At 43.0% G+C, this 112917-nt stretch overlaps 2 protein-coding genes across 7 annotated transcripts; one reads left to right on the top strand and one right to left on the bottom strand.

Moving 5' to 3' along the window:
• Positions 1-15309: 15309 nt before the first annotated feature.
• Positions 15310-76776, bottom strand: OXNAD1 (oxidoreductase NAD binding domain containing 1). Of its 5 annotated transcripts, none has more exons than XM_081235574.1 (9): positions 76746-76776; positions 61004-61160; positions 59064-59181; positions 58689-58752; positions 43969-44075; positions 31827-31968; positions 17895-18137; positions 17041-17149; positions 15310-16380 (listed from the first exon to the last, which is right to left on the bottom strand). In XM_081235574.1, the coding sequence occupies exons 3-9, from the start codon at positions 59171-59173 to the stop codon at positions 16226-16228; spliced, it is 930 nt and encodes a 309-aa protein (XP_081091700.1). In that variant the 5' UTR covers positions 59174-59181; positions 61004-61160; positions 76746-76776; the 3' UTR covers positions 15310-16225. The 5 variants fall into 5 exon arrangements, with proteins under 5 accessions (XP_081091700.1, XP_081091699.1, XP_081091701.1 ...); XM_081235573.1 differs by having other exon boundaries at positions 76413-76766; XM_081235575.1 differs by lacking the exon at positions 76746-76776 and adding an exon at positions 68928-69333.
• A 102-nt stretch (positions 76777-76878) lies between these two features.
• On the top strand, positions 76879-80876 carry DPH3 (diphthamide biosynthesis 3). Of its 2 annotated transcripts, XM_081235578.1 has the most exons (3): positions 76881-77220; positions 77736-77810; positions 79557-80876. In XM_081235578.1, the coding sequence occupies exons 1-3, from the start codon at positions 77113-77115 to the stop codon at positions 79620-79622; spliced, it is 249 nt and encodes an 82-aa protein (XP_081091704.1). In that variant the 5' UTR covers positions 76881-77112; the 3' UTR covers positions 79623-80876. The 2 variants fall into 2 exon arrangements, with proteins under 2 accessions (XP_081091705.1, XP_081091704.1); XM_081235579.1 differs by lacking the exon at positions 77736-77810 and having other exon boundaries at positions 76879-77220.
• The last annotated feature ends 32041 nt before the right edge of the window (positions 80877-112917 follow it).

Raw genomic sequence — 112917 nt, 5'->3', positions numbered from 1 at the left:
TTACTTTCAGTCTGTATGTGTCTCTAGGTCTGAAGTGGGTCTCTTGTAGACAGCATATATATGGGTCTTGTTTTTGTATCCATTCAGCCAATCTGTGTCTTTTGGTGGGAGCATTTAGTCCATTTACATTTAAGATAATTATTGATATGTATGTTCCTATTCCCATTTTCTTAATTGTTTTGGGTTTGTTATTGTAGGTCTTTTCCTTCTGTTGTGTTTCTTGCCTAGAGAAGTTCCTTTAGGATTTGTTGTAAAGCTGGTTTGTTGGTGCTGAACTCTCAGCTTTTGCTTGTCTGTGAACGTTTTAATTTCTCCATCAAATCTGAATGAGATCCTTGCTGGGTAGAGTAATCTTGGTTGCAGGTTTTTCTCCTTCATCACTTTAAATATGTCCTGCCAGTCCCTTCTGGCTTGCAGAGTTTCTGCTGAAAGATCAGCTGTTAACCTTATGGGGATTCCCTTGTGTGTTATTTGTTGCTTTTCCCTTGCTGCTTTTAATATGTTTTCTTTGTATTTAATTTTTGAGTTTGATTAATATGTGTCTTGGCGTATTTCTCCTTGGGTTTATCCTGTATGGGACTCTCTGTGCCTCCTGGAGCTGATTAACTATTTCCTTTCCCATATTAGGGAAGTTTTCAACTATAATCTCTTCAAATATTTTCTCTGTCCCTTTCTTTTTCTCTTCTTCTTCTGGAACCCCTATAATTCGAATGTTGGTGCGTTTAATGTTGTCCTCGAGGTCTCTGAGACTGTCCTCATTTCTTCTCATTCTTTTTTTCTTCTGCTCTGCAGTAGTTATTTTCACTATTTTATCTTCCATGTCACTTATCCGTTCTTCTGCCTCGGTTATTCCCTATTGATCCCATCTAGAGTATTTTTAATTTCATTTATTGTGTTTCTAATCATTGCTTGATTCATCTTTAGTTTCTCTAGGTCCTTGTTAACTGTGTCTTGCATTTTGTCTATTCTATTTCCAAGATTTTGGATCATCTTTAGTATCATTATTCTGAATTCGTTTTCAGGTAGACTATTTCCTCTTCATTTGTTAGGTCTGGTGGGTTTTTATCTTGCTCCTTCTCCTGCTGTGTGTTTTTCTGTCTTCTCATTTTGCTTATCTTACTACGTTTGTGGTCTCCTTTTTGCAGGCTGCAGGTTCATAGTTCCCGTTGTTTTTGGTGTCTGTCCCCAGTGGCTAAGGTTGTTTCAGTGGGTTGTGTAGGCTTCCTGGTGGAGGGGACTAGTGCCTGTGTTCTGGTGGGTGAGGCTGGATCTTGTCTTTCTGGTGGGCAGGTCCATGTCTGGTGGTGTGTTTTAGGGTGTCTGTGGACTTTTGATTTTAGGCAGCCTGTGTGCTAATGGGTGGGGTTGTGTTCCTGTCTTGCTAGTTGTTTGGCGTAGGGTGTCCAGCACGGTAGCTTGCTGGTCTTTGAGTGAAGCTGAGTGCTGGTGTTGAGATGGAGATCTCTGGAAGATTATCGCCGTTTGATATTATGTGGAGCTGGGAGGTCTCTTGTGGACCAGTGTCCTGAAGTTGGCTCTCCCACCTCAGAGGCACAGCATTGATTCTTGGCTGCAGCACCAAGAATCTTTCATCCACACGGCTCCTCAATTTGGGATGATTCGTTGTCTATTCATGTATTCCACAGATGCAGGGTACATCAAGTTGATTGTGGAGCTTTAATCCGCTGCTTCTGAGGCTGCTGGGAGAGATTTCCCTTTTTCTTCTTTGTTCTCACAGCTCCCGGTCTCAGCTTTGGATTTGGCCCCGCCTCTGCATGTAGGTCACCGGAGGGTGTCTGTTCTTCGCTCAGACAGGACAGGGTTAAAGGAGCAGCCGCTTCGGGGACTCTGGCTCAGTCAGGCCGCGGGGGAGGGAGGGGCACAGAGTGCGGGGCAAGCCTGCGGCGGCAGAGGCCAGCGTGACGTTGCACCAGCTCGAGGTGCGCCGTGCGCTCTCCCAGAGAAGCCATCCCTGGATCCCAGGACCCTGGCAGTGACGGGCTGCACAGGCTCCCTGGAAGGGGGGCGTGGACAGTGACCTGCGCTCACACACAGGCCTCTTGACGGCGGCGGCAGCAGCCCCAGCGTCCCACACCCATCTCTGGGGTCTGCGCTTTCAGCCGCGGCTCGCACCCATCTCTGGAGCTCCTTTAAGCAGCGCTCTTAATCCCCTCTCCTCACGCACCAGGAAACAAACGTGGAAGAAAAAGTCTCTTGCCTCTTCAGCAGGTCCAGACTTTTTCCTGGACTCCCTACCGGCTAGCTGTGGCGCATTAGCCCCTTCAGGCTGTGTTCATGCCGCCAGCCCCAGTCCTCTCCCAGCGCTCTGAGTGAAGCCTGAGCCTCAGCTCCCAGCCCTGCCCGCCCTGGTGGGCGAGCAGACAAGCCTCTCGGGCTGATGAGTGCCTGTCGGCACCGATCCTCTGTGCGGAAATCTCTCCGCTTTGCCCTCTGCACCCGTTGCTGTGCTGTCCTCCGCGACTCGGAAGCTTCCCCCTCTGCCACCCGCAGTCTCCGCCCACGAAGGGGCTTCCTAGTGTGTGGAAACCTTTCCTCCTTCACGGCTCCCTCCCACTGGTGCAGGTCCCATCCCTATCCTTTTGTCTCTGTTTATTCTTTTTTCTTTTGCCCTACCCAGGTACGTGGGGAGTTTCTTGCCTTTTGGGGGGTCTGAGGTCTTCTGCCAGCATTCAGTAGGTGTTCTGTAGGAGTTGTTCCACGTGTAGATGTATTTCTGGTGTATCTGTGGGAAGGTGATATCCGCGTCTTACTCTTCCGCCATCTTCCCCAGAAGTCCCCAAGAAGATGGTTTTTTAAAAGTTATTTTTAAATGACATTTTCCACAATTATACTCAGAAACATCTATATAGTATTTTAATACAAATATTACCTCTTTGCCCATATCTTAAAGGATCATGACTCTTGAAAAACAGGCTCCATAGCAGCAGGCTGGGACAAAAACCACTCCCATCTCTCAACTCTGAAAAGCATAGAACCCCAGCTGCATCCTTCAGGTGGATGCTTTGCATCACCCAGAGTTGGATATGTTTTTCAATAAGCAGAGACTGTGGGTGGTTGCCCTGGGGAGTGGGCTGGGCCTTGGGATTTGTAAAAACCCCCAGAATTCTACGGTGCAGCCAAGGGTGAGACCCACGGCCGCAGGACAGCCATGAGTCGAATCACAGCTTGTTCCGTGTGAAATCAGATGCTTGTTACAAAAAATAAATAAGCCCCTATATCCCAGTCCCTACATCCTGCGTGTCCCTTTTAAGTGTGGGGATTCCTGAAGGAAATTTTACTTTGTTGTGGTTGCTGACAGGGAAAAAGGCTATCGTTGGCACTGACAAGGCCCCGGTGACCAATGCGAAGACTTGCAGGGTCTGGCGTGAGGCTTGTGCATGTGGTCATTAGTCTCTCGGGCTGCAGCTGTCACAGTGGGTCTGGAAGGAATGGGGTGTTTTCAGGGGTGATCAGGTTACGGAGGTGGGGACCCAAGTAGCTGCCATAGGCACTGTGGCCACCACTGTGCAGCCTGATGGGCTGTTACAAAGCATAGCAGACCCCAACCTAACAGAAACATTGTAATAACGTTTAGAGTCTTAAAGTTAGTGGCCTATAAGTAACAAAACACTAACCATCAGTCCAATCCTTGTCTGAATTTTTTCAGACTTCTAACTGGATCATACTTTAGAGTTATGCTTGATGGGACTGGTTTCAAGGAAACATTAGAAGGAGACATTCTAATTCATTTCTTATGAAGCATGTTTTATCTGTAATCTAAACGTATTAATCACAGCCTGTTCTAAACCACAAATCATCATAGTTCAGGACGAGTTCTCAAAGTAATCAGTGGACTATTAGTAGTAGTAGGAATACGCTGACGCAAAGCTCACCACCCACACCCAGTGCAGGGCCGTGCTCGCCCTGGGGATGTCCTGCTGGGCTCCCCTGAGCAGGCCGAGAGCAGCAGATGGGATTAAAGATGACGTGAGAGGGCTGGTGAGGGGACGGGCTGGAAGCAGCTGGGCATGACCCCTGCTTCCTGCAGCCCTGCCGGAGGTGCTGGCACCACGTGGGCAGCACAGGATGGCCTCCCAGGGGAGTCCGGGTTTCCCATACCTGCCCCAGAGTGACGACATCCCGTCAGATCCAAGGTCAGGACCCAACGAACCTTTGCCTGCGTTTCTGAGGTAGCTGTCCCCAGAAGAGTAAGTAAGGTGGTGTTCCCCACAGGTTCCTGTTGCCAGGCGTCGCTTCTGCGGCCAGACCAAAGCTCACGGGCCATAGGCCGCTGGCCCCTGCACCTGGCAGGTGCTGGCTTCCCCAGCCCGTGCGTTCACGTGGGCACGAGGGGCCAGATCTCTCACTCCCCAGACCTGCGGCTTTAGCTCCTATCCACTGTGCCGGGTGCTGGGGAGACAGAGCCAATCGCGGCTCCCTTGGAGCTCACAGCAGACACCCAGCAGTTGCGTAGGAGTGGTAACTGCACTAACATGGGCCATGGAGAAGCTCAGGGGGCCGTGAAGGTGGACGTGGGACAGAGGGTGCAGCCGGCTGGGGAGGCTTTGCAGAGGAGGTCAGCATTGAGGCTGAGACTTGAAGGCCAAGGTCGGGGGAGCTGTCCCCGGGGAGGCAGCATGCCTGGTAGCTAAGGGCATGGATGCTGGGGCCACGCTGCTGGCTAGAAGCCTGACCCCAGTCCCAGGCATGAGGCCTCGGGCAAGTTACTTACCCCTGTGTAATATGGGGATGATAGCTGTGAGAATCAAATGAATGCATGCAAAGTGCTTGGAGACTGGTTGGCACACAGTAGGTGCTACATAAATGTTAGGAGGAGGAGTCTGAGGGTAGGCTCTGAAGACTCTGCAGTGGACTGGAGAATGAAGAGGGGCTGAAACTACCAGTCACGCGGGAACCAAGCAAGCATTGTCCTTGTCAAAGGCATTTCCTCAGAATAATGAACACTCCAGGGCTTCCCTGGTGGCGCAGTGGTTGAGAGTCCGCCTGCCGATGCAGGGGACATGGGTTCGAGCCCTGGTCTGGGAAGATCCCACATGCCGCGGAGCAACTAAGCTCATGTGCCACAACTACTGAGCCTGCGCATCTGGAGCCTGTGCTCCGCAACAAGAGAGGCCGTGACAGTGAGAGGCCCACACATCGCGATGAAGAGTGGTCCCTGCTCCCCGCAACTAGAGAAAGCCCTTGCACAGAAACGAAGACCCAACACAGCCAAAATAAATAAATTAATAAACTCCTACCCCCAACATCTTTAAAAAAAAAGGAATAATGAACACTCTGGGGATCCTGCCCTGTCCTGTTTAGGACCTTCCAAGAACCTCTCATGGATTCGTTTTCAGGGTTTGAACCACTAATTTTAACATTATTCTACAAAGTCATTGAAATGTAAATCTTCATCCTTTCCTTAAGATCCAGAGAACATATCTTTAATTTGGGGAGAGAGGAGTTGTTGGGGGCCAGAAGCAGCTGGCTGGGGAGACATCACAGGTGAGGGGTATGGTTGCATAACAGGAACTCTTTATCCTGGGTCTGTGGGCAGAGCCTAAGTTCTGCCCCGAAACGATTCTAATGGTGATGCTGGCAATTACAGCCATGGCTGGCAACTGTGTCTTAGAAATGGGGTAAAGGGATTCATTCAATCCAAAGATGGTTTAAAAACACAGACCCCATGTTGGCTGATCAAAGAAGAAAAGTATTCTACCCCCTAAATAATGCAGTAAAATCTACACTTCCATAGTTAAATGTGTTGCTCACTAGTCATCAAACCCAATATGGCTTTGGATTTTTTTTGCTGCCTCTAAATAACATAAAGGCTCAATGATGGTAAGAAATAGACTTTACTTTTCAGAGTGAGTATTAAAATGCTTCTTGTAATGGACCTCTGTGTCCGTGAACCTTCAGTGTTAGGTACCATCTCTCTTGTTGATTTTTCAACGAAAATAACAAGAAATTCATCTTGGAAGGAAGGACAACCAGCAAGCTTGCCAGTTTTGGGATCCACAAAATGCCTAAGTTGCTAACTGTCTAAAACTTCCCATTCTTGAAGCTAGGGAACTATCAATTCACCCCGTCTCAGTCCAGCCCCCCTGGAGCCCCAATAGGCAAATGTCAGTTTTCTTTCTTATTAATGGTGATTCCACCATTTCTCTTGAGCCCCAACTCCAGAATTTAATCACCGGTAGAGTGCAAAAGCCCGCTACATCAAACCAAACTTTCCCCTTGCTTCAGTCCAAGGCAATTTCTTCTTCTGTCAACACTGGAGATGCAAACAATAGTCACTGCGACAATTAATCAAATCTCTGAAGACAGTTAAGGCACTCCTTACTCATCGCTCATCAGAATGGCCAACCTCAACCACCCCTTGATCCCTAAGGCCTGTTTTTCCATCATGAAACTGTAGGATGGTAAAGCTGAAAGGGACTTAAGCTGCACATTCCTACCTACTTGACAGAAGAGAGCAGGTTACGGAGAAAGGTGGGGTGAGTCACGCAGGAAGCAAGGTCTCTGGATGCCGGGCACCATGTTCTTTCCATCAGACCACACAGCCAACCACACTCTCATTCCATGTTTCTTCTCTCTAGGCGCCTTACAACAGAGAGGCTTAGCGGGATTTAAAAATCTCACCAACTGGGGGGCTTCCCTGGTGGCACAGTGGTTGAGAGTCCACCTGCCAATGCAGGGGACACGGGTTCGTGCCCCGGTCCAGGAGGATCCCACGTGCCACGGAGCATCTGTGAACCATGGCCGCTGAACCTGCGCGTCCGGAGCCTGTGCTCCGCAGCGGGAGAGGCCACAGCAGTGAGAGGCCTGTGTACTGCAAAAAAAAAAAAAAAAAAAATCTCACCAACTGGAATGCTCTGGTAATGGGGTGTTCTGGTTAATTGAGTCTCTCTCAAAAGATGGAGGAGAGCCCACCCTTTAGCGGCAGGGAGGATTTGGGAACAAGCCCAAGATGGAGTCTGTGGAGAGGAAAGTCCTCCAAAAGGAGAGGAAGGAGGCTGAGTCCCATCTCTCTGGCTTTGTCACTCCCAGCCAGGTGTACATGGGCAAGCCATCTAACCACTCTCCCTCACTTCCCCTGTAGGTAAATGGGACAGCATTGTTCACACTGCCTACTTCACAGAAATGTTGTAATTTAGTGAGACAAAACAAACTACTTGTCAAATGCCAAGTACTTCTGTAGTGTTCAGTTGATACTGGAGCACCCACCAAAATCCAGACCACCATAGAATTCAGGTTAACCCCAGAGTTTCTATTCCCTGTCACTCCCCCTTTATAACTTTACCTGTGAAACTGAAGTTATATCACTATGGATAAGACCTATTTGTGTTTAAATAACCTGAAGATGAGAAAGATGTGGTAAAGAAATGATAGAATATACTAAAAAGCTTGAGTAATGAAAACAGTGTGATTTTAGAGCAGGAATAAATAAGTAGACTTAGGAAACAGTAGTGAGGGGACTCAGTATGTGATAAAGGAGGCATTTCAAATTATGGGGAAAAGTGTGATAAATGGTGCTGAGCAACTGGAGAGCCATATGGAAAAAGTCGGACCCCTATCCCTCATCCAGCACAAAATTAATTCCCAGTGGATTAAAGACCTGCAAAAGTATCAGAAGAAAGTATATCCATAAAATCCAAGGGAAAAGACTGACATATTTGATTATATATAAATTTAAAATTCTGGTATACATTATAAAAAACAGAATTCAGGGACAAGTAATAGACTGGGAAAAATATCTGCAATACATGTAACAAAGGATTAACATTCATTCTATAAGGAGTTACAAATCAGATATCAAGATGGACAGAAAACGTGAACACACCATTCTCCAAAGAAGAAAGAGAAGTAGCTAAAACACTCAAGGAAAAAAAAATGCTAGAGAGCAATCAGAAAATAAGTTAAAAAAAGCAACTTTGACCCAACTGACTAGGAAAAACAGTTTAAAGACTTATTCTATCTAGTATTAGCCAGAAGGAAGGGGAATGGGTACTTTCATACTCCATTAGACTATAAATTGATTAGTCATTTTATAAAGCAGTTTAACAATACCAGTCAATTTTTGATCCAGAAATGACAATTCTAGCAATGTACAGGATTATGTGCATAAAAACCAAATGAACAAGTTTGTTCACTGCAAATTGTAACAGCCCCAAACTGGGAACAATCTAGATGTCATTCATAGAGATACGGTAAAGTACGTTCTGATATATATCCATAATTTGGAGTGTGTTAAAAGAATGAAATCCACAAGCACACATATTTCATATGTATTCCATGTTAATGCACTGTAAACTGTCTAAAAGAATACCCAGCAAGATTTTTACACAGAAGTTCGTTCTAGGTGAGGGAGTGGCACGGGGCGGTGGTGGTGGGGACTTCAACTTTTTATTTTACATGCTTTTGTATTATTTGATTTTTCACAATCATATTGATTAAAAAGAAATGGACAGAATCTTGGTACACTCGAGCACAGCAAAATGGGACATGGGGATGAGATGGAAGAGACCAGCTTAGGCTAACGGGGCCCTGCAGGGTTTGTAAGAGCTCAGATTGGATCAAGATAGCTGCTCAACATCCAGGACAGTCTGGGTTCCTAAGCACAAAGCATTTTAAAATGCACACCTTGATTTGATGGTAGGTTAGGAGGTATCTTTAAATGTCATCTCCATGCTTGCTGCATATGTGCATATTAGGAAGGAGTAATATTAAAGACAAGACATCTCACTAGTTCTCTAAGATGAGAGCAGTATACTTCTTTGAGTTTCATTTAAAATAAAATGAAATAACAGCTCTCAGGTTGAATTATCAGGATATGATCGTCTACAATATGCAGGAATGAAGGAAATGCTGGTTTCCATTCAGAAAGTTAAAAAAAATCTCAGGCGGAGGCACATGATACTGGATGCTGTTTGACAATCAGTGCATGTGTCCACACACTGGTACCTGCACACGCGCATGTACCCACTTGCAGCTCTGCATCCCGTAGTAAAAATTCTCCCGAGCACTGTCGCCAGACCGGGTACAACCTTCCGCACTGCCCCTTCCCACCTCCTCATCACTCCAATGATTCATCCAGTCAGCCACATTCTACACCTCTCTTTCAAGCAGAGTTGCAAAAAAACATTTTTCCCCAAAGCGTTTCCACTTTCAATCATAAAAAAAGTTTTCCAAAGTATTAAACTTGCTCCTCAAAAGAAACTTTGTCTTATACTTTCTTATCTTGAATTTCTAGACAGTGACTGCACATAGTAGGTGCTTAGAAAATAAGTTAACTAATTTAGCATCCTCTAGAAAAAGCCACCTGGACTCCCACTAAATGATTCTTTCAGAGTTTGGTTTAGTTAATAGTACTGTACCAATTTAACTGTGCTGTTGATTCCTTGGTTTTGATAAACATACCATGTATATGTAAGATGCTGCCACTCGGGGAAGCTGGGAAAAGGTTGTATGGGAACTCTGTACTATCTTTGTAACTCTTCTATAAATCTAAACTTATTTAAAAATAAAGTTTAAAAACAAACATTAAAAAATGAGTAAATGTTCTTGGATTAGAAGAATTAATATTGTTAAAATGTCCATACTACCCAAAGCAATCTACAGGTTTAATGCGATCCCTATCAAATTACCCACGACATTTTTCACAAAACTAGGACAAATAATTCTAAAATTTATATGGAACCATTAAAGACCAAAATTGACAAAGCAATCCTGAAGATAAAGAACAAATAAGGAGGCACAACCTGATTTCAGACAACACTATAAAGCTACAGTATTCAAAACGGCATGGTATTGGCACAAAAACAGACGTATGGATCAATGGAAAAGAATAGACAGCCCAGAAATAAACTCACACACCTACAGTTAATTAATCTTCGACAAAGGAGGCAAGAATATACAATGGGAAAAAGACAGTCCCTTTAGCAAGTGGTGTTGGGAAAGTAGGACAGCTGCATGTAAATCAATGAAGTCAGAACACACCTTCACACCATACACAAAAACTCAAAATGGCTTAAATATAAGACATAACACCATAAAGCTCCTAGAAGGAGAACATAAGCAAAACATTCTCTGACATAAATCGTACCAATGTTTTCTTAGGTCAGTCTCCCAAGGCAACAGAAATAAAAGCAAAAATAAACAAATGGGACCTAATTAAACTTAAAAGCTTTTGCACAGCAAAGGAAACTATAAACAAAACGAAAAGACAACCTATGGACTGGGAGAAAAGATTTGCAAACGATGCTACCAACAAGGGATTAATTTCCAAAATACACAAACAGCTCATACAATTCAATATTAAAAAAAAACAATCCAATTGAAAAATGGGCAGAAGACATAGACATTTATCCAAAGACATACAGATAGCAAATAGACACATGAAAAGACACTTGTCATTGCTAATCAAAACTACAATGAGGTACCATGTCACATTGGTCAGAATGGCCATCATTAAAAAGTCTACAAATAATAAATGCTGGAGAGGGTGTGGAGAAAAGGGAACCCTCTTATTCTGTTGGTGGGAATGTAAATTGATGCAGCCACTATGAAGAACAGTATGGAGGTTCCTCAAAAAACTAAAAACAGTTACCATATGATCAAGCAATCCCACTCCTGGGAATATATCTGGAGAAAGCCATAATTCAAAAAGATACATGCACCCCTATATTCATAGCAGCACTATTCACAATATCCAAGACATGGAAACAACCTAAGTGTCCATCGACAGAGGAATGGATAAAGAAGATGTGGTACATATACACAATGGAATACTACTCAGCCATAAAAAAGAATGTTGTGTGCAGCAACATGGATGGGTCTAGAGATTATTATACTAAGTGAAGTTGACAGGAAAAGACAAATACCGTATGATATCATTTATAGGTGGAATCTAAAATACTACACAAATGAACATATCTACGAAACAGAAACACTCACAGACATAGAGAACAGACCTGTGGTTGCCAAGGGGGGGTGTGGGGGAGGGATGGATTGGGAGTTTGGGGTTAGCAGGTGCAAACTATTATATACAGGATGGATCCACAATGAGATTCTACTGTACTGCACAGGGAACTATATTCAATATCCTGTGATAAGCCATAATGGAAAAGAATGTGAAAAAGAATACATATATGTATAACTGAATCACTGCTGTACAGCAGAAATTAATATAACATTGTAAATCTACTTCAATAATTTTTTTAAATGAGTTCTAACAAATGGAGTTCTCTTGACCCCATTTCCCTTTCCAGTTACCATCCCATCTTTTTCCTTCCCTTTACAGTAACATTCTTTGAAACAATTTGTACTCATTACAATTTCTTTCCTCCCAGTTGTTCCCACACCCACTCCAATGTTTCACTTTTAACATCCCTCTTATCAAGATCACCGGTGACCTTCCAGTTGCTACATCAATGGCTGCTCATGGGAACTTCTCTCCTATTGCATCAAGAATGACCCAGCTGACCAGTCCGTCCTGCTTGAAACACTTTCTTCATGTGGGTTTCTGACAGCACACTCATCTCCTTTTTCTCTTTTCTGTTTATTCAAGCACTTTTTGCAACTCTAATAGCCCCAAACCTCACCAATACCCCACGACTTAGTGGGGGCCCCTAACACAGCCAGGGCATCCCCAAACAAGCCAACCATCGAAAATTTGAACACAATGGATGCAAACAATCAAATGTACAAAAAGCCAAAGAGTTCATAATGACACTTAAAAAAAATAATCTCACTGGTCATCTTCGATCTTCAGAGGTTGCTCAGACACCAACTCTTAATAGGCTAATTGATGAATAAAGGGAATCAAGCACTGATTCTGTCTTTCCAAGTCAGACTCATTTTAGGGCAAAGTCAATGAGGGAAAGTTCTTTTTAGAAGAGTCACAGGTAATAAATGCAGGAAAAATGATAGAGATGGGCGATTAATCCTTAATGAAATAGTAGGTATAGACAATGATCAACAGCTACTAAGATAATTAGGCGAAAGGCTGATAGAGAACTTTTTATTGGGGGGATCAGGCTGACAAAAGCTGAACCCACTGGTCAATCTTAAAAACACTAGAAGTGGGACAGACATTAGGTGCCTCCTTCGGATGCAACAGAAATACATATAACACCGGGCTTCCCTGGTGGCTCAGTGGTTGAGAATCTGCCTGCTGATGCAGGGGACACGGGTTCGAGCCCTGGTCTGGGAGGATCCCACGTGCCGTGGAGCAACTAGTCCCGTGAGCCACAACTACTGAGCCTGCGCGCCTGAAGCCTGTGCTCCGCAACAAGAGAGGCCGCAATAGTGAGAGGCCCGCGCACCATGATGAAGAGTGGCCCCCGCTTGCCACAACTAGAGAAAGCCCTCGCACAGAAACGAAGACCCAACACAGCAAAAATAAACTACCTTCAACATCTTCTTTAAAAAAAAAAAATACATAACACCACTTACGATGTAGTCCTGCAAAAGAAAAAAAAATCTTGAATCTGAATCTAAATGAGCTCTAGATCTACTTACCAGTTTATGTGACATACAGAGGATACAGGGTGATGTTCAATGACACCTTGAGGATACAGTAGGCTGGGTTTACAATGTGGGAAAGTCTATAGGACCAACGCCCCAGTTTCTTCAATGAAGTGTCTATGGATATGTGTGTGGGGTAGGGAGAGGGGACCGTGGATTGAAAGAAGCTCAAAGGACATATCAACCGAATTGCAACACGTGGACTTTGAGGCAGTGGGGGAAAGAACTCAGGAAGGTTGTTTTGATGATGATATTAAGGAATCATTGTTACTTGTGCTGAGTATGATGGCATGGTGGTCACACTGAGGTGATATGGCTGTTACACACTGAAGAATTTACAGGTGACATGATATGATTTCTAGGATTTACTTCAAAATACTCCTGAAACATCAAAACACAATGAAGTTAAGGGCAGACAAAAATAAACAGCAGAATATTGGTAATCAGTGAGGCTGGGTGATGGATGTATAATTCTACTGTCTTCTCTACTTTGGTGTATCTTTGAACATTTTCATAATAAGACTTTTTTTTTTTTCTTTCAGAGTAGGGGCTACTGACCAGAAACAGGTTCCCAGGGAACATCCTTATCTCAGAGCTCCACATCCACCTACAGACACCCCGTGGATGAGGAAGTGCCCCATGCTCCAGAGAAAGCCCTTTTAATGGCAGACTATTTGGGAAAGGCCAAGGTATTTGATCCATTTTTCTGGTGAGCATTAGCATTCATTCTAACACAAAATTTGAGAAAGTCTCACACATCAGCTTAACCTATCTTCTGAGTAGACTCTGAAAGGGCCTCATGTCCCAAGAGGAAACATCCTTTCACAAACTCATAAGGCCAGAAGGATCCTTAAGAATGCCTTTAAAACAGCCCATCAGCTCTGGGCAGGTCCTCTCACCCATGTAAGGAGTATCTACTAAGTACTTACCATGTACGAAAGTGAGCGCTGAACAACAGAGCCCTACCGTGTGCAGGTTACAGGCAGGTGGACTAAACCGGCGCCATCCAGCCTCTTACACCCTTCCTGAATAGGATGAGGAAAAGCAAAGTAATAACACACTCACACTCATGCACTGCTCTACCGAGCACTTCATATGTTTCATCACCTTTAATCCCCGTAACAGCCTTACGAGGGAGGGGGTATTATTACCTGTTTCACACGCAGGGGCACATATGTGCCCACGTGTGTAATTACAAACTGAGGCATCACGCAGGTCAGTGACATGCTCCAGGTCATCTACCCAGTACATGGCAGAGCTGAGGTCTGAACCCAAGCAGCCGGGCTCACAGGCTCTCTCCAGTTGACATTCTCAGCCACCACGCTATAAATTCCAAGTCACCCTGGCTGGACTTAATTTGAGGACCAAAGAGATTCTCACTGGCCCAGCAAGCAAGGGCAAAAGGACATCCTTGGCCAGGGGACCAGAAATACTGTTCAGCGCTCAGCACCAGAAAGAACAGAGCTGGAAGGAGCTACAGTCTAGGCAAAGGTCATGACCTGGCCCCTCAGTGATTTACAGATGGCGACAGTGTCTGGCAGGGTGGCGGGCAGAGCTGGGATCTCGACAGGTGGCCCTTGCTCTGTGACACAACAGCGGGCACACAGGCCCCCGTCCCATATGCAGTAGCACTGAAGCTACTCCCTGGCACCTCCACTCCCAACACAGAAAGGCCTGGGGTGGACTCCCTCTCGGTAGCTGGGTGTCCCCTCCCTACCAGCTGCCCTGGCCAGTGGGTGGAAGGGCCCTGCCGTGCTCCCACACCCTTGAACCTCAGCATGCTCTGTGCCTGTGAGTGCTCCGCCCTCAAGGCCAGCTCTCGGCCTGGACACTTTGGGGCCAACGGGTGACTCAGGCTCCTTAGGGAGGTCAGAGCTCCTCACGTTCCCCTCACCTCTGAAATGGTGACGATCATTACCCTGAACGGACTCTGATATTCCTGTCGGGTCAAGGGTCCCCCTCTCCTCCTACGGAATTCAAATCTGGGATTGAAACAGTTGACAAATGATCCCTGCTTAAAACAAAATTCAAAACAGGGCAGAGGCTAGAATGGTGATGCTAGCCATCGCCAGACCCCATAAATCAGTGATGTGTTTAAGCCCTGGAGTCCCCGTGAGACCTGCAACCCCAGAGAGGAGAAAGGGTCTCCTGCCCTCTCTCATCAGCTGGAGAACAGAATCCTCTCCACGGACCCCTGCACTCCGGCTCTGGTCTGCCCTTCTTCCCGGACCCCCCTTACCTCATGGGGCTCTCCAGGAAAGTGGCCATGGTCCAAGACTGCCTGTCACAGAAAGGAGGGCCTGGCCTGAGCCTGGGGACTTATTTCACATTTTTTAAACTCTAAACAGAGATAAGAAGTAAAGTCTGCTTTCTATCAGTTCCACCAGAGCAGCCTTAGGACGATGCTCTCCACTCTCTCCATGCATCCTGGGGACCACCTCCCAACCCCAGGCTTAGCAAGGGGTTAAACGGTAGTTGCTTGCTTTTAGTCACTCAACAGGTATATGAGAAGCTGCTGTGCCAGGAACAACCCTGGCAAAAGAATGAAATAAAAGGCAGAGGAACAGGGTTTGGAATTGGCTCTGTACCCCCTAATCAATCCTAAGCACATATTTATAGCCAGCCAGCCGAGCCACTAAGGGCAGATTCAACAGGGAACATGGCAGTCATCCTTACCTTTGTCCCAAACATGAAGCCGCCTCCCACATGTAGCACTGAGGCAGGTGGCCAAGACACAGACCCCAGGAAGGGTTTCATCTGAGAAGAAACTAACAATGAGGATACATACTGAGGTTGTTTATTAACATGAAACAAATATGCTGGATGTTCAATTCCATAAAGCAGTTTTTCTAATAATTTTCTACTTCCAAACTCAACTTCTGAAGAAGCAAGGCTGCAGGCCACAATAAGGTAAACTAAAACATTAAATTTTATTTATTTATTTATTTTTGGCTGCGTTGGGTCTTTGTTGCTGCATGCGGGCTTTCTCTAGTTGAAGCAAGCAGGGGCTACTCTTCGTGGCGGTGCACAGGCTTCTCACTGCAGTGGCTTCCCTTGTTGCAGAGCATGGGCTCTAGGCACACATGCTTCAGCAGATGTGGCACGCAGGCTCAGGAGTTGTGGCACGTGGGCTTAGTTGCTCCATGGCATGTGGGATCTTCCCAGACCAGGGCTTGAACCCGTGTCCCCTGCATTGACAGGCGGATTCTTAACCACTGTGCCACCAAGGAAGTCCCTAAGACATTAAATATAATAAAGCATTTCAAATGAAATTACGTTTAAATTTATTCATCATAAGATATATAGGTTGTTATCAAATAATTTAAAGATAGCCTACATTTCACACACAAAACCATATTTTCATATGACTGAATAAAAGTCTATGTCTTTTTTTCCCTTAAGGGCAAAGAAAATCCCTATCAACCAATTCGAGGTACATCATGAGATAATCAAGCAGTTATTCATAAAAGAAAGTCAACGTAGTGAAAACCAGTTTAATCAATGAAGTTTTTGCAACAAGTTTATCATCTAAGTCTGTCAGCTGGTTTTTCTTGTTTCTCCAACCGGTCACTGAGTTCACAGCCTTAAAAACGAAGGCTGGGCAGAGGTGAATTCATCCCCCACGAATCACAGAGTGTACTGTCTGTCCCTGTCCTCGTGGCCCTCCATCCCACCCTTCTGCCCCTGCGCCTACCCCCTACCACCACTTCTCAAAGTAGATGTGCTCTTTGGGAACGTGGCTGCTCTCCAGGTCCTTGGAGAAGAAGTCTGTCATGGGAGGTGGGCCACAAATGTAGAACAAGGTCTCTTTCGAAATATGATATCTTATCTCCTTCTCCGTTATTCTTCCTTCTACCAAAAAACAGAATAAACACCAATTTAAGCCAGACGTGTCTGTACTGAAAAGAAGAAGGACTAACCACAACTCGGCAACAGTGTTTATTTTCAGTAATAAGCTCAGTGGGTCGCGTCCTGAGTCATCAGCATGCCGGCTCCTGCTGGTGTCCGGGCCGGACCCAAGCAGAGAGCGCGTCTCCAGGTTTCCTGAATCCACAGCAAGCAATGAGGACAGCTGATCATAATGCACTCTCCAGACAGGGCCAGGGAGCATACTGATCTTTGGGAGAGATTCAAAACTGCCTTCAGCAAAGTAAATAAACTGCTTTGTGAGAACTCCTTCCAGGGAGGGGAAACCACGAGAAATTTAAATTACTATTAATGGCAAATGGAATTGATTCAGTCAAAGCCGGAGTATAATTCTTTGTATGCATACTACCGCGATGATGCAAAGGTCCCCTAAAAAATGCAGAAAATAAATTTTTAATATGGGCAGCAGGAGATCTGTATATAATAAGTAAATCCAACTAACCTCTCCGTATTTTTCCATGATGAATCATCTCTCAATTCCCCAGGTAGTGACAACTCCCAACAATAAAGCATCTACACTCAACCAACTGGCACATGCACAAAATAATGGTATGGATACAGTCAAAACATCTTTAGGGGACTCACCCGTGATGTATGGCTTGAGGTCTGCACTGATTTGTGTAGTCTGTTTTGTAACATGCAAACTGCATGCAATCTTCTCAGGAAATTCATTTACTAAATCAAGGATATTTTTCTGGAATGTCAAACATATTTGGTCACACTACAATTTAAAAAAATCAAAACAGATGTGCACCCCCAGGGACGCTGAACCTCCACTGCCATTCTGCACACGTCTGCCCCTCTGCTCTCTACTTAGAGAGAGATTGTTTGCAGCCAAGCAGGCCAGAGCATTCAGAGTACAGAGGGCTATTTGGCTTTAATTGAAATCTGAATATGCTAACAAGCATATTACTAACTCTCCGGGAGTTTTTTCTTTTTCCTTTTTCTCCGGCGTGGGCAATTAAGCAGCAGTTTCACTGACCACAGTTGTGTCTTTTAACTGTTTCTCTTCTTTTGTTATCCTTGCAGCTGCAAAGCAATCCAGAGTGAACCTCTTCTCCTGTCAAATGGACTTAGCTTCCACAGATGCAGCCGCTGGGGGTTCCACACACCCAGCTGGGTCTCACCTACTCCTGTGCCATCTGAGCCCACCCGCAGTCCCCGTGACTCTCTGGGGAACCCCAGCGCCACGCTGAATTTCCTGCTCGTCCACCTCCTGATTCAAGCCCCCAGCCCTGCCCTCTCCTGTCACTGCACTGGGAGCCTCCTCAGCACTAGCTTGTTAAATTGTCCTGGGCCTCATGTGAACATGATTCAGCCTTTCCAGCCTCTGAACTGTTGCAGAGAAGACGCAATGGAGGCAAGAAAGGTCCGTGGACACTAGTACCACGATGCGAGTCTGCTCACAGCAAGCTATGTGACACACACTCCTCCCTTACCTTGAACAGGAGCTCGCTGGTGTTTTTTGCGCTGTAGAACAGTCTGATTGTTCCAATCTCATACCCACGTCCCTTGTTCGCCCGTTCTCTGTGGAGGTCTGCTGCGTGGCGCAGGATGGAAAGCAGAGGGTTAATTCCAACTCCTCCCGCAATCAACACAAGGTTTCTAGAGGCGTCTGCAGGCTGAGGGTCAAAGAAGAACTCTCCACCCACTCTCAAGGCCACTTCCGAGTCCAGTGTACACTGAGGGGGGAGAGAAACGAGCCTTTAATGCTGTGTAGCAGAGGTCTTAAACCATGTTCTTCCTTCGGAAAGCAGAGCACATCCACCTCATATATTTTGGTCAGTTTCTAGGGCCATTTTTACAGCTTGCTCTCAGTTCTCGCAGGGCCGTGAACTGATCCGACCTGTGCCTCCTACAGGCCATGTGCTCCTCCACCTTCAGGATGCAAGCTGCACAGCCACTCTGGTGTGGAGAGACGGAGGCTCGCTTCAGGAACCCTGCCATTTGCTAACTTCTCAGGTGTTGAACTAACTGGGCTGTGCAAAGAGGCATTGGGCCCAGGGGACAGCCCTGAAGTATGAGTGTCCTTTTCTGAGCTGTGCTCCTGTGTTCTGATTAAAGCCTTGGAGCCGAGAGGCGGGATGGGGCTACCCTGGGCTCATCAGGGCTGAGAAGTGGGGGTCCCCCTCCTAGCCGCCAGAAGGGAACAGCCAGGCTGCTCCACAGGCTGAGGCCAGCACTGCGGTCCTGCTCAGTGCTGTCAGCTTCTCCCTGGAGCAGAACAGGCAGCCAGAGGTTCCAGCCTAGGGGTTAAGTACCACTCACACCCACCCAGGTAAAGCAGCTACAATTGGGTGAGGTCACTTACACCAGAGATACAATCGGAGCTGAATGCACTGGTTCTCCATGGGGGCGATACTGCCCCTGAGGGAGGTGTTTTGGAAATCTGTGGTGACACTTTTTTCAGGTCATGATGACTTACGGAATCCAACTGGCATTTAGAGGGCAGGGCCAGCGACACCAGATGTCCTGTGAAGTTAGTGGTGTCCCGAAACTGGCTCCTACTAAGCAGATGGTTAAATCTGCAGGAATTCTGTGGGCCAGTTTCTACTGGTAGTTTGATGCCAGCCACTGTGGGAGTATTTACAGCACAGAAATCAGCAAATGAGGCAAACGAGGGCTTTTAAGTCAGAGAGCAGGTCTGGTGACACACCAGTCTCTGTGATGCACAGGGCTGCCCTGCACAGACTTCTAAAAGACCCATGGGACATACATGCAGGTGAAAACTGGTTTGGAATGACCTGAGACTAGACCCTAAATCATTTTACAAAAAGACTCGACCGGAGGGCAGACAGCAGAAGCAAGAAGAACGACAATCCTGCAGCCTGTGGAACAAAACCCACATTGACAGAAAGACAGACATGATGAAAAGGCAGAGGGCTATGTACCAGATGAAGGAACAAGATAAAACCCCAGAAAAACAACTAAATGAAGTGGAGATAGGCAACATTCCAGAAAAAGAATTCAGAATAATGATAGTGAAGATGAGCCAGGACCTCTGAAAAAAAATGGAGGCAAAGATCGAGAAGATGCAAGAAATGTTTAACAAAGACCTAGAAGAATTAAAGAACAAACAAACAGAGATGAACAATACAATAACTGAAATGAAAACTACACTAGAAGGAATCAATAGCAGAATAACTGCGGCAGAAGAACGGATAAGTGACCTGGAAGACAGAATGGCGGAACTCACTGCTGTGGAACAGAATAAAGAAAAAAGAATGAAAAGAAATGAAGACAGACTAAGAGACCTCTGGGACAACATTAAATGCAACAACATTCGCATTACAGAGTCCCAGAAGGAGAAGACAGAAAGAAAGGACCCAAGAAAATATTTGCAGAGATTATAGTCGAAAACTTCCCTAACATGGGAAAGGAAATAGCCACCCAAGTCCAGGAAGTGCAGAGAGTCCCATACAGAATAAACCAAAGGAGAAACCCGCAGAGACGCACAGTAATCAAACTGGCAAAAATTAAAGACAAAGAAAAATTAGTGAAAGCAGCAAGGGAAAAATGACAAATAACATACAAGGGAACTCCCATAAGGTTAATAGCTGATTTCTCAGCAGAATCTCTACAAGCCAGAAGGGAGTGGCACGATATATTTAAAGTGATGAAAGGGAAGAACCTACAACCAAGATTACTCAACCCAGCAAAGATCTCATTCAGATTCGATGGAGAAATCAAAAGCTTTACAGACATGCTAAGAGAATTCAGCACCACCAAACCAGCTCTACAACAAATGCTAAAGGAACTTCTCTAAGGGGGAAACACAAGAGAAGAAAAGGACCTACAAAACAAACCCAAGGGCTTCCCTGGTGGCGCAGTGGTTAAGAGTCCGCCTGCCGATGCAGGGGACACGGGTTCGTGCCCCAGTCCGGAAAGATCCCACATGCCGTGGAGCGGCTAGGCCCGTGAGCCATGGCCGCTGAGCCTGTGCACCTGGAGCCTGTGCTCCACAACGGGAGAGGCCACAACAGTGAGAGGCCCGTGTACCGCAAAATAAATAAATAAATAAAACCCAAAACAATTAAGAAAATGGTCATAGGAACATGTGCATTGATAATTACCTTAAATGTGAATGGATTAAATGCTCCAACCAAAAGACACAGACTCGCTGAATGGATACAAAAACAAGATGCATATATATATGCTGTCTACAAGAGACCCAGTTCAGACCTAGGGACACATACAGACTGAAAGTGAGGGGATGGAAAAAGATATTCCATGCAAATGGAAATCAAAAGAAAGCTGGAGTAGCAATTCTCATATCAGGGGAAATAGACTTTAAAATAAAGAATGTTACAAGAGACAAGGAAGGACACTACATAATGATCAAGGGATCAATCCAAGAAGAAGATATAACAATTATAAACATATATGCACCCAACATAGGAGCACCTCAATACATAAGGCAACTGCTAACAGCTATAAAAGAGGAAATCGACAGTAACACAATAATACTTTAACACCTCACTTACACCAATGGACAGATCAACCAAACAGAAAAGTAATAAGGAAACACAAGCTTTAAATGACACAAAAGACCAGATACATTTGATATTTATAGGACATTCAATGCAAAAACAGCAGATTACACTTTCTTCTCAAGTGTGCACAGAACATTCTCCAGGATAGATCACATCTTGGGTCACAAATCAAGCCTTAGTAAATTTAAGAATATTGAAATCATATCAAGCATCTTTTCTGACCACAATGCTATGAGATTAGAAATCAATTACAGGGAAAAAAACCCACAAAAACCACAAACACATGGAAGCTAAACAATACGTTACTAAATAACCAAGAGATCACTGAAGAAACCCAAGAGTAAATCAAAAAATACCTGGAGACAAATGACAATGAAAACAGAATGATCCAAAACCTATGGGATGCAGCAAAAGCAGTTCTAAGAGGTTAAGTTTATAGCAATACAAGCCTACCTCAAGAAAAAAGAAAAATCTCAAATAAACAATCTAACCTTACAACTAAAAGAACTAGAGAAAGAAGAACAAACAAAACCAAAAGTTAGTAGAAGGAAAGAAATCATAAAGATCAGAGCAGAAATAAATGAAATAGAAACAAAGAAAACAACAGCAAAGATCAATAAAACTAAAAGGTGGTTCTTTGAGAAGATAAACAAAATTGATAAACCATTAGCCAGGCGCATCAAGAAAAAGAGGGAGAGGACTCAAATCAATAAAATTAGAAATGAAAAAGGAGAAGTTACAACAGACACTGCAGAAATACAAAGCATCCTAAGAGACTACTACAAGCAACTCTATGCCAATAAAATGGACAACCTGGAAGAAATGGACAAATTCTTAGAAAGGTTTAACCTTCCAAGACTGAACCAGGAAGAAATAGAAAATATAAACAGACCAATCACAAGTAATGAAATTGAAACTGTGATTAAAAATCTTCCAACAAACAAAAATCCAGGACCAGATGGCTTCACAGGTGAATTCTACCAAACATTTAGAGAAGAGCTAACACCCATCCTTCTCAAACTCTTCTAAAAAACTGCAGGGGAAGGAACACTCCCAAACACATTCTATGAGGCCACCATCACCCTGATACCAAAACCAAAGATACTACAAAAACAGAATATTACACACCAATATCACTGATGAATATAGATGCAAAAATCCTCAACAAAATACTAGCAAACAGAATCCAACAACACATTAAAAGGATCATACACCATGATCAAGTGGGATTTATCCCAGGGATGCAAGGATTCTTCGGTATACACAAATCAATCAATGTGATACACCATATTAACAAATTGAAGAATAAAAACCATATGATCATCTCAATAGATGCAGAAAAAGCTTTTGACAAAATTCAACACCCATTTATGATAAAAACTCTCCAGAAAGTAGGCATAGAGGGAAGCTTCCTCAACATAATAAAGGCCATATACAACAAGCCCACAGCAAACATCATTCTCAATGACGAAAAACTGAAAGCATTTCTTCTAAGATCAGAAAAAAAACAAAGATGTCCACTCTCACCACTATTAGTCAACATAGTTGCAGGATACAAAATTAATGCACAGAAATCTCTGGCATTCCTATACATAAATGATGAAACAGCTGAAAGAGAAATTAAGGAAACACTCCCATTTACCACTGCAACACAACGAATAAAATACCTAGGAATAAACCTACCTAGGGAGACAAAAGACCTGTATGCAGAGAACTACAAGACACTGATGAAAGAAATTAAAGATGACACCAACAGATGGAGAGATATACCATGTTCTTGGATTGGAAGAATCAATATTGTGACAATGACTATACTTCCCAAGCAACCGACAGATTCAATGCAATCCCTATCAAATTACCAATGGCATTTTTTACAGAACTAGAAAAAATCTTAACATTTGTATGGAGACACAAAAGACCCTGAATAGCCAAAGCAGTCTTCAGGGAAAAAAATGGAGCTAGAGGAATCAGACTCCCTGACTTCAGACTATACTACAAAGCTACAGTAATCAAGACAATATGGTACTGGCACAAAAACAGAAACATAGATCAATGGAACAGGATAGAAAGCCCAGAGATATACCCATGCACCTATGGTCAACTAATCTATGACAAAGGAGACAAGGATATACAAGAGAAAAAACACTCTCTTCAATAAGTGGTGCTGGGAAAACTGGACAGCTCCATGTAGAAGAATGAAATTAGAACACTCCCTAACACCATACACAAAAATAAACTCAAAATGGATTAGAGACCTAAATGTAAGACCATACACTATAAAACTCTTAGAGAAAAACACAGGAAGAACACTCTTTGACATAAATCACAGCAAGATCTTTTTTGATCCACCCCCTAGAGTAATGGAAATAAAAACAAAAATAAGCAAATGGGACCTAATGAAACTTAAAAGCTTTTGCAAAGCAAAGGAAACTACAAACAAGACGAAAAGACAACCCTCAGAATGGGAGAAAATATTTGCAAACAAATCAATGGACAAAGGATTAATCTCCAAAATATATAAACAGCTCATGAAGCTCAATATTAAAAAAACAAACGACCCAATCAAAAAATGGGCAGAAGACCTAAATAGACATTTCTCCAAAGAAGGCATACAGATGACCAAGAAGCATATGAAAAGCTGCTCAACATCACTAATTATTAGAGAAATGCAAATCAAAACTACAATGAGGTATCACCTCACACCAGTTAGAATGGGCATCATGAGAAAATCTACAAACAACAAATGTTGGAGAGGGTGTGGAGAAAAGGGAACCCTCTTGCACTGTTGGTGGGAATGGAAATTAATACAGCCACTATGGAGAACAGTATAGAGGTTCCTTAAAAACTAAAAATAGGGCTTCCCTGGTGGCGCAGTGGTTGAGAGTCCGCCTGCCGATGCAGGGGACGCGGGTTCGTGCCCTGGTCCGGGAAGATCCCACATGCCGCGGAGCAGCTGGGCCCGTGAGCCATGGCCACTGAGCCTGCACGTCCGGAGCCTGTGCTCCGCAACGGGAGAGGCCACAATGGTGAGAGGCCTGCGTACCACAAAAAACTACAAAAAAAACAAAGAAAAACTAAAAATAGAATTACCATATGACCCAGCAATCCCATTACTGGGCATATACCCAGAGAAAACCATAATTCAAAAAGACACATGTACTCCAATGTTCACTGCAGCACTATTTACAATAGCCAGGACATGGAAGCAACCGAAATGTCCACCAACAGATGAACGGATAAAGAAGATGTGGTACATATATACAATGGAATATTACTCAGCCATAAAAAGGAACAAAATTGGGTCATTTGTAGAGACATGGTAAGAACTAGAGACAGTCATACAGAGTGAAGTAAGTAAGAAATAGAAAAACAAATATAGTATATTAACGCATATATGTGGAACCTAGAAAAATGGTAGAGATGAACCGGTTTGCAGGGCAGAAATTGAGACACAGATGTAGAGAACAAACGTATAGACATGAAGGGGGGAAAGCAGCGGGGTCTGGGGGGGGTGGTGTGATGAATTGGGAGACTGGGATTGACATGTATACACTGATATGTACAAAATGGATAACTAATAAGAACCTGCTGTATAAAAAAAAAAGAGGGCTTCCCTCCAGTGGCGCAGTGGTTGAGAGTCTGCCTGCCGATCCAGGGGACATGGGTTCATGCCCTGATCCGGGAAGATCCCACATGCTGTGGAGCAGCTAGGCCCGTAAGCCATGGCCGCTGAGCCTGCGCGTCTGGAGCCTGTGCTCCGCAATGGGAGAGGCCACAACAGTGAGAGGCCCGCTTATCGCCAAAAAAAACCAAAAAACAAAACAAAAAAAAAAACAGAAACAAAAACAATTCAAAGTATTGTTTGCATGGATCTAATGTGGTCTGAATTTTCCAGAATGTCACTGCCATGCAGATTGTATGTTGTTGTGTCCAGAAATTTACCAAACATGTTCACTATTCTGGGGAACCACATCCCAGTGTACAGCACATATGCGTGGTCCTTCTGTTGCCAGGAAACACCTGTACCATCTGCATCTGTATACGTGTATTCACGGTGATCCTACACTGAGGAACAGCAACCTGCCTACCTCATTCTACCTTCTAGTTTAGACATGTCCCACCATTTATACACTGAAATAGAGTCTTTGAATATGGATCACTTTCTTTTATTTCTCCTTTGTATTGTATTTAGAGAATTATGTTATATTTTAAATATATTTATTTAATGTATGTACTTATGTATATACTAACTTTGAATTTCATTTCAGAAATGAAAGGGGGCATTGGATCCGGCAGTGTTGAGAACCCTTAGTTTGGAGAAAAACACACTGATCTAGGAGTCAGAAAGCTAACTTTTAATCACAGCCCCTATAAAATCCAGCAAGTCCCTTCACTCCTCTCAGCCTCTGCTGCCGCATGTGGAAAATGGGTTCTAGCCCGTCCTGCTCACCCCCCAGGGCCACGGTGGGCATTGCATGACACTGTGGGGGAACCCCTGCTGGCATCAAGCACTACATGGACGGTATTTTGGTCATGTGGCTGTCACAGAAGAAAAAACGTAGGGGGTGCCTGCTTCCTTCTTCCCTGTCACCAAAAAACAGAACTTAGGAATAAAGAAATCATTTAGACTAGGAACATTCTTGACACAAATCAACTGAGTAGACTCCCTCAGTTCAGGCACTTTCTGAAGACCAACCCTGAGCACTCAACTGGTGCCTTGCCTGACAGGTGCACAGTAAGTACTTTTTGATATGAATTTAATTTGGGGCTCTACAATTTAAAGAACTTAGAGAAAATCTAAGAAAAAATGAAAATTATGTGAATTCACAGAACAGGTCCTTTTTGGTCAAGAAATGTTAAATGAATGGAAATCCTTTCTCTGAGGGGGAAAAAAAACCCATCTGAACTTAACTATTTTAAAGATGCAGGAGATTTTTACATGAAGGATGGTACGTGGGTTTTCATTTTTGACAGAAGGAATTAGCAGCAAGGGTGCATTCTTTTAGGAAAAACTAAAATCTAGGAATTGCTACACTGGCTTCTAAAGTGCGTTAAAATGCTCTTTCCTTTCAAGTCTTGAAAATAGAAATCTGTGGAGGCTCTGTCTAATGATGACAGCAGAGCTAATCTCTCTCCCCTCCTCTCCTTCTTGCCCGTACATTTCTCTTTATCTCTAAGAATCTAAGAGTAAAAGAGACTAAGAAACAAGACAGAAATAATTCCCTCCAATGGTCACCTTCAGAGTGCTTAGTAATGACAACAAACAAAACCTTTAGGTTACTGTTTTTAGAAACCAGAGCATTTTCAACCCTTAAGTTGTCAAGAAAATATGCCCCAGAGAAAGATAATAATCAAGAAGCCTGTTGTCTCCTTAGTGACAAAATAATCTTCAGTAGATCTATCTCCTAATTTGCTAGCATCTGGAAAGAATCAAAAGCCATCTTTGTCTTTTGTTGATCAATAAAAACTGCCAGGGTAGCATGAACATGAGACTCAAAGTGCTGTAGAGTATAAAAATGGAAGAGAGTAAAGGGACATTACCTTCAATTACATGGCAATGTATCTAATTTGGATATAGATTTTCTACTTTTGAAATAAACAACTTTTCCACAGCAATTGGCGCCCAGCACACAATAGCTGTCTACAACCCTTTACCCTACCAGGAGCTTGAGCCAAAGCAGAGAAAATAAAGGAAGACATTTATGGCACTTTATTCCATGTCCCAACACAGCAGCCTGCTGCCACCGAGACACTCACGTGCCTCTATTGTCCACTCTAACAGCTTAATAAGACGAATCCTCAGGAGGAAAACAGACACCTGAGAATGGTTCCAAGAAAAATCTGACTTCATAAAGGCTGTTTGCAACTCCCACTGAGCAGAGTGGAGCAGGCACTACAATTAGGATGTGCACTCAAGCAATGCCACTTGGAGATTTTCTACAGCCTCTTGGAATAAGTTCCTTCACTGAAATGCCAATGAGCCATGAAACCCAGCAGGGAGCTATGGACCAGGAACAGGTCCAGGTCACGTAGGCGGCCAACAACTGGAGGGGGCACGTGGAACCAGGAGCCCGGATGGCTAAGCTCCTTTTAGCACTGAGCTCGGGGTACATGGACCCCTTGCTGGTCCCACCCTCAGGGCATACTTTTAACAACTCAGGATGCAACCTGGAGATAGTGATGGAAGAAAACCCAAAGAGAATATAAAAAGGAATGAGATAGCCGAGGCCACACCCAAGGAAGGACTCAGAAGGTCGCAGGGTAGAAATGTGACAGGATACATTTACAATGGAAATGCTAAGGCAAGCAGCTGGAAATGTGTGTAAACAGATACAGCCTGACATGTAAACCATAGGAAGAATATTTTTTTATGCTGCTGTAGATTTAGAAATCTTTTATTTTCTACATTATCTTTACGGTAACAGTTGTTTGTTGTTGTACAGTTCTATGAATTTTAACACAAACATAGAGAAGTGTAGTACCAAAATTGGTATTGAACAGTTCCATCACCCCCCAAAACTCCCCTAGGCTATCCCTTTCTGCTCACACCCACCCCCACCCTATCCCTTGTCAACCATGTTTCCATCACTGTATTTCTGCCTTCCAGATTGTGGCATAAATGAGATTATAGAGTATGGGACCTTTGAGACTGGCTTTTTTCACTCAACATAACACCCCTGAGATTCAGCTGAGTTGTGGTGTGCATCAACAGTTGATCTATTTTTACTGCTTAATTAACAAATAGAGGCGGACCTGGGAGATACTGCAGGTTCGATTCCAGAACACTGCAATAAAGCTAGTACTACAATTAAGTGAGTCACAGCCATTGTTTGGTTGCTGTGCATATAACAATTATGTTTATAATGCATATAAAAGTTATGTTTACATTATACTTGAGTCTATTAAGCGTGCAGTAGCAATGTCTAAAAAAACCGTACATACCTTAATTAAAAAATACTTTATACTACAAAGCTACAGTAATCAAAACAGTATGGTATTGGCACAAAAACAGACACATAGATCAATGGAACAGGATAGAAAGCCCAGAAATAAACCCACACACTTATGGTCAATTAATCTATGACAAAGGAGGCAAGAATAGACAATGGAGAAAAGACAGTCTCTTCACTAAGTGGTACTGGGAAAACTGGACAGCTACATGTAAAAGAATAAAATTAGAACATTCTCTAACATCATATAGATAAACAAACTCAAAATGGATTAAAGACCTAAATGTTAAGACCAGATATTATTAAACTCCTAGAGAAAAACACAGGCAGGACACTCTTTGACATAAATTTCAGCAATATTTTTTTTGGATCCATCTCCTAGAGTAATGGAAATAACAACAAAAATAAACAAATGGGACTTAATTAAACTTAAAAGCTTTTGCACAACGAAGGAAACCATAAATAAAACGAAAAGACGACCTATGGACTGGGAGAAAATATTTGCAAACAGTGCTACCAACAAGGGATTAATGTCCAAAATATACAAACAGCTCATACAGCTTAATATGAAAAAAAAAACCCAATTAAAAAATGGGTTGAAGACCTAAACAGACATTTCTCCAAAGAAGACATACAGATGGCCAAAAGGCATACGAAATGATGCTCAATGTTGTTAATTATTAGAGAAATGCAAATCAAAACTACTATGAGGTACCACCTCACTCCAGTCAGAATGACCATCATCAAAAAATCTACAAATAAATGGTGGACAGGGTGTGGGGAAAGGCAACCTTCCAAACTGTTGGTAGAAAGGTAAATTGGTGCAGCCACTATAAAGAACAGTATGGAGGTTCCTTAAAAAATTAAAAACAGACTTAGCATATGATCTATCAATCCCACTCCTGGGCATATATCTAGAGATTAGCATATGATCCATCAATCCCACTCCTGGGCATATATCTAGAGAAAACTCTAATTCGAAAAGATACATGCACTGCAAAGTTCATAGCAGAACTATTCACAATAGCCAAGACATGGAAACAACCTAAATGTCCATCAACAGATGAATGGATAAAGAAGACGTGGTACATATATATGACAGAATAATACTCAGCCATAAAAAACAATGAAATAACGCCATTTGAAGCTACATGGATAGACCTAGAGATGATCATACTAAGTGAAGTAAACCAGACAAAGACAAATATCATATATCACTTGTATGTGGAATCTAAAAAAATAATACAAAAAAATTTATTTACAAAACAGAAATAGACCCACAGACATAGAAAACAAACTTACGGCCACCAAAGGGGAAAGCTGGGGAAGGGATAAATTAAGAGTTTGGGATTAACATACATATACTACTGTTATATATAAGACAGATAAACAACAAGGACCTACTATATACTACAGGGAACTATATTCAGTATCTTGTAATAACCTATAATGGGAAAGAATCTGAAAAAGAAGATATATATGTATGTGTGTATATATATATACACACATACATATGTATGTATAGCTGAGTCACTTTGCTGTACATCTGAAACTAACATAACATTGTAAATTAACTATACTTTTTTTTTTTTTTTTTTTTTGCAGTACGTGGGCCTCTCACTGTTGTGGCCTCTCCCGTTGCAGAGCACAGGCTCCGGATGCGCAGGCTCAGCGGCCATGGCTCACGGGCCCAGCCGCTCCGCGGCATGTGGGATCTTCCCGGACCGGTGCACGAACCCATGTCCCCTGCATCGGCAGGAGGACTCTCAACCACTGTGCCACCAGGGAAGCCCAACTATACTTTAATTTAAAAAATTTCTTCATATAAAGAAAACCTTTATTGTTAAAAAAAAATGCTAACTATCATCTGACAAGGCAGGGTTGCCACAAATATTCAATTGGTAAAAGAACACAATTATCTGCAAAGTGTAGTAAAGTAAGGCGCAGTAAAACAAGGTCTGCCTGTATACTGTATGAATGTATTGATATCACAGTTTATTTATCCATTCACCTGCTGAGGGATGTTTTGGTTGTTTCTAGTTTTTGACAATTATGAATAGAACCACTATAAACATTCATGTAAGGTTTTTATATGGACAATTCTTTTGTTTCTCTAGGATGAATACTCAGGAGTGGTACTGCTGGGTATTATGGTAAGTGTATATTTAGTTTCATATGGAACTGCCAAAATATTTTCCAGGATGGCTGTAGTATCTTGCTTTCCTTCTAACAATATAAGCAATATAAGAGTTCCAGTTGCTCCACATCATTGGCAGCACTTGGTATTGTCGATATTTTAAATTTTAGTCATTCTAATACGTCTGTAGAGGTATCTCACTATATATGGTTTTAATCTGCATTTCCCTAATGGCTAATGATGCTGACCATTGTTTCATTGCTTATTTGCCATCCTTATGTCCTTTTTAGGGAAGCATCTGTTCAATCCTTTGCCCATTTAAAAATTATGTTTGTTTTATTTTTGCTGCCTTTTGCAAGTTCTTTATATATTCTGGATATGAGTCCTTTGTTGGATATCTAATTTGCAAATACTTTCTCCTAGGCTGTGGCTTCTTTTTGAAAATTCTGTTATAGCATATTTTGCAGAAAAAAATTTTTAATTTTGATTAAGTCTGATATATAAGGCTTTCCTCTTAGGGATCCTGCTTTTGGTGTCATGTCTAAGAACTATCTGCCTACCCTGATGTTCAGAATATATCCAGTGTTTTCTTCTAAAACCTTTACTTAGACCTACAATATATTTTGAGTTAACTTTGAATATGAAGTATGAGATTTAGGTCAATGTTCCTTTTTTTTGCATATGGATAGACAACTATTCCAGCACTATTTGTTGAAAAGGTTATCCTTTCTCCATTGAATTTCTTTAGCACCTCTGTCAAAAATCAAAAGGCCGTATGTGTGCCGGTCTATTGAACTCTTTAATCTGTTCCATTGATCTATATATCTATCCCTTCACCAATACCACACTGTTTTTATTACTGTAGTTGTATTTTAATCTGAAATTTGAGTAATGTGATTCCTCCCGTTAGTCTTCTTTTTCAAAACTGTTTTTGCTACCCTAGTTCCTTTGCTCTTCCATATAAATTTTAAAATCAGTTTATTTGTATCTACAATATTTGCAATATAGCACATTCCTTTTTGGTAAAGGGGATAAGCAAGTGCCTGAGATGGGATGGAGGTTGTTGGTAAATACAGAAGGCACACTCTAGAAGTGAAGGGGATGGCAGTTAAAAAAAAGACAAAGGTCAAAAGCTAAGAAGACAAATAACTGATCTGTTCTGAGCTCACACTTTGTTATCAGAGTTCTAGTAGGTAATGAACAGCAGCATAGGGTCGTGTTGAGGTCCATGATGAACCATGAATTATTAGCAGCAAATGTGGACTCCTCAAAATCACACGTGAAGCGCTCTCCAGAGACTGAAATGGAGAGGCAGTGGCACCACAGGTTTAGCAGTGCTCAACTGGGCACGAGAAGTAAGTAATCAGAGATTGTTTCCTCTCCAAATAATGAGAGAATGATTAGCTTAATTCCCTTCGTTTAAGATCGTTAGGACAAAATAATCTGATTTATAGATTTACCAGTTACAAGACACACACAGAGCCAATTTTCAAAAATGTACATATGAAGTAAAATGTTTTAATCCTAAAGCAGCATTCAACTGAATACTGTTTGGTGACCCAGAAGGTATTTCAAGACCCCAAAGTATCTTTGCATCATCCTTAGTGCATCAAAAAGGTTCTGCTTCTTTAACCTTGCTACAGTCTGAATTCTGGATGGAGGGGAGCTCTTTGTGAGCTTCTACCCTTTTCACACAAGCCTAGGTTTCTTAGGTGGATTAAGTGAGCTGAACACAAATTCTGTGGGAGACAGAGATCCCAGATCTCCAAGTTTAAACAGAGGTTTGCTCACCTGATTGTGAATCCAGAGAGCAGGAGGGTGGTTTGTGTATTTCACTGCCAATTCTATCATTCTCTCTTGTTCTAGCAGTCTGGGGCTGGAGCATATTGAGAACCCACCAACCACAGAGACTCCTGGGATAAAGAAGTCAACCCTAAAAGGAAAGGCAAGTAAATGACTATTGTTGAAGCAATTTTAAAAGTGGGTAGTAAGGTAAACAAAACTGACAAACTTTTAGCTAGACTAAGAAAAAAGGAGAAAAAAATAAAATTACTAAAATCAAGAATGAATGATGGGACATTATCACCAACCTCACCAAAAAAAAAAAAAAAAAAGATTATAAAGGAATTCTATGAATAAGATAAAAAATTAGCTAACTCAGATGAAATGGACACATTCCTTGAAAGACACAAATTACCTAACTGGACTCAAGAAGAAACTGAAAATCTGAACAGACCCATAATAAGTAAATGGATTGAATTAGTAATTTTAAAACTTCCCACAAGAAAAGAATAGGTCCAGACGGCAGCACTGGTGAACTCTATCAAACATTTAATGAAGAATTAATGCTAATCTTTCACAAATACTTCCAAAAAAAACAGAAAACAACACTTCCCAACTTATTCTATGAGGTCAGTTACCCTGATACCAAAACCAGACAAAGCTATTACAAGAAAAGGAACTATAGATCAACATCCCTTGTGAATATAGATGCAAAAATCCCAGGAATACAAGATTGGTTTAACATATGAAAATCAATCCAATGAAATAAACTCACTTAACAGAATAAAGGACAAAATCCATGTGATCATCTCAATAGATGCAAAAATGGCATCTGACAAAATTCAATACCCTTACATAATAAAAATACTCAACAAACCAGGAAAAAATGTGAACTTCCTCAACGTGATAAAGGCAACTATAAAATATCTACAGCCAACATCATATTTAACCTTGAAAGGCCAAAAACTCCCCCACTAAGAACAGAAGCAACACAAAGATGTCTGCTCTGACCCCTTCTACTCAACATTGTACTAAAGGTTCTAGCCAAAGCAATTAAGCAAGAAAATGAAATAAAATGTACCCAGATTAGAGGGAAAGAAGTTGCAGATGACTTAATATTGTATATAGAAAATTCCAAGGAATTTACTATAAATATATTAGACTAATAAACAAGTTCAAATAAGGCTGCAGGATTTAAAATCAGTAATAAAAACCAATTTTACCTCTACACACTAGCAATGAACAATCTAAATGTGAAATTAAGAAAAATAATTCTATTTATAATAGAATAAAATAATAAAATAACGGAATAATCTTAAAAGTTTAAGATTTGTACACTGAAAACTACAAAACGTTGTTGAAAAAAATCAAAGAAGATCTAAATAAACAGAAAGGCTTCTCATGCTCATGGACTAGAAGACCTAACACTGTTAAGATGGCATTAGTGCCCAAAGTGATCTACAGATTCAATACAATACCTATCAAACCCTAGCTGGTTTGTTTGCAGAAACTGACAAGTTGATCATAAAACTGATATGAAATTCAAGGAACCCAGAATCACAGAAGAATAAATTTGGAGGATTCATACCTTCTGATTTCAAAACTTATTATAAATCTACAGTAATGAGGACACTGTGTACTGGTGTAAGGACAGGCGTATATATCAATGGCAAAGAACTGAAAATCCAGAAATAAACTCTTAGATTTACAGTCAACTGATTTTCAACAATACCAACACAATTCAATGGCAAAAGAATAGTCTTTTCAACAAGTCGTGCTGGTTTTGTAGTAATCTATATGGAAAAAGAACCTGAAAAAGAATATATATATATATATATATATATATATATATATATATATATATATATATATATATAACTGAATCACTTTGCTGTACACCTGAAACTAACACAACATTGTAAATCAACTATACTTCAATTAAAACAAACAAACAACAACTGGTGCTGGGACAACTGAATAGCCACACAAAAAGAATAAAGTCGGACCCCTACCTCACACCATATACAAACATTAACTCAGATCACAGACTTAAATATAAAAGCTAAAATTATAAACTCTTAGAAGACTTACACAGGAGTAACTCTTTATGGCAACAGATACTTAGAAATTACACTAAAACACAAAGGTCAAAGAAAAAATGGAGAAACTAGACTGCATAAAATGAAAAACTTTGTGCCACAAATGATACCATCAAGAAAAAGATGACCCTCAGAATGGGAGAAAATATTTTCAAATCATGTATCTAATAAGGGACTTGGATATACATTATATAAAGAACTCTTAACAAGTCAGTAATAAAAAGACAACTCAAGTAAAAAATGGGCAAAGGATTTGTACAAACGTTTCTCCAAAGAAGATATACAAATGGTTAATAAGTACATGAAAAATCCTCAACATCATTAGTTATTAGGGAAAAAGGCAAATCAAAATCACAATGGGCTATCACTTCACACTCACGAGGATGGATGGCTAATCAAAAAGACAATACCAAGTGTGAGTGAGGATCAGAGAAATCAGAACCCTTACACATCGCTGATGGGAATGTAAAATGGTCTTGCCACTTTAGAAAACAATTTGGCAGTGCCTGAAAATGTTACACATATGTGACCAGCAATTCCACTCCTAGGTATATACTGAAAAGAAAAAAAAATATATGTCCACTCAAAAGCATGTACATGAATGTTCACAGCAGCATTATTGATAATAGTCTAAAAGTTTCAAAATAATCTAAACATTCATCAACTGATGAATGCATAAACAAAATGTGGTACATCCACACGACGGAATTAAATACTGATCACATGCCACCACATCGATGGATAACGAAATTATGTTAAGTTAAAGAAAACAGTCACAAAAAAAGATCACATACTGTATATTTCTATTGATATTAAATGTCCAGATTAGGCAAATCTGCAAGGACAGAAAGTAGAACAGTGGTTGCCTAAGAGGGTGAGGATGGGGACTGAATGATAATCAGTGCAGAGTTTTTTTCTGGGATGATGAGAACATTCTAAAATTTGTCTGGGCTGATTGATCACTGTACAGTTCTGTGAATATACTAGAAATCACTGAATTGTACACTTTAAATGCGTGAATTTTATGATATGTAAAGTATATCTCAATAAAAGTTTTTTTTTTAAGTGTGGGGGAAAAAATGGCAACAAACACTCTCTCACCGGCATTTGAAAAACTAAACAGGCTGATGCAGGCTCCTAAGTTCCAAGAGTCTCATTTTCCTTCTTCTCTTCTAACCATTCTCCTGTAGTCGACAACTCTTGTGAGTCTCAAGCCTTCTACTGAATTGAATCCTATGCCACAGAAACTTTTTTTCTGGGGGGTGGGGTGGGGATTCTAGAAAATGCAACAAATCTAGTCACATACCAAGGAAAGAGAAACTTATTAGAAACTGGGACCACAGGAAATTCTCATCTCCATGTCCAGGAAACTCAAATATCCAATATAGCTGTTTCTCAGCCATCAAAGAGTGACAGTATTTAAAAAAAGCAATAGTATCATTTCCCCTCCAGTTGCTTCCCTACCAGCAGGCTTACACGAAAAGCACTTGGTGTTCTCTCCTGATTTGATCTATGTATGGCCTTAAAAGATGTTCTCTTCTCATCTCTGGCCTTAGATATCTGGTCATTTTTTTATAGTCTTAGAAAACCAGTTCTGGACTGGAAGTGCTCCAGAAAAGGTCCCCAGGCTGTTTTCGCATTTATTCACTTCCTTCTTTCCCATGAATACTCTAATTCCCCTTCCATTTCAGACAAGATACAAATTTTAAAAGACTATAGCTAACATTTATTAACACAGTTGCTATTTGCTTTCAGAGAAGAGGTAAATGGCATCTCCATAGCTTCTGTGTTTAAAAAAATTAATCTCTGAGCTACTTTTGCTGCTTTATCTCCTGAACTACAGCACCCTCTGCTGCTTGATGTTGATAAAGACCTTTCTCTCAGGTGAGTGAAAGGGAATCCCTCTTCTCTAGTAACTCTGGAAACCCTTTGCCTTTAAAAGGACTCCTTCGTGAAATGCTACAGAAGAACCTCATCTGAATGGACTTAAGAAAATATGTACAATACGTATTTAATAAAACATCTTTCCAAGAAAGAATTAAGTTTTAAACACACAAGCGCGTGCACACGCACCCCTTTAAAAATGCCCTCTGCAGAATCAGCACCCAGATGAGTGAGTACATGAAGAGCGGAGAGAAAGGACCTAGTTCTGTAGTGAAGCGCACATATCCACATCCAATGTGACACACCAGGCAGCCGCATCCTGCCCCAGGGCCCAGCACAGAGCAGGCACACAAACCACAGCCGAATGACAATGCTTTAGCCATCAGCTACCGTACTCGGCAAACGTGACAGACGGCATCTGCCCACCATGAACAGGCACTGGGGTTGGTGTTGCAGGTAAAGATGCAAGTATGTCTTGGTTCCTGCCCTCAAAAAACTCCCAAGTGGGAGGAAAATTAACAAATAAACACGATTAATGGGGCTATGAAAAAACTCTGCTTGGCAGAGAGAAAACGCTCATCATTTGAGATCTGTCTGGAAGTACCTGTACTTAGTATAGGTTTCTTCTTCGCTCCAACATATGTGATCCTGATTTTCTCAGGCAAATACTAATAAAGCCGCTGCTTTACTTAAAAAAAAACTTGCTTGAGGGGTGGGACGTGGGGAAGGGAGGCGAGGAAGAAGTAGTCAATTCCACTAGGGGTGGAGGAATTAGGAAGGACTTCACAGAGGAGTCCTGAAAGACAGTGCTCATCAGACAAGCAGTGGAGGAGGACACCATGTGAACAAAGACGTCAAGGAACGCAGCACTTCCTCAGTGTGGCCCTGTGAGTCAGGGCTGTGAGGCCGTCCATATACGTCTACAGCACAGCTGCCCTGCCAGCGGGTGGCGGGGGGAAGAGTGCTATTTCTCTAATCTTGCTCCTCTAATCGCTTTCTTCTCAGTGTTCTCCTCCTCTTAGTACAGCCCAGTCACTTGCAAGCATAAAACCTTGTGTTATCTTGTACGAAGTCAGAGACACACCTTTCTCTCTCCAGAAACGCCTGGGCCTTGCTCCCCTGGGTGTGTCTCTGCACAGCCCAGGTGTGGAGCGCGCACTGACCGTACACGAGGGCAGCATCACAGGGAGTGGAGCTGTGCACTCGCCACTCCTTGCAGCTCTGCTGCTCTTCCAACAAGAGCCTCACTGCAGGGGAACTGGCAGAGGAGCTAAGAGTTACAAGCTGTCCCCTGGGCCTCACCTACACAGATGATCTAACTGACTGTGAAACACTGGCTACAACAAAAAACAAAACAAACTCTGCCTGACATACCCCAAGACACAAAAATAGTACTATTCCCTGTTTAAAGACATGGAAACGGAAGCCCAGAGCAAGAAGGAAGCCGCCCATATCACAGAGCCAGCAGGTAGAAAAGCGAGCCTTTGGGCCAGGCAGTCTGCAGAGCACAAGGCGTGTGACGCTATGATACAGCTTCCCAGGGGGACAGACCCAACACTGGTGATATTTCCAAATCCATTCACTGATACGGCGCATGTAACGCCCACCCTGAGTGATTTTATCTTGAGGCCCACAGGGAGACCCTATTTCTATGTATATCACCAGGGAACGATGACATTTTTCTTATCAGGTAACAGTTTGCAAACTTACAGTTTGCAAGTGCTAACACACTCACACGCACGCACGCCATGGGAGCAGCAGTGTACCAAAGGCACAGGCTTTTTCTAATCAGGACGCTGGGGTCAGAGTCTTGGCACAATTCTGAGTTGGAGGCAGGGAGATAATTGTGTGCACAGGACACGAACACTTCCCCAGAAGGGAAATGTGGAAAGACAGATCATTACAATTAAAGTTTGCACTTTTCAGTGTAATAACTGCTACACTAGTTTGGAAGGGTAAAAACGCTGCCCTCCCCCCTAAAACAGTCCAAATTCACTTAATATGTATCACTGAACATGTGCAAAGATTGCAGTAAATTGCTTCACAAACGCAAATTATTGCAATCAGCATCTTGTTTTCTAGTTCTAAATTCAAAGGCAAACTATTAACACAAGACTGCTAACTCTTGCTATTATCACATTTGCTATTATCACACATCCTCCTTCTAACAAAACCACATTTCCAGATGGACTGCCAAAATTAGTCAAGTGACTCCTAAGAAAGACGACGACCAAGACTGACATGCCAGAAATTCATTTAGAAATGAATGCTTTATTTAAATAAAGGAAACAGACACCCAAACACACCTTTCCTAAGGAAATACAAGTTGCTTTATTTACAATTCAACTTGAAGCCCAACGCAGTGAGGCCATTTGTGGGAACAGTGGGACAGCTGGGCTGTTACCCTGTCAGCGTACTGACCAGCTCTCAGAGTCCTGAGTGTGATGTGGGCTGGGCCCCATGGGGGATCCTGATAATAAATTCAGCAAAATATTTCAACTCAACCCAGACAAGTTATGAGGGATATAGGAATTCAGGCGAGAGGGTGGGCAGCTCTGTGACATACCTCGTTAGAACAACCAGTTTCAGACTGCTGTGTTTACTCTGCATTTGACATAAAGAAGACATTTTTAAAAGTAGATCACCCCCCAGCAACACATAACTGAAGCACATTAGATTACTGCAGTGCAATCTATTAGCAGCCATTCCTGCAAAATGTAATCAGAATTGTCAGGTCCTCAGACCACAACTAGCTGCTCTGTTTCAATCTGGAAAACTCAAGAAGTTCTGGGAACTACTCCTTGGCATGAGCCCTCACAAAGTCCACCATTAGCCCCACCAAAGAGCCAGGTACTTTCCAGTGCTGGGTCGCCTCAGGCCAAACAACCAACAAGGAGGGAACCCAGCCCCATCCATCAGCAGACAATCGGATTAAAGTTTTACTGAGCTCTGCCCAACAGAGCAACACCCAGCTCTACCCACCACCAGTCCCTCCCATCAGGAAGCTTGCACAAGTCTGTTAGATAGCCTCATCCACCAGAAGGCAGACAGCAGAAGCAAGAACTACAATTCTGCAGCCTGTGGAACGAAAACCACATTAACAGAAAGATAGACAAGATGAAAAGGCAGAGGGCTATGTACCAGATGAAGGAACAAGATAAAACCCCAGAAAAACAATGAAGTGGAGACAGGCAACCTTCCAGAAAAAGAATTCAGAATAAAGATAGTGAACATGATCCAGGACCTTGGAAAAAGAATGGCGGCAAAGATCAAGAAGATGCAAGAAACATTTAACAAAGACCTAGAAGAATTGAAGAACACCTAGAAGAATTAAAGAACAAACAAATAGAGATGAACAAAACAATAACTGAAATGAAAAATACACTACAAGGAATCAATAGCAGAATAACTGAGGCAGAAAAAAGGATAAGTGACCTGGAAGACAGAATGGTAGAATTCACTGCCACAGAGCAGAATAAAGAAAAGAGAATGAAAAGAAATGAAGAGAGCCTAAGAGACCTCTGGGACAACATTAAACGTACCAACATTTGCATTATACGGGTCCCAGAAGAAGAAGAGAGAAAGGACCCGAGAAAATATTTGAAGAGATTATACACAAAAACTTTCCTAACATGGGAAAGGAAATAGCCACCCAAGTCCAGGAAGCGCAGAGAGTCACTGGCAGGATAAACCAAGGACAAACATGCCGAAACACATAGTAATCAAACTGACAAAAATTAAAGACAAAGAAAAATTATTAAAAGCAACAAGGGAGGGGCTTCCCTGCTGGCGCAGTGGTTGAGAATCCACCTGCCAATGCAGGGGACGTGGGTTTGAGCCCTGGTCCATAAAGATCCCACATGCTGCAGAGCAACTAAGCCCGTGCGCCACAGATACTGAGCCTGCACTCTAGAGCCTGCGAGCCACAACTACTGAAGCCCAAGTGCCTAGAGCCCATGCTCTGCAACAAGAGAAGCCACCGCAATGAGAAGCCTATGCACCGCAACGAAGAGGAGCCCCAGCTCACCGCAACTAGAGAAAGCCGGCGTGCAGCAATGAAGACGCAGCATAACAATAAATAAATAAATAAATAAATAAATAAATAAATAATTTTTAAAAAGCAACAAGGGAAAAACGTCAAATAACATACAAGGGAACTCCCATGAGGAACAATCAATCAATCAATTAATATATTTTTTTAAAAAGCAACAAGGGAAAAACGTCAAATAACATACAAGGGAACTCCCATGAGGTTAACAGCTGATCTCTCAGCAGAAACTCTACAAGTCAGAAGAGTGGCACGATATATTTAAAGTGATGAAAGGGAAGAACCTACAACCAAGATTACTCTACCTGGCAAGGATCTCATTCAGATTCACTGGAGAAGTCAAAAGCTTTACAGACAAGCAAAAGCTAAGAGAATTCAGCACCACCAAACCAGCTCTACAACAAATGCTAAAGGCACTTCTCTAAGTGGGAAACACAAGAGAAGAAAAGGATCTACAAAAACAAACCCAAAACAATTAAGAAAATAGTAATAGGAACATACATATTGATAATCACCTCAAATGTGAATGGATTAAATGCTCCAACCAAAGGACACAGGCACGCTGAATGGATTAAAAAAAAAAAAACCCATATGTATGCTGTCTACAAGAGCGCCACTTCAGAACTAGGGACACATACAGAGTGAAAGCGAGGGGATGGAAAAAGATATTCCATGCAAATGGAAATCAGAAGAAAACTGGAGTAGCAACTCTCCTATCAGACAAAATAGACTTTAAAGAATGTTACAAGAGGGCTTCCCTGGTGGCGCAGTGGTTGAGAGTCCGCCTGCCGATGCAGGGGACACGGGTTCATGCCCCGGTCCAGGAGGATCCCACATGCCATGGAGCGGCTGGGCCCGTGAGCCATGGCCACTGGGCCTGTGCGTCCGGAGCCTGTGCTCCGCAACGGGAGAGGCCCGCATACCGCAAAAAAAAAAAAAAAAAAAAAAAAAAAAAAAAAGAATGTTACAAGAGACAAGGAAGGACACTACACAATGATCAAGGGATCAATCCAAGAAGAAGGTATAATGATTATAAATATATATGCACCCAACATAGAAGCACCTCAATACGTAAGGCAAATGCTAACATCTGTAAAAGAGGAAATCAACAGTAACACAATAATAGTGGGGGACGACTTTAACACCTCACTTACACCAATGGACAGATCATCCAAACAGAAAATTAATAAGGAAACACAAGCTTTAAGTGACACAACAGACCAGAGAGATTTGATATTTACAGGACATTCCATCTGAAAACAGCAGATTACACTTTCTTCTCAAGTGCACACAGAACATTCTCCAGGATAGATCACATCTTGGGTCACAAACCAAGCCTCGGTAAATTTAAGAAAATTGAAATCGTATCAAGCATCTTTTCCGACCACAATGCTATGAGATTAGAAATCAATTACAGGGGCAAAAACATAAAAAACACAAACACATGGAGACTAAACAATAACGTTACTAAATAAGCAAGAGATCACTGAATATGATCATCTCAATAGATGCAGAAAAAGCTTTTGACAAAATCCAACACCCATTTATGATTAAAAACTCTCCAGAAAGTGGGCGTAGAGGGAACCTTCCTCAACATAATAAAGGCCATATACGACAAACCCACAGCAAACATCATTCTCAATGGTGAAAAACTGAAAGCATTTCTTCTAAGATGAGGAACAAGACAAGGATGTCCACTCTCGCCACTATTATTCAACACAGTTTTGGAAGTCCTAGCCACGGCAATCAGAGAAGAAAAAGAAATGAAAGGAATACAAATTGGAAAAGAAGAAGTAAAACTGTCACTGTTTGCAGATGACATGATACTATACATAGAGAATCCTAAAGATGCTACCAGAAAACTATTAGAGCTAATCAATGAATCTGGTAAAGTTGCAGGATATAAAATTAATGCACAGAAATTTCTGGCATTCCTATACACTAATAATGAAAGATCAGAAAGAGAAATTAAGGAAACAATCCCATTCACCACTGCAACAAAAAGAATAAAATACCTAGGAATAAACCTACCTAAGGAGGTAAAAGACCTGTACTCAGAAAACTATAAAACACTGATGAAAGAAATCAAAGATGACACAAACAGATGGAGAGATATACCATGTTCTTGGATTGGAAGAAGCAATATTGTGAAAATGACTCCACTACCCAAAGCAATCTACAGATTCGATGCAATCCTTATCAAATTACCAATGGCAGTTTTCACAGAACTAAAACAAAAAAAATCTTAAAATTTGTATGGAAACACAAAAGACCCCGAATAGCCAAAGGAATCTTGAGGGAAAAAAATGGAGCTGGAGGAATCAGGCTCCCTGACTTCAGACTCTACTACAAAACTACAGTAATCAAGACAACATGGTACTGGCACAAAAACAGAAACATAGACCAATGGAAAAGGATAGAAAGCCCAGAGATAAACCCACACACCTATGGTCAACTAATCTATGACAAAGGAGGCAAGGATATACAATGGAGAAAAGACACTCTCTTCAATAAGTAGTGCTGGGAAAACTGGACAGCTCCATGTAAAAGAATGAAATTAGAACACTCCCTAACACCATACACAAAAATAAACTCAAAATGGATTAAAGACCTAAATGTAAGACGAGACACTATAAAACTCTCAGAGGAAAATATAGGAAGAACAGTCTTTGACATAAATCACAGCAAGATCTTTTTTGACCCACATCCTAGAGTAATGGAAATAGAAAGAAAAATAAACAAATGGGACCTAATGAAACTTAAAAGCTTTTGCACAGCAAAGGAACCTATAAACAAGACAAAAAGACGACCCTCAGAATGGGAGAAAATATTTGCAAACGAATCAATGGCAAAGAATTAATCTCCATAACATATAAACAGTTCATGCAGCTCAATATTAAAAAAACAAACAACCCAATCCAAAAATGGGCAGAAGACCTAAATAGACATTTCTCCAACGAAGACATACAGATGGCCAAGAGGCACATGAAAAGTTGCTCAACATCACTAATTATTAGAGAAATGCAAATCAAAACCACAGTGAGGTATCACCTCACACCGGTTAGAATGGGCATGATGAGAAAATCTGCAAACAACAAATGCTGGAGAGGGTGTGGAGAAAAGGGAACCCTCTTGCACTGTTGGTGGGAATGGAAATTGATACAGGCACTATGGAGAACAGTATGGAGGTTCCTTAAAAAACTAAAAATAGAATTACCATTATGACCCAGCAATCCCACTACTGGGCATATACCCAGAGAAAACCATAATTCAAAAAGACACATGCACCCCAATGTTCCTTGCAGCACTATTTACAATAGCCAAGTCATGGAAGCAACCTAAATGCGTATCAAAAGACGAATGGATAAAGAAGATGTGGTACAGATATACAATGGAATATTACTCAGCCATAAAAAAGGAACAAAATTGGATCATTTGTAGAAATGTGGATGGACGTAGAGACTGTTATACAGAGTGAAGTAAGGCAGAAAGAGAAAAACAAATATTGTATATTAACACATATATGTGGAATCTAGAAAAATGGTACAGAGGAACTGGTTTGCGAGGCAGAAATAGAGACACAGATGTAGAGAACAAATGATGTAGACAATAAAGGCGGAGGGGGGATGAACTGGGAGATTGGGATTGACATATATACACCAATATGTATAAAATAGATAATAAAAACCTGCTGTATAAAAAATAAATAAAATAAAATTATCTTTTTAAAGTTTATCAACCCCCAGCAACACACAACTGAAGCAGATTAGATTACTGCAGTGCATTCTATTAGCAGCCATTCCTGCAGAATGTAATTATCAGAGTTGTCAGGTCCTCGGACCGCAACTAGCTGCTTTGTTTCAATCTGGAAAACTCAAGGCAGCAATTTTGATCTAAGACTGAGAGGGTCATGGGCTCAAAACCCAGGTGAGCTGAGGATAGGAAATGAATCAGATTCTCCATGCCAAAAAGAGGCTCAGGCCGAATGGAGATGCTCTAGAATTCCTAATCCCTGGGAGAAACAGTAGCCATAGAAGTCCTTTCCAGAAGGAAAAACAAGCTCTTGTATCTGAGGGCACCTTGAACACACACACACTTAGGAAACAGAAAAGCCACTTACCACTGGCCAGCTTTAAAAGAAAAGTCTTTATCAGCTACAAGCAGGAGGAGCCTCTTCACAGATGGGGACTCATCAGCTGCTCCACACACCTTAGCTGCTGACACGACCTGGAGCCAAAAGACCACAGTGGCTGAGGTTAGGTGCACACAACTCAGGAACAAACTGTGGCTTTCTGGTAGATAGGTTTTGGGTTTTTTTTTAAATCTACAAAGATGTGGGTTTTGAAAACTGCAAAACAAGGTAAAGCACACTTTGCTTTAGAATTCTGCCTACCACCAGGTGAACAAATTTTAATTATTTTGGGAGGATTTTATTCTGCATACAATACTCACCTCTGAAAGGGACTATTTAACAAGCGTGTTATTTGTGGAGTGTGCAGTGTGTGCCATGCATGAGGCTGGGTGCTCTGGGGAAGAGCCAGGGCACCAGAGCCCCATGCAGCCCTGCCTGGAGCCTGACTGCTCTGTCAGCACTATGCATGCAAATGAGACCCACTGTCAGCCACAAGCCTGTGTTTGTTCTGAGCCCGCCAGAAGCCTATGCCAAGCTGACTTCAGAAATTAAAAGCAAGCACTTAGAAACTTTTTTTTAAAGCAATTTTCACAGAGTAAATTGTGTGCCTGTTTAATCTAATAACAGACAACAAATTGGGTTTGTACTCCTTGTGCCTTTGTTTTCTTCATTTATTTTTTCTAATTCATTTTTATTATATTTTACAAGATATAAACCGTTCACAACCTTCAAACAACAAAAACGACCCTTTGCTACAGATAATTGGAGAAACACTATTTTAAACGATGTACCTGATTTCTAGAAAATTCTAAAAAGGTCTGAGTCAGGTACTCTTGAGTTCAGTGACATCCATGCCTCCAACACCCCTCAAATTCCAAATGCCTCTACTCCCTACATTCCTTGTTTCTTCCGCCTGTGGGTTTCTCTTCCTCCTAAACCTGGGATTTCTTCACAACAGGGCTGAAAAGACAATATGACCCTTTCCTCCACCTACTGCCCTTCAGCTCCACTTTTGGCAGCAAATCAAATCAGTAGCAGGTGACCAAACACAGTCCTTCTCCTTGACTGTGTTACCTTCACAGCTCCATTAGGGGGCGCCTTGGGAATCTGTCGAGGTCAGTGAGCCTCCCACCCTAATGCTAGCTCCCCTAGCCCCTTTTTTCCAATAGGACCAAGTCCAGTCAAACTATCAGCGGGAGACAATTCTTAAAAATCCACGGGAAAATTCTCCAGATATGATGGTCTCCCTCTCTACCTCAACAAACCTCTTAAAATGTTCTCCCTTTCTTTTGCTCCTGTAAAATCCCCTGCCTCTCTTTCTCTGTATTTTTGCCAGTCCTCTCTCTCCTCCTCTCCCTGAGAGCAAGTGGAGTGAATATCCCCTCTGGAGCCTCTGAGCCTGGCCCCACCCCCACCCTGCACGAAATGCTGCTTCACCAGCTCCCACCAGCCTTTCTTCCACGTTCAACCTGCTCCTCTAGACCCCCTGACTCATCAGACATGATGTCTAATGCTAACTGCTCATCCTCAACAATTCAGCAGCAAAAAGGAAGCAGCAGAGTACGGCTTTTAACAGCACAGGCTCTACAGCTAGACTGCTTGGTATTGAAGCCTGGTGCCACCACTTACCAGCTGTGTGACCCTGGGCACACGTGTGACCTTAGGCCACCTCAGCTGGGAGATGAGAATAACAGCACCTGTACCTCACAGAGTTGGTGGGAAGATTAAAGGAGACAACATATGCAAAGCTCACATAACGCTGCTGGCCCACAGTAAGTGCTCCTTAAGTGTCTGTTTTAATGTATCTTACTGCATTAGTTATAATGAATTTATCAGTATTTATTTGTTATTACAAGAAATCTCACACTTTATCCATTTACGATCGCACATGCCACCTCACCAGTGCCGCCATGCAGGGCCTCGCAGACCAAGCACCGCACACCCTAGGGAGCTGTTCTCATGGACAACAGTACAGACTATAAAGCATGGTGGTCTTGGTACCACAGCCTATTCACTGTTTTGCTAGAACAAACTTAAAAGCCATACTGTCTTTAAAAGCTATTCTGGAAATCTTGCCTTTAACACTGGCCTCTACCTATACTTCTTTATCCGACAGAACCTTCCCTGTTCCCTTGATGCCCTCTGCACCCATGGGAAACCTGGCTTCTGCTCTCCTGTGACTTCTCCCAAGCTCGGTGGATGTCTTGCCGAACAACCAAACTCAACATCCAGTCCCAGTTCTCAGCCTCCCTTCTGAGCGTCCCTGGTCTCTCTGAATTTGATGTTTCCTACTTCCTTTCCATCCTGAAGCACCCTCCTTGCCTGGGACAGCTGACACTGAACTCTCCCGGCCCCCTCCTGCCTCTCTGACCTGGTCCTCCTGACCCTTCTCCGCCCCTCCTCCCACTTCCTCAGCAGGCCCCTCCTCCCACTTCCGCACCAGGCGCTTCCTCTGATCTGCCTCCCTCCTGCACCCTCTTCACCTCCGGGCTGAGGCCCTCAAGCACTCCCAAAGCTACAACCCTCCACCCCAATTCACCGTTACTTCTCTGCCAATCACAGGCTCACATCTACACGCCCCTGTAAAAACAGCCAATGTCTGAGGAGCATTTATCTCAGGTGTATGCCAGGTGCTGAGCTAAATGTTTTATGTGCATTAATTCATTCAGCTAATATGAATAACCATATTCTATCCCGAGAGAGAGCATTGTTACCCTCCATTCTGCAGATGAGGAAATGGAAAGGTTCAGTAACTTGCTCTAGATCACTCAGAAATGGCCGTGTCAGGATTCACACCCAGGTCTGCTTGGCCCTTGACCACCTGAAAGTCCTGGTCCAATGGCAAACTCACTGATGTGCACAACTAAACCCAGCACATTCATTCCTTGCACAAACCCTTCTTGAACTTGGTGCCTGGCGCTGGAGGCGCAGAGGTGGAGAAGGCTGCTCCTGCCCTCAGAGGGCCCCACAAAAGCAGCCGCCTTTCACGACCAGGGTTTCAATTCTGGATCGACCTTGGAGTCAGTAAGTCAAATCCATGATCGACTGGTACCTGCACACACAGTCTTGGTTCATCGCTAACACAGGCCAGTTTCACAAATTCAGCTCACGCCTCTTCCTCCCCTTGCTCACCCACCACCATCCTAAGCCAAGAACTCTGTTCTCACTTGAGTTTCTGCCTCAGCCTCCTTCTTATCTCTCTCAAAACAGCCAACAGGCGAATATTCCTAATGTTCCGACCTCACCGAGTTACTCAGCAGCTCAAAACCCTCCAAGGGCTCCCTAACTCTCAACTACAAACAAAATGCTCAGAGGCCTTGGTAACTCATACCAGCCTAAGCTCCTCCTGGTTTACCAGCCAAACTAGACAACTTGCCAGTCCTTAAAGGCACCTGACACCTGCCTACCTCTCAAAGCCCTGCTGAGGTCTCTGGGCAGGCACCCGCCCTCAGTCCTGTCACCCTCCCACCCAGGCCCTCAGGCCCTGCTCAAACACCACCCCTCGCCCAGGCCCAGGTCCTCCCTCTCCTCTTCATCCTCTCAACTCTGCCAATAAAATTTTTCCGCCTGTCTTATCATACTTAGCACATTTAATGTAAATATAAATACTCATGAACAGATCTTTTCCACACACAGACCACAAGCCTCCTGAGGTCACGTACTGGATAGAATTTCCATCTAGATCACTTCCCTGCCTCAAGCATGGAGCCAAACACATAGTTAAGATTCAGTAAATATCTGCAGAATGAATGAAAACTCTAACTTAAAGTGACTTAAAATTGGTTTCCAAAACAAAGGTTAGTAGAAATTCAGGAGCTATTTGTTGTTCAAAGAAACAAAAAAAGAAAAAAAAGCAAGTGGGGGACCACTAAAGAAAATCTAAATTCATGTTCAAAACTGTGGAAAAGTCAGGGAAGGCAGGGATTTCTTCAGTAGAATAAGAATCTTCCTTTGTTTGCCACACACTCTATTTTAAATATCTTATTACAAAGACAAAGTAACAACCATCAGCAGAGGACTCTCCATGACATTATTACTCTCATTTTTTTTAGGTTTACAAAAAAGAAACATTTGTTTTTGTAAACATTCATTATTTTCTTTCAATATAATAATCTGCAAAAACACAGCCAAGAGCTAGATTATTTCATTTGTAACAGTTTAATGGGCAGCTGTCAGATTCATTAAAAACTAGATATGTATAAGCTTTAAACACATCCCAGAGTCACCTGGTCACAGGGAAATGACATGCATAATCACAGGGGAGGTGGGGAAAGGCAAAGAGAATTTCAGCTGAAACATGAGCATGCTTGACCAGCAAATGCTAGACTACATAAAATGAATTCAACAATCATCTGCCAATGTCCAAATAAAAAATTCAATGAAGAAGGGAAAGAAGCTATACTTCCCATTGAAGAAGTCCTATTTTCATCTGGATAGCCCCCATGACCAAAAATGATGCCAGATGCTTTATGCCTACTGGTATTAATACAAAAAGCAACATACCTGTTGCTATTAGTCCAAATAATCTGGGCAAAACTGCTGTAACTGGTCACACAAAATACCTTTGCACAATTCATGATTTTTAAAGACATGCCTCCCTCCTAACACCTTATTTTCTTAATATAAATACTGTTCACTATACAAAGATTTCTAGCAATGGGGATTAAAAACATTAGCAAAATCTTTTTGAAGGCCGTGTCTTTTATTTTATTCTGAAGCTATTTCATATAATTAAGCCATGATTGTGGCTCTGGTTATACGCCATTCTTTCTCTACTTTTAGTGAATAAGCAAAACATGATGGAGAAACTGTATGTTTTAACATTTGTACTTGTTCTCATACTTAATGGATCAAAAGATTTCGCAATTGAAACCTCAGCTAGCCACGTCCTAAGTTAAAACACATGGCAGGAAATGAAGTTTTCCATAAAATAACATCTAGACTCTTCTACTGTTCAGTAAAATAACAATACATCTGCCAACTTTTACTAGCACACTTTTTTAATGCTTTGTCAGAGTCAGCATCTAAAAGGAAATGCCATCATACTGACTGAAAGGGTTTTATGGACGATATTTTGATGTTACTGCTGCTACAAAAGTCTCTGTTCAGGAAATGGGCCTTTCTCTGGGAAACCTGGCCACCTTCCCCAGTTCACTCCCATTCATTCATTTTCTGGCTTAAAAATTTAGACAAAGTCAGGAGTAGAGACGACCTGAAACAAAAACACAGGTGGGGCACAGAGAATTTCAGAGGTGAAGGAAAATTTAGTCATCATCCAGAATAGTGTGTCATCTTACACATAAGGACACCAAGGCCCAGAGACATGATTTTAACTGTGGCTGAACACCAATCTGATGAGTAGGAATCTGATTAAAAGAAAATGGTTTTACTGAAGTAAATTACTGACAAGGAAAGACCACACGATTCTGTCAACTGTATAACCTCTTCAGCGGTGTGTGCCATCAACACCACGGCCTGCTGGGACAATGCACTCTCCCTGCTCCTCCCAAAGACTCACCCGTCCACCTGGGCTGAGTCTGCTCTCTGACCCCTCAAGCCTTCACTCTCTCATGCATCACTCCCCGCTCCCCTGTCTCCATGACAACACATGCGAGAGCGTTCGGGTCTGCCGCCTCACATAAGGACACCGGCAGCAAACGCCTACACACAGCGCTCACCACGGGCTAGCCACTCCACGTACAGCATTCATTCCATCATCACAACAACCCGAAGAGGTGGGTATTGCTATCATCCCCATTTTATATGTGAGAAAACTGAGGTCCCAGAGCTAGTAAGTGGCAAAGCCGAGATTTGAATCCAGGCACTTGACCACTGTGCTTTGCTGCTTCTCAAAATACAACAATTAAAACAAGCCTCTCCCTTAATCCAGCTGTTACCCCATCTCTCTGCTACCATCCACATAAAAAATTTCAGAGGGATATATGGTCCTGGCTCCACTTCCCTATTTCCCACCCTCTCCCCAACACATCCATCAGGCATTCTCACGCTCAGCGATGCACTGACACTGAAGCCAGCCACTCCGGTGGCCCGCTATCCACTCTGCTATATCCAGTGACGGCCTCTCAGCAGACTTCCACGTGGTTGGCTGCTCCCTCCCGGAAACACTTTTCCTCCTGGCTTCACCAACACCTGCTGATCGCCCGCCTGCCTGCTCAGCCCCTGCTTCCCCATCTCCTCCGCTGGCCCTTCCTCTCCTGCTTGACCTCTAGATGTTGACATGCCCCAGACTGAGTGCCGGGTCCTCTTCCTCTCCTCTCTATGTGGCTTAAACTTTTCATCTCCAGCAGTGAACTCCAATCTCATATACCCAACTGCTGACTTCAATTTCCATTTCAAACAAAACATCCAACATAGAACTCTTTTATCTCTCAAAGTTTCTTCGTTTTTATTATGGAAAACGTCAAACATACACAAAACTAGTAAAAATAGTATAATGAATCTCCATGTAGCCATGACCCACATTCAACAGTTGATGTGAGGTGACAAAGCTCATGGCTGATCTTGTCTCATCTGTAACTCCATCTACCTCCCACCCCAGATTATCCCCAAACTGAGCTCTATATCCCCTTCCTCCAAACTTGTTCTTCTCTATTTTAGTAAATATGTGCCACCACCATCATCTACCCGGATGATTCAAATCCCAAACTAGAAGTCTCTTGGTCTCCTGTCCTCTCACTAGCTGTACACCCCCCTCCCCACCTGTGAATCCCATCAGCCCCACCCACAACCCCACCAGGCTACCCTAAGCCACCGTCATCTCTCCCCGGACTATGTCAGTAGCCTCCAACTTGGTGTCAAAGTACCGCAGAAGCCCAGAGCTCTACCGAGCCAACAGACGACCCACTTACAATGTAAACCACACGTCATTTCCCTGCTTTAAACCTTCTGTCGCCCTGAGAATAAAACCCCAACTCCTTGTCCAAGGCCACAGCAGTTTCTATGACCTGGACCCTGTCCACCTCTCATCTATCACCTTCTCTGAACACGCTGAGCTCGTTCCTGCCTCAAAGTCTCCACACTCTCCAGTCCCCCTGCCAGGAATGCTGTGCACTAGGCTGGCTGGCTTTTCTCCTTATTCGAGTCTCAGCCCAAACGTTACAAACCAATAGGAAATAACCCTCCCACCCGCCATGACCCCATTACCCTGTTTTATTTCCTTCATAGTGCTTATCACATCTGACATTTTCTGGTTTACCTGCCCCACATACCTCAGGGGCTTTACCTGCCTCATGCACTGCTGTATTCCCCACATCTGGAATGGGGCTAGGTTACAGCAGGCACTCAATGCATGTCTGTTTCATTTGATTGGATCCCCTAAGGGAAAAATGGAAAAGAGCCACCTCTTAGATTACTTAATTTGTTGAAAAAAAGTGTGTCCGTGAAAAGCAATGACACTATACATTTTAGACACTAACAAGTTAAGTTCTGGGTCTAGTTAAGAAGTAGCAGGTGAGGCAAGTTCTCATTTTCACAGGCCTTATCTGCATATCATCACTGTCCCTACCTTACAAAGGGACTCATCCAAGGCAGTACAGGTAATCAGCCACAGAAGAGGTGTCGAGTGAAAAAAAATACACAACCTAAAAGTTGAGAATTATACTTTATTCCGTGGACTTACTGCAGACTTAAGTCTAGGATACAGCCTCCCAGATAGCTCTGAGATACTGTTCCAAAGAGGTAAGGGGGGAGCCAGGATATATAGGAGTTTCTGCAAAAAAGAAAAAAAACCCTGTAATCGACCATCAAAAGATTACTGCTAATTAAAGAAAAACCAGACATCTCAAGTTAATGAATTTAGTGCTTCTCTATGTATGGGAAGATGCAAGAGTCTGAGCTTACTGAAATCATCCCTTTGATATGCACCTTGGCTATCTAGGGCCAGTATCCTGCTTTTCTCCATCCTGAATCCCCTCAGTGTGCACCATGGGGGATGGTGGCTACAGTGGCTGATGGCTTGATGGCCCCAAATGGGCAGGCGACATTCTTTGTCCACAGTGGGAGTAACACTTGTTTATTCTACTCAGTGAAACAGGTACTGAGTGCCTATGTCATGTCAGCACTATGCCAGGTTCTGTGGCTACAGTGGCTTCCCTCTTCGAAGGCCTCCACTCACAGCAGGGTGCTGGGTACCTGAGGAGCTGGAGGCCAGCTGCCAGGGCCATCAGACTGCACCCCCCTGGGAGATTCTCCAAGAGACTGGGGCCCAGACCCCCCCCAAGCCCCCAGCTGCCTCTAGGTGGCAGGTGCCTGAGGTCTCCCCACCCCCTCTGCTCTGTCAGAGCTGACAGTGCCATGAATGCCAAGTACTGTTCACCTCAATCTGGATAATCTCTAAAAGGTTCTCTGACCATCAGTCGAAGCAAATTAGCTGTCCAACTGCTGGGAAACATTCATATTAAGAAGATGCCCCCCCCACCTCCCAACTTGAAGAAGGCCGCTCCAGCACACAATCTTCCCAAAAGGTACAGGTGATGACTAGCCGAGAAGTGTAAGAGGTAAACTCAGAACACCATCCAGCTCTCCAACTAAGCAGCCTATTCCACTCAAATCCAAGCCTCGGCAAAACCCAAAGTCAAGCAGATTCTCAGCACTCAGTAACCAGCAACGGGACTCACAGGATCCCCAAATGTCTCTGACCCAGGAGCCCAGTCATTTGGTTTTACTGTGTCAGCAGTAACTCCCTGTCTGTTATGCCCAGTAACACTAAGTGAAGTTTTGATCTAGAACAGAGATAAGGCTGTGTGAAATTTACCTCCCATTTTGTTGCTCAACTGAACTTTGTCTAAATCCAGTGTCATGATCCTCTGCTACATTAGAAAGAAAGACCAATTGATAACAAAGATCTGAGTTCAAGGGCTGAGTTCTCCATTTACTTGAACAAGTCCTTTAAACTTAGGCCAACACTGTAATTTATCACCCAAAACAGGGCCCTTGTGACAGTGAAAGGGGGTGCTACTGACAATTATACCAGAGGAAGAGTTATAAGCCAGGACTACCCCAGGCAAACAGAAAGCAGGGTCATCCTATCTAAATCTCTAAACCTTACTTTCCTCATCTGTGAAGTGGGGATAAGCACCAGGGTGGCTTTGAGAATCAAGTAACAACTTATTGTCTAATTGAGGGCTTTGTAAACAACAGGCAACAATACACATAAGGCATTTGTAGGATAAGGCATAGGCTTCTAAAAGAAGTACACTAGTACAATTTAAAAAGTTATTAATCCCAAGGAGGAACATACGTAGACACACAGTAATCAAATTGACAAAAATTAAAGACAAAGAGAAAATATTAAAAGCAACAAGGGAAAAGCAACAAATAACATACAAGGGAATCCCCATAAGACTATCAGCGGATTTTTCAGCAGAAGCGCCACAGGCCAGAAGGGAGTGACGTAATATATTTAAAGTGATGAAATGGAAAAACCTACAACCAAGAATACGCTACCCAGCAAGGCTCTCATCAGATCTGACGGAGAAATCAAAAGTTTACAAACAAGCAAAAGCTAAAAGAATTCAGTACCACCAAACCAGCTTTATAACAAATACTGCAGGAATTTCTCTAAGTGGAAAAGAAAAGGCCACAACTAGAAACAAAAAAATTATGAAAGGGGAAAGCTCACCGGTAAAGGCAAACATATAGTAAAAGTAGGAAATCATCCACACACAAATATGGTATCAAAACCAGTAATCATGAGGAGGAGAGTACAAGGGCAGGATATTTGAAATGCATTTGAAATTAAGAGACCAGCAATTTAGAACAATCATGTATATATATAGACTGCTGTATCAAAACCTCATGGTAACCACAAATGAAAAATCTGTAATAGATATATATATGAAAAAGAAAAAGGAATCCAAAAACAACACAAAAGATAATCAATCACACGAGAAGAGAACAAAAGAGGAAAGGAAGAAAAAAGACCTAATATTAATAAAATGGCAATAAGAACATACATATGGATAATCACCTTAAATGTAAACAGATTAAATGCTCCAAGCAAAAGATACAGACTGGCTGAATGGATACTGAAACAAGGCCCATATATATGCTGTCTATAAGAGACCCACTTCAGATCTAGAGACACATACAGACTGAAACTGAGAGGATGGAGAAAGGTATTCCATGCGAATGGAAATCAAAAGACAGCTGGAGTAGCAATACTCATATCAGACAAAATAGACTTTTAAATAAAGACTGTTACAAGAGACAAAGAAATACACTACATAATGATCAAGGGATCAATCCAAGAAGAAGATATAACAATTGTAAATATATATGCACCCAACACACAAGCACCTCAATATAGAAGGCAAATGTTAACAGAAATAAAAGAAACTGACAGTCACATAATAATAGTGGGGGACTTTAACACCCCACTTACATCAATGGACAGATCAACCAGACAGAAAATCAATAAGGGAACACAGGCCTTAAATGACACTTTAGACCAGACAGACTTAATTGATATTTACAGAGCATTCCATCTGAAAGCAGCAGAATACATGTTCTTTTCAAGTGCATATGGAACATTCTCCAGGACAGATCACATGCTGGGCCACAAAGCAAGCCTCAGTAAATTTAAGAAAACTGAAATCATGTCAAGTATCTTTTCCAACCACACTATGAGATTAGAAATCAACAAGAAAAAACTGCAAAAAATACAAACATGTGGAGGCTAAACAATATGCTACTAAACAACCAACAGATCACTGAAGAAATCAAAGAGGAAATAAAAAAATACCTAAACACAAATGAAAACAAAAACACAATGATCCAAAACCTGTGGGACATAGCAAAAGCCGTTCTGAAAGGGAAGTTTATATCAATACAAGCTTCCCTCAGGAAACAAGAAAAGTCTCAAACAACCTAACCTTACACCTAAAGCAACTAACTAGAGAAAGAAGAACAAAACACCAAGAAGGAAAGAAATCATAAAGAGCAGAGCAGAAATAAATGAAATAGAAACAAAGAAAACAAAAAAGATCAATGAAATTAAAAGCTGCTTCTTTGAAAAGATAAACAAATGATAAACCTTTAGCAAGACACATCAAGAAAAAAGGGAGAGGGCCCAAATCAAAATTTGAAACGAAAAAGGAGAATTTACAAGACACCACAGAAATACAAAGGATCACATGAGACTACTACAAGCAACTACATGCCAATAAAATGGACAACCTAGAAGAAATGGACAAATTCTTAAAAAGGTACAATCTCCCAAGACTGAACCAGAAAAAAATAGAAAATATGAACAGATCAACTACAAGTACTGAAATTGAATCTATGATTTAAAAACTCCAGAACACAGAAGTCCAGGACCAGATGGCTTCACAGGCGAATTCTATCAAACATTTAGAGAAGAGGTCCAAGAGGGAGGGGATATATGTATACATATATCTGATTCACTTCACTGTACAGCAGAAACTAACACAACATTGTGAAGCAATTATATGCCAATAAAAAAATTAAATTAAATTAAAATAGGGAAGAGTTAACACCTATCCTTCTGAAACTATTCCAAAAAACTGCAGAGGAAGAAACACTTCCAAACTCATTCTATGAAGCCACCATCACTCTGCTACCAAAACCAGACAAAGATACCACAAAAAAAGAAAATTACAGGTCAATATCTCTGATGAATAGAGATGCAGAAATCCTCAACAAAATACTAGCAAACCAAATCCAACAATATATTAAAAGGATCATACACCATGACCAAGTGGGATTTATCCCAGGGATGCAAGGATTCTTCAATATAGGCACATCAATCAGTGTGATACACCATATTAACAAACTGAAGAATAAAATCCATATGATCATTTCATTAGATGCAGAAAAAGCTTTTGATAAAATTCAACATCCATTTATGATAAAAAAAACTCTCCAGAAAGTGGGCACAGAGGGAATCTACCTCAACATAATAAAGGCCATATATGACAAACCCACAGCAAACATACTCAACAGTGAAAAACTAAAAGCATTTCCTCTAAGATCAGGAACAAGACAAGGATGTCCACTCTTGCCACTTTTATTCAACATAGTTTTGTAAGTCCTAGCCACAGCATCACAGTCAAATGTCATTCAGTTCAGAGCTCAGTTTCCTTCATCAGCAGGACTCCAGACAGCTTACAGTTACAGCCCCAAGTAAGACATATTAACATCATAATATGGTCATTCAGTAAATTCTCCAGAGGGAACCCCAGGCCTAGTCAGGAAAGGACACTTCCGGGCGGGTGAGCGCTCCATTCTGGACCCACTCCAGGAAGCAGCAGGGTCCTTTGGCCTAGGAATCAGAGACCTGGAGCTTCCCTCTGGCCCCAGGCTCTGCTGCCTCTGCTGTAACATGGAGATGCCAAGCTATCCTTAGGCTGCCTCACAGGCTGGAACTGAAGGGCAAATGACGCATGGGGAGTTCTGTGCAGTATGCTAGCCGTACAAAGGGAAGGCAGGGTCTGCAGACAAGAGAGGAGAAAGTGGTCTGGCCTGACCAGAGGTGCTGGTCGTTTCCACAAGTCCAAGCTGAGCGCCTGTTCCATGGCTAGGAGCTGCACTCTGGAGGGATGCAGGTGAGCCCCTGATGACCTTACACCACTAAGGTCGTGGTTCCAGACACCACCTGGCTTATCCAGCTCCCCCCACCCCAGCACCCCACTCTCATTCTGTGTGGTAGAGAAGCAGAAATGAGAAACAGAGAAGGAGGGGAGGTGCAACTGGAAAATCTCCCGCCTAGCTGATACCATGGCTGGAATTACCCTGTAATTCTCTAACTTCCAGGCATTATAACTCTCAACTGTTCAATCACATTACTGGAGTTTCCATTAACTTTCTGTGCGGTTTTCTTAAACTTGGCTCAAAATAACCCCTCAGAAGTCTCAGAAATTCTGTCCTGTAAAATTTGAATTCAGGGATTGGCAAATTACAATCGACCCACAGGCCAAATCTGAGCGTTCTGGTGAATGCCTCTTATTGGAACGCAGCCACAACAATCTGTTTACATGTTGCCTAGGGCTATCTTCACACTACAAAGGCAGAGTTTTGTAGTTGTAACTGAGACAGGGTGGCCCTGGAAGCCTAAATTACTCACTATCTGGCTCCTTACGAAAAGTTTGCCAAACCCAACTCGTAATTCTACCTGCCTCAAAATACAACAGAAGAGAGTACAGTCCAAACCTGTTAAATAAACTGCTTTTTCTTCAAAGCTGGCAAGGTTTCACTTAAAAAAAAAAAATCTAACAAATCTCACTTTTACAGAGTCAGCATTTTTGCATGTTGAACAAACCAAAAAAAAGCATTTTCAGATTTATCATCAGCGGGAAAAGCATATTTTCCCACACAGCCATAAATCCATTATGCTGAACTACTTTACATAAACTCCTCAAAAACACATTGGCTTAAAGCTGAATCCACAAACACACCACTCTTGGCCCCAAAGCAATTTTCTGAAAGTAGAATAAGCTTGAGGGTGGCGCCTAAATAATACTCTTTTACATTAAAGTATATTCTATTATTAACACTAAAAATTAAACTACTGCGACAATGCAATTTCTGACCATGTTTATAGAAGTGTATAATCCTTCCTTATATGAAATAGGTTTTTAACTGTTAGTTTAAATACACTTACAAAACTAAGCTAAGTATTTCCAAATACGTGAAGAATCATTCAATAGCAAAATCAAATATCCAACTGACACTTTTAAAAGAAAATGGGGTTACTCACGGAGATAAAGGGTGAGGATCCTTTATTTCCCAGCCCTCGACACCCTTCGGGTTAGTGGATTAGCCCGTCTATGGTCTGAATATGGAGGAAAATATCTGCACATAGGAAGGGGTAACGAGAGCTCGTCCACCTTCCTTTCTCAGATGTTAGTGCTTTCTCCCTTTTGATGAAATAGGAAGTTGTTCTAAAGTAGGGATAAGAACAAGGACTTTGAGACATGGTACCAAAAAAAAAAAAAAAAGAAAGAAAGAAAAAGCAAGCTACTCATAAAAATGTAGGCTCTAAAAGAAGTTCTATCCCTAAAATATAACCTTAAACCTTATGCCTGTGAGGATAGTTCCCTCCATTGCTGCTACACTCCCTTCATCAAAAACAAATCCATCAGGACCTTCCTGGTGGTGCAGTGGTTAAGAATCTGCCTGCCAATTCAGGGACATGGGTTCGATCCCTGGTCCGGGAAGATCCCACATGCCACGGAGCAACTAAGCACGTGCGCCACAACTACTGAGCCCGCGCTCTAGAGCCCGCGAGCCACAACTACTGAGCCCACGTGCCACAACTACTAAAGCCCACGTGCCTAGAGCCTGTGCTCCGCAACAAGAGAAGCCACCGCAATGAGAAGCCTGCGCACTGCAACGAAGTGTAGCCCCCGCTCACCACAACTAGAGAAAGCCCGCGCGCTGCAACAAAGACCCAACACAGCCAAAAATGAATGAATGAATAAATAAATAAATAAATATTTTAAAAAATCCATCCATTCCAAGTTTAAAGGGAACAATTTGAGTATTTTGCTGTCATCTTTTCAAATCAGTTGTCATATACCCTGTTCAGAAAAGTCCTGAAGAGAAAAATAACAAACTTGCCCTGACTGTCTTCACAGGGATCAAGCTCATGTAATGCCCTCTCAGTAAGCCAGTCCTAACTGCGTGCAAACTGCCAGCGAGGAGAACCTGCCCTGGCCCAAGATACAAACCTCCCGGCGAACGACATCTGCAGTTCTCTCCAAGTGATCAGTTTTCCTTTTGGATTTCATTACGCTTTAATAGAAAGTAAAATTAGGTTATTAAGTATTATCCTCCTGAAAATTAATTACACTAGTAATTATCCTGACTATCCAATACCTGTCATACCTGTAGCTGGAAAGCAACAGCATGACCATCCACAATACAATATAACATCATGGATCCCAGAAAGTGGCGCATGAAGATCTGCACATCTAACTAAAGCTTAACGATCCACTGATAGCATGAATATGTAAGCAAGATGTTACGATATGCCTCCCATGATCATCAGCAGGTCAGGTCTTTTTGAAAATCAACCTCAAATGACACTGAAGGTGACAACTCACCTGCTTAGAGTAAGGTGGCGCAAAGCGCTGGGTGTCAGTCTACTCGAAGCAGCCTGAGCGCAGATGGCCCCCACAAAGCCTCGCAGCAACGCAGGAATCACAAGAGCCATGGTGCTTCCTGGGAAGCAACAAACTGAAAGTTAAAATATTTTAAGGAAAAGTAGGGAAATATCAGACTATCTTACGGGCCAGTGAAGAAGAGTTTGGATTTTTGTTGCTGACATTATGAGCTGATCTAACAGCAAAACAATTAACTTCACCCTGACAAAATTTCTGCTACTACATACAACTGATTCAACTGATCTCCACAGCACATACGTATGTAATTATTGGTGTTCAAATATTCGTGTTCTCTATTAGTTTCCAAAATCTCTGACCAAACTCATGGGACTAATCTTCTGCTATTACAGAAGAGGACAGTAGATTTTATAACTGCCTAATAATTATATTCTGCCCAGAGCACCGCATAAGTCTTTAATATTTCTTGTTAGATAAAGTGAAAGGGGCAGACAAATTTTCTGAGGTTCACGGCAATGAGAATAAACAAACTCCAACTACATGCAGTCACATAGGTGAGTATCACAAATATCACAGTAAATGAAAAGAATGAAAGAAGCCAGACTCAAAGAAGTCAGCCACACAGAGTACAAAAACAGAAAAAACGAATCTACGCAGTTAGAAATCAAGTTAGTATTTACTCCTGGTGAGGTGCCAATGACAATGTCTTTTCTTAATATGAATGCTGATTGCATGGGTATTTTCATTTTGAAAAAAATTCATCAAATCACAGAGAAGTTTTGGGGCAGTAAAAATACTCTGCATGGTACCATAATGACAAAAGTCATTATAAACATATGTCCAAATCCACAGAACATACAACACCAAGAGTGAGCCGTGGTGTTAGACTTGGGGTGATTATGATGTATCAGTGCAGGTTCATCACTTATAACAACTGTCCCACTCTGGTGGGGGATGTGGATGCTGGGGGACGCAATGCACGTGTGGGAGCAGCGGGTGTATGGGGAATCCCTCTACTAGCCCTCAGTTTTGCTGGGAACCTAAAACTGCTCTAAAAAACAAATTAAGTCTTAAAAATTCAATGAAGCAGTCCTCTTAGGATTTATGTACTTCTGTTTATATGTTACACTTCAATAACAAGTTAAAAAAAAAAAAAGCCAGAAAGATTCTCCAACATTTCAAATTCTAAAAACTACTGGCCTATCAGGGAAAGCACTGACTGGAAGTCAAATGATACATTTTTTTTTGCTTCCTATCACTCTGTTTTCCTCTGCCAATTTTTAAATATTTCTTTGCCTAAGATGGCCACTTTTAACACGTTACATTGCCATATATATCTGTCCTTTCCTATCTCAGTTGGCTTGAGAATAAATGAAAATGTATGTGAACACTCTATTTCCTGAGCTCTTTGGAAGGTACTACATAAATTAATTGTAACAAATACAGTGTTAGAAAAATATTCAAGTGAGCTGTGCTGCATTCCTACTCCACATTCATTAATTTAGCCCTTCATTTGACAAATATTTATTAAAGCCCATCACATGGCAGGTCCTGGGGATACAAACATGAACAAAACAAAGACCTTAGGGAGCCTACATTTAAAAGACAGAGACAAGAAATAAATAAAAGTAAGCAAATTGAGCAGTGATAGCAGTCATATGTAATTTATTCAGTTATAACCAAATTATATCAAAAATCCACTGTTTCAATAACTAGTCTTTAGACAAGATAAAAGATCTATTTCTTGCCATGCAGCATCACTGTGGATAAGCATGCTACTCACTATTTTTCTCTCTAGTAAATGAAATAAGTATAAGGCCTCTTTCAACTCATGTAAAACTACTACACGTAGTTTTTCTCCTTTGAATGCACTAAACCAAAAATGGTACATAAATCATTGAAAGAAAGAAGGCAACACTTACTTTAGAAGTCCATGAGAGTTCAGGAGTCATTAAGAGTACGGCTGGCTGACTGACTGACATGCAATATTCTGGTCCTGCATTTACACTGAGACTTTTGGAATATATACCAGTTGGAACACAGACAGTGTTTCCATATACTGAAATTCTCACAAAGTTCCTGCAACGGCAGAGACAACATATACGAACGATGTTGGGGAAAATTAAAAAGCACCGTCTCTTAGAGGCAAAAGGAAAGGCTCATTGTAATCAGCAAGCATCACCGCGGAGCAAGCCGACTCGCAAAGACCCCCTTCCCATTCATTCCTCCTCCTGTTTCCACTTTTCTTGTCTGATTGTCTTGCTGCTTCTCTCTTTCATCTTCTTTGGCCTGTCTGTAACTCCTGCTGCTTAGGGTATCCACCCCATGAACAACCAGCTCAATGGCTGGAATGATACAGTTACATGTCACTTGGGGTCAACTTCCCTGATAAAACTTAACTGATATGTAAGTACATATGGACACCCTGTTCTGCTCAATGTTTTGGACAACTACTGCTACAGTAAGTTGTCCTCATCTGAGACACATATTTTAGTGATTATGCTGTTTGAACGGTCTACTGCTCAACTGAACTGGAAAACAAAGAAATGTTAATTTTAAAAAGCTGTTCTCTTTAAAATTCTAAAATCTTGTTTTGTAACAATAGTAACCATGACCAAGAGCGCCACCTACTGGTAAAAAGAAGGGTATTTCATCAAATTGTGTTCAAAGTGCCTTCCAAAGCAATAGGTATTTAAAGAAAAAAAACCTACCCATACTTTGAAATATGTCCAATGGTTTTATATATTCAGTGTAAGTATTAATTAACTATGGAAAATTAACAAATATTAAGTAATTTTTTAAAGCCATACAAAAAAGAACATCAATGTTTGTATCCTCATAGGCCTTACCTCACCAAGGTTATTTCTAAAACAGAGAAAAGTATCATAAAGGCTAAATAAAACATATATCCATTTAAACAGTTAACTGTGGGCTTCCCTGGTGGCGCAGTGGTTGAGAGTCTGCCTGCCGATGGAGGGGACACAGGTTCATGCCCCGGTCTGGGAAGATCCCACATGCCGCGGAGCGGCTAGGCTCATGAGCCATGGCCACTGAGCCTGCGCGTCCAGAGCCTGTGCTCCGCAACGGGAGAGGCCACAACAGTGAGAGGCCCACATACCGCAACTAAAAAAATAAATAAATAAATAAAATAAACAGTGAACTGCAAGCAACAGATAATTATGACACTATACATATAAAATCCTGAAGATGCTACCAAAAAACTACTAGAGCTCATCAATGAATTTGGTAAAGTCACAGGATAAAAAATTATACCCAGAAATGTGTTGCATTTCTATACACTAGCAACAAAAGATCAGAAAGAGAAATTAAGGAAACAATCCCATTTACCATCACATCAAAAAAAAAAAAAATACCTAGCAATAAACCTAGCTAAGGAGGTAAAAGACCTCTACTACGATAACTATAAGATGCTGATGAAAGAAATCAAAGATGACACAAACAGATGGAAAGATACACCATGTTCTTGGATTGGAAAAATCAATTATCGTCAAAATGACTATATTACCCAAGCTATCTACAGATTCAATGCAATCCTTATCCAATTACCAATGGCATTTTTCACAGAACTAGAACAAAAAATTTTTAAATTTGTATGGAAATACAAAAGACCCTGAGTAGCCAAAGCAATCTTGAGAAAGAAAAACGGAGCTGGAGGAATCAGGCTCCCTGACTTCAGACTATACTACAAAGCTATGGTCATCAAAACATGGTACTGGCACAAAAATAGACATGTAGATCAATGGAACAGGATAGAAAGCCCAGAAATAAACCCACACACTTATGCTCAATTAACCTATGACAAAGGAGGCAGGAATACACAATGGAGAAAAGAGAGTCTCTTCAGTAAGTGGTGCTGGGAAAACTGGACAGCTACATGTAAAAGAATGAAATTAGAATGTTCTCTAACACCAGGCACAAAAATAAATTCAAAATGGATTAAAGACCTAAATGTAAGACCAAGTACGACAAAACTCCTAAAGGAAAACATAAGCAGGACACTCTTTGACATAAATTGCAGGTATATCTTTTTGGATCTGTCTCCTAGAGCACAGGTCCCCAACCCCCCCCCCAGGTCGCACAGCAGGAGGTGAGCAGCAGGGGAGTGAGAGAAGCTTCATCTGTATTTACAGCCGCTCCCCATCGCTCACATTACTGCCTGAGCTCCGCCTCCTGTCAGATCAGCAGCAGCATTAGATTCTCATAAGAGCACAACTCCTACTGTGAACTGTGCATGCAAGGGATCTAAGCTGCATGCTCCTTATGAGAATCTAATGCCTGATGATCTGAGGTGGAGATGAGGCAGTGATGATAGCGCTGGGGAGCGGCTGCAAATACAGATTATCATTACCAGAGAGGTCTGACTGCACAGAGACCATAATAAATCAATTGCTTGCAGACTCATATCAAAACCCTATCAGATGGGGCTTCCCTGGTGGCGCAGTGGTTGGGAGTCCGCCTGCCGATGCAGGGGACGCGGGTTCGTGCCCCGGTCTGGGAGGATCCCACGTGCCGCGGAGCGGCTAGGCCCGTGAGCCATGGCCGCTGAGCCTGTGCGTCCGGAGCCTGTGCTCCGCAAGGGGAGAGGCCACAACAGTGAGAGGCCCACGTAACAAAAAAAAAAAAAAAAAACCCTATCAGACTCCGGGGAAGATGGCGGAAGAGTAAGATGCGGAGCTCACCTTCCTCCTCACAGATACACCAGAAATACAGCTACACGTGGAACAACTCCTACAGAACACCTACTGAACACTGGCAGAAGACCTCAGACCTCCCAAAAGGCTTGCCCCGCACTCCGTGCCCCTCCCTCCCTCCCGGCCTGAGTGAGCCAGAGTCCCCGAAGTGGCTGCTCCTTTAACCCTGTCCTGTCTGAGCGAAGAACAGACGCCCTCCGGCAACCTACACGCAGAGGCGGGGCCAAATCCAAAGCTGAGACCCGGGAGCTGTGAGAACAAAGGAGAGAAAGGGAAATCTCTCCCAGCAGCCTCAGAAGCAGCGGATTAAAGCTCCACAATCAACTTGATGTACCCTGCATCTGTGGAATACATGAATAGACAATGAATCATCCCAAATTGAGGAGGTGGGCTTTGAGAGAAAGATTTATGATTTTTTCCCCTTTTCCTCTTTTTGTGTGTATGTGTATGTTTCTCTGTGACATTTTGTCTGTACAGCTTTGCTTCCACCATTTGTCCTAGGGTTCTCTCTGTCCGTTTTTTTTTAATTTTTTTTCTTAATAATTATTTTTATTTTAATAACTATTTTATTCTATCTTACTTTATTTTACTTTATATTCCTTCCTTCCTTCCTTCCTCCCTCCCTCCCTCTCTTCCTTCCTTCCATCCCTCCTTTAGACAACAAATCATCCCAAATTGAGGAGGTGGACGTTGAGAGCAAGATTTATGATTTTTTCCCCTTTTCCTCTTTTTCTGAGTGTGTATGTGTATGCTTCTGTGTGAGATTTTGTCTGTATAGCTTTGCTTCCACCATTTGCCCCAGGGTTCTATCCGTCCGTTTTTTTTCCTTAATAATTATTTTTTATTTTAATAACTTTATTATATTTTATCATACTTTATTTTATTTTACTTTATCTTCTTTCCTTTTTTCCTTCCTTCCCTCCTTCCTTCCCTCCTTCCTCCCCCACTCCCTTCCTCGCTCCTTCCTTCCTTTCTTTCTTTCCTTTCTTTCTTTCTTTCTTTCTTTCCTCCTACTAATTCTTTCTTTCTACTTTTTCTCCTTTTTATTCTGAGCCGTGTGGATGAAAGGTTCTTGGTGCTGCAGCCAGGAGTCAGTGCTGTGCCTCTGAGGTGGGAGAGCCAACTTCACGACACTGGTCCACAAGAGACCTCCCAGCTCCACATGATATCAAACAGCGAAAATCTTCCACAGATCTCCATCTCAACACCAGCACTCAGCTTCACTCAACAACCAGCAAGCTACAGTGCTAGACACCCTATGCCAAACAACTAGCAAGACAGGAACACACCCCACCCATTAGCAGAGAGGCTGCCTAAAATCATAAAAAGTCCACAGACACCCCAAAACACACCACCAGATGTGGACCTACCCACCAGAAAGACAAGATCCAGCCTCATCCACCAGAACATAGGCACTAGTCCCCTCCACCAGGAAGCCTACACAACCCATTGAAACAAACTTAGCCACTGGGGACAGACACCAAAAACAACGGGAACTACAAACCTGCAGCCTGCAAAAAGGAGACCCCAAACACAGTAAGATAAGCAAAATGAGAAGACAAAAAGACACACAGCAGGAGAAGGAGCAAGATAAAAACCCACCAGACCTAACAAATGAAGAGGAAATAGGCAGTCTACCTGAAAAAGAATTCAGAATAATGATAGTAAAGATGATCCAAAATCTTGGAAACAGAATAGACAAAATGCAAGAAACAGTTAACAAGTACCTAGAAGAGCTAAAGATGAAACAAGCAACGATGAACAACACAATAAATGAAATTTAAAATACTCTAGATGGGATCAATAGCAGAATAACTGAGGCAGAAGAACGGATAAGTGACCTGGAAGATAAAATAGTGGAAATAACTACTGCAGAGCAGAAGAAAGAAAAAAGAATGAAAAGAACTGAGGACAGTCTCAGAGACCTCTGGGACAACATTAAACACACCAACATTCGAATTATAGAGGTTCTAGAAGAAGAAGAGAAAAAGAAAGGGACTGAGAAAATATTTGAAGAGATTATAGTTGAAAACTTCCCTAATATGGGAAAGGAAATAGTTAATCAAGTCCAGGAGGCACAGAGAGTCCCATACAGGATAAACCCAAGGAGAAACATGCCAAGACACATATTAATCAAACTGTCAAAAATTAAGTACAAAGAAAACATATTAAAAGCAGCAAGGGAAAAACAACAAATAACACACAAGGGAATCCCCATAAGGTTAACAACTGATCTTTCAGCAGAAACTCTGCAAGCCAGAAGGGACTGGCAGGACATACTTAAAGTGATGAAGGAGAAAAACCTGCAACCAAGATTACTCTACCCAGCAAGGATCTCATTCAGATTTGATGGAGAAATTAAAACCTTTACACACAAGCAAAAGCTGAGAGAGTTCAGCACCACCAAACCAGCTTTACAAGAAATGCTAAAGGAACTTCTCTAGGCAAGAAACACAACAGAAGGAAAAGACCTACAATAACGAACCCCAAACAATTAAGAAAATGGGAATAGGAACATACATATCGATAATTACCTTAAATGTAAATGGACTAAATGCTCCCACCAAAAGACACAGATTGGCTGAATGGATACAAAAACAAGACCCATATATATGCTGTCTACAAGAGACCCATTCAGACCTAGAGACACATAGAGACTGAAAGTAAGGGGATGGAAAAAGATATTCCATGCAAATGGAAACCAAAAGAAAGCTGGAGTAGCAATTCTCGTATCAGACAAAATAGACTTTAAAATAAAGACTGTTAGAAGAGACAAAGAAGAACACTACATAATGATCAAGGGATCGATCCAAGAAGAAGAAATAACAATTGTAAATATTTATGCACCCAACATAAGAGCACCTCAATACATAAGGTAAATACTAACAGCCATAAAAGGGGAAATTATAAGACACTGATGAAAGAAATTAAAGATGATACAAATAGATGGAGAGATATACCATGTTCTTGGATTGGAAGAATTAACATTGTGAAAATGACTCTACTACCCAAAGCAATCTACAGATTCAATGCAATCCCTATCAAACTACCAATGGCATTTTTCAGAGACTAGTACAAAAAATTTCACAATTTGTATGGAAACAAAAAGACCCCGAATAGCCAAAGCAATCTTGAGAACGAAAAATGGAGCTTGAGGAATCAGGCTCCCTGACTTCAGATTATACTACAAAGCTACAGTAATCAAGACAGTATGTACTGGCACAAAAACAGAAAGATAGATCAATGGAACAGGATAGAAAGCCCAGAGTTAAACACACGGACATATGGTCACCTTATCTTTGATAAAGGAGGCAGGAATGTACAGTGGAGAAAGGACAGCCTCTTCAATAAGTGGTGCTGGGAAAACTGGACAGGGACATGTAAAAGTATGAGATTAGATCACTCCCTAACACCATACACAAAAATAAGCTCAAAATGGATTAAAGACCTAAATGTAAGGCCAGAAACTATCAAACTCTTAGAGGAAAACATAAGCAGAACACTCTATGACATAAATCACAGCAAGATCCTTTTTGACCCACCTCCTAGAGAAATGGAAATAAAGACAAAAATAAACACATGGGACCTAATGAAACTTAAAAGCTTTTGCACAGCAAGGGAAACCATAAACAAGACCAAAAGACAACCCTCAGAATGGGAGAAAATATTTGCAAATGAAGCAACTGACAAAGGATTAATCTCCAAAATTTATAAGCAGCTCATGCAGCTCAATAACAAAAAACCAAACAACCCAATCCAAAAATGGGCAGAAGACCTAAATAGACATTTCTCCACAGAAGATATACAGACTGCCAACAAACACATGAAAGGATGCTCAACGTCTTTACTCATTAGAGAAATGCAAATCAAAACTACAATGAGATATCATCTCACACCAGTCAGAATGCCCATCATCAAAAAATCTAGAAACAATAAATGCTGGAGAGGGTGTGGAAAAAAGGAAACATTCTTGCACTGCTGGTGGGAATGTGAATTGGTACAGCCACTATGGAGAACAGTATGGAGGTTCCTTAAAAAACTACAAATAGAACTACCATATGACCCAGCAGTCCCACTACTGGGCATATACCCTGAGAAAACCATAATTCAAAAAGAGTCATGTACCAAAATGTTCATTGCAGCCTTATTTACAATAGCCTGGAGATGGAAACAACCTAAGTGTCCATCATCGGATGAATGGATAAAGAAGATGTGGCACATATATACAATGGAATATTACTCAGCCATAAAAAGAAACGAAATTGAGCTATTTGTAATGAGGTGGATAGACCTAGAGTCTGGCATACAGAGTGAAGTAAGTCAGAAAGAGAAAGACAAATACCGTATGCTAACACGTATATATGGAATTTAAGAAGAAAAATAATGTCATGAAGAACCTAGGGGTAAGATAGGAATAAAGACACAGACCTACTAGAGAATGGACTTGAGGATATGGGGAGGGTGAAGGGTAAGCTGTGACAAAGCGAGAGAGAGGCATGGACATATATACACTACCAAACGTAAGGTAGATAGCTAGTGGGAAGCAGCCACATAGCACAGGGAGATCAGCTCGGTGCTTTGTGACCGCCTGGAGGGGTGGGATAGGGAGGGTGGGAGGGAGACGCAAGAGGGAGGGGATATGGGAACATATGTATATGTATAACTGATTCATTTTGTTATAAAGCAGAAACTAACACCCCATTGTTAAGCAATTATACTCCAATAAAGATGTAAGAAAGAAAAAACCCTATCAGTGAGTGGTAAGTGACAATTAAGCTGCATCTAGTGGCAGGCTTTATAGTGGCAAGTGAGTTGCTGTACTTCAATTGTACAGCTGCATCTAGTGGCAGGCTTTGAGTCAGAATCCGACACTTATTTAGTCCACGCGTGGCCCACCCATTATTTTATTTACCACTTCCACTGTGCCTCTTTCCCACACTGCGCACTTGTCTCAGTCAGAGTTTTGGTAAGCCCACAAGCTAACCCTAGCCAAAATGCATAAGAAACAAACGTCTCTGGAGAGCTTCTCTGAAAATGGGGAAAGACCCAATGATGAGATGGCAGAAGACTCTAAGACTGCCAACAGAAAGAAAGCTGGATTTAAAAGAAAATACCAAGAGTCCTACATAATTACCGGTTCACTGCAACAGGTTATTCACATTCTCCAAGCCTGCTTTTGTGTAATACGTGGCAACCGGCTATCCAACAAAGCCATGAAACCTTCAACTGCTTCGCCACACGGAGACCAAGCACCCTGCATTAAAAGACAAGCCTTTGGAGTTTTTCAAAAGAAAAAAACATGAACACAAAGAACAGAAGCAATTATTGAAGGCCACCACTTCATCAAATGTGTCTGCACTGAGAGCATCATTCTTAGTGGCTGACCACATTGCTAAAGCTAAGAAGCCCTTTATATTGGTGAAAAGCTGATCCTGCCTGCTATTAAGGACATCTGTCATGAACTTTTAGGAGAGGCTGCAGTTCAAAAGGTGGCATGTATTCCTCTTGCAGCTAGCACCATAACCAGATGAACTGATGAAATAGCAGCAGAGGATACTGAGACACAATTGTTAGAGAGGATTTATGAGTCACTGTGGTATGCAATCCACGTTGACGAGTCTACTGATGTTGACAACAAGGCAACAACGCTTGTTTTTTGTGCAATATATTTTTCAGAAGGATGTGCATGAGGATAAGTTATGCGCACTTTTGTTGCCAACCAACACCACAGCTGCAGAACTATTCAACTCTTTGGACTTATCGGGACATATCAGGAAAACTGAATTGGTCATTTTTTAAAAATTATTTAATTAATTTACTTTTGGCTGCACTGGATCTTCATTGCTATATGCGGGCTTTCTCTAGTTGTGGCGAGTGGGGGCTGCTCTTCGTTGTGGTGCATGGGCTTCTCATTGTGGTGGCTTCTCTTGCTGTGGAGAACGGGCTCTAGGCGCACAGGCTTCAGTAGTTGTGGCACACGGGCTCAGTAGTTGTGGCTCGCAGGCTCTAGATCACAGGCTCAGTAGTTGTGGCACATGGGCATGTGGGATCTTCCTGGACAAGGGCTTGAACCTGTGTCCCCTGCATTGGCAGGTGGATTCTTAACCACTGCGCCACCAGGGAAGCCCTGAATTGGTCATTTTGTGTCAGTATGTGCGGACGGAGCACCTGCCACAGCTGGACAGCTTTCTGGTTTCACCACTTGGGTCAAAGAGGTCGCTTATGAATGTGAGTCTACTCACTGTGTCATCCGTAGACAAAGGCTGGTTAGCCGAAAAATGTCACCTGAACTTAAGGTTTTGCAGGATGTGATTAAAATTATCAACCACATTAAAGTACATGCCCTTAACTCACATCTGTTTGTGCAGCTCTGTGAGGAGATGGACACAGAGCACACACGTCTTCTCTTATACACAGAAGTGAGATGGCTTTCTAAAGGTAGATCACTGGCCACAGTTTTTGAGTTACAAGAGCCGCTCCTAAGATTTCTTTTAGAAAAACAGTCACCACTGGCACTACATTTCAGTGACACAAATGGGCTGCAAAACTTGCTTACTTGTGTGACGTATTCAACCTGCTCAGTGAACTCAATCTGTCATTTCACAGGAGAATGACAACTGTGTTCAAGTTGGCAGATAAAGTGGCTGTATTCAAAGCCAAACTGGAATTATGGGGGCGACGAGTGAACATTGGGATTTTTGACATGTTTCAAACATTAGCAGAGATTTTGAAAGAGACTGAGCCAGGGCCTTCTTTCTCCCACTAGTGCATGATCACCTATCTCAGCTTTCAAAAGAGTCTGAGCATTACTCCCCAACCACAAAAGACTCCCGAACCAGGAAGGAATGGATCCGCGACCCATCTGTGAATAAGCCAGGTGAATCGACTTCATCCATGCTAGAAGAGAATCAACTGCTTGAGACCGCAAATGACGGTGTCCTTTAAAGTATGTTTGAGTCGACTTCAAATCTCCATACATTCTGGATTAAAGTCAAGGCGGGATATTCTGAGATTGCCACAAAAGCACTGAAAAGCCTGCTTCCATTTCCAACATCCTATCCTTATGAAGCAGGGTTTTCTGCAGGGACAGCAACCAAAATGAGATCACGGAGTAGAGTGGACATAAGCAACACACTTCGGGTGTCCCTGTCTCCCATCACCCCCAGATGGGACCATCTAGTTGCATGAAAACAAGCTCAGGGCTTCCACTGATTCTGCATTAGGGTGAGTTGTATAATTATTTCATTATATATTGCAATGTAATAATAATAGAAATAAAGTGCACAATAAATGTAATGTGCTTGAATCATCCTCAAACCATCCCCTCACCCCACCCCACCCCACCCCACCCTGGTCTGTGGAACAACTGTCGTCCACGAAACCGGTCCCTGGTGCCAAAAAGGTTGGGGCCACTGCCCTAGAGTAACGGAAATAAAAACAAACAAATGGGACCTAATTAAACTTAAAAGCTTTTGCACAGCAGAGGAAACCATGAACAAAACGAAAAGACAACCTACAGAATGGGATAAAAAATTTGCAAACAATGCAACCAACAAGGGGTTCATCTCCAAAATATACAAACAGCTCATACAGCGCAATATCAAAAAATCAAACAACCCAATCAAAGAATGGACAGAAGATCTAAATAGACATTTCTCCAAAGACATACAGATGGCCCAAGACACAATGAAAAGATGCTCAGCATTGCTAATTATTCGAGAAATGCAAATCAAAACTACAACGATGTATCACCTTACACTAGTCAGAATGGCCACTATCAAAAAGTCTACAAATAATAAATGCTGCAAAGGGTGTGGAGAAAAAGGAACCCTCCTACCCTCTTGGTGGGAATGTAAACTGGTGCAGCCTCTATGTAGAACAGTATGGAGGTTCCTTAAAAAACTAAAAATAAAACTACCATATGATCCTACAATCCCACTCCTGGACATATATCCAGAGAAAACCATAATTCAAAAAGATACATGCACCCCAATGTTCACTGCAGCACTACTTACAAAGCCAAGACATGGAAGCAACTTAAGTGGCCATTGACAGATGAACGGATAAAGATGTCGTATATATATATACAATGGAATATTACTCAGCCATAAAAAAGAATGAAATAATGCCATTTGCAGCAACATGGATGGACCTAGAGATTTTCACACTAAGTGAAGTCAGACAAGGAAAGACAAATAACCACATGATATCACTTATATGTGGAATCCAAAATATGATACAAATGAATTTATCTATGCAACAGAAACAGACACACAGACATAGAAAATGAACTTATGGTTACCAAAGGGGAAAGAAGGGGAGGAATACATGTTTGGGATTAACATATCCACACTACTATATATAAAATAGATAACCAACAAGGATCTACTGTATAGCACAGGAAACTATACTCAATATTTTGTAATAACCTATAAGGGAGGAAAATCTGAAGAACATGTATACTTATGTATGTATAACTGAATCGCTGTGCTATACACCTGAAACTAACCAACAATGCAAATCAACTATACTTCAATAGAAATTTGTTTTAAAAAACAAAGCCACACTCAAAAAATACAAAAAAAAGAAAAAAACTACACATACTTTGAAATTTACGTCCAATGGTTTTTATACATTCAATGTATTAATTAACTATATAAAATTAACATATTAAGTAATTTTCAAAACCATACAAGAAAGAATATTCCATCAGGGCTTCCCTGGTGGCGCAGTGATTGAGGGTCTGCCTGCCGATGCAGGGGACGCGGGTTTGAGCCCCGGTCTGGGAGGATCCCATATGCCGCGGAGCGGCTGGGCCCGTGAGCCGTGGCCGCTGAGCCTGCGCGTCCGGAGCCTGTGCTCCGCGGAGGGAGAGGCCACAACAGTGAGAGGCCCGTGTACCGCAAAAAAAAAAAAAAAAAAAAAAAAAAAAAAAAAAAAAAAAAGAATATTCCATCAATATTTGTATCCTCATGGGCCTTATCTCACCAAAAAGTTATTTTATTTTTAAAACAGAGAAGAGTATCATAAATGCTAAATAAAACAGATATCCATTTAAGCAATGAACTGCAAGCAACAGATTAAGATTTAAAATGAATGATACTAGTTTCTGTTCAATAACTATATTCAAATTCTTTAACAATTACTGAGGCACCAGGCACTATTTTAGGTTGTGGAGACACAATAAACAAGCAGACACAAGGCCTCTGCCATCGTGAGGCTTTTATCACAGTGTCTACCACAGATAATAGTAAACAGATAATTAACAAGACACAGATTACAATGAGTGTGATAAAGGAAATAAGAGTGATGGGGTAGGTGGGGGAATATCAGGAAAGGTCTCTCTCAAGAGGCATCAGAGCTGAGACCCGAATGAGGGGAAAGAGGCAGCCAAGCAGGCGCTGGGTGCAGAGCACTGGGGCGAGGCTCCATCACAGAAACAAGCCTGGTGTGTGGTAGAGGAAGCCCAGCCAGTGTGACTGGAAAGCAGTGAGCCAAGGACAGTGACAGGAGATGAGGTCAAGCAGGGAGCCACGTGCCAGGTCACAGCAGGCCACAGGAAGGGTGTGGACTTGCTTCTGAAGGCGATGGGCAACAACTGAAGGGTTTAAGTAAACCAGGGGAGGGATGTGATCTAATTTACGTTAAAGGATCACTCAGGCTGCCCTGTAAAGAACAGAGCGCAGAGGGGCAAGAGTTGAAGCAGGAAGTTCAGCTAGAAGGCACCAGGCTAAGCGTAGACAGGATAAAACTCAGACAGAAGCAGATGAACATGGAATAGATTTTGGAATTAGAGCCCTATCACTTGCTGATAGACGGGATGAGGTGTGAGCAAGCAGAGAGAGAAAGCAAAACCAAGAATGCCTCAAAGAGCATGAATGCACTGAGATAAAACTCACAGAGCTAGCATGGCACCTGCTGATTTATAATCCTAGGTGCCAGTGAGGAAGCACAAGGGATCCCGGCATTTGGTAAGGGGACCCGAGTGGAATACAAGTTGTAACAGAGTGCTCGACTCAGAATCAGCAGAACTGGGCTCAGATCTGACTCCTTTCTGCTTTCTGACCTTAGGCCACTCACCTCTTCCCATTTATAAATGGGAATGACAACACTACCTCACTAGATTGCTGAAAGGAATAAACGTCCGGGGAAATACCTAGCAAGCAGGAGTGTCACTAAAAAATCAACCCAAATACGTTATCCCTGCCCAACAATCTAGTGAGGCAGTGGGTTGATATTGCCAATAAACAACTCCTTAGCCTGATCTACAACAGCACTCATAAAAAACAGCTGCTATGACATAAGTATGATCTAGTTCTAAACTCAATCTCACGTTAAGAATTTTGGTCACTGTTATTTTCCAAATCAGCAGTGTTACAATTAAAAAAAATTATTTTTAAACCATAAATTTGTGATCTCAAATGACTGTATAGCAACTAATAAACTTGCTTTTGTCATGCTCTCAGAGTCCAAAGATGTCTCATTATATTATAAAATGTCTATTCCCTTTTAGGAATAAATGTAAAGTTTAGTAGTCATTGTGATGTTTTATTAAAAAATGCTGGGTGGCGTAAAATAATGCCTCACAGGACTGGCTACAGTTTTACTTTCCTCAGCACAGGATGAACTCAAACTGGCAGAACGATATGGGAAACCACCTCTGGCCAGACAAGGGATATGGCAACAGACGGCAGGCTGAAAGTGGTATGGAAGGCCAAGGAGACCCCCAAATCTAGGCCTCAAGGGAACCAGCACTGCTCTAGCAGAAAATCTCAGCAGTCTACAGGGTGCCAGGGCTGTTTGTTTAATCTAGCTTTGCTTCAAGCACCATCATATCACAGATGGTACTGAAGGTAATTAGAGCCTAGTTTCTGGGGTCAGACAGGTCTGAGTGATCACCATAGCTTAATGTCACTTACCAGCATTGCCCCTTTTGGTAAGCTCCTAAACCTAAGCCCCTAAAGCTCAGGTTTCCCAATGTTGAAGATGGGATTAATGATACCTATACCTCATTGGGCTGTTTCCATGACATGATGCATGTAAACCATTTGGTACAGGGCCTGGCACAGTGTCAATTACTATTAATAAGTGGTTCATTCATTTTTCTTTTTCCATTTGAGGTAATACACACTCAAAGAAAAGTTGGAAAACTACAAGGAAATTATAAAGAAAAATTATCCAACGACTGCTGAAACTTTCAGGATTACAAACCTCAGATCTTAAGATTCCCCAGCAAACTGTTTTTGATAGATCCAAACTGTTTTCTAAAAGGTCTACCAATTTATAGTTCCATGAACCAAGTATGACTGCTGCACCCATTTCTGTACATTCAAAAATGGCTCACCTTTATTTTGTAGGTACTTATGCTCAGAAGAACTAAAGAAAGTTCCCAACCTCAAAATGATCACTGGGACTACAGAACAAACACTGCAGACTCTCTGCCCTCCTCTCTCCAAGAGGCTACCTGGGAAGTATCCGTGTCTGCAAAGATTCAGGGAGCAGCCTCTGAGCTATGTGGGCTCTGAGCTATGTGGGCTTTCTCCTTTGCTCAGAGTAGAACCATCCCAGTTAACCCTCAACAAGTTTAGCAAATGTTTCCTAACTCCTGGGTGGATCTCCAATTAGGCAAAATAGAATGTTGGTGAAGCCTCTGAAGTAATCTTCTACAAATCCCTTTAACATAACTTCTAAATTTTCTCCCAAAGACTCCTCTGCCTTTAGGTTTTCAAGCCTTAAAAGGGCTAAACCAGGTGGCACTTCAGCGTGCACAAAATTGGTAACTTCATGCAAACGTCGGGGTACGTGTACATAAATAAGCATAAGGATGTGTACATGTGTATATTATGCATATGTATTATATAAATATAAACTGAATATCGTATATGTGATTGCTGAACCAAGTAAAACTCATAATTTCCATGGCAAGAGTAGAATGTTGGATCTGAAAGGAATCTTGTAAATCATCTCTAATCCAACCCTCTTTCAGTCAGAAGAGGAAATAAGGCCCAAAGAATGTAAATGTCCATCCGCCAGAGTTAGTTCCCAGTGGTCATCTTCTGAGCCCAGATCTGCTTCTAAATAGTGGTTTTCCCACTGCATTCTTCTCTACCAAGATTCGAATTAATGCCTAGTAATGGAGCAATACTCCCATGAAACCCCGTTTTACCAAGACAGGCACTAGTGCTGCTTTCGAGACAAATCACTTTTTATTTGCATTTCCCATTAAGGTATACAAAGGCCTCATGGTAGTAACTCTGCATGCTGATGCCATTTCTTTTACAAAGAAGAAACTGTGGTTCACGTAAGTTAAGTAATTTGTTCATAGGCTTGGGGACAGACAAGCTCTTCATTTCCTAGGTGTGTGATTTTGGTCAAGATACGTTATTCTCTGTATCTCGGTTTAAAGATTAATAATATGGAATAACGTCTAAAGTCCCAGGGTTGATGGAAGAATTATACTTAGCGAAACACCTGATTGTAGTTACATAATATTATCAACACATGCTTGGCAAACACGGGACTAGAACTCAACTTGCTAACAGATCTTGCTTGGTCCTTTCGACAACACAATTTAGGGCATTTGAAGACAATCTAGGGTGAGAAAGAGGCGGGGATGTACCTGAATAGCCGAGTGCAGCCAGAACTACAAGCTACGCGTCGCCCAGAGCTCACGGTCACTCGGTGAAATCACTATTCCAAGGGAGCTTTTCGTCAGTCACCGGGGAGGCAGGGAGGGACGTTCCGGAGTCCGAGCAGTTCCCGCCGCCACCTCAGACTCAAAAAGCGCGCCCGCTTTTCCGCAGCGTCGCCGAGGGGCAGGGTCGACGCTACCTAGGCCGGCCGCCGCCCGCTGCGGGATCTGGTTAAGGCCTCTCTAAGGCCCTCGGACTTGAGGCAGGTAACCAACCCCCCAATAAGGAACCTCCAGCCCGCCGCCGCCTCTGGAACTCACCTCGCAAAGTAGGGACAAGCTCCGCCCCAGGCGCCGGAGAGCTTCCGGTGTTCCCTCACGTGACGCAGCAGCCGCGCGAGCGAACACCACATATTATTGGTTGCTGCCGTCCGATGGGCGGGGCGGGGCGCGACCCCACAGAGCAGCCACTTCCGTCCGCCCGTGTCTTCGCCCCCTAGCTCCGCCATCTCCATGGTGACCGCTACCCGGTCACCCGTTTGACCTCAAACCCTGAGTTGCGTCATTGTCTCTGAGCCGGAAGCGGTCATTCCTGCGCAGGTGCACGGCGACGACGCCCTAGAAGTTGGACCGGCCCCGGCTTGGGTCGGACGGCGGAGGTGACAGACCTTTGCTGGCCCCGGTAACGATGGCGGTGTTTCACGACGAGGTGGAGATCGAGGACTTCCAATATGACGAGGACTCGGAGACGTACTTCTACCCCTGCCCGTGTGGAGATAACTTCTGCATCACCAAGGTAACTCGGGAACCCGCCCGGCGACTCCTCGGAGCAGGCGCGCTTTCGCTCTGCCGAGTTCCTGCCGCCGATCCACGCGGCTCATAGTTATATACTCCCTTTTTTATCCGTTTCTGAATTCCCCCAAATTTGATACTCCGCGCTGTCGGCGGCACTTGGTTCTGGCCTTTAGTCGGGCCGGAGCGGGGAGGGGAGGGTGTGGATGGCGCCATCCTTCCCAACTTAAGCTTCCACTTCCTGTGATACTCCTTTGGAGGAAGGTATTATGTGTTTTTGTCTTCCCGGGGGTTTTGAGGCGACTGAACCTTGACTCACCCTCCTGGGTGTTTATCCCAAGTGAACGCTTCCAGGGAAGAGTGGGGCTGGCATTTCTCTTGGAAGATGCTTTTGGTCCTCACATGCCTTGCGGGGAGGCCAGCCTCAAAGGAGCTTGCCCACAGAGGTGGGAGGGTTTGGGAGAAGGAGATCGCCAAGAGAAGACTATGCTGACCGTGCGGTGTTCGATTTTGTTATAGGAAGATTTGGAGAATGGGGAAGACGTGGCAACGTGCCCTAGCTGCTCTCTCATTATAAAAGTGATTTATGACAAAGTAAGGAGTCAGATTTTAAAAGGTGGGGGCTGGGTTGCAGGCACCTAGAGTAGTCTGCCTGTGATAGGTAGGTGCAGAATGTTTTCTAATCTTGTGTTAGGTAAATGCTATGTTTTTTAAAACAAATTTTAAAACCATTAATAAGCAGCTGTATAGTAAATTAAAATTTTAAAAGCTCAAATTGATTAACTCTTTTAGCTTTGGAGTAGGCAATAAAGAAAACTGTTCTGTATCTAGTAAATATTATGATTACTTATTAAATAGAGAAAAAATAATTATAAAGATTATTTAATTGACAGTGTTTATTCCTCCCTTATTTAATAAGCAATTAAAATTGTTTAGAGCTCTTGGACTTATTTTGAGGGAACATTTGTATAGTATCTCTTACCTGGCTTATACATTGAACTCTGCATTATCTTGTTTGAGATGTAAGTCATAGTTGCAATTTTACAATTTTCATTTTAGTCTTTAGCTGTTCTGCTGTTTTCACCCAAGGACATTGACAATAGAAAACAAAATAAATGCCCACCTCCACCCCAAGTGGAGGTACTTTCAGTACTTTGAATGGAGTCTTAACATCATAAGAAGCTTAACATTCTTTTCTCTGGGTTTTGTTTTTTGTTTTTGTTGTTGTTGTTTTTGAGATATAATTGTCATATAACAAAGCTTAACATTCTTAAGGAAGAACTCTAAAATGAGTATAGGCAGGGTGGGGGAACAAGGCACTTAGCCTCATGACATAAGCAGGCTATAATTTAGACTGCACTTAAGAGGTTTACTGATTTATTCTTGCATTTAAATGTGTTCTGGAACAAAAAGAAAACAGGGTAAGGGTGAGCAGGAGTGCTGGTATGAGAAGAGATTGCAATTTTAAATCGGGTGATCACCTACTGTAGGCTGTTTAGCAGCATCCCTGACCTCTACCCATTAGATTCCAGTAGCACCCCACAGTATGTCAACCCAGAATGTCTCGACACATTGACAGATATCCCCAGAGACAAAAGCCACGCCTCCTCCCCGCTACCCCTTGAGAACCTCGTGTTAGAGCAAGAAGGCACGGGGCCATTTTAAAGAATATGGAGCATCGTGTTGGTGGTGGACCATAAACTCCAAAGAGCACAGTGGGAGGGTTCCAGGTGCTGGGCAGGAGTCAAAGATCGATAGGGACAGAATACAGGCTGATCCTTACGGGGATCAGACTGCAGGAGATGAGGGGTAACCTGGGAGGCAGAGGTTTCCTGGGCTGGCGGCGTAAGCCAGGCTAAATCATCAGAGATCGAACTTCATTTACAAAATAGCTAATTTGCACATTATCTATGTTGGGAAACATAAAGAGCTATCCCTTTAGTTGAAAAAAGTAATTACTTTGAAGAGGGCAGGTATTTGAGTGACCAAATATTGAAGTGGAGAAGTAGTAGTGCAAATAGTAATTAATACAGAAAATTAAAAGGTGTGACGTCTGTTTTATAAATGTGATTTCTGAGAAATGGGTGCCCTGTAGTGACGAGGGACATGTTTGTTTATAAGATAAGGTGCATTAAATATGAATTCAGGACTAAAAACTGATACATGTTTGAGATTATGATTCTGGTGCTGGCACTGACTCATTGAACAAGAATGAAGTGATAGAGCAAAGGGAAAACTTAGATTAACAGCTGCCTTGATTCTGTAACAAAATGAGTTTACCATTGATGCATCTGTGACACAGACACTCCGTGGTTAATATAATTTCTTGTTCTGCCTTAGGATCAGTTTATGTGTGGAGAGACAGTCCCGGCCCCTTCCACCAACAAAGAGCTAGTTAAGTGCTGAAGCAGACCTTAGGATTCCAAAGCCTGAACTTTGGGGAATGAGCCAAATTGGAAAAATAGAATGCAAAGTCACTGGCTTCTTCATGGCGACAGTCATTTTGTAGTTTGGTGTTCCATGGAGTGTGGATTCTTTCCATCAGCTGCCAAGTTCATCTCCAGTTGAAGAAGCAAGTCCACCACATGACATACCCGGATTTTGTGCCTAGAACTTTGAATTGGATGGGCTCTTAATTTTCCATCAGAACTTAAAAGAAGATAATTTCAAATCAGTGCTTTCTTTTGCTCAATTTTGTTATTTTTATATCTTACACCTAATTACTTCATTATCTGACAACAGCTTCATCTACCTCAAAGTCATTAAGATTCTTTAATTTAGAAAGAGATTTTATTTTTTATTTTGGTTATTAAGATTATTAAAATCAGCCCTTTCTTTGTAGTTTGACATCAGCTCTGCTGTTCTAAACTGAAGGAAATCAGTTGCCTTTAGTCAGTCGGGACTGTACCTTCAGTTGGCCAGGCCAGTTTTCAAGAGCTGGCCATGAGTCAGATGTCTGTGTTCTGTTAAGCATGTCATTTCCATGATACTTCATACACTGGGTTCTGGTCATGGTGTTAAAGAGAAAATATACTGGGCTCACAATTTTTCCAGAGTTAAAAGGTAGTGAGTTAAGAAGAAAAGTCAAAAAGTGATATGGTCAAAGAATATAGAATTTCCTTATCAATATTCTGCATGTTCCTTGAAAATCAGGACAAGATAAAAAGAAAAACAGCCAAAGAAAGTGAAATTGGTAACAGACGAGAGGAGAAAAATAGGCCTACTTTTAGTAACTTAACTGCTTGAGTGGTTTTGTGAGAACAGACCAAGCAACATTTCTGTATCTGGGTTCTTGTGTGTGTATTTGTTTTTAGATAAGGCTAACGAAATTTCACTCTAGGTAGGGGTTAATGTCAAGTCTTCATGGCTAGCGGCCCTGCTTTCAGCATTACCACCAAATCGAGTCGCTCGTCCTAAAAGGTAAAGCCCCGACAGCAGCTCTTGTATTTGCTGAGGAGGGACTTAAAAATGAGACGCCTGTTCCAATTAAATATGCCCCTGAGGGCACATCTAATAAGCCTCTATAAGCTGCAACCACATCAGACATTCACTCTTGCCCTGGAGAAAAAGAAACATACAAAGATAGGCCATCGGTCTTCCTTTGCTACAGCCCTGAGAATAGCAAGAAATAGAACCACTTGCACTGAAATTCCAAAATTCCCTTTCTATACACACCTCTGCTGTGTGTACATAAAGTTAAACTCACCTATGTCTGGTGGGTTGCTCTGTAAATGGCTTCTGCAATTAGAGAGGAAAATAGCTTGCCAGCATGTGAGCATTTTATTACTAACTGATAAATGTGCAGCCCACTCATTGGAGGTTTAAATTAAAGCAGACCAGTGGCCTTTTTTCCCCTGCCAGCGGCATGGCTATGTGAAGCCACTAGGCTGAGACATAAATCACCAAAAACTGTATGCCAGAACTGCTTGGTACATTATGTGAAGCGTACGGCATGTTGATGTGTTGAGAAATCTCATCGCTATTCGGGACACTGACACCCCAGAAGTAATCCACAGTCACTTTGGAACGAGTGACGGCTCAGGTGAACAGAGCAGGGTGTGTGCTGACTGGTGGGGATGAGCTACAGAGAGAAACGAACCGTCCCATACTCAGACGTGATGGTTTTGTAGATACTGATAAGTGATGATGAATTTCAAACAATAACAGACATCCCTGATGTCACTTACACTGTGAGCGTAGAAGAGCAGGAAGAAAAGTTGCCCAAGTCCAAACGTCCCAGGAGGAAAGCCAACGGCACTGGCGATCGGTGATAATCTGTGATAATGGGAATGGTTTCATTTCCAAAGCAGCTGAGTTGCTAAATCTGTTAACCGCAAAAGAACACATCAGGATTTAATCCTGTGTTAAGCAGAAAGTAAAACCAGGGTCTTACAGATACGACTCGAGTTCGGTGTGGTGTATATGCCTTGTTTAGCTTCACAGACATTTCAGAGCCCCTCTGAGGACTGAGTTGTAATCCAGCCTCTGTCTCTTGCTAGCTTTGTAATCTTTGGCAAGGCCAGTGGATTCCTCATCCGTCCAATTAGGAGACTGGATCAGGGTATTTCTAAACTCAGTACTATAATTTCAGGCTTCATAGTTTGCAGGAGCTGGAATGGTAATTGAAACCTTTTTAAACTAAACACGAGCTGAAGATGAATTACAGAGAAAGACACTCCATTCTTCAGCAACTCCATGTCAAAGGATTCTGCATATACTTTAGTGTACACAGTCAGAAACCTTTTTATTGGAAAGCACCCAACATTTTTGATAACTGTACGTATTAATTTATTACCAGAATAAATTGTATTGGCATGCTAAATAAAGCCAGATTATTTACATCCATTTGTTTTCATGTAGTTTTTCTTCCCCTAAATACCAACATTATGTATTAAAAGGTTATAATGTGATTTTTGTATGAGGTAGAAATCTTTAACCCACTTTAGGACTTTGTAAGGTTTCTGTTATGGACAGTACAGTTTTTAAGTAGGAAAGAAATTGCCACTCTTTCTACAGTTTGGCCACATGGGTTTCAGTTCTGGATTTTTATTGTTATTTGGAAAAAAAATAGCTTTGAATTAAGCGGCAGAAAGGCAGATACAGTTGACTGTAAGTAATTCAGTTTATTGCTGGGAAGGAAGGCTGGTATTTAAGACTGATGATCAGTTCTTACAGTGGTTTGAGAGCCCAGCTCTAGTTAGGGCACAGTTTGAATCTCAGTTCCTCCACTGTGATCTCGGACAGGTTTCTTTTTGTATCTCTGTGTCCTGGTCTGTGAAATGTAGACCATGATAGTACCTTTTCCCCAGCATTCCCTGTGGATTCATTCATTCAGCAAGGGTCTGTGGAGTGCTTGCCACACGGTGGGCACTAAGTGAGGAAGACAGGTAGGTTTCTGCCATCGTGGAGCTTCCTTGCAACTAGAAGAGAGGAAATAAGAGAACAGGCTGTGTTTAGGGCCCAGGAGGAAACAAACCACGTGATGTGATACAGGTGCCTTTCTAAAGAATAGATGAAAGTCTTCTCAGGTCTGGCACCTTTGCTGAGACCTGAAGGATGAGAATGAAGCAGGCTTGTGAAAATGATTACAATAGCTAATGACTAAAACATTTAGCACAATGCCTGTCATACGTGCAAAAGCAAAAAGTTATCTACTCTAATACCGAAAGGAATTCATTGTTTTGAGCACTGACAATATTATTAGAATAAATACGAAAAGTGCAAAGTATTGGACACCCTTTGCCCACACTTACTGAATCTCTCTCGGTTTGGGTTTTGACAAGCCCTCCAGGTGGTTCTGATGCAGCTAACGTTTGAGAAGCACTGGCTGAGCACCGGCGTTCGAACTTGGCAATGCACTAGAACCACCTGGGGAGATTTTAAAAGCCGTGCTGCCCAAGAGAGGCTGATTCATATGGTCTAGGTGCAGCTTGAACGTCAGGAATAGTACAGTCTCCCTTGTGATTCTAATGTGCAGACCAAGCTGAGAACCACTAGACTCAGCTAGAAAAGAAAATTCATAATCACAAAGTAAGAAGGATCCAGTTTTTTCAATGGTCACACCTTGTTTGCACGTGAAACAGGAGTGGGCTTAGTCGGCCACTTGCTTTGTGTCCAGACATACAATCAGCCTTAACAAGTGACTACAGAGCCCAAGCTGGGCTAATGACCCCAGTGGGAGAGCCCCAATCTGGGTAGCCCTCTAGCTGCGCCCGCTGCTTAAACGATCACATTTTCCCAGAACACACTCTGGCTGCTAATTACACACTTTACAGAAGTGACAGCTTCTGCATGTGTAAGTAATTAGGATTGCTTTAACTCCATTCCCTACTTCCTACAAAGCAAATTGCTCATGATTACATACTACATTGGGAAACCATTTTACAAATTATTCCTTCCTAAGAGTTCAAAACAAAGGACACATGAAAAGGACTTCCCTGGTGGCACGGTGGTTAGGAGCCCACCTGCCAATGCAGGGGACACAGGTTCAAGCCCTGATCCAGGAAGATCCCACATGCCGCGGATCAACAAAGCCCGTGCACCACAACTACTGAGCCTGCACTCTAGAGCCCGGGAGCCACAACTACTGAGCCCACATGCCACAACTACTGAAACCTGTGTGCCTAGAGCCTGTTCTCAGCAACAAGAGAAGCCACCGCAATGAGAAGCCCGCACACCACAACCAAGAGTAGCCCCCGCTCACCACAACTAGAGAAAGCTCACACGCAGCAACGAAGACCCAACGTGGCCAAAAATAAACAAATAAATAAGAAAATAATTTATATATTTTTAAAAAGGACACATAAAAAATAAATCACAGTTAAAAATACTATCCCCTAGCTCACAAAATTCTTAAAATGGGGGAGGGATATCCAAGGAAGGCAGCCACCTTGGTCCTGGCAAACGAGGGTTATTTGATGGGGCAAGGGGTTCCATATGAAGTGACTCCCAAATAGAGGTGAATGTCTAGTAAGGGGTGGGGCATCTCAGTATGTGGCACAGAGCCCAGGCACTGCTTCAGGGGGTCAACACTTGGGACTGAGACAGGCAAGCAGGACCCAGTCACTAGGCAAAGATTTGGGGCCAGGCTTCATCTTTAGAGGGGAATTGAGCTCTTTCCTGTACGTTTGGGCAAAGATTAATGCCAAGACTGAGGATGCGGAAGAGGGGAAACAAACTCTTAATGGGCACCACCTGTGTTCTAGGCTCTTTCCATGAGGGCAGGACAGGGCACCCAGAGACACCCCAGAGGGCATTGGGTCCCAGTCTACAATCCCAGATGGCAGAACCTGGACTATTACTGTAGCCAGCAGGTATCTCTGAACTACCAACTGGTGATGATGAAGGAGCGAACTGACGAGGATGGGGGCTTTGGACCATTTAATGTGATTAAGTGAAATAATACATGTAAAGCAGTGAGCACAGTGTTTGCACATAGTAAGAACTCAATAAAAATAGTTTAATCGTACTTATTTTTTGCTCTATCAGAAATGACCCAAGACTTACGGTCTGAGGAACTTGCCTGAATTTAAAGGTTAAGACAGCACAGAACTCAGCCATGATGTGTCAGGGGTCAACCCAGAAAAGCAAAAGAGCCATGAGCAGTAGAGGACGAGGGATTTGTTTGAGGGTTAGGTTTTATGTGGTTGTGCGAGCGAGAAGGAGGCATCAAGGCTGTTATCTCTGCGTCTGGTCTTGAGACTAAAGTAGCTACAAGTCAGCCAAACTTGGTGTGAACAAAAGAAAATACAAACTGGAGCTACGTCTGTCTCTCCCCACTGCCAACCTTGACTCAGTGGGTGATGTCTGCAGGAGGCTGGCACCATTCCCCAGGGAGCTGCATAAGTAGTTGGCACAGAACAAGGCAAAGGTGGCAACAGTGTGTGTGTGTACCCACTGCCCTGCTGCCCTGCTCCAACCTTCCGACCATAAAAATGTGTCTGCTGCTTTCCTTCTCATTTCCAATTTTTTTTTTTTTTTTTTTTTTGGCTGTGCAGCTTGCAGGATCTTAGTTCCCTGACCAGGGATTGAACCCGAGCCCTGGCAGTGAAAGCGCTGAGTCCTAGCCACTGGACCGCCAGGGAATTCCCTCATTTCCAAATCTTGCACAAAATTTCTCTTTTGGTCGATGCTCACCCAGGAGCATACAGAGAAGGGAATTCTGTGATATGTAGTCCTATAGTCCCAGTTTAGCCGATTGCCGCCATACACAATGTTGGGGAAGCCGAGGCCGGGGTGGGACACCATTTTTGTTTTTAAACAGGTAAAGTGATAATAGCATGACGTCATTTAGATCACACTGTGGTGTTGATTTCATTATCCCCATGTTAACTGAAACATTAGATCAAGTCAGCCTCTCTTGCTGGCCAGACATCAGACAACAGTCCCATGAGATTAATTTTTGCTACACTTGTGTTGTGAGATGAGCAAGGTTTTGGCTGTGTTTTCTGTATTCAAATTTAGAGCCATGTCATTCTAGTAATAATAGGTTAATATTTCCAAAGTCTGCTCTATATATCCACATGAAGGGATTTATGAGCTCTAATTCTAGAGAGAAATGGGACATACGTTCATACAATGTCATTCAAAGTGAGATGTAATACCCCTGGGAACCTAGACCACCCCCCCCACCTCCCCTTACTGATGAGTCTGTTTCCTGGTTGCTGGAATTTGGGGATGATTCGTTTTGAGTGTTTTTATCGCAACAAATTCCCTGATACATTTCAGTGGTGTCCAACAGTTTGTTATCCAGACCGTTTCAAATCAGGTGAGAAGCTCACACTTCAAGTGTGACATGATCTGCATGGCCAGGCCTGAAAACTTGAACTTTGGACCTTGAACAGAATCTGCCAGATATAGTTTTTATATTCCTGGCAAAATATGGCCTACTCGGGACTTGTCCATCTAGCTTGGCTAAGCACTCGACACATGATGCTGAGGTCAAGGGGAAAAAAATCCGTGAAGTTAGACGTAAAAAAGGACTCTCTGCTTGTAGAAGTGTTAAGTTTACTAGTAGTTAACCCACCAAAATGGATAAGCAGTGTCATTCAACCAATAAAGATGCTGCAAACCTTTTCTGTTTATGAGTTAGGCCTAATCTCTGTGCCAAGGGGGGATTTTACAAACACAGAATTGTATTACAGAGAAACTTAAAGAACAGGATGGAAACGCTTTTCACCAGTAAGTGACACAGATGTAGGTGTTGGTAGCTAAATGATAGGAAACTTTGTTCTCTTTGCCGAACACACCCCCTTACTCATCAGGTATTTTAAGCAGTCAAGTACCATCTGGACATCAGGAGGCAGAAGGGGGCCTGACCTTGGCCAGATGGCTCCAGTTTTCCTCGCTTGCACATGTGTTCCTCCCCATCTGTGGACTCAGTGGGGCAGGGCCCTGGGCAAAGTGGCGAAGGACTGTACTGGTCACCTGGGCAGGCCTTGGTCTCGCTACTGTAATACAGGGCGGGGGCAGGGGCGTAGCTGAAAGAATGATTTCAGACATCTCAGCTCTGTTCTGATGTGACATTGAGTGGGTGAATGACTATTTCCAGTCTCCGATGAACTTGTCCTCTCGAGCCTGAAGGGGCCACCTTGAGGTGACAGCCGTGCTTTGGGCTGGGGAGCGGGGGCAGGAAGAGAGGAGTGGAGGAGAGAAGCCTTCGCAGGAATGACTGTGAATGACAGAGGCCAGGGCCTGTCGGGGGAGCCAGGGCCCCACTGGACACGAGTGTGGGTAGCCCAAGCCCCGCCAGCTTGCAGGAGGACATGTGCAGCCAAAACCTCCCTGTCCCACGTGTCCTTTTTCCCAGGGGGCAGCCTACTTAATGCAAATGCCACCTGTGGGACCTTCAGCCCAGGTCTGGGGCAAACTCGTCCACTGGTTACTGGCCTCAGCATCTCAAGACACACTTAGCTAGGTCTTTGAGTTCCAGGGCTGCCCTGTCCAACGTAGTAGCTAAAATTCATATTTCAATTAAGAGGAAATAAAATTAAGTCAATTCCTCAGCCATACTACCATATTTCACATACTCATGTGCACATGCTGCTGTGGCCTGTGGCTACCATACTGGACGGTCCAAGTAAAGAACATTTCCATCATCACAGGAAGTTCTACTGGAGACCTCTGTTCCAGAATTCGCCAGAGTGCTCGTATACTGAAGAAACATAAAACACCTCTCTGGACTTCCTCTTCTTCTTCTATTACGTGTCTTTCTTTGCTTGCATTGGAATATCTTGGCCATAGATTCTTTTTTTTTTTTTAATAAATTTATTTATTTATTTATTTATTTATCTTTGGCTGCATTGGGTCTTCGTTGCTGAACGCGGGCTTTCTCTAGTTCCGGAGAGCAGGGGCTACTCTTTGTTGCGGTGCCCGGGCTTCTCATTGCAGTGGCTTCTCTTGTTGCGGAGCACAGGCTCTAGGCGTGCGGGCTTCAGCAGTTGTGGCTCACAGGCTCTAGAGCGCAGGCTCAGTAGTTGTGGTGCACGGGCTTAGCTTCTCCGCGGCATGTGGGATCTTCCCAGACCCGGGCTCGAACCCATGTCCCCCACATTGACAGGTGGATTCTTAACCACTGCACCACCAGGGATGTCCCCATAGATTCTTAGACCTTTGATATCGAAGACCTGGGTTCAAGCCTCAGCTTCCCCACATCAAGTTTACAAGAGTTACTTAGTCTGTTTCTGTGTCAATAAAATGAGGATAATTAACCACCTCCCTGGGTTGGGAAAATCAGATGGGATAATAAACAGGAAGTTGCTGATAAGCCCCATGCACTGTACATATTCTCACCAAGCGATGCACAAAGAGAAAAGGGAAGGGTGATAGCCATTAAAATTCTGTCAAAAAAAGAGGTGGTTTTTGGAATAATATTGGTGGTTTTTCAGAAGGGACTGTAAAGGTAAAATAATGATACTTCCTCTGAGAAGAGAGGCAACTCCTTCCCACTCCCCTCGCCTTAGTGGGTCGTTTTGAAAACATTAATAGGCCTGATAAGAAGCCCAACCTTTTGATTTTATAATGCAAGGTCAAGGGCCTTCGGACCCTTACAACCATAGACACACATTGTGCAAATGAACTCAGAGCCTCTGGAGGTGGACAGGAGACAATCACATGGTCCACCCATCTGTCTCTCAAAGGGATGAGAGACGTTTTCATCATTCCTTCTTCTACTTTACTGCATAAATTCATGGGAAATTCTGTCCAGACTCTGACGTCACTTTCGTGTTACCTTAATGCACGTGAGTCTGTTAGTTCTTACCAATAATGAGTCATGTTCACTCTCTTCTGTATTAGTACGGAGGGGTCTTTGTGTTGGCAGGATGTTTTATTTCTCCAACAGGACCAAAGGAGACTTGAGTTTCCCATGTGGAGTGGAGGTGGCGAGGGGAAAGCCCCCCTCTGGAGGTGATGGGCTCAGATGGAGGGAAAGGCTGGGTTTCTGGCTGATTTCCCCTCCTGGGATGCCAGCATTTGAGACCCAACCAGAAGAGAGAATGTGCTCTGGTTTCCAGGGGCCCAGTAGGGACGTAGCCCAGGAAGGGAGAGGATTAGGCCTGCTAAGTGTGTGGCAGACTCACTGATAACCCTAATCCTGTGATTTCTCCTATAAAAGTCCATGAAGTGAAATTTCTATTTTAAGTGCTATGGGGCTTTGTCTTGCATGAGATTTCAAATCACTCTAACTTCGATGGCAACTAAGAAAAAGTCCTTTCAGTTTTCTAGAAGAAGCTGGGAAGGAGCCCCAAGTCCTACTGTGAATTAGTTGGGGAAGCAGGTGGCAGATTCTGGGGGCCTGTGTGCCTTTTGCAAAAGAGTAGTTGGCGATCAAGTGGGCTGCAAAGGACAGAGCAGGGGGGCAAGGGGCCCGGGGCCTGTAAGAACAAAGGAGCCCAGGGGCAGACAAGGGAGGGACCAGCCCTGCCCACAAACCTGGGGTTCACATTTGGGGCCGAAAAGCAAGTCAGCTGACAATTTCAAGGAAGAATTTGGTCAAAACAAATATCTACAATACATATATTCCAGTCAATATTCCTTCAAGGATTAGTAATTTTGCTACATCACGGGACATTCGACAACTGCTTTGCACGTGTATACACTTTTGGACAACGTTCAGAATTTTCCATTATTTTCTGTTTATTTCTTATTCATATTTTGCGAATATTCTTGGTTCCCCATTGTTTATAATTACAGGGGAGAGGCTCCGGGGCCAGGTACTGAGGGCAGGAAGGACAGAAATGTTGAAAAATAGGGGCTCCACTGGTACAAATTAAATGTTCAACAATAGTTTTATTGTTTATTTTATTGTTTTGTCTCATTCTATAAGTAATGCAGCCCCATTATAGGAAAATCACAAAACACAAACAAAAGAAAATAAAGAACAAGAGCTCCTATAATTCCAACTTCCCTTGCCTCATTCCATTTCTGTTCCTCCCAGGGGGATTCTTTTTTTTCTCCTAGGAGTTGAAGGCACAACAGCCCTCAGACTGGCAGCCCCTCATTCCCCCCCACCCCAGACCAAGTTCAGGAGGCCTCCTGCCCTCAGTACCTGGCCCCAGAGCCTCTCCCCGGACACCTGCAGCTTGTCTGCCCTTTGCTACACTCACTTTGTATTATACTTCAAAATCCTTAAATGTAATTTTTTTTTAGTTTTATTTATTTAGTTTTGGCTGAGTTGGGTCTTCGTTGCTGCACACGGGCTTTCTCTAGTTGCGGCGAGTGGGGGCTACTCTTTGTTGCAGTGCAGTGGCTTCTCTTGTTGCAGAGCATGGGATCTAGGTACGCGGGCTTCAGTAGTTGTGGTACATGGGCTCAGTAGTTGTGGCGCACGGGCTTCGTTGCTCCGTGGCATGAGGGATCTTCCCGGATCAGGGCTCGAACCCATGTCCCCTGCATTGGCAGGCGAATTCTTAACCACTGTGCCACTAGGGAAGTCCCCTTAAATGTAATTTTATATATGATCTCCTATCAGGTGTGTGTGTGTGTGTGTGTGTATGAAAGAAAGATACAGATACAGCAAATGAGGGAGGGAAGGAAAGAGAGAAAGAGAAAGAGACAGAGACAGAGAGACAGGGACAGAGACAGAGAGAGACACAAGGTAGATCTTTGGTGTTAAAAGATCTACAGATTGGGGTCAAGGGAAGCCCTGGAAATTTGGAAGGGGCAAGGGGATGGTGAGGGCCTTCTATGTTCCCAGGGTAGAGAAAAAAGTGTATTTCAATGGGAAACTATGTTTCATCTAGAGGTTAGATCACCTCCAATTTATCTGCTTCTAGACTCTGACTGTCTCTGAGCTGTTTTAACTCTGTAATTGAGGGCAGCTGACAGCAACGCGAGGTCGCTCTCATCTCGAAGTGTGCATGTCCTCTAGTAACCAGGAAAGGCTCAGTTGTTTGCCCTCCCACTGTGTGACAAGACCCGTTTTGCCTCCATTTATGTACATATTCATGTCAATATTCCTCCTGTATAAGGTGTCTCTTTTGAACTGGTTATAGTCTCTACTGGGCTGGGCTATAACCATAAGCTTTAGGTCCCTCATGAAATCAATAAAATCTTTAACATGTGTTCATTTTTATATCTGTATGAGAGTCATGATTTTACCATTTTGTAAAGAATTATTTTTGAATAGTTTTCCAAAGATTGAGGAGGGGTCAGGTGGAAAGTGAAGGGGGGAGAAGAGGTGAGCGACCTGTACACCTCTGGGCATGAAAGGAAGTGGGTGATGGAGTCAAGGCACCCAGGTCATCTAAGTTGCCATAGAAATGCACCTCTGTTTGGCTTACTATGTATTACTGATTTGGGCTCAGACTCTAAGAAGTCAGATATTAATGTGTAGAAGAGTAGTAAGTTCCAAGTGATTTTAGCCTGCTACAGATGCAAATGATTTCTATCCACCAAAAAATATAACTCCCAAAAGATAAATTGTCCTGTAAGAAGACGTTATCTAATTTTGCAATCTACTTCAACATGTTTTCTTCTTCTTCTTCTCCTCCTCCCTCCCCCCACTCCTCCTTCTTCTTGGCTTTATTTTGCTTTGTTTACTTACTTTTTTGTTTTTCTTTGTTGGAAGGCAACACTCTTTTTTTCACTAACATTATATCAATCTCTCCTATTCTTGGAACTAGCTTTACCAATCTGCTGATTCTCTCATTAATGAGTTAAATAAATCTTTGCCACATGCTTATTCTACTATGAAAGAGGGTCATAGTTTTTAACTTTTTGAAATGTATACGTCGACAGTCTAGTTGCCAGCTCATGGTCTGCATGATCCTGTCCCAAGGTCGCCCCACAGAACAGAACAGTGGAATCTGCATTCTCTTATCATTCATGGAGAACCTGTCCTGTGCCTGGCACCGTGGCAGGTGCTGAGGTTAGGGGAAATGGAAGCAGACAGGCTCAAGAAATTCACACTTGTGGCCAGAGAAAAGTTGTTGGTTTGTTTCTTAAATCAACAATTAAAATGAAATGTGACAACTGCTGGCTTAGAGGTGACAGTGCTCTAGAGCAAGCGTGGATGGAAGGAAAGCTCACATCCCCATTATGCGGGCCTTGCCCTTGCCCCTCTTTTGCCTTTTTCACAGGGAATCGTTGAGTTCCAGCTCAGTAGTCAGCATTGTCTTCTTCCTGGCTAGGAGCATCCTCACACCTCACATGACTCCAGTGTCCAGGCATTAGATGCTTCTGTGTTAAATGAGAAAAACTGATTTGAACAGCTTATCCTAAAGAAAGTCTGTTGTGAAATCCGTCCAAAAATCTAATAAGTAGGAGTGATATCTGTTGGTGAGTGAATTGGGTTATCTGAGGTGAAGCTGAGTTACTAAAGCAATAAGCAAATCAAGAAGAGAGCAATCTGGAAGGTTGTGAACGTGCCTTCTGGTTCCTAAAAAGCAGGATTAGCACTGAACAGAAAAATCCAATGAACCTTGGCCCATTTGCATTTTAGCACTCGTTTTGGGAACCAGTGGGATGGTGGAGAGGACCTTGGTCATGGAAATGGAAGTCCTTTGCTCTAGTCTCAGTTTGGAAATCTTATCCCAGATTTTCTCTCTGAGCTTTAAAGAGTTGGTGTGAGGTTAAATCATAGAATTAATGTTAAAGCACTTGTGATTTTGCCTCTACAAGACATTTGATAATGTCTGGAGACATTTTTTTTTTTTTTCTTTTTGCGGTATGCGGGCCTCTCACTGTTGTGGCCTCTCCCGTTGCGGAGCACAGGCTCTGGACGCGCAGGCCCAGCGGCCATGGCTCACGGGCCCAGCCGCTCCGCGGCATATGGGATCCTCCCAGACCGGGGCACGAACCCGTATCCCCTGCATCGGCAGGCGGACTCTCAACCACTGCGCCACCAGGGAGGCCCTGGAGACATTTTTAGTTTTCATAATTGGGTGGTGAGTGGTGCTCCTGGCATCTGAGTAGTAGGTACAGGCCAGGGATGCTCCGAAAAGTTCTGCAAGGCACATGGCAGCCCTCGAGCAAAGACGTATCTGGCCTCAAATGTTAATAGTGCTGAAGGTGATAAGTCCTATCTAGGTCCATCTTCTTGGTTCTGTTTGATCCAGGGAATCTGATAAATGAGAGCTTTACGAAGACTGAGTTTCCTGAGTAGGTAGCTGATCTGGGGAGGTGTGGGTAAAGGATGTTGGAGGGTGCAGATTCAGGTGATAACCTGGGTCCCTTGTGGTTACAGATGGATTTGGTTGTCAGCTTTCACTGGTCTCAGTTCCCCAGTTGGTAGATGAATAGAGTGGGAGGGCATTGCTGTGGAATTTACAGAGATAGTTGGTACCTATGTCAAAAGGCCCCTCTGAGTGGCTGGGCTATAACCATAAGCTTTAGATGGGGTGACATATTGGTGTCTTATCAGTTTGTTAGATTTACAAAGACTCTTCCAGCTCATTTAAGTAAAGAAGAGTCACTTATTAAAAGTTTTGTTGGTTATCCATTTTAAATATAGCAGTGTGTACATGTTAGTCCCAACAAGCACCTACTGTATAGCACTGGAAACTCTGCTCAATATTATGTAGCAACCTAAATGGGAAAAGAATTTGAAAAAGAATAGATACATGTATATGTATAACTGAACCACTTTGCTGTACACCTGAAACTATCACAATATTGAAAATCAACTATACTCCAATATAAAATGAAAGTTAAAAAAAGTTATGTTTGGGGCTTCCCTGGTGGCATAGTGGTTGGGAGTCCGCCTGCCGATGCAGGGGACACGGGTCCGTGCCCTGGTCCGGGAAGATCCCACATGCCGCAGAGCGGCTGGGCCCGTGAGCCATGGCCCGTGAGCCGTGGCTGCTGAGCCTGCGCGTCCGGAGCCTGTGCTCCGCAGCGGGAGAGGCCACAACAGTGAGAGGCCCACGTACAACAACAACAACAACAACAAAAAAAAAGTTATGTTTAAATTAAAAAAAAAAATGAAATATGATAATTCCCATAGTAGAGGTTTCAGAGTTAAAAACTAGACGCTCACAGCAGCCCCTGCCTGACACCTCATCTTCCACATGATGGGTATTTAAAATCGTAGCTGGAATCTTCAGGGGGTGACTTGAGCTATCCAAGCCTGGTGATGCTTACAAGGAAATGGGAGATTCCTCTCTGAATCACTTCACCTCCTCAGGGCAGGACCAGCAGCCCAGCAGTTGTTACTTGTCCTGAAACATACTGGCGCTATTTGCTCTTCTTTTGACAGTCCCAGTAGCTTTCGTTGCCTTTTTTGGATAGTGGGTTTGGGAGCGAGCGTTTGCTTCTCCTGGTTTCACAAGCCGTTTTGTGAAAAGGAGGCGTGCTGAGTGTCCCGGCGCGTTGGCCTGTGTCTGATCCAGTCCGGCCACCAGATGGCGCAGTTTCGCCTCTCAGCGCCGCAGTGCAGCGAAGGATTGCGCTCTGACGCTCCTCAAGCGTCAAAGGATTTGAGTCCTTTGTTGCATTGTGACCTTGGGAAAGCCAGTTTCCCCTTCTGCAAACGAGGAATGGTGCAAATCACCTTGCAGGGCAGCTGTGAGGATTAAATAAGATGACAAAGGCTAAGCGCCTTGCACAGTTCAGACGCACAGTGGATGCTCTGTAATCCCGGCCCTACTCTATCCTCTTTCATTCATTCAGTGCACATTTATCGACCGGTGTTTCTGTGCGATGGCTCATAAAGGCGCAGAGTGTCTTACACACACAACACACACACAACACACACACACATACACACTACTGTAGTTACTGGAATACAAGACATACCCTCTACCCTTCAGTACCTAAGTCATCCAAAATTTCCTCTTGTTCAAATGCATTTAGGTACAAAAAGCCACATTCTGAAGAGCTAAAATAATGGTAAAAGACGTAGCAACCCTAGAAGAGTGTTACTATGTGTTCAGAACCTGCTATTCCCCACTGGGTTCCACTGTAGAGTATTATACAAACAAGATAATATGTTGCCCCATACAACCAACTTAAAATCCCCTTCAAAACATGTATGATGTCTTCCCCAGAGGAGGGACAGTGACGCTGGCTCAGGACAGCCCTGGGCTTGTGGGCCAATGTGACTTGAGTGCAGCGTTGTGAAGGGAGGTTGTTAGGGCTGTGTTGTGGGGGGGATTGCATGTAACGCTAAGCACTTCCGTTTTTGTCACATGCAGTGGGGAGCCACAGCTGCCTTCTGAGTTGAGGAATGACAGGGCAACATTACCAGCCCCAAACCCTAGAAAGAGCAGTGTCTGCCTAAAGCTGGGGGCTGGATAATTTCATCCTGAATCCCACCTGAACTTCTTCTCCCACCCCTCCTCCTCTCCTTCCTGTCCTCTCCTCCTTCTATTTACTCATTCATTTATTCATTCATTCAGCAAAGATCTATTAACCCTATATACCATATTGCAGATATGTTTTAGGCACTAGGGTTAATCAGTGAACAACAGCAACAAAGCTTCTTCCTGGAACTTACAGAAACCCATTCATGTTACAATATTTGTATATGCACCTGTCTTCTATGGGCCACCTGAGCAGTTGGGGGCCACCTGCCTCCCCGTGTGAAAAAGCCAGCATCATACCTTGTCCTCTGAGGCCCTGCCGTGCCCCTGCCCTTCCCATGGTTTGGTTGTGCAACCTTCCCTTCAATTACATGAGATGCTTTGTTATTCTCCTACGAATCTCCCCAGCCTCTGCAGGACTAAGCTTGTGTAATTTGCATTTCTGTCACCTGCCACCCAAAGGTGCCTGCTAGAAAGGCAGAGCCACTGAAGAAAACTGATAAGACTTTCTTGATTGTGTTAGGATGCAGGGCCAGCCCTGTAGGCAGGATTAGCCTGAAGGCCTACTTGGCATCAGCTGTGTTAGCCAGGACCAGCCACATCATAAAGGAAAGCTGTGTTCATGTGTGGTTTGGTTTGGCTTCCCCTGCAAGCAGAGCCTGAGGCAAGGATTGGGTGCAGGTGGTTGATGTAGGAGGTGAGCCTGGGAAGCAGGGGAGTGTGAGCAAGGAACTGAGATGGGGAAGAAGGAAAGGTGAATATAAGGGCACATTCTCCCAGCTGCTGCTTGATTCTGCTTGATTCTGAGAGGCGAACAGAATGCCTCCATTCAGAATTACCTCCTGAAAGGTGGAGGCTGGAGCGATCTTCCACTGGGTCCTATCCCCTCAGTGACTGAGAGTTGCCTGGGGTGCTAACTCTCAGGGATGCTCGCTCCTGCTCTCTGCCTTCAGAGAAGACCCTGGGGCAGAAGACCCTTGGCATGGGGCTAAAGGAATCAGAGCCACACGGAGCTGACCAGGAACTGGGGCTGAAGCAGAGCCAGCCTGAAGGCATGTGATGCAGGCACAGGAGGTGTCACCAACAGAGTCTTACTGAACTTTGCTGCATATTGTAAGTTACCTAACTCAGTGGTCCCCAACCTTTTTGGCACCAAGGACCAGTTTTGTGTGAGACAGTTTTTTCACGGACCAGGGGCGGGGGATGGTTTCGGGATGATTCAAGCGCATTACATTTATTGTGCACTTTATTTCTTTTATTATTACTTTGTAATACATAATGAAATAATTCTACAACTCACCATAATGCAGAATCAGTGGGAGCCCTGAGCTTGTCTTCACTTCCCACTCACTGATAGGGTTTTGATATGAGTCTGCAAGCAATTGATTTATTATGGTCTCTGTGCAGTCAGACCTCTCTGGTAATGATAATCTGTATTTGCAGCCGCTCCCCAGCGCTAGCATCACTGCCTCAGCTCCACCTCAGATCATCAGGCATTAGATTCTCATAAGGAGCGTGCAGCTTAGATCCCTTGCATGCACAGTTCACAGTAGGATTTGTGCTCCTATGAGAAGCTAATGCTGCTGCTGATCTGACAGGAGGCGGAGCTCAGGCAGTAATGGGAGCGATGGGGAGCGGCTGTAAATACAGATGAAGCTTCGATCGCTTGCCCACCGTTCACCTCCTGCTGTGCCACCTGATTCCTAACAGGTCATGGACCGGTACCTAACTGGACCGGTTAGGTTGGGGACCCCTGACCTAACCCCAGGTTGTGGGAGGTGTTGCTGCCCCAGATGAGATAGTCCCTGGCTTATCTCTAGAATGTAGCCTCTTTGCAGAACTCCAGTCTAAGCATGGGCCTGGCAGGAAAGAATTGAGCTTCCAGAAGTTCTGACGAGATTTTTATTTGATTTTGCACAGTTTAAGTGCCATTGGTGAGGCTAATTTGGGGATCAAGAGTCTGCACCTCGTCTGGAACATGTAGCATCCTCTATGGTGTACCCAAATTATGACGACTTCCTTAAGCCTTTGATTTGCCCAGTGGTGTTAGGATGCCTGACTGTACTGCCCTGACTGGGCCACCGTGGCATTGGTCAACATAGTGGCCGTGCACAAACTCTGCTTCCAAAACTGCTCTGCAGGCTCCAAATCACATTCAGGTTCTCCTGTGATGGTTGCAGCCAGCTGCAGAGACTGCAACACGTGGAGTGCCTGTCACTCTCCTCTCTGACAGCCTGGCTCCATTTAGTTTAAGGATTTTGTGGCCCAGAATGTTATCTGAGCTGTCACCGTCATGCTCTGTCACCCCGAAATGGATGGCAGGAAATGGGTCGGCGAGCCCTGTCAGTTTCCTTGTCACTGGCATCATTCCTGGGTTCAACCGTGAGCATCCCAGCTGTGAGTCACTGCGGAGGTGGAGAGAATCCACTCAAATGTCTGCAGCCACACTTAGAAAGAGCTCTTCGAGAGACAGAAGAGCCCTCTTCATCCGTGTCTATTCTCTGCCCTTGTTTTCCATGAGCTGATTATTGCCTAGACTCACACAGCTGGGCTAATGGGGCACCTGCCACTCCTAAGAGGGCACAGAGCCTGTGTCATATGAGATCTGAGAAAGAAAACCCACCCCCAGGCTGTGGAGCCCCCATCTTCCTCAGCACACAATTTCCCCAAAACCAACATCAGACAAGGCTGCTCTGTGCCTGTTGCGATGGAACGAAACCAAAACAGAGCCACACTGTCATCAGTGTGAGCTAAGACAAAGCAAGAACACTGGGCACATTACAAAAATGACCAGAGAGGCCCTCTCCTGGAGAGCAGGAGTGGTTGTCCGTCCACCAGTGATAGCGTTAGCCTCGCTCTGTTCCTCCCATCACCTTCTATATAAAAGTGAGAGGCCCAGGGGCTTCCCTGGTGGCGCAGTGGTTAAGAATCCTCATGCCAATGCAGGGGACATGGGTTCGAGCCCTGGTCCGGGAAGATCCCACATGCCATGGAGCAACTAAGTCCATGCGCCACAACTACTGAGCCTGCGCTCTAGAGCCCACGAGTCACAACTACTGAGCCCACGTGCCTAGAGCCTGTGCTCCGCAACAAGGGAAGCCACCGCAATGAGAAGCCCGTGCACTGCAATGAAGAGTAGCCCCCGTTCACCGCAACTAGAGAAAGCCCACGCAGCAGCAAAGACCCAATGCAGCCAAAAATAAAATAAATAAATATATAAAAAAGTAAAAATAAAAAAAAGTGAGATGCCCAATCATAAAATTGCCCCATTTTCTGCTCGCATCCAGTCTAGAGCAAGACCATGCTTCCTAGCACCCTCTCCGAGGTCCCCTTGCCCGAGCTCTGATCTGCAAGCCACTCTGCACCCTCCTGCTGAGATCCCCATGGTTCCACACAGTGTGTGGTCTCTCTGGGCAATAACCCCAAGTTCCGCGGCCACAGGTGTACCCCTGCTGGTGTTGGCTGGCTGGGAGAAGGCCAGTGCTGACCTGGAGCTCCTGAGCCACCTCAACAGCTGCAGAAGTGCTCCTAGCAGCCACTGGGGGAGCCACTGGGGCTCTGGCCCTGCGGGGGGCATTTGATTGTCTCCTGTGGCACACATTTTGGTGCCCAATGTCTTGTCCTTGGCCACCTCCAGATTTCAGCTCTAGGGCACCTTTCCATGCGGGCTCCGACTCATCTTGCACCGTGTGACGGTCAAGCCCAGGCCTCTCCACTTTCCTGCCTGGGGGCCTTCTCTGAAGCCTGGGAGCTGCTCTGCCCTTGCAGTCTGAAAGGTGCCCTGGAGACAGCTGATGTCCCCAGAGGTCATGTCAACCAGGAAGGGAGAAAAATTGGTGGAAAAACGTCCCGGCCTCTGCCCTTCCGGTGGATGGTTCTGGAACATGTTCTGCAGGCATCTCAGAGTAGGCAGAACCAAGCTCCCGATCCCCTTGCATTGGCTTTTGCTCCCTCTCTGCCCCACTCTCCTGACTCCCTGCCTCCTGCCTCCTGGGGTCACCTCTCAAATAAAGCACCCACATCCAAGGCCTTGCTCCGTCTGCTCTTAAATTACCCCAAAGTAACACGCCTCCCTAGGACCCACCCACCCCCAGCTCCTGCCTGCAGAATTTCCTAGCCATAATGTTGGCTGGGGTTGTTTCCCCCACCCCAGCTCCAATCAAAATTCCCAAGCCCCTGGTCACAGAGTTTGGTTAAGGGGCATGCGCATTCCCCAAGCCAGTTTAACCAGAGTGACCCTCAGAGCTCTTGCTGGGGATTCTGGGACACGAACCCAGTCTCTTCCGCTCGGCCTGTGGGGACGATTTTTACGGATGACTGCATTTTTTCACTCCTCCCTTTGTTGGGTGGGGTCCGTTTGCCCTCCTCTTGAATGTGGGCTGATCTTGGTTGCATTGAGCAAGGAGAACAGTGGAAGGGGTGCTATACGAGTTCCAGGTCTGGTCTTTAAGAGGACCAGCAGCTTCTGTGTTGGTCTGGGTGTGCTGAGCCGCTGGATAAGAGAGCTGACAACCCTGCTGCAGGGACCATGAGAGAGGCTGAGACTCCTAGAGCCAGGCTATGTTTAGTTTCCTGAGGAACCTCCATGCTGTTCTCCATAGTGGCCGCACCAGCTTACATTCCCACCAACAGTGTAGGAGGGTTCTCTAGAAAAGGGCATTCTCGGCAGAGGGAACAGCGTCCAATACCAGGGACAAAAGAAAGAGTGATGTATTAGGGGACAGTGGGATGAGTGGCAGGAGGTGAGTCCAGAGGCTGAAGGCTAGGCAAGGAAGGAGCTTGTAGGCAGGCCGTGTCAGGGACCTAGAGCATTATTCTGAAAATAATGGGGAGCCATGGAGGGGGGTCCATCAGGGGAGCATTTTGGTGAGATCACTTGAGCTTTATGGAAGACTGACGGTGCTTGAATGAGTGAATCCTGCAAAGGAGGGGTTAAGGCTGGAGAAACACCTGGGAATTATCTGAACACAGGTGGATTATTACATCACAAATAGGTATTTAAAGTGTCACTTGATGCTGGGCCTGTGGCCATGGCAATTTTTGACAAATAATTATTTACAAATATAAGTCTATTTTTTGTCCCACTTGGCAAATGTAGTAAAAAAAAAAAAAAAAAAAGCATATTCATTTACTTTCCTGGAATTGTTTTTGAAATAAATAGCTCTGCCTTCCCAGAAACCTGAGGGTACATATCCAATTCCATCTGAGTCTGTGGTGACATAATATGCATTAAAGATGATATTTTGCAATTTTCTGATTCATGGGTGACTCATCAAGGTCATCCAAGCTTAGCATTCCTAACAAAACACGTGGGACAAGGACCTAGCCGTGTCCTTGGTACTTAATAGAGATTCAAGAAATATTTGTAGTTTCTGAATTTGGAAAGTGACCCTAAGTGTTTAGAAATCACTCTGGAAAGAGCAATATAGTCTTGGTTGCTGTTAGTAAACTTATCATTCAGAAACTTAACTTTGTGTTTTGCGGGCCTCCGAAAGCCCAGGCATCGAAATTTGTCAGAGCACAGAACGGTTTTCACCAGATGCCATACCTCTGTGTTTAATGACTGGACAAAGAAGGCGAGGATTAGGACCAAAGTGTTGAAGGATTTTGTCTTAAGCACTCGCATTATGAGAAAGCCTTGAGGAAATCCAGAGGCTCCTTGGCACTGCTGTGTAATGACTTCTCCCGCTCATGGGAAGCAGATGGAGTTAACAGGCTGAAACTGTTGTTTTATATAAAATCTGCAAACAACTTCCTATATCATGTACTCCCATATGATACACAAAACAGGAAGAAATTCATTATAAATCCCAAGGGAAGTTCCCTTCTCACTTTCAGAAGCCGTACTTACTTGCTGTTCATGTTTTTTTTTAGAAAGCAAATAGAAACCTGTCTCTCAGAGAGGTGAATAAAGGAAGAGTTTTATGGGATGGTGCTTTGGGCCACGATGCTTTCCAGAAGGTGTGTAAGAAAAGAGATCAAAACACCTTTGCCTCTCAGCATGTCTGAGCAGCCGTGGTGGTGGAAGGTGGGATCTGGATGGCAGGCACACAATGCCTTCCCCACACCCCCAAACTGAGAAAACCAAGCTGATTTGGGGGGTGCTGGAAGATCTCTACCTTGGGGTGGGGCAGGAGCTGATTGGATAACACCCTGGAGTTGTGAGCACAGAACTGTATAGGTCTTGGACTCAGGGTCTGGCAATTTTCATTTCATAATGATAAAGAAGAGAAGCAGAGCCCAGTCTTGCCTGAGACAGGGGTAATCTGCAACTGCAGACACTGGCCCTGCACCAGTCAACCTCCCAGCTTCCTGGCCCACAGAACCCCAGTGAGGTCTGTGTGGCAGTGTGCCCAGCCCTTTCCTCCCTGTGGGGTACTTTCCGTGACTACGTGGCATGGTTCTGGCCACTGGGGCAGAGGGAAGTCCACTGATGGGAAGTGGGGAGGGGGTGTCTCTGGGAAAGACCTCTCTTTCCCAACAGAGACAAAGATGTTAGAGGAAAGCTTCCTTGTGTGGCATCTCTTCCTTCCTATTTGGGATGCTAGGACAAGGATGTCATGTTTGGGGTTGTGATGGACATCCTGTAACCACGAAGCAATAGATATCAGAATCAAAAGCCAACAGGAATGGTGAACAGAAGGTTAAAAAAAGCCAGTTGATGAATGCTGTCTGTGAGCTATTGCAGCCAATGGGGAACCTACCTTTGAATCAAGAGTATGAAATAACTGAAGATCTTTATTTCTTCAGCCTCTGGGAGTTAGTTATTCTTATACTTGCACCTGAACTAATTGAACTGATGCATCTAATATTTGCAGATGCTAAAACAACTTGACCTTTGTTTTCACCCATTCCCATTTGGAAGGTCATTGTCACAAACACTGGGAGGCAATAAAATGTAGAGGTTAAAAGTAAACGCCTTGAGACAGCTAAAGCAAGAAGAACTACAATCCTGCAGCCTGTAGAACAAAAACCCATTCACAGAAATATAGACAAGATGAAAAGTTACAAGATAAAACCGGAGAAAAACAACTAAATGAAGTAGAGATAGGCAACCTTCCAGGAAAAGAATTCAGAATAATGATAGTGAAGATGATCCAGGACCTCAGAAAAAGAATGGAGGCAAAGATTGAGAAGATGCAAGAAATGTTTAACAAAGACCTAGAAGAATTAAAGAACAAACAAACAGAGATGAACAATACAATAACTGAAATGAAAAATACACTAGAAGTAATCAATAGCAGAATAACTGAGGCAGAAGAATGGATAAGTGAGCTGGAAGACACAGTGGTGGAATTCACTGCTCAGAAGAGAATAAAGAAAAAAGAAAGAAAAGAAATGAGGATCATACACCACGATCAAGTGGGATTTATCCCAGGAATGCAAGGATTCTTCAATATATGCAAATCAATCAATGTGATACACCATATTAACAAATTGAAGAAGACAAACCATATGATCATCTCAATAGATGCAGAAAAAACTTTTGACAAAATTCAACACCCGTTTATGATAAAAACTCTCCAGAAAGTAGGCATAGAGGGAACTTCCCTCAACATAATAAAGGCCATATATGACAAACCCACAGCCAACATCATTCTCAATGGTGAAAAACTGAAACCATTTCCTCTAAGATCAGGAAGAAGACAAGGTTGTGCACTCTCACCACTATTATTCAACATAGTTTTGGAAGTTTTAGCCACAGCAATCAGAGAAGAAAAAGAAATACAAGGAATCCAAATCAGAAAAGAAGAAGTAAACCTGTCACTGTTTGCAGATGACATGAAATTACACATAGAGGATCCTAGAGATGCTACCAGAAAACTACTAGAGCTAATCAATGAATTTGGTAAAGTAGCAGGATACAAAGTTAATGCACAGAAATCTCTTGCATTCCTATACACTAATGATGAAAAATCTGAAAGTGAAATTAAGGAAACACTCCCATTTACCATTGCAACAAAAAGAATAAAATACCTAAGGATAAACTTACCTAAGGTGACAAAAGACCTTTATGCAGAAAATTATAAGACACTGATGAAAGAAATTAAAGATGATACCAACAACTGGAGAGATATACCATGTTCTTGGATTGGAAGAATCAATATTGTGAAAATGACTATACTACCCCAAACAATCTACAGATTCAATGCAATCCCTATCAAATTACCCATGGCATTTTTTACAAAACTGGAACAAAAAAAACTTAAAATTTGTATAGAGACAAAAAATACCCTGAATAGCCAAAACAGTCTTGATGGAAAAAAACGGAGCTGGAGGAATCAGGCTCCCTGACTTCAGACTATACTACAAAGCTACAGTAATCAAGACAGTATGGTACTGGCACAAAAAAAGGAGATATAGATCTATGGAACAGGATAGAGCCCAGAGATAAACCCACGCATGTATGGTCAACTAATCTATGACAAAGGAAAGCAAGGATATACCATGGAGAAAAGACAGTCTCTTCAATAAGTGGTGCTGGGAAAACTGGACAGCTCCATGTAGAAGAATGAAATTAGAACACTCCCTAACACTATACACAAAAATAAACTCAAAATGGATTAGAGACCTAAATGTAAGACCAGATACTATAGAACTCTTAGAGGAAAACATAGGAAGAACACTCTTTGACATAAATCACAGCAAGATCTTTTTTGATCCACCTCCTAGAGTAGTGGAAATAAAAACAAAAATAAACAAATGGGACTTAATGAAACTTAAAAGTTTTTGCACAGCAAAGGAAACTACAAACAAGATGAAAAGACACTCTCGGAATGGGAGAAAATATTTACAAATGAATCAATGGACAAAGGATTAATCTCCAAAATATATAAACAGCTCATGCAGCTCAATATTAAAAAAACAAACAACCCAATCCAAAAATGGGCAGAAGACCTAAATAGACATTTCTCCACAGAAGACATACAGATGGCCAAGAAGCACATGAAAAGCTGCTCAACATCACTAATTATAAGAGAAATGCAAATCAAAACTATAATGAGATATCACCTCACACCAGTTCGAATGGGCATCATGAGAAAATCTACAAACAACAAATGCTGGAGAAGGTGTGGAGAAAAGGGAACCCTCTTGCACTGTTGGTGGGAATGGAAATTGATACAACCACTATGGAGAACAGTATGGAGGTTCCTTAAAAATCTAAAAATAGAATTACCATATGACCCAGCAATCCCACTACTGGGCATATACCCTGAGAAAACCATAATTCAAAAAGACACATGCACCCCAATGTTCATTGCAGCTCTATTTACAACAGCCAGGTCATGGAAGCAACCTAAATGCCCATCAACAGATGAATGGATAAAGAAGATGTGGTACATATATACAATGGAATATTACTCAGCTATAAAAAGGAATGAAATTGGGTCATTTGTGGAGACGTGGATGTATCTAGAGACTGTCATACAGAGTGAAGTAAGCCAGAAAGAGAAAAACAAATATTGTATATTAACGTATATATGTGGAACCTACAAAAATGTTACAGATGTACTGGTCTGCAGGGCAGATGTTGAGACACAGATGCAGAGAACAAATGTATGGACACCAAGGGGGGAAAGTGGCAGGGGGTTTGTATGATGAATTGGGAGATTGGGATTGACATTATACACAAATATGTATAAATTGGATAACTAATATGAACCTGCTGTATAAAAAATAATAATAATAAATAAAAAGTAAAGGCCTTGGAACCAGATGAACCTGGGTTTGTGATACAGCTGCATCCCTTTCTTGTTGTGTGGCCTTGGGAAAATTGTTTCATCCACGTAAGCCTCACTTTCTTCAACTATAGAATGGTATAATATAAAATGAGGATTATATTGGTACCTACTTTGTTGGCTTATTGTAAATACAACAAGAGATGGTGTGAGTAAAGGGCTAAGCACAGGCTTAACACCTGTGGCAGTTATTACTATTATTTCTGATGATGGGTACATATGTTTTTTCACAGAGGTCGTATTGTCTCTTGCCCAGTTAGTGTCCAAAGTTTTTTCTACTTGATTTTTCTCCCAATTCTTGAAACGTCATTCATCTGTATGCCAGCTCCTGGTTTTCTCTCCTCCGTGATAGAATCCATGGAGTCGAGCATCCAGCCCTTTGGTAAGTGGTTAGGGAGAACAAGGAAGTATGGACCATGACTCTTTGCTTTAAAAAGCCTATTGCTTAGTTTGGGATAGAATTCCATCATGAGCTACACAGTAAGTCCCCTACAGATGAAAGAGTTCCATTCCGAAAGTGCATACATAAGTCCAATTTATTCGTACGTCCAACAAAGTTAGCCTAGGTACCCAACTAACACAATTGGCTATGTAGTACTGTACTGTAATAAGTTTATAACACTTTTCACACAAATAATACATAAAAAACAAACAAACACAAAAAATAAAGAAAACATTTTTAATCTTACAGTATAGTACCTTGAAAAGTACAGTAGTACAGTACAACAACTGGCATACAGGGGCACATTCGCATCTTTGAAATTTTGCAACTTGAATGTTCATATGTAGGAGACTTACTGTATTGAACAGAAATGTCGGACAAGGGCCATCTTAAGGAAACATATATCATGTTTCCATCTGGATCCCACCTGTTAGCCTAAGGCCAGATGGGTAGGGAGGCAATGTAAGGATGTAGCCAGCGGGTTGGAGGAGGGCACTGGAGACCTGACCAGCTGGGAGGGCCATTGCTCAAATCAATCTGTGAGGAGATGTCATTGTCAGGAGCTGGAGCCTCAGGGAGACGGTAGGAGTTCCACCACCAAGCAAACCAACCACCACCTAGAGCCATGTGCAAAGGCCTCCCATGGAGAGCAGTCGAGGATATTCTCAAAGAGTTGACTGGAGAAGAAAATAGCATTCCCAACAAAGAGTAAGAATAGGGGATTCTCATCCTTCTGTTATATGAGGCATCTGACCAACATGGAGGAACAAACCAAGATCTCACCACAGCAGAAGACAAGAGGCCTCAGCTGTTCCTCCCAACTGTGTGGCCAGAGTGATGGAGCTGCCTGGTCCTTGTGCTTGGTGAAGGCTTGCTGGACAGTGACAAGTGGGGTCAGCAGTGTGGAGAGTAGAGATGGGGCCGGACAGCTTTGGACTGTCTGTGCATGTGGGGTGGAGGTGGTCCTCAGGCTGTTCGTTTTATCAGGAGCCAGACTTGGATGTGCCGGCACTGACGCTCCAAGGGCACGATGGGCTGGCAGCCCCGAACATAGGTTGTAACAGGCAGGAGGCATCCCTGGGTCTGGCCTTTAAACATGTTCCATGGGCCCATGTTGGCTTAGGAGCACAGGGAGGAAGGTTTGCTGGCCTCATACAGCCTGGCCTCAAGCCCTGCTATTGGGAGTCCCTCTACTTGGCTTGACTCCTCCTGTTGGTGTTTTGAAGTCTGGCTGAATTGGATGCCAAGGATCGGAGTTTATATAAATACATAGAGGCTGTGGCTCTTGCTCCACGCAAGAGCTTATATCTGATTGTCCTCACATCCCAACTGCAAGGGAATTGTGTTGGGGGAAGGCAGGGAGTGTGTGCATTGTGCTTTGTGAGTCTCTGCACCACTATAACATAAAACCTCGAGTGTCAGATTTCATCTGTTACTACAATTGAATCCCGTTGGCTTGGATGAAATGCTGAGAGTTGCTTTGCTTCTTAGCAGCCCTCCCTTTCCCGTTGATGTTCTTACTGCAGCCTGTGGTCACATAAGGAAAGCTGGTCCTGCCCAAGCTCTGTCAACAGTGAGGGCCCGTGGCATCTGAGTGTCCAAAAGAAAGGCGGCTGAGGGCTACAGTGTCAGTGTTTTATATTTTGATTTACAAAAATGATTCATTTGTTTATTTCTATTTTTTTCTGAAAAGGATTGGAGTCTGCTTACAATAAGATCTAATATTTCCCCTCTTCTGTTTTCTTTGCTTTTTTGGTTATTTATACTATAAAAACACCCTATTTTTATGTTTTTCAAGCTTATTTACAATTTCTTTGGGAATATTTCTCTGTTTGTTTTTACAGCATCTGTCATTTGTCTCCTTCTGCAGCTGGAATGAGACAAAAAACTCTAGTGCAGGTGGTGGTAAAGGATGCCTGTGAGCCACATCTGCCCCACCACCTGTTTTTTTTTAATTAATTTATTAATTTATTATTTATTTTTGGCTCCATTGGGTCTTCGTTGCTACGTGTGGGCTTTCTCTAGTTGCCTGCCTCCTGTTTTTTTTTCTGTTTTTTTAAAACAGTGCCGACTTTCTTTTCTTTTCTTTTCTATTTTGTTTTTTGCGGTACGCGGGCCTCTCACTGTTGTGGCCTCTCCCATTGCGGAGCACAGGCTCCGGACGCCCAGGCTCAGCGGCCATGGCTCATGGGCCCAGCTGCTCCACGGCATGTGGGATCTTCCCGGACCGGGGCACGAACCCGTGTCCCCTGCATCGGCGGGCGGACTCTCAACCACTGTGCCACCAGGGAAGCCCTCTTTTCTTTTTTTAATTAATTAATTAATTTTTGGCTGCGTTGGGTCTTTGTTGCTGCGCGCAGGCTTTCTCTAGTTGTGGTGAGCGGGGGCTACTCTTCATTGTGGTGCGTGGGCTTCTCATTGAGGTGGCTTCTCTTGTTGCGGAGCACGGGCTCTAGGTGCACGGGCTTCAGTAGCTGTGGCATGCAGGCTCAGTAGTTGTGGTGCACGGGCTTAGTTGCTCCACAGCCTGTGGGATCCTTCTGGACTAGGGCTTGAACCCGTTTCCCCTGCATTGGCAGGCGGATTCTTAACCACTGCACACCCAGGGAAGCCCCTGCCACCTGTTTTTGTAAATAAAGTCTTATTGGAACACAGGCGTGGGCATCTGTTTATTATTGACCCTGATTACTTTTCTGCTACAATGGCAGAGTTGTATAGTTGTGACAGAGGCTGTGGGGCTGCAAAGCCAAAAATATTTACTATGTAGCCCTTTATAGAAAAAGTTTGCTGACCCCTGCTTTAGTTCACAGTCAAATATAATTTAAAAATACTCTCTGACCTAAGTGAATTTATCCTGATCGGCACTGTGTGGTGGCGTGTGGCTAGGATGGGTGTCCGTTCTTTTCTATACCAGTGTTGCTCTTCTTCCTGAGAGCCCAGTCTTACTGGATCTATCTGACTGCAAAGGCTGCTTTTTGCCGGCTGTCCTGGACAGTGAGCTCAACCCAATTCCTTGATTCCCATTCTCCAAAACAGGACACGGTCAGTGTGGAAGGCTTGGCTGAAAGTGTGGAGTGATGGAAATAAAGCACACAACTTTAGACTGAGGACTAGACACCTCACTCTGAAAATCCCTCTGGCAACCCTTCCTGCCCCCACTAGGAATCCCTTTCTGACCATCTTGCTCTTTAGGTCTTCACCATGTTGTTTTGCCCTTCTCCTCCCCAATACCCACCTCATATCTAAATCCCCCTCACTTTATCCTGGAGAGCTATCATGCTCTCCACTACTGACTTACACAGTATACCTGTACATCCTCTAATACTGGTATGTACCAGTTACTGGAAAATAACTGGAATATGAGAGGGAAATGTTGTGTGATGCAGGAGGGGACCTTGCTTCCCTAGACTTCAGGTTTCCACAAGGAGGGACATCAGCTAGTGGAACATGAGTGGCCTCTCTCTACTCCTCACTCATTCTTACCCAGAGAGGAAGGACTTCTAATATTATTGATAAGCTTGGGATAAGGACTGACCATGTGCCCCTTCCTCAGTCTCTTTCTCTCGGGACACAGCTTCCCGGAAGCCCATACTCTGGTCTTGCTGTTTGGTGGGATAATTTCAGTTCAGGGGAATAGGGGTATTTGGTGCATGGGTTGGGACTATTGATAACTAAATGAAGAATGGAATTTGATGAGCAAACTAACTCTTGTACATGGAAGCTTCTGGTGGGCCAGGCCACGTATTCTAGGGTGGGTTTCCCTATTAGGAGATAAGGATTTGAGGGCAAGTGGTCTATCTGGAAGGTGAGCCTAGGAAGTACCAGTTGGGGTGTGTGGACGGGAATGCAGCCAATTACAGATGCACCATCAAGCCATTTACCACTTGGGTGATCAGAGCTTAATCCCACAGTAAACGCTGGGAAATGGTGTAGAACATGCACCTCAGAGTTGTCCTGCTGGAGAGGTGAGGGAGCTGAGGTGTTTATACTGCAACTCCTGTCAGTCAGTGATTGAGGGTTGCTCCTGGGGGGTGACTGCCAAGGCATGGCTGGGCTTCCCCATATCATAAAGAAGCCTTCTTTGTCTTTGAGGAAAACCCTCAGGCAAAGAAATGCAGATGCTCACTGTTATAATTTCTTCAGGAGCTCACTGAAGCTGTAAGACCAGAGGGAGGTGGGCAGGGCCAGAACACTCTATGTCACTATTACAGAGTCTGGTGTTGAAGGGTGAATTTGGCATCTCTTTCTTAGTTAATGGTGCTTTAACTTTACTGTGGGATTCAGGACTGAGAGAATCAAATTTTGGGTTTTGGCATGATTTGTTTTCTGATCATATAATCTCATGTTTCTCTGTTAGATGTGGCTATTTTCAGAGGCCACAGGTCCTGGATCATCTCCAGAGGGTTCCTATAGAGTCTCTACTTAGATGGGGCTACCTGCTTTCCAGGGCCCCATCTGCCTCCTCGAGACAAGGGCCATATCCCCACCACTATCGGCAGGACCTCTAGTAGCCTCTCACCCTATGTCCATAGTAAATGGTATTTCTGTGCCTTCATACTCTTCCAGGAGAGGAGCCGAGGCAAAGAACAGCTGAAAATTTGAGCAATTAATTGATTTGTTCAGTGCTCATAAATTCTTACATTATCTCTTACATTTCTGCTAGAGAGACGAATTTCTTAGTCTCAGTAACAAAATTATTGGTGAATGTGCTGATTGACCCAATTAGGTCAAGTGTCCTCCCTGGAACCAATCAGGGGGTGGAATCCTGTGGAGGTAAGAGGCAGGTCCCGCTGGAGCCACATGGCTAGAGTTGGAGAATTGTGCTGGTTAGATAATCCATTTGCTGCTCTCCTCCCACACAACAGATATTTTCCACCCTCTGAACAGGGTTAGCATTGGTGTATCTGGACAGGTCATGACTTTAAAAACAGCTTCTCATGCTCTCCTGGGTCTTATTTAAATAAAACATTAAGCAATGCCACCCTTGGCCAATTCCTAAAGGAGAGGGGTCAGCAGTGCCTTCGTGAAGGTTGCCCAGTGAAGTAAAGTTGCCCTACCCTCTGGTCACATTTTACTGTAAAGTTAAAAGGCTTTCATAAGCCCAAGTTGCAGCAGAATTGGCCCTGTCATCTTCATTTAGCATTTGTCAAGGGTTCTGGAATATAAGTTAACTGTGTGTTAGCTGTACGGTTTAGGAATTGTTGGGAAACTTTCATATGCAAACATGAATCTAATCTGTTTGGGCTGAGCTTGCAAACTATCACACTAGGAATGAAGTAACCAGGCCGACTCTGTTTTTGAGCCAAATAAAATCAGGGGAGCTGCTTTTATGTCATTATAGCATAGTGTATTGATATCACGTAGAGACTTCAGTGATGCGAGAACATCAACATCCCAGTCCTGTGGAAAGAATTACCATACCAGCAAAGACCCTCACAATATTAAAACAATGCTAAGGACACACTTCCATATTTAAAGAGCACATTTTATGGAGGAAGAGGTTGAAACTGCAAAGAGTTTGGAGATTGGAGGGACTGTTGTTAATAAAGAAATAGGAGAGGATTCTAGAATCCTGAAAATATCACCTCCTTGGCTATTTGCACTTAACATCATCACTGGAAATATGCCCAAATCAAGGTGTTTGAAGAGTCAGGGCCGGACTTGTAGGTGCTTTGGGCTTTGGCCAAACAAGTTGCATTCTGAACAGAGCTTTTAAAGAATAAGCATAAACAGTGTATACAATGTGTAGAGTGGTGCCCATCAAGGCAGCCCGTGTCAATGTCCAGATTTGGTGACTGGTCACAGATCACTTGGTGTCCAACTGGTTTTTCATGGCCTTTCAGTGGAAAATGGAAGACTCCTCTTGTGGTGGGCACAATACCACGAACTCTAATAATGTCAAATTCTGGTGCAGTGACAGCCCCATCTCGTGGACCTGGGGGACTTTTTGATGTTTGTGGGAGTTGGGATTCTAAGTTGGTCAGTGAGATTGATGGCATTGAGACCAAAGAGGAAATAGATCAGGGCCCCTCCAGGGATAACATCTGCTTTCATTGTGTAATAACACAAAGAGTGTTGACTCTAGACTGTTGGCTGAATACTTCTCTGTGTCCCCTCAGTGGGATGCTTACTAGTGATGGCGAGCTTGTTGAGGGTGATGATGAATTCAGTCTTAAAACCCAAACAATAAAGTCAATCATAAAATTCAGGTAGACAAATGAAACTCTTGGGAATCAAATCTTCCAACTGCCAATTTTCTCTACTTTTAAATTGATCATTGTGGATAAAATCAGAGATGAGCCCATAGAGAAGAGAATTTGAATACTCTGTTCCTCTATGAGGAGAAGAAGGTTGAATTTTTTTAGAACTAAATGGAGGCATCTGTTTTGTTTAAATTAAGGGTCTTAAAGTACCAGCCAGGGACTGAGCTGACCGCCATTTCTGTAATAAAGTAATAAATCATGGGGATGGTTAAAGAAGCAAGAAACACCACATTCTTGCTTTGTTCAACCAATTAAGCAATAAGCCTTCTGGGTCCTTTTGTTAATTACTGTCAAACACAACTTATACAATTGAATTCAGCCTTTTACTTAATTATATTAATTTATTCCAGCAACTTCAAATACCAACAATGCCAATAACAAAGTTCATTTTAAAAATAGAGGTCTTGTTTAATTTTTATTGTTCAGCCATAATACCCTTTACAAGGTTGCCACCTGAGAATTTTTAGCTCTATCTCAGCCTCAGGATGTTAGGGGAATTTGTGTTGCATATAGACAAGTCTGAAGCAAGACGATGGTGGCTGAATCTCTTCTCTCAATGGGGTGATAAATCTGTCTAGGTCAATGTTATCCAATAGACCTGTTTGCACGGACGGAATGTTCTGTTCTCTGTGATTTGCAACACAGTGGCTATTGAGCACTAGAAATGTGGCCAGTACAACTGAGGAACTGAGTTTAAATTTTCTTTAATTTTAATAAATTTACATTTAGATAACCACATGTGGCCAGTGGCTCCTCGCCCAGGTCTAGAGTGTATTCTGAGGAAGGAAAAATGCAGTGTTCCATTGACTTCAACAGGTGAAGAAATGCATAGTTATGATGTGTACTGTTTAGAAACCCTTACCTCCTGCTTAGTGTTTGTTATTTGAAACACACTGTATCCTTAGACAGCCCAAAGGAGATCAACATCTTTGAGGGGAGGTTTTAAGCTGACCATGTGAAGAGGGAAATCCACCTGGAAGAGAGATGGGTACCAGGTCTTTTTTAAAAAATAGATCTTTATTGGAGTATAATTGGTTCACAATACTGTGTTAGTTTCTGTTGTACAGCAAGGTGAATCAGGCATATGCCAACATATATCCCCATATCCCCTCCCTCTTGAGCCTCCCTCCCACCCTCCCTATCCCACTGCTCTAGGTCATCGCAAAGCAACCAGCTGATCTCCCTGTGCTATGCTGCTGCTTCCCACTAGCTATCTATCTTACATTAAGTAGTGTATGTACTCATACACTTCGCCCCAGCTTCCCCCTCCCCACCTCCTGTGTCCTCAAGTCCATTCTCTATGTTTACGTCTTTATTCCTGCCCTGCCACTAGGTTCATCAGTACCTGTTTTTTTTTTTTTTTAGATTCTACATATGTGCGTTAGCATACAGTATTTGTTTTTCTCTTTCTGACTTACTTCACTCTGTATAACAGACTCTAGGTCCATCCACTTCACTACAAATAACTCAATTTTGTTTCTTTTTATGGCTGAGTAATATTCCATTGTATATATA

Source organism: Mesoplodon bidens, assembly GCF_964165515.1.
Source record: "Mesoplodon bidens genome assembly, chromosome: 5".
In the NCBI taxonomy this organism is placed as follows: Eukaryota; Metazoa; Chordata; class Mammalia; order Artiodactyla; family Ziphiidae; genus Mesoplodon; species Mesoplodon bidens.
The sequence above is the reverse complement of the archived record's forward strand: the minus strand, read 5'-3'. Positions and strand labels throughout refer to the sequence as shown.

Coding starts and splice junctions, on each gene's coding strand:
- OXNAD1 (XM_081235574.1), bottom strand. CDS start 59,173: ATGGCTCTTGTGATTCCTGCGTTGCTGCGAGGCTTTGTGGGGGCCATC. Junction 58,753..59,063: donor CGCCACCTTACTCTAAGCAG/GTGAGTTGTCAC, acceptor TTTCTATTAAAG/CGTAATGAAATCCAAAAGGA. Junction 17,150..17,894: donor CCAGCGAGCTCCTGTTCAAG/GTAAGGGAGGAG, acceptor TTGACATTCCAG/AAAAATATCCTTGATTTAGT.
- DPH3 (XM_081235578.1), top strand. CDS start 77,113: ATGGCGGTGTTTCACGACGAGGTGGAGATCGAGGACTTCCAATATGAC. Junction 77,221..77,735: donor ATAACTTCTGCATCACCAAG/GTAACTCGGGAA, acceptor ATTTTGTTATAG/GAAGATTTGGAGAATGGGGA. Junction 77,811..79,556: donor TAAAAGTGATTTATGACAAA/GTAAGGAGTCAG, acceptor GTTCTGCCTTAG/GATCAGTTTATGTGTGGAGA.